Consider the following 121,896-nt stretch of genomic DNA (forward strand, 5'->3'; position numbering starts at 1 on the left):
AGAAGTCACTGCCACATCCAATGTCATGAAGCTTTTTTCCTATATTTCCTCCTAAGAGTTTTGTTGTTTTAGGGCTTACATGTAGGTTCTTGATCCATCTTGAGTTAATGTTTGGGTATGGTGTTAGGTAAGGGTTCCACTCTGTTCTTTTGCATGTGGATGTCCAGTTCCTTGGCACCATTTATTGAAATCACTGTCCTTTCCTCATTGAATGGTTTTGGCACACTTGTCAAAATCAGTTGACCATGTATGCAAGGATTTACTTCTGGGTTTTCTATTCTATCTGCTTGGTCTATATGTCTATCTTTATGCCCTTCCCACACTGTTTTGATTATAGTAGCTTTGTAGTTAACTTGTAAGCCACGAAGAGGGAGACTTACAAATTTTGTTCCTTTTAGTCATAGACTCTAAGTCTAAAGTTCTCTTTTGGCCAGCAAAAGAGTGGGATACAGGATGAAAACCGAGAGATGGCTAATATCCAGGAAAAGACAAGAGCCCTGAATAAGGGTCCTTGCCCAGTTTTTATTAGGATCAGAAGGCTTATAAACATGGCTACGGACATGCACAAAGAGACAATGAATCTGTGAACATTAACTTGTGGATGTGAGGGAAAGGGGGTCTTGAGCATATTCGGGGTTAGGGGTTTGGGTTAATACAAAAAAAAATTGGTGCTGGGCAGGTGGGCAGGAGGTTGTTTACTGCGGACCTGAGGCACCACCTGTTTATCTTAGCTAGCCTAGGGGATGAGACAGGCAGGACAAATAACCTCAGGGTTAACAAGGCACCTTTCTTTTGTTAATCATCTCTCCTCTGGGCTGCTTCACCTGAAGTGCAGGTCTATAGCCCAATTTACCTGCTTACCTAATTTGTTCCTTCCTTCCTATGAAAGCAGCTTTCTGCTATACTACTAAATTGGGGGGCACTTTTGCCCTGAATACCTAATCTTGCTTACCTCATATACCTTTGTATTGGGGGTCTTTGCACCCCTCTCTATTCTGAGTGGGGGGATCTGCACCCCGTCTCTAGTCTAGGTGCCTTTGCACCCCCTCTTTATTCTGAGGTGCCTTTGCACCTCCCTACTCTTGTTTACCCAAACCCAGGTTGTGAGTATCCTATGGCTTTGTATTTCTTTATGCCTTGTTAACCCATTGGTGTAAGCCCAGGGGATTCCTAAGCTTATTCCCCACACCTTTTGAAAACTGTTTTGACTATTTGAGGTTGCTGGAGATTCTTTATGAATATTAGCATGAGTGTTTCTATTTCTGCAAAGAAAAAGCCATTGGGATTTTGATAGGAATTGCATTGAATCTGTAGATTGCTTTGAGTAGTACTGACATTTTAAAAATACTGTCTCTTTTTTTTTGGGGGGGGGCGCCTGGATGGCTCAATTAATTCAGCATCTGACTCTTGGTTTTGGCTCAGGTCATGATCTCACAGTTTTGTGAGTTTGAGTCCCATGTTGGGCTCTGTGCTGGTGGCATGGAGCCTGCTTGGGATTCTGTCTCCCTCTCTCTGCCCCTCCAAGTCACGCTATCTCTGTCTCTCTCAAAATATATAAACTTAAAAAAAAAACTGTCTTTTTTTTTTTAAGTTTAATTTTGAGAGATCACACAGATGTGTGAATAGGGAGGGACAGAGAGAGAGAGAGGGAGAGAGAAATTCCAAGCACAGAGCCTGACACAGGACTCCATCTCACAAACCATGAGATCACGACCTGAGCCGAAATCAAGAGTGGGATGCTTAGCCAATTGAGCCATCTAGGTGCCCTTAAAAAATATTGTCTTTCTGGGAATGCAACCTGGTGCAGCCACTCTGGAAAACAGTATGGAGGTTCCTCAAAAAACTAAAAATAGAACTACCCTATGACCCAGCAATTGTACTACTAACCATTTATCTAAGGGATACAGGTGTGCTGTTTTGAAGGGACACATGCATCCCCCATGTTTATAGAAGCACTATCAATAGCCAAAGTATGGAAAGAGCCCAAATGTCCATTGATGGTTGAATGGATAAAGAAGATGTGGTATATATATACCATGGAGTATTCCTTGGCAATCAAAAGAATGAAATCTTGCCATTTGCAACTATGTGGATGGAACTGGAGGGTATTATGCTAAGTGAAATTAGTCAGAGAAAGACAAAAATCACATGACTTCACTCATATGAGGACTTTAAGAGACAAAACATGAACATAAGGGAAGGGAAACAAAAATAATATAAAAACAGGGAGGGGGACAAAACAGAAGAGACTCTTAAATATGGAGAACAAACAGAGGGTTACTGGAGGGGTTGTGCGAGAGAGCATGGGCTAAATGGGTAAGGGGCATTAAGGAATCTACCCCTGAAATCATTGTTGCACTATATGCTAACTAATTTGGATGTAAATTTAAAAAAATAAAAAAAATAAAACAAGTTTAAAAATACAAAAATACTTAAAAAATTGTCTTTGAATCATGAATATATGATGTTTCCATTATTCATATCTTTAATTTCTTTCAGCAATGATTTGTAGTTTTATCTTATATGAGTCTTTTGCCTCGTTGGTTAATTCCTAAACACTTAATACTTTTTGATGATGTTTTAAATGGAATTGTTTTTGTAATTCCTTTTTAGATTTTTTATTTGACTTAGAAAAGAAACTTTTGTGTTTTTATCCTGATATTTTTCTAAGTTCATTTATTATTTCTAATGGTTTGTGTGTGTGTGTGTGTGTGTGTGTGTGTGTGTGTGTGATTTTTAGAGTATTCTACACCTAAGCTGTACAGAGATCATTTTTATTCCTTTCCAAGTTGGGTGCTTATTTCTTTTCCTTGCCTAATTGCTCTGGGTATGACTTCCAGTACTCCATTAAACAGGAGTGGTGAAATTCATTCTTATTCCTGATCTGAGGGCATAAGTTTTCAGTCTCTCACCACTGAGTGTGATGTTCTCTGGGGGTTTTTCTCATGCGGATTTTATTAAATGGAGGTGGTACCTTTCTACTCCTAGTCGATGGAATGCTAACATAAAAGGGTGTTGAATTTTGTTGTGTGCTGTTTCTGCATCAGTTTAAGATAATCCTTTGGATTTTTTCTCTTCATTCATTTTTCTAATTAATGTGGCATATTGCATGGGTCAATTTTTGTACGCCCAACCATTCTTACATTCCAGTGATAAGTCTCATTTCATCACAGTGTACAATCCTTTCAGTATGCTGCTGAGTTCTATCTGCTAGCATTTTGTTGGGGAGTTTTGCATACAAATTCATAAAGGATATTGGTTTGTAGTTTTGTTTCCTGGGGGGTGATGCTGGTCTCATAGAATAACTTGAGAAGTGTTCCTTCCCTCCTCTTCAATTTTTTGGAAAATTTTGATAAGGATTAGTATTCTTCACATGTTTGGTACAATACACCAGTGAAGCCTTCAGGTTCAGGACTTTTCTTCGGGAGAGTTTTGACTAGTGATTCAACCTCATTAGATTTCTATTTGGTATTTGTTTCCTCATGATTGATTCTCGGTACATTTTGTATTTCTAGGAATTCCCCCATTCCATCTAGGTTGTCCAAGTTTTTGCTGTACGTTTCTTCATAGTATTCTCTTGTAGTCCTTTTTATTGCTTTTTTAAAAGTGTTTTATTTTTTATTTTTGACACAGAGAGCATGAGCAGGGGAGGGGCAGAGAAAGAGGGAGACACAGAATCCGAAGCAGCCTCCAGGCTTTGAGCTGTCAGCACAGAGCCTGACACGCTGCTCGAACCCACAAACCGCAAGATCATGACCTGAGCCAAAGTCGGATGCTCAACCGACTGAGCCACCCAGGCGCCCCAGTCCTTTTTATTTCTGTAGATTCAGTAGCAATGTCCTGTCACTTCTGATCTTAGTAATTTGAGTCTCCTCTTTCTCAGTCTACCTAGCTGAAGGTTTGCCAATTTTGTTGATCTTCTCAACCAAGTTTTGGTTTCATTGATTTTCTCTATTTTCTTCTTCATTTATCTCTGCTCTAATGTTTATTATTTTCTTTCTTCCGCTAGGTTTGGATTTCGTCCCTCTTTCTCGATTTCTGAGGTTGTGAAGTCAGGTTGTTGATTTGAGGTCGTCCTTGTGTCTTTTTTTTTTTTTATTTATTTTTTATTTTATTTTATTTTATTTTTTATTTTTTTTTTTAATTTTTTTTTTTTAACATTTATTTATTTTTGAGACAGAGAGAGACAGAGCATGAACGGGGGAGGGTCAGAGAGAGAGGGAGACACAGAATCTGAAACAGGCTCCAGGCTCTGAGCAGTCAGCACAGAGCCCGACGCGGGGCTCGAACTCACATACCACGAGATCGTGACCTGAGCCGAAGTCGGACGCCCAACCGACTGAGCCACCCAGGCGCCCCTGTCCTTGTGTCTTAATGTAAGCATATGTACATACATTCTCCCTTAGCAATGCTTTTACTGCTCTCTGTATGTTTTGGTAAGTTTATCCTTTTCATTTCTCTCAAGAACTTTTTTTTAATGTTTATTTTTGAGAGAGAGGGAGAGACAGAGCGTGAGTAGGGGAGGGGCATAGAGAGGGAGACAGAATCCAAAGCAGGCTTCAGGTTCTAAGCTGTCAGCACAGAGCCTGATGCAGGACTTGAACTCAAGAACTGCGAGATCATGACCTGAGCTGAAGTCCGACGCTCAGCCCACTGAGCCACACAGGTGCCCCTCACTCAAGTACTTGTAAATTTCTCTTGTGATGCCTTCTTTGACCCATTTGAGCTATTTTTTAATGTTTATTTTTGAAAGACAGAGTGTGAACAGGGGGGACAGAGAGAGAGAGAGGGAGACACAGAACCGGAAGCGGGCTCCAGGCTCCCCTGTCTGCACAGAGCCTGACGTGGGGCTTGAACTCACAAACCATGAGATTGTAACGTAAGCCAAAGTCAGACGCTTAACCGACTAAGCCACCCTGGTGCCCCAATTTGAGCTATTTTAAAGTATGGTAATTAACATTGCTGTCAGAGAAAAGGTGCCGTTGCTGAAGAGAAACCATATGCTGTTGGGGTTGATGAGGGCAAAGGAAGTCCTTGTGCAGTTACAGTTACTGCACCCACCCATCCGCTTCTCTGTGTTTTAATAAAATGATAGCAATTTGAAATACCTGGAAGTAAAATCTAACTAAAATAATGAGAAAAGATAAATTAACCAGCTGCTTCAAAGAGTATGCAAGTTCTACGTGGAGAATAGCTGTCGTTGTCTTTATGCTCTCCTCTGTTTCTTGGTGTTTTACAAATAGGCTGGGGTACATAACAGAATAGCGGGCGATTGAAGGACACATGGCTGCATGCACCTTTGTGATATCCTTGGCAGTCGTGACACTGTTGGATGTGACTGTGCATGTGTTGAGCTGAATTGTGTGGCCGTGGGGATTGCTGTGGCTGAGGAGTGTGTGTCCTTGTGACATGGATTCTGCCACTGTTCCAGCCTCCGCACCTCATGCCATAGAGACCTGCTCCCTAGTGGGTGCAGTTGTGCATCACTAATGATGCTTCTCAGCAGGAGGACACTTTGGTTCCTTATGGGAACACTGGAGCTCGAGGAGACCTTGGGACAGGCCCTGGAGAGAGAGAGACATGCTGCTGAGGCCCAAGGATTACGATTCCCCATAGGAAAGACTGGGCTGGGCCTTTGTTTCATGGCCACAGCATTCCCAAAGGATTGACAGGACTCAGCATCTAGTCACAGTCACTGCCAAGATCTCTCATAGGGAAAGGATACAGGGGCAGATTAGTGAGAGGAACAGGTCCATGGGCCCAAGTTTGGGAAACAAGGCCCAAGCTTTTGGGTTCTCCCACTGGAGGCACACAGGGTGCACTTCATGAATTTTTTGTGACAGCTCATGTAAATTGTTGCCAGCCAGGGAGGCTCAGTACAGAAACAGTGCCAAGGTTTGTATCGGGGAACTGCTCACACAACTACTGCCTGCCTGTCACATGCCAACATTCCAGACTCCCAGAAGGAGGGCAGGAGTTCTGCTTGAACTACATTGCTTATACAAACAGTATAGACGTAGCCAAAGTTTCAAAGGACAGAAGTCGGGCCTGCTGTGTTAACTCTTGTCTACAGTCCAGGCCTTTGGCCCTTGGTTTACAGCAAAATAGTTATCAGTGGGAACCATATGGCAGGATGAGACCATCTGCCAGTGCTGATCTCTGTTATGATGTTTAAGGATAGTGGACTTTGGAAAAAAGAAAGGCTTTTCTTAGAAAGCCAGCTGGATTCCTCCTTAAACCTCTGTATCCACCTTTTTGGCTGGCCTATCAATTCAGACACAACACAACTCTGCCCAGTAACTGGAAGTTGACCTGAATGTCTCCCACAGCTCAGGCAGTGTCAGCACATGTGACACACACAGGAAGTACAGTCCCAAAGGAGGCAGAGAGGGCACAGCTGTCAGGGTGTCCTGAGCACACATTGGTGCATCAGGCAGTTCAGGCTCAGAGGTCCCTGTGTGGCTTCTAATGTGGCCCCTTCTGCCCCTAGAGTTCTCTGTCCTGTCCAGATAATTTAGTTCAGTCCTTGACTTTAGAAGGACTGCCTCACTCCCAGATGGCTTGCCTGCCCTGACCCCCTGCTTCATTCGCCTGGACAGTGTCTCCAGGTGCTCCATATGGGAATAACAGAGCCAGACTCACATGGGTCAGCCCAGCCGTCTGCGCTTAGACACTCACAGCACTTTAGAAAGGTGGCGTGAGGGGCGCCTGGGTGGCGCAGTCGGTTAAGCGTCCGACTTCAGCCAGGTCACGATCTCGCGGTCCGTGAGTTCGAGCCCCGCGTCGGGCTCTGGGCTGATGGCTCGGAGCCTGGAGCCTGTTTCCGATTCTGTGTCTCCCTCTCTCTCTGCCCCTCCCCCGTTCATGCTCTGTCTCTCTCTGTCCCAAAAATAAATTAAAAAAAAAAAAAAACGTTGAAAAAAAAAAAAATAGAAAGGTGGCGTGAGGTTTCCTTCAGGAAGGATTCTGAGAAACAAGGTTGACATTGGCCTCTGCCTTCCCCATCACCTCACTAGACACCAGACTTGTGTCCCACTTAGCCATTATAACATGACATTTTAAAACCAGCCCCTCCTCTCATCCAGACCTTTCCTGTGGAAGAGGCGTGCAGAAGAGGAATAACAACATTTCCATGGAAAACATTTTGATACAACTTACTCAGACACATCCCATTTAAAAGTTGTTCAGGACGAGACGCTAAGTTTTCAAAAATGAATTTGCACAACCTCCCACTCATTTTGTCCTGATGATTTATCCAGCAAGCTGCCCGGAAGAGAGGAGTATGTTTCTGGAGACCGCCACCTTAGTACAGTGTGCATACCAGGAGGAAGGGCAAGGGAGGTGGGTCAGGCTTCCAGAAAGCAGATGAGAGTTGTGATGAGAGTTGTGACATCAGAGCCTGATGTCGGGGGTGGACAGAGAGGCCACTGTCCCTGTGTTGTGCCCTCCCCAAACGAACAGCTTTTGGTAGGAATCACAAGTTAGCAGTACAGTCGGTCTGTGTATCAGACGATTGCTGCAAACATTTATGTCTGTTTTTACCATCCACGCGTCGATCCAGAAGCAAGAGCACAAAACAGAAAGACTGCGGCCTCCCCCTCCTTTTTTTAATCATTACAAATTTACTCAGACCCCGAGCAGTAAATTCAGCATTTATAGTGTTGGCATTAGGGCTGCCAAGCAAGATCATGGGCTAGAATGCAGGAGAGGCTAGGGGAGTGGTACGCCAAGGCAAGAGCACCCACACTGGAAAGACCCTGATCTGTGATACCCATTTCCAAAGTCTGAGTGCACATCAGGTGGCCTAAAACTTTTAACCGTCGAGATTTTAAGCTTGAAGCATGCCCCTACCTTTATTTTCATGTGATGTCATTCATGTAAACTCCACAAATTCACAGCTGTATTTCTTCCCAATATTTACAAGTACTTCCAACAGTTCCTGAAACACTTCATTCACAATTTATTCAGTGTGTTTGTATGAATTAATGACGAGCTCCTCACTGCAACTGTTACTGTCCATAGAGAAAATATACATCACACCCCATGCATTTCCTGTTATCTGACTTGCCACAGTTTGCTTTCCTGAAAGGTCCCTATTTCCTTATAAACCACACCTTTGCCATGTTGGCAATCTCTCTTTTCTCACAAAAATACAAGACCAGGAGTGTTAATACTTGTTTGTGTCATGCCTCTACATCCAGGGCCTAGGATGTCCTGGTTAGCTTTAAACCTAACTGTATACATTTTGAGACTAAAATGCTGGGTATATGAGGGCTGCTCAGAAAATAGCATCAAGGTGCGACTGGGTGGCTCAGTCGGTTAAGCATCCGATTCTTGGTTTCAATTTGGGTCATGATCTCAAGATTTGTGGGTGTGAGCCCTGCATCGGGCTCCACACTGACAGCACAGGGCCTGCTTGGGAGTCTCCCTCCCTCTCTCTCTCTCTCTGTCTCTCCCCGACTTGCATGCACACACTTGCTCTCAAAATAAATAAAAACTTAAAAAAAAATAAAATAAAATCATACCAGAAAGAAAAGTCCTTGAATTTGTACAAACCTAGTAACCCTGACAGAATAAGTGTTGCCTAAGTTGGTAATTAGTTGATTTCACAGTCCATAATCGCAATGGGATTTTTTAATATATCCCCAGAGTGAAAAGTAAAAAAGAACATTTCTTAGTATCCATGTTGGGGGATCACATGGAAATGCTGACAGCCTGAGAATGAGAGTCAAGTGCTCGCTGTCTGTTTTGAGGGTACTCTTGATTAAAAGGGGCAGGAATCACTACAATAGTCTAGAACTCAGTGTCCAGTCTGCTTTTTGTATGTCTCATGCATATTTGACAGTTAATGAATTTGAACCGAGAAGTCTGTGGGGAAGACATTTAGGGAAATATTCCCAGACTTACCCACATTTCTGTAATGAAATCCGGTATAACCATCTCCAACTCCATCTATACATTTCATTATGTCACAGGTCTCTATTCTTAATTCAAAACTTACTGTCCAGGTCACGCGGAGAAGTAAGGAAAAGAGAAAATTGCAGGAGATAAAGATTGCTCTTTGTAGAGTTTTGCATACTTACCAAATTTTGCATCAAACAAGACTATTTTAGTAAGAAAAATAAGTGATATCCACTATGTGCCATACTAGAACAGTAAGAAAATTGCTAAAGTTCTGTTGTTCTAACGATACAGAAAAACTACGGTTTTGTTCATCTCAGCCTGTCAGTAGCCATGCTATTGGCTAGGAATGCCTGGGGGCACTCCCCTGAGCCATACTACTTGCGGTGAGCCCCCACAGACATGTCCCATCCAGAGCTAGTGTTGTGACTGGACTGTTCCTTGTGGTTCTTCATATGACTGTAAGATGCACCTCACAAATGGCCATCATGGAACTTACAAGAACTAGGTTTAATACAAGTCCTGGAGAGTACATAGCACACCTGGGCCACATAGCAAGGTTGTGAGTACAGAGAGCATGCACACCGGGTATTCTACATATGTTGGGGTCAAGGGTGAAGGGTGGTTCCCTACCTATTGGTTCTATTGGCAATTGTATTATACAACCAGCAAGGTTTATTCCAGATGGAGCTTTGAAGTGGATGTACTGTCAGGCACTTACCTACAATACAGAAGAGTTAAGTTTTCTGTAACATTTAAAAAAAAAAGCACCTTTCTGTAACATTAAAAGTGCACTTGAAATTACTATGGTTCAAATAAACTACAAAGAAAGAAAAATAAATGGGAAAATTGGGGGAACACTATTCAAACTTATGCACTCTAGCTGAAAGACTTGGAGAGTTATTTCTCACATGAACATTTTTTTTGTGAAAGAACTGAAAATTCACTATTGAGGGGTCCATTTTTTTAAGTTTATTTATTTTGAGAGACAGAGAGCAGGGGAGGGAAACAGAGAATCCCAAGCAGGCTCCATGCACAGAGCCCAACACAGAGCTTGAACCTACGAACTGTGAGATCATGACCTGAGCTGAAGTTAAGAGTCAGACACTCAATCAACTGAACCACCCAGGCACTCGTAGGGGTCCATTTTTATTTTTTTTTTAATGTTTATTATTTTTGAGAGAGAGACAGAGCATGAATAGGGGAGAGGCAGAGAGAGAGGGAAACACAGAATCGGAAGCAGGCTCCAGGCTCTGAGCCATCAGCCCAGAGCCCTACGCGGGGCTCGAACTCACAGACCGCGAGATTGTGACCTGAGTTGAAGTCGGACGCTTAACCGACTGAGCCACCCAGGCGCCCCAGGGGTCCATTTTTTAAATGAGGTAATGACAAACACAATACCATATTTATATCTTCTATATTTCTTTCCTGGCATGAATTTCCTGGAGTATTATATATAAATCAGTGCAAGGTTTTCCAACATTACTTACAATTATGGAACTCCCCTCTAAAAAGTATGACTTAACTAATTTTTCAAATATTCCATGCCTTTCTGGAGCTACTACCCAGTGTGCATCCTCACATAGTTTCGAAAGGATGAGGGCCACTTGAAGGCTTTCCCACACTGTTGACATGTGGGGTGTCTCTCCCATGTGCATCCTCAAGTGCTTCTGTAAGGACGAGGACCAGCTGAAGGCTTTCCCACATTGTGTACATTCATAAGGCTTCTCTCTGGTGTAGGTCCGCACGTGGCCTTGGAAGAATCTGGAAGAACTGAAGGCTCGCCCACAATTTTTACATTTATACAGTTTCTCTTCAGTGTGAATTCTCACATGTTCTCAAAAGGTTGAGGGCCAACTGAAGGCTTTCCCGCACTGTTTGCACTCGTAAGGTTTCTCTCCAGTGTGGGTTCTCACATGCCCCTGGAAGGACTTGGGGGAACTGAACAATTTCTCACAGTGCCCACAGTTAAACAGCTTCTCCCCAATTTGCACTCTCACATGTATATGGAAGGTTTAGGGCTGAAAGCTTTCCCACACTCCTTACACTCATAGGGCTTCTCTCTAGTGTGAGTCTTTTAGTGTCTTTGAAAAGACTGGGGATAACTGAAGGGTTTTTCACGTTGTTTACACTTACAGGGCTTCTTCCCAGTGTGTGTTATCACGTGTCTTCGGAAGGTTGAAGGATAACTGAAGGCTTTCCCACATTCCTTACACTTATATGGCTTCTCCCCAGTATGAGTTCTCGTGTGTCTGGTAAGACTGGTGATCTCTGGGACGACTGTACCGCAATGCTTGCATTTATAGGTTTTCTCCCCTGTGTGACTCTTTATATGTTGAAAGAGGGAGTAGGGATGCCAGAAAGTTTTCCCACATGACTCACATTCATAGGGCTTCTCTCCAGTGTGTGTTATCATGTGTCTTGGAAAGACTGAAGGATAAATAAAGACTTTTCCACATTCCTTACGTTTATATGGCTTTTCTCCTGTGTGCATTTGCACATGCCCAGTAAAACTGGAGAACTGACTGAAGGCTTGCCTGCACCGCTTGCATTCATAGGTTTTCCCCTGAAGTGTGTATCTTCCTATGTTGAGTGAGGGAGTAAGAATGGTAAAAGTCTCTTCCAAGTAATTTGCATTCATACGGCTTCAGTGTGTGTTATCATGTGTCTTTGAAAGATTGAGGGATAAATGAAGGCTTTCCCACATTCCTTGCACTTATATGGCTTCTCCCCAGTGTGAGTTCTCATGTGTCTAGTGAGACTGGAGAATTCATGGAAGGTTTTCCTACATTGCTTGCATTCATTATTTTCCTCTGTGGTGTGAATCCTGATATGTTGAGTGAGGGAGCAGAAATAAGGAAAGGTTTTACCACATAATTTACACCCATAGGGTTTCTCTCCAGTGTGAGTTCTCCGGCATGTGGGACAAATGAAGGCCTGCTTGCATTCCTGACATGGATATGTTTTTTGCCCACAGTGAGATCTGACATGCCTCTTAAGGGAAGAAAGATGTATGAAGCCATTTCCACACTTGGTGCATTCATAGAGTTTTACTCCAGTAGAAATATTCTTGCGGGAATTAAGATGGGGACAGTGGCTGCACGTGTCTCTGTGTTGATTTCCTTCATTGCTTTCATAGAATCTGTCACAGGATTTCTGTTAAAAGAAGTACATTATCAATGTTATGTTTATTAGTGATTTGTTATTAGCAACTAGTAAGTATTATAACTAGATGACTAACTTCATTTTAGTATACAGGAAGTTTTTCTACCCTCTGTGGATTGTCTTAGAGTTCATTAAATGCCCTGGAAGTGACCTCAGCATGTTCACTGTTCATTACTATTTGTTATGGATGGGGTCTTCCTAGAATCATTTCTAACTGAATTATGCTTCAAACATTCAATGTCTCAGTCAAGTTTTTGAAAACTTTCTTAAAATTCTAAATAAATAGATTTGGAGCTGGATTTTTTTTTTTTTTAAAGTTCATGACCTACTAAAATTCTGTCCTGGGATTGCGACTTTTTTATCTTGTGAACGCAACTCACCTCAGATGTCTTGCATGGTTTCCATGCTGATCTTCAATGCTATGGTCTTCCCAATTTTTTCTAAAACGTAGGCACAAGAATTATTTCTTGTGAATTTCGCCATTTTCTGTTCATTAGATATTTTTTTCTCAAGTGCATCCTGTGGAACCAACCCACTGGCTTTAAACAGTGTCTTGTAATCAGAAACAAAAAGGTGAATGAACATATTAGAGGAAGAAGGCACTTCTGAGCAAAGAAAGACTTTGATGACTTTAGTGCTTTCAAAACTTCATCAATGGTAGGCAAAAGGGGTCAACATAGTACACTAGTAATGACTGTCACAAGGTTTCCAAGAAGAAACCTCTCTGTGAACCAAAACAACACATGAAGCCAATACCCAGACTATTGAAACCAAAAGAGCTTCAGGGCTTCTAAACCAAGACAAAAATAAAACCTCAGTTGTTTTTTTGGTTGTTTTTTTTTTTTTTTTTTTTTTTTTGGAAAAGACTCAAGTTTTTATTCCAAACTCATTGCTCTTTTTTTTTCTAAATATGTGTATTTATTTATTTTTCAATATATGAAGTTTATTGTCAAATTGGTTTCCATACAACACCCAGTGCTCACCCCAAAAGGTACCCTCCTCAATACCCATCACCCACCCTCCCCTCCCTCCCACCCCCCATCAACCCTCAGTTTGTTCTCAGTTTTTAAGAGTCTCTTATGCTTTGGCTCTCTTCCAATCTAACCTCTTTTTTTTTTTTTTTGTCCTTCCCCTCCCCCATGGGTTTCTGTTAAGTTTCTCAGGATCCACATAAGAGTGAAACCATATGGTATCTGTCTTTCTCTGTATGGCTTATTTCACTTAGCATCACACTCTCCAGTTCCATCCATGTTGCTACAAAGGGCCCTATTTCATTCTTTCTCATTGCCACGTGGTACTCAATTGTGTATATAAACCACAATTTCTTTATCCACTCATCAGTTGATGGACATTTAGGCTCTTTCCATAATTTGGCTATTGTTGAGAGTGCTGCTATAAACATTGGGGTACAAGTGCCCCTATGCATCAGTACTCCTGTATCCCTTGGGTAAATTCCCAGCAGTGCTATTGCTGGGTCATAGGGTAGGTCTATTTTTAATTTTTTGAGGAACCTCCACACTGATAAACCCTCAGTTTAATGAATACATTTCCACTACCATGGAGACATTATTAGATTCTAGGTCTGTGATGGCTGTGACCACATCTGTCTTATTTACCAGTGTATTCCTTTTCCACATTTCAAACCTAAGAAAAGCACAGATGAGAGATATTTGTTGGCCTGAAGCCATCCTTACCCACTGAGACCAGCATCACATCTCTGTAGAGGTTCTTCTGCACAGAATCCAGCAAAGACCACTCCTCCAAGGTGAAGTCCACAGCCACATCCTCAAAGACCACTGAGTCCTGACATATTCAAGTGTGTGGAGGAAGAAGGGTAAGTCTGAAAGCACTGGGGAACTAAATCGATTCATAGAAGGTTCAAAACGGAACTTCTGGTCTCACAATACGTGACCTGACTGCTAATAGGCTTTCTTGAGCCACTAAGGAATCAACCTTAAATCTACATTTATTATGACCACTCTTGTCTTACTCCTTTCTATCATTAGGCCCCAGACAGATATGCCATGCATATGAAATAAATACTTCTGTTGGAAAGTATGCAGTAAAAGGGTAACAGAGTTCAATTATCCAAACCTATTTCAATAATCCTTTAGAACTCATTAAACTGAGTCCTAAAGCACATTCTTTAGGACTAGCCCTTGACCAGCTCCTGGGAGGAAACATGCAAGCCCTTGAAATACAATGGTAACTCTGTGCATATAGGTGGGGCCTTGGGCTGTGGCAGAGCTCATGCTAACAATATGATTATTTTTTTAAATTTACATCCAAGTTAGTTAGCATATAGCGCAACAGTGATTTCAGGAGTAGATTCCTTACTGCCCTTTACCCATTTAGCCCATCCCCCCACCCTCAACCCCTCCATTAATGCTCTGTTCTCCATATTTAAGAGTCTCTTATGTTTTGTCCCCCTCCCTGTTTTTATATGATTTTTGCTTCCCTTCCCTTATGTTCACCTGCTTTGTATCTTAAATTCCACATATGAGTGAAGTCCTATGACATTTGTCTTTCTCTGACTAATTATGGTTAGTATAATACCCACTAGTTCCATTCACATAGTTGCAAATGGCAAGATTTCATTTTTTTTTTATTGTCGAGTAATACTCCATTGTATATATACCACATCTTTTTTTTTTTTTATTTTTTTTTTTATTTTTTTTTTTTATTTTTTTTTTTTCAACGTTTATTTATTTTTGGGACAGAGAGAGACAGAGCATGAACGGGGGAGGGACAGAGAGAGAGGGAGACACAGAATCGGAAACAGGCTCCAGGCTCTGAGCCATCAGCCCAGAGCCTGACGCGGGGCTCGAACTCACGGACCGTAAGATCGTGACCTGGCTGAAGTCTGACGCTTAACCGACTGCGCCACCCAGGCGCCCTATACCACATCTTTTTTATCCATTCATCTGTCGATGGACATTTGGGCTCTTTCCATACTTTGGCTGTTGTTGATAATGCTGCTATAAACATTGGGGTGCATGTGCCCCTTCAAAACAGCACACCTGTATCCCTTGGATAAATATCTAGTAGTGCAACTGCTAGCTCATAGGGTAGTTCTATTTTTAATTTTTTGAGGAACCCCCATACTGTTTTCCAGAGTGGCTGTTTCCCACCAGCAGTGCAAAAGAGATCCTCTTTCTCTGCATCCTTGCCAACATCTGTGTTGCCTGAGTTGTTAATGTTAGCCATTCTGACAGGTGTGAGTTAGGTTCTCATTGTGGTTTATATTTCCCTGTTGATGAGTGATGTTGAGCATTTTTTCATGTGTCGGTTGGCCATCTGGATGTCTTCTTTGGAAAAGTGTATACTCATATCTTTTGCCCATTTCTTCCCTGGATTTTTTTTGGGGTGTTGAGTTTGATAAGTTCTTTATAGATTTTTGATACCCTTTATCTGATATGTCATTTGCAAATATCTTCTCCCATTCTGTCAGTTGCCTTTTAGTTTTGCTGTTTTCCTTCGCTGTGCAGAAGCTTTTTATTTTGATGAGGTCCCAGTAGTTCATTTTTGCTTTTGTTTCCCTTGCCTCCAGAGACATGTTGAATAAGAAGGTGCTGCAGCCAAGGTCAAAGAGGTTTTTCCCTGCTTTCTCCTCGAGGATTTTGATGGCTTCCTGTCTTCCATTTAGGTCTTTCATCCATTTTGAGTTTCTTTTTGTGTAGGGTGTAAGAAAGTGGTCCAGATTCATTTTTCTGCCTGTCGCTGCCCAGTTTTCCCAGCACCACTTGCTGAAGAGACCTTCCATTGGATATTCTTTCCTGCTTTGTCTTCTCTATTCTTGATCTACGTGTCTGTTCTTGTGCCCATACCATACTGTCTTGATGATTACAGCTTTGTAATACAGCTTGAAGTCCGGGATTGTGATGCCTCCTGCTTTGATTTTTTTTTTTTTTCAAGATTGCTTTGGCTATTTGAGAACTTTTCTGGTTCCATACAAATTTTAGGATTGTTTGTTCTAGCTCTGTGAAGAATGCTGGTGTTATTTTGATAGGGATTGCATTGAATATTTTTCCATTTTTTGGTGTCTTCAATTTCTTTCATAAGGTTTCTATACTTTTCAGTGTATAGATTTTTTACCTCTTTGGTTGGATTTATTCCTAGGTATTTTATGGGTTTTGGTGCAATTGTAAATGGGATCGATTCCTTGATTTCTCTTGGTGTATAGGAATGCAACAGATTTCTGTGCATTGATTTTATATCCTCCAATGTTGCTGAATTCATGGATCAGTTCTAGCAGTTTTTTTGGTGGAATCTTTTGGGTTTTCCATATAGAGTATCATGTCATCTGGGAAGTGTGAACGTTTGACTTCCTCCTGGCCGATTTGGATGCCTTTTATTTCTTTGTGTTGTCTGATTGCAGAGGCTAAGACTTCCAATACTATGTTGAATAACAGTGGCAAGAGTGGACATTCCTGTCGTGTTCCTGACCTTAGGGGGAAAGCTCTCAGTTTTTCCCCATTGAGGATGGTATTAGCATTGGGTTTTTCATATATGGCTTTTATGATCTCGAGGTATGATCCTTCTATCCCTACTTTTTGAGGGTTTTTATCAAGAAAGCATGCTGTATTTTGTTAAATGCTTTCTCTGCATCTACTGAGAGGATTGTGTGGTTCTTGTCCTTTCTTTTATTGATGTGATTGATTAATCATTGATTGTTTTGTGGATATTGAACCAGCCCTGCATCCCAGGTCTAAATCCCAGCTGGTCACGTGTGGGAGATGTAGGAGAAAAACATCAAAGGAAAAGACTTCAAAAGGGAAAGGCTGGAGCAGGTGCAAGGCCTTAGGACATGTTTTCACAGCTGAACGTGCCTGCTGCTCTTAAGGAATGCCTTGAGGCATTAGCATTGTCCAGGGCCGGATCCTCCTGCACCCCTGACCCTTCCTGGCTTCATAAAGAACAATTATCTAGAAATTCAACCTTGAAAAACCATTAAGTTGATTAATACACTTGCTGAGCTGACTTTATGCACGTAGCCTTTAGCAATTTCCCTAGTAAAAGGGGGCTTCATTCTGGAGTCGGGGACTCATTCCGACTCGAGTATGAGGACCTTCACTTAACTGCATTTTGCTTGCAGACTCTTCTTTGCGACTCCAGCCATACTCTCTGCAACATCTGGTGTAGTTGGCAGGATACAGTGCAGCAAACAGTTTTCGAGACTACTTTTGGTTTACAGTCGCAAAGGACCAAAGTGGAGCGGTAGGACAGGTAAATCTCAGCTTTGGGATAGTGAAGTTACAGGAAACTCCCAATCTCATGATTAAGAGGCTTACTCTAAATCATTCTGTACTTTATTACAAAGTTCAGGAGTGAAAGTAAAAAGGGGAACTTTTGATGAGCCCTGGTAGTTGGTTAGAAAACACTGCTGTTGATTTACCCCTTCTGGAAAAAATCTTTTAAACCTTAAACAATGGAGATTGATTACGAAAATGCTTAGATGCACTCATCAAAATGGAGATACCATTTCCTTAAAAGTCTGGTCTTTATGCTCCTTAATTGAGATGGCTTTACAGCCTTTACATCTGACACAGAACAAAATATAGGTTCACCTAAATGAAAACTCATCCGGAAGAAGGAGACGAGTCGGATTTTACATCCAATAGTTTTGAGGATGAGTCTCCTTCTGAAGGAATCAAGGCTGTAGCACCTGAGGAAAATACTTTACCAGGATGGCCTCTGCCACCACCCACAAATGATAATTTGGAGGCTACTGCCCCCCCCCTTATAATAAAGTATACCCCCCCTCCTTTACCTGAGGATACAAAAATTCCTACTCATATTAAACAAAAAACTGCCTGTCCAGTTACTTTCAATCCTTTTTCTAATAACCAGCCCTGCATATTAGTTCCTCCCAGGGAGCATGAGGGCCCTATCATTACACCTCTGATGCGAGGGTTGATAAAGGCTAAAGAGGAAGGAGATTTAGAATTGATACAACCGGTATCAGAACTATTTCCATTTACTCTGAATGCTTTCCCGCCAAATGCACAATATGTTAATGTAGTCTACAATGCTGAATATTCTCAGATCCCTGTAAAAATCCTGAAGGATCTTCAAATGGCTTGTGCCCAATACAGCATTAACTCCCCTTATGCAGGGCTTACTTTCAGCATTTGCTGAGACCGAACGCTTGATCCCTAAAGATTGGAAAATGTTGGCTAGAACTGTTTTATCCCGTGCTGAATATTTATAATTTATGACTCGGTGGGAAGATCAGGCTAAGATTCAAGGGGAAAGAAACCTTCATGATGATATTCCTATTGACAAAAAACAACTTTTTGGACAAGGAGAATATTCTCAACTAAGAGATCAATGTGGTATGAGTGATCAAGCGACACAACAAGTACAAAATTGTTGCAAGATGGCTTGGCCACATATAGCTACTCCAGGCGAGGTTACCCCCTCATTTACTGAACCTTAAGTTGACTTTTTAGCAAGATTAAGAGATGTTTTGGAAAACAATTCCTCAAGAGGGCCTAAGGGATTTGTTGCTTCCCATTGTGCCTACGATAATGCTAATTTGGAATGCCAACAAGTTCTTCGTCCATCCGGTAAGAGCAGCTGCTGGGTCCACAGCTGACTATGTGAAAGCATGTGCTGATTTGGGCACCCCACTTTACAATATGAACCTACTTTAAAAGGGATGGGCCCTTTTATTTTATTTTTTTTTAATTTTTTTTTTTAACGTTTATTTATTTTTGAGACAGAGAGAGACAGAGCATGAACGGGGGAGGGGCAGAGAGAGAGGGAGACACAGAATTGGAAGCAGGCTCCAGGCTCTGAGCCATCAGCCCAGAGCCCGACGCGGGGCTCGAACTCAAGGACCTCAAGATGGTGACCTGAGCTGAAGTCGGATGCTTAACCGACTGAGCCACCCAGGCGCCCCGGGATGGGCCCTTTTAAATCTAATACCGAATGCTCTGGTTATGGGAAAATCAGCCATAGGAAGAAAGACTGTCAAAAATGAAGGACAAATTTATGATAATAGTACCAGTACTAATAATCTACCCATATCGATACCTCCAACTGCTTTATGTCCTTATTGTGAAAAGGACATCATCGGGCCAATCGGCGCCATTCCAAATATCACACAGATGGGGCATTCTCTTCAATCTTCTAATATTGATCAAAATCAGGGAAACTTCTCACGGGGCCTAGCTCAGGGCCCAACAAACAAAATGAGCCATTATCCAGTCAGCAATGGGTCTCAACACCGCAACACCGACGGGTCACAGACCTCCGTCATGCAACAACTGGGAGTGCTGTCTTCGATCTCCCTGCTATTCACCCGGTTGTTTCATAGCCATCTTTAGGTGTTGTTAAAGTTAGAACAGGGGTTTATGGGCCTTTGGAAAAAGACACAGTAGGCCTTATTTTTACACGGAGTAGTCTTACACTCAAAGGTATTCATGTATATCTGGTGTTATTGACTGTGATTATGAAAATGAAATTCAAGTTATGATATCGACCGATAACCCTTATACTATTCAACCAGGGGATAAAATTGCTCACTTACTTATTCTTCCTTATATAGGGGGCCAAAGCAATCCTGTTATTCTAAATGGAGGTTTTGGTAGTACTGGCAAACAACTATATTGGCAAACTTTTTTGAAAGATCCTCACCCTGAAATACATCTTAAAATTAATAATACATCTTTTATAGGATTAGTGGACACTGGAGCTGACCTAACCATCATATCTGAAAAGTTATGGCCTTCATCTTGGCCCGTCGACAACGTACCCGTAAGTTTTACAGGACTTGGCTCTTTAGGGGGAATAAAAAGAAGCCAACAAATTATGAGATGTGAAGGACCCAAGGATCAACTCTTAAACCCTATGTGGCTAACATTGCCATTAATCTGTGGGGCAGAGACTTACTTCAACAATGGGGTGCATATATTAATATCCCGTCTATATCTACTCAAAGTAAAAATATAATGTGCGTCATGGGATATGATGCATTGAGGAGATTAGGTAAAAATCAACGGGCATTAAAACACCCCTTGATATTTTCCCCAAACATAAAACCGTAGGGCTAGGATATCCAAATTTACCCTAACGGCCACTGCCAGAGAACAAAAATATGCGCTGCCTTTAAAATGGCTTATTGATGAGCCCATATGGATAGAGCAGTGGCCGCTTTCTCAAGAAAAAACTGGCAGCTTTAAAGTCTTTAGTTTCCGAACAATTAGAAGCGGGACATATTGAACCCTCATCTAGTCCCTGGAATTCTCCAGGTTTTGTTATTTAAAAAAAAAAAAATCTGGGAAATGGAGAATGCTGAGTGATCTCTGAGCCATAAATAAAATCATACAGCAAATGGGGCTCTACAGCCTGGCCTTCCGACGCCTGTTGTTATCCCTTGAGATTGGAAAATTATAGTTATTGATCTTAAGGATTGTTTCTTCTCCATTCCCTTAAGCCCTAAAGAATCTGAGCGATTTGCATTCTCCATTCCTGTGGTTAATCATGAAGAGCCCATAAGCCGATTTCAATGGAAGGTTTTACCCCCAGGAATGTTAAATACTCCCACTCTTTGTCAGCTCTTTGTGGCAGAACCTCTCCAATATTTACAATCTCAGTTTCCTCATGCTAAGACCATCCATTACATGCATGGCATCCTATTAGCTTTACCCGAATGACATGATTTATATGCACTCTTTTTAGCAGCTCAGACAACCCTCTCAGAATATGGCCTTATTATTGAAGAAGACAAAATTCAGCTTGAAGATCCCTTATTCCATTTAGGTCAAAAATTAGTACAAAATTCAATAATGCTTCAAAATGTTCAAATTCGTAGAGATACTTTGCATACTTTAAATGACTTCCCGAAGTTATCAGGAGACATTAACTGGCTACGGCCTACTCTGGGCATACCTACTTATCAACTGACTCATCTTTTTGATCTACTTAAAGGGGATTCCAGTTTAAATAGCCCTGGAAAATTCCGGAAGCATCCCAAGAATTACAGTGGATTGAGCAGAAAATTGCTTCCAGTCAGCTTCCTTGAATTAACCCCTCACTACCCGTCTCTTTGTTAATTTTACCGTCACCCCATCCCCCTACAGGAGTGCTTTGGCAGGCTAATGGAATCATGGAATGGATATTTCTAGCCAACAAAACCCTTAAAAAATTATCTACATATTTAGGCAAAATAGGAATGTTAATTTTTAAGGTTGAGAGAGACTTCGGGAAATAACAGCCCAAGACCCTGAGACAATCATAGTACCTCTATCTCATGCACAAATATCCATGGCATATCGACAGTGCATTTCATGGCAACTTGGGAGTTGCAGATTATATAGGTCCCATCGACAACCATTATCTAAATCCAAATTAATTGGATTTATCAAAACCACCTCCTTCATCATGCCTCGAGTTGTACAATCAGTACCTGTAAATGGACCTAATTACTTCATGGATGCCAACAAGTCTGGCTATTCTGCATATTATGATCCTACTTCTAAATGTGTAAAATCCCTGTATGCCTCAGTACAAAAGGCTGAACACTTTGCCATATTCTATTGCTTAAAGACGTTCCCTCCTCCATCAATATCTTAATGGATTCAGCCTATTCTAATCAAGTGATTGAAAATTTGGAAATCATTAATATTTACTCAGATGGCTCAGAATTGTCTGACTTATTCCTTCAGGTCCAATACTATCTTCAGCACCAATCCCATCCTATATACATTACTCACATATGATCTCCTTCTGGCCTCCCCAGCCCCTTGGCAGAAGGAAATGCTACAGCGGATTCCTTATTGACAGCCCCTGTTATTACAGCACAAGATTTTCACAATCTTACTCATTTTAATGCTAAAGGCCTAAGTAAACGCTTTTCTATTCCCCTTAAACAAGCTAGACAAATCATCACACACTGCCCTACTTGTGGGCCTATTGTCATTCCTCCATACTCCCAGGGGGTTAATCCCGGAGGTCAATAACCTAATGACTTATGACAAATGGGTGTTACTCATGTTCTGCAATTCGGCCGCCTTGCATATATGTACATGTATCATTAGATACATATTCCGGTTTTATATGGGCTACACCTTTGACAGGGAAAAAAGCAGCCCACGTTATACAGCATCTTTCAGAAGCGCTTGCACGACGGGGCTCCCCCGGAATCTTAAAACTGATAATGGCCCGGCTTATACTTCTCACACTTTCCTTGTATTTTGCCAAAAATGGGGCATTCCTTATAATCCACAGGGTCAAGCCATTATTGAACACACTTATCATACATTAAAAACCATGTTACAAAAACAAAAACGGGGATATGGCCTTGAATCCAAAGAATCAGTTAATGAAAACATTACTTACACTTAATTTTTTGGATTTAAGAGGTGAACAAGAGTTCACCGCAGCCGGAAAACCTCACACAATCTTTAATACCAGACCCCTTTCATAACCGATATTTTGGAAAAATGATAATAACCAATGGTTCCTGGATATGTTAAATTATGGGGTCAAGGATTTGCTCTTGTATCCACAGAGATACCTGGCTTCCAGCCTGGCGACCAAAACCACGATATGAACAGTTGGACGAAGAGAAAAAGATTCGACAGTTTTCGACCACTGGAGGAAGATATGGAAGAATTAAGCCTGGAACCCAAGATTATAAGGAAGGTAGAAATAAGAACCAAAAATACAATGAGAGCCAAACCTCCAACATGGGGACAAGTGAAGATGACTCAAGAAGCCTAACAGATCCTCCAAAAAACGGGAACACTTAAGACTTCTACTCTGTTTATTGCCATGATGTCGGTTGTTACTTTAACTGGGAGTGCTAAAGAGAATCACACATATTGGGCTTATATTCCAAATCCACCTCTTAATAGATTAATTGCATAGGATGATCCCTCTTTCCAGGCTTACGTAAATGATTCAGTCTGGTTGCCTGGACCTTATGATAATAGAGGTCCATTTAAACCAGAAGAAGGAAAAGTAATCCCTGAATATTCTGTAGGTGCAGATGGGCCACCTATATGTTTTGGAACAGGTGACCACTGTGTTTCATTCATAGGCATGGATAGCAGAAATACCCAGTGGGACTAATGTCCCCATATTGTATTTACTACAAGGGGTCTCCATGAGAAGTCAAAAAACTACATACAATTACCCTCCTAAATTGCCTCGATGTCAAGAAAAACCATAAATCCTGAGGAACGGATTAATTGGGAGCTCTGTAGAGGAGAAGTTGGTAGAGTTCTTCTTAATACTTCCAAAGGAAACGTCATCATTGATTGGGCCCCTGTAGGCTCTGCTCAGACCAAATACTCCAAAAAAGAGCTCTGATGGTGTCGATATCATGACATCCTTTCAGATATAACATCTGAACCCACTGTATGGCATGAAGGAGAGATGACTCCCCCCCCAGCCCACGTTTACCTGATGGGCCAGTTCATTCCGAGCTTTGGAAAATTGGTACTGGATCATTAGGCATGTCCTCTTGGAAAGGCTGCTTAATGTCTCAAGTAAATTCTCCCTCTCTTTTAGATTAAATGAGACTCATAAAATTCAAGCGTGTGTCAGACTTCCTTTTCTGTTTATGTTAGGTATGCCTCATTGGGACCCTGAAAACAATCTTCTTACTTGCCATGATTACTTTTTTTATACTTGTCTTAATTCTATTCCTTTAAACAGGAGAGACAAAGCTTATATATCCTTAAGGCATGAGATCGGGTTTGGATGCCTGTAATTATGGATTGGTCTTGGCAACACTCCCCTGAAATGTTTCTCATAGATGAAATATTGAAACGTGTATTACATCGCACCTGACGATTTGTAGCTTTACTGGTAACCGCTGTACTTGGGATGATAGCTATTGCAGCTACAGCTGGTTTTGCGCTGCACCAGACTGTACAAACTACCCACTTTGTACAACACTGGCATCAAAATTCAGAAAGACTATGGAACAGCCAACGGTTGATTGATAGCCAACTAGAGAGCCAATTATCTGACTTGCAACAAGCCGTTCTTTTTCTAGGAGATCAACTGATTAGTTTACAACAACAGGTAAAGCTTCAATGTGATTGGAACGTAACCACCTTTTGTGTCACTCTCCATGTATATAATCAGTCCAAGATATCATGGGACCTTGTGCATCGACACCTTCTTAAGGTAATACCTCCACTGATATAGCCCAATTGCAAAAGGACATTTATGATACATTCAAAAATAAACTTGAGATGCTTTCTGGTGCTCCCTCTCTAGCTGAGATAACTAATTGAATCTCAGAATTGAATCCAATGAATTATACAAAACCCTTAAGCTTTTCTGCGATTGGTATTCTTATATTAATCTTTGTCTTATTTGGATATACCTAGTCTGGAGAAGAGGCCAATGACGAAGCCAAGAATATGCCTCACAAGCCTCTGTCTTTGTAGTTCAGCTTTGCCAAATGAAAGAAAAAGGGGAAGATGTGGGAGATGTAGGAGAAAAACATCAAAGGAAAAGACTTCAAAAGGGAAAGGCTGGAGCAGGTGCAAGGCCTTAGGACATGTTTTCACAGCTGAACGTGCCTGCTGCTCTTAAGGAATGCCTTGAGGAATTAGCATTGTCCAGGGCCGGATCCTCCTTCACGCCCGACCCTTCCTGGCTTCATAAAGAACAATTATCTAGAAATTCAACCTTGAAAAACAAAACTATTAAGTTGATTAATACACTTGCTGAGCTGACTTTATGCACGTAGCCTTTAGCAACTTCCCTAGTAAAAGGGGGCTTCATTCTGGAGTCGGGCCTCATTCCGACTCGAGTATGAGGACCTTTACTTAACCATTTTGCTTGCAGACTCTTCTTTTGCGACTCCGGCCATACTCCCTGCAACAGTCATGGTGAATAGTTTTCTTAATGTATTGTTGGATCCGGTTGGCTAATTTTGGGGATTTTTGCATCCATATTCATCAGGGAAATTGGTCTATAGTTCTCCTTTTTAGTGGGGTCTTTGCTTTTGGAATCAAGGTAATGCTAGCTTCATAGAAAGAGTTTGCAAGTTTTCCTTCCATTTCTACTTTTTGGAACAGCTTCAAGAGAATAGGTGTTAACTCTTCCTTAAATGTTTGGTGAAAGCCATCTGGCCCTGGACTCTTGTTTTTTGGCAGATTTTTGATTACTAATTCAATTTCTTTACTGGTTATGTGTCTATTCAAATTTTCTATTTCTTCCTGTTTCAGTTTTGGTAGTGTATATGTTTCTAGGAATTTGTCCATTTCTTCCAGATTACCCATCTTATTGGCGTATAATTGCTCATAATATTCTATTATTTTTATTTCTGCTGTGTTGGTTGTGATCTCTCCTCTTTCATTCTTGATTTTATTTATTTGGGTCCTTTCCTTTTTCTTCTTGATCAAACTGGCTAGTGGTTTATCAATTTTGTTAATTCTTTCAAAGAACCAGCTTCTGGTTTCATTAATCCGTTTTTTTGTTTTTGTTTTTTTGGTTTCGATTGCACTGATTTCTGCTGTAATCATTTCCGGCCTTCTGCTGGTATGGGGTTTTATTTGCTGTTCTTTTTCCAGCTCTTTAAGGTGTAAGGTTAGGTTGTGCATCTGAGACCTTTCTTCCTTCTTTAGGAAGGCCTGGATTGCTATATACTTCCCTCTTATGGCTGCCTTTGCTGTGTCCCAGAGGTTTTGGTTTATGGTGTTATCATTTTCATTGGCTTCCATGTACTTTTTAATTTCCTCTTTAACTTTTTGGTCAGCCCCATACATTCTTTAGTAGGATGTTCTTTAGTCTCCAAGTATTTAACAGTGTGATTTCTGATGCATGCCTCCTTTTGTACACCCAGGGCGTTGGGGCACATTGTATCAGACTTCTAGAGGAACTGGATGCTAAGAAGCTAAGACCAGCAACATGGGCACGCCCATGACCAATCCTCAAATAAAATCCAAGGCCTCCAAGGTTCACCGACTACAAATATTTCACAAATGTTGTCACACATTAAGCTCTATCTGTACAATTTCATTGAGAGGGGATGAGTTGGACCTTGAGCCTGATATCTCCTGGATTCTGCCCCATGTTCCTTTTCCATTCACTAATTTCAATACAGACCTTTTCCCAGTAATAAACTGCAGCACTGTTGCATAACAGCTTTTCTGAAATAAGTCATTCTGTGGAATAAATATTTCCCTGAGTCCTCATAGTGAGTCCTCATATCTGAGGTTGGTGTTGGAGACCTGACACCGAGAACCATCAACTCCCTGGGTTAGAAAGTAATTCACTACAAGGGCTAATGGTAGTTTAAAACGGTCAGGATAATTAGTGAACTTGCAGACAGACTGATTGGTTATACAATCCAAAGAACAGAGAGAATAAAAATGTGGAAGTAATGTGGGGTACTGCCTAGTGTACCAACATACATGTGATGGCCATACAAGGACAGGAGAGAACAAATACTCAAGAAATAATGGCTAAAATGGGGCACCTGGGTGGCTCAGTCGGTTGAGCATCTGACTTTGGCTCAGGTCATGATCTCGCCATTCATGAGTTTGAGCCCCACGTCGGGCTCTGTGCTGACAGCTCGGAGCCTGGAGCCTGTTTTGGATTCTGTGTCTCCCTCTCTCTCTGCCCTCCCCTGCTCATACTCTCTCTCTCTCAAAAATAAATATTAAAAAAAAAATTTTAAGAAATAATGGCTAAAAATGATCCAAATTTATTGAAAATCAAATACGCATCTAGACGCTCAAAGGACTGATTCCAAAGAGTAAAACTGCAAATAGATCCACGAGCAGATATATCGTAGTAAAAATTGTGGAAGTTAGGCCTGAGGAGGAATCACAAAAGCAGCGAGAGAAAAACCTGTCACCTAAAAGGGAACCACAATAAGACAAGTGCTGATCCTCAGCAGAGACAGCAGAGGTCAAAGGGAATGGAATAACATTTGTGGAGTGCTGAGAGAATGAGCAGCTGCCAATAAAGAATCTGCATCCAGAAAGCTAACTTCCAACAGTGAAGGCAAAATGAACACGTTTCCAAATAACAAAAATCTAAGAACTTTTTTTCCTAAGAGAAGGACCTTATAAGAAAATACTAAGAAAATTCCTTAAACTGGTAGCAATCGAAGGATGCAGCTAATATAGCAACATAGGAGGAGGACTCCAGGCTTGCCTCATCCCTCTAATGCAGGTAGATAGCATCAAATCACTCTGAATACCTAAGAAATCAATCTGGGGACTGACAGAACAAACTGCACATAACTAGAGGGAGAGGCGAGGCCACACTGAGGAAGTTAGGAAGGGTGGAGATGTGGTTTGGGGGAGAAACAGATGGCGGGTGCCATGGAGGAAAGGGAGCCTCGGTTGCAGAGAAAGGTGAGAGAAGATTGATCACACAGGAATATGGACAAGGAGAACACTTCTCCAAAACCATTGTCTGGGAAAATGAGAGGAGCGGACCAGCAGGGCTCAAAGACTGGAGTTTCAGAGGTTGGCATGCTTGTCTGGGATAGAGACCTGAGACCACTGCCCTACTCCTAGAGAGAAGGCAGGCAAACAATCCTGGGGCTGACTGTATGATCTCAGGATCACCAAAGGGGCAGAGGGAGAGACTTTCCTCTTTATGGAGTGCATCTGTGAGAGGTGACATTCGCAGAATCACTTCTCAAGGGACAGAAGAGCCCACAGATGCCATTTCCCTCAACCCTCAGCATAGGCACAGAGACACCTGTTGAGGGGTGGTTAAATGGACACTGGCTGTTTAGCCTGCTTGCTCCAAATGCCATGCCCCTGTGATCTGGTATGGCTGCCTTTCTGAGTCAAACCTGCATCAATCACGCATGGTGAGACCCTTCCCATAGGACCAGTGCAGGTCCCTGCCACACCAGGTCCCTGAAATTTGTAATTTAAAAAGTCAGCAAGCTTGTGGGGCACGTGGGTGGCTTAGTCGGTTAAACATCCAACTCTTGGTTTTGGCTCAGGTCATGATCTCCTGGTTTGTGAGTTCAAGCCCCACACTAGGCTCTGTGCTGACAGTGCAGAGTCTACTTGAGGTTCTCTGTCTCCTCCTCTCTCTCTGCCCCTCCCCCACTCTCTCTCAAACATAAACATTTAAAAAAATTTTTAAAGAAAATAAACATCAGCCAGCTTTGGACAGAGCTCAAAGTACACTGCACTACTCCAGGGAGACAAGCAACCCAGACACAGACAGTGTAAGAATAGCAATCTGAAAAAAACCTAGGGCTCCTTTGTTCACTCTTCTGGGAGGGCATCCCTGAGAGCAGCAAATTCAGGGGCAAAAGAACTGGTTGGTGCCATTTCCCTACCCCACCCCTCAGCATAAACCAACTTCAGTAAACAGCACAGCATCAACACTGGCTACCTAACCTGCTTACACCAAGTCCCACCTCCTTGTGCTCTGCAGGTACTGCTGGCCCAGGAGGAGGACACAGGCTTTCCTAACACAGAGAAGAAGACAGAGACCTAGACAAAATTCTAAGATAGAGGAATTCATCCTAAAAGAAAGAATAAAAAGAGGTCATGGCCAGGGATCTAACTGAAGCAGACATAAATAATATGCCTGATGCTGAATTTAAAGCAACAAAGAACTTGAGATCCTAGTCAGGATTTCAGCTGTAACTGAAATTTGAAACCATGTACGTGTAATGAACACAAGGATGGAAGAAGCACAAGAATGAATAAGTGATATAGAAGATAAAATTACGGAGAAAAAATGAAGCTGAACAAAATAAAGAAAGAAGAATGATAGATCTTGAGAGTAGACTCCGGGAACTCAGTAACTTGATCCAATGTAATAATATTCATATCATAGGAGTCCCAGGAGAAGAAGAAGAAAAGGGGCAGAAAGTTTATTTGAGGCAATAATAGCTGAAAACTTCCCTAAGCTGGGGAGGAAAACGGACATCCAAATCCAGAAGGCACAAAGAACTCACATCAAAATCAAGACATGGTGTAAATTTGCAAAATATAGAGATAAGGAAAAATTCTAAATTCAGCAAGACAAAGGAAGTCACTAACTTACAAGGGAAGACAAATAAGGTTAGCAGCAGGTCTCTCCACAAAACTTGGCAGACCAGAAGAGAGTAGCATGATATATTCAATGTGCTGATTGGGAAAAATCTGCAGCCAAGAATATTCTGTCTAGCAAGGCTATTATTCAGAATAGAAGGAGAAATAAAGAATTTCCCAGACAAAAACTAAAGGATTACTGACCACTAAACCAGCCCTGCAAAAAATATTAAAAGTGAATTCTTTGGGAAAGAAAGACCAAAAGTAACAAAGACTAGAAAGAAACAGAAATATCCCCAGAAACAATGACAAATTTCTCTGAATGTAAATAGACTAAATGCTCTAACCAAAAGACATAGGATATCGGAATGGGTAAGAAAACAAGACCCATCTAGGGGGACCTGGGTGGCTCAGTCAGTTAAGCATCTGACTTCAGGTCATGATCTCATGATCAAGGAGTCTGAGCCCTGCATCCGGCTCTATGCCAACAGCTCAGAGCCTGGAGCCTGCTTCAAATTCTGTGCCTCCTCCTCTCTCTGCCCCTCCTCCACTTGCACTCTCTCTGTGTCAAAACAAACAAACAAACAAAACAAGCATCTATATGCTGCCTACAAGATACTCGTTTGAGATCTAAAGACACCTGCAGATTGGAAGTAAGGGAATGGAGAACCATCTATCATGCAGACATCAAAAGAAAGCCAGAGTAGCCACACTTACATCAGACAAACTAGATTTTATTTTTTTATGTTTGTTTCTTTATTTTTGAGACAGAACACAAGCTAGAGAGGGGTAGAGATAGAAACACACACACAGAATCTGAAGCAGGCTCCAGGCTCCGAGCTGTCAGCACAGAGCCCAATGCAAGGCTCGAATCCATGAACCGTGAGATCATGACCTGAGCCAAAGTCAGACACCTAACTAACTGAGCCACCCAGGTGCCCCAGACAAATTGGATTTTAAACCAAAGACTGTAACAAGAGATGAAGAAAGGCATTACATCATAATTAAGGGATCTGTCCTTGAAAAGATTTAACAATTGTAAATATTTATCCCCCAACTTGTGAACACCCAAATATATAAATCAATAATAACAACCATAAAGGAACTCGTTGATAATAATACAATAATAGTGGAGATTTTAATGCCCCACTTACATCAGTGGACAGACCACCTAATTAGAAAATCAACAAGGAAACAAAGGCTTTGAAAGGCACAATGGATGGGAAAGACTTAACAGATATATTCAGAATATTTTATCCTAAACCAGTGCACATGGGACATTCCCCAGAACAGATCATATACTAGGTCACAAATCAGGCCTCAGGAAGTACAGAAGATTGAGAGTATATCTGCATAATTTCAGACCACAACACTTGAAACCTGAAATCAACCATAAGAAAAAATTTAGACCACAAATTCATGGAGGGTATAGAACATCCTACTAAAGAATGAAAGGATTAACCAGGAAATTAAAGAAGAAAATTTAAAAAGTACATGGAAACAAATGGGAATGAAAACACTATGGTCAAAAACCTTTGGGATGCAGCAAAAGTGGTCCTAAGAGGAAAGTATATTGCAATACAGGCCTACCTCAAGAAGCAATAAAAATCTCAAATACATAACCTAACCTTACACCTAAAGGAGCTAGAAAAAGAACAACAAACAAAGCCAAAAGCCAGCAGAAGGGAAATAATAATTACAGCAGAAATAAATGATACAGAAACTTCAAACAAAAAACTATAGAACAGATCAATGAAACAAGGAACACTAGTAGTTTGAAAACACTAATAAAATTGATAAACCCGTAGCCAGACTTATCAAAAAGAAAAGAGAAAGGATCCAAATGAATAGAATCACGAATGAGAGAGGAGAAATAACAACAAACATCACGGAAATAAAAACAATTATAAGATAATATCACGACAAATTATATGCCACGAAGTCAGACAATCTGGAAGCAATGGATAAAAACATGTAAAAGCATGTAAGAAGCATGTTAACTACCAAAACCAAAATGGGGAAATAGAAAACTTAGACTGATAACCAGCAAAGAAACTGAATCAGTAATCAAAAATCTCCCAACAAACAAAAGTCCAAGACCAAATGGCTTCACAGGGGATTTCTACCAAACATTGAAAGAGTGAACTCCTGTTCTTGTCAAACTGTTCCAAAAAAATAGAAATGGAAGGAAAACTTCCAAACTAATTCTATGAGTCCAGCATTAGCCTGATTCCAAAACTAAAGATTCCACTAAAAAGGAGAACTACAGGACAGTATCCTGATGCACATAGATGAAAAAATTCTCAACAAAATACTGCCAAATTGAATCCAACAGTACATTAAAAGAATCATTCACGATCAAGTGAGAATTATTCCTAGGCTGCAAGGGTGGTTAAATATTCACATATCAACCAACATGATACACCACATTAATAAAAGAAAGAATAAGAATGATATGATCCTCTCAATAGATGCAGAAAAAGCATCTGACAAAGTAGAACATACATTCATGATAAAAACCCTCAACAAAAGTAGGGATAGAGGGAACATAACTCAACATCATAAAGGTCACATGTGAAAAACCCACTGCTAACATCATCCTCAATGGGGAAAAACTGAGAGCTTTTCTTCTATGGTCAGGAAGAAGATAGGGATGTCCACTCTCACCACTGTTAGTTAATATAGTGCTAGAAGTCCTAGCCACAGCAAACAGACAACAAAACAAAATAAAAGGTATCCAAATTGGCAAGTAAGTTGTCAAACTTACACTATTTGCAGATGACATGACACTCTATATAGAAAGTTCAAGTCTCCACAAAAAAATTGCTAGAACTGATACATTAATTAGATAAAGTCTCAGAATACAAAATCAACATACATAAATGTATTGAATTTTTATACGAATAACGAAGCAGCAGAAAGAGAAACTAATGAATAATTCTTGTTCATAATTAGACCAAACGCACTAAGATACCTAGGAATAAACCTAACAAAGAGGGTAAAGACCTGTACTCTGAAAACTATAAAACACTGACGAAAGAAAATGGGGCGCCTGAGTGGCTCAGTAGGTTGAGCGTCCAACTTCGGCTCAGGTCATGATCTTGCAGTCTGTAAGTTAGAGCCCTGCATCAGGCTCTGTGTTGACAGCTCAGAGCCTGGAGCCTGCTTTGGATTCTGTGTCTCCCTCTCTCCCTGCCCCTCACCTGCTCACACTCTGTCTCTCAAACATAAATAAACATTTTTTAAAAATGTCTGTACTAACCAAAGTAATCTACACATTTAATGCAATCCCTATCAAAATACCACCAGCATTTTTCACAGAGTTAGAACAAACAACCCTAAAATTTGTATGGATCCACAAAAGATCCCAAATAGCCAAAGCAATTGTGAAAAAGGAAAGTAAAACTAGACACATCACAAGTCCAGACTTTAAGTCATATTACAAAGCTGTAGTCATCAAGACAGAATGGTACTGGCACAAAAACAGACACACAGATCAGTGTAACAGAATAGAAAACCCAGAAATAGGCCCACAACTGTATGGTCAACTAAGCTTTGACAAAGCAGGAAAGAATATCCAAAGAAAAAAAAAGTCTCTTCAACAAATGGTGTTGGGGAAACTGGACAGCAACATGCAGAATAATGGAACTGGACCACTTTCTTACACCATACACAGAATTAAATTCAAAATGGATGAAAGACCTAAATGTGAGACAGGAAACCATCAAAATCCTAGAGAAGAACACAGGCAGTAACTTCTTTGACATCAGCTGTAGCAACTTCTTACTAGATAGGTCACCTGAGGCAAACGAAACAAAATAAAAAATAAACTATTGGGACTTCCTCAAGATAAAAAGCTTCTGTTCAGCAAAGGAAACAACCAACAAAACTAAAAGGCAACCTTTGGAATGAAAGAAGATATTTGCAAATGACATATCTGATAAAGGGTTAATATCCAAGCATATAAAGAATTTATAAAACTCGGAACCCAGAAAACCAATAGTCCACTTTCAAAAATGGGCAGAAGACATGAATACATATTTTTCCAAAGAAGACATACAAATTGCCAACACACATGAAAAGATGCTTGATGGCACTCAGCATCAGGGAAATAAAAATAAAATTCAATGAGGTATCACCTCACACCTCATTAACAACACAGGAAACAACAGGTGTTGGCAAGGATGTGGAGAAAGGGAGGCCCTCCTGCACTAGTGGTGGGATTGCAAACTGCACAGCCACTCTGGAAAACAGTATGGAGTTTCCTCGAAAAGTTAAAAATAGAATTACCTTATGATCCAGCAATTGCACTACTATTTACCTAAAAGATACAAAAATATTGATTCAAAGGGATTCGCGCACCCCAATGTTTATAGCAGCATCATTTGTAATAGCCAAGATATAGAAACAGCCCAAGTGTCCATCGATTGATGACTGGGTAAAGATGTGGGGTGTGTGTGTGTGTGTGGAATATTATTCAGCCATAAAAAAGAATAAAATCTTACCATTTGCAACAACATGGATGGAGCTAGAAAGTATTATGCTAAGTGACATAAGTCAGAGAAAGACAAAGGCCATATGATTTCACTCATATGTGGAACTGAAGAAATAAAACAGATAAACAGAAAAAACAAAAAAGAGATGCAAACCAGAAAACAGACTCTTAATTATAGAGACAAACTGAGGGTTACTGGAGGGGAGGTGGGCAGGGGAATGGGTTAAATGGGTGATGGGTATTAAGGAGGGCACTTTTTAAGGAGGCCACTTGTCATGATGAACACCTGATGTTGTATGTAAGTGATGAGTCACTGAATTCTACTCCTGAAACTAATATTGCACTGTATGTTAACTAATGGGAATTTAAATAAAAACTTGAAAAAGAAAAAAATAAAACAAAACAAAAAAAATGATAGCAATTGTTCCAAGATGGAAAGTTGAATCCACATGAAAAAATAAAGAACAGGGGCACTTGAGTGGCTCAGTTGGTTAAGTGTCCAATTTCGGCTCATGTCATGATCTCGGTGTTCATGGGTTCAATCCCTGCATCGGGCTCTGCACTAACAGCTCACAACCTGCAGCCTGCTTTGGATTCTTTGTCTCCCTCTCCCTCATCCCTCCCCACCCCCTTTGCTCATGCTGTCTCTCTCTCTCTCTCAAAAAGAAATAAACATTAAATTTTTTAAAATAATAAAGAAAAATGATAAGTGTAGTAACATAAATGCATATTTTTCTCCTTAACTTTCCTGACTTCAAAGGCAATGGTGTAGAATGTTTATAATGTATTGTTGGGTGTATAACACATATGGTGTATTACATATTTGTAATCTACTTCCCAATAACAGCACAAAGGAGGTGGTAGGAGCAAAACTGTAATGGAAAAGAGGTGAAAATGATTCAAGATGATAAAGTATACATTAAAACATGCATTGTTGGCTTTGTAACATATAGAGAAGTAATGTCTCATATAAGGGGGGGAGAGAACTACCTAGGAGTAACATTTCTGTACCTCACTGGAGTTGAGCAATCCTAAATCTGAAGCTGATCTGATTAGGTATATATGGCAATCATAAAGCAACCAAGTTTTAAAAAAGAAAAAATACTGAAAAATGTAATTAAACCAATTGAAATGCTTTACTGGAAAATATTAATGCAAAACAAAGTAGTAGAGGAGTGTAGGAACAAAGGCACGAGACACACCAGGAGTGAATGGGGACACAGGACAACCACATCGATGATGACATTAAGTGTGAAAGGACCATACAACACAACAAAAGGCAGAGGTGGTCAGAATGCATCATGAAACATGACCTGACTGTATTCTCTCTATAGGAGACACTCTGCTGGCACTTGCAGTGACCTCCCAGCTGGCCCCTCAAGTGTGCCCTGCACCTCTTCTAGAGCTGTGTGTGATCAATTCTACTTCAGTTCCCCTTGGATTTTTGCTGAACCAGGACTGTTCGTTAGAAACCCTAGGGCTCTGGGCTCCATCTAACAAATGCTAACTTAAAAAATCAGAGCTGGCACCACAGACAGGATGGATTGGGTCATGCTTCTAATCATCCATAGGGAATGCCAACTGGCATTAGCAACTGCCTCTGCCATTGCAAACAGTAAATGCAGCACAGTGTAAGACATGTGCTGACAGCTCAGAGCCTGGAGTCTGCTTCAGATTCTGTGTCTCCCTCTCTCTCTCCCTCTCTCTATCTGATCCTCCCCGCCCCCCACCTTCTTTCTCAAAAATAAACAAACCTAAGAAAAAGAAACACACTTAATCCTGAGGTCATTACCCCCCCCCACCCCCCCGCAGTAGCCTAATGTGCCAGGTTAAAACTGGCTGGCAATGAATGGACTCTAACAATGGAAGTTTAGATGCATATGTTCCTGCCACTAATTCTCCCATCCCCAATGTAATAGAGATGATGATAAATGACATCCTAGAAGCTCAGGGCCTCTATTTGGCCGGCCTAGATTTACTCAATACATTTCACTCCTGAAGGGATTCAGATCAAATCTAAAACATGCCACTTTTGCACAAGGACTATTCTGAGCTGCAGGCAATAGAGACCCTGTGAGTCTAATGCCCGAAGAGAAACTTTGGTCCCTCCCTTAACTACCTAGAAAAATCCAAGTTGGGGGGCGCCTGGGTGGAGCAGTCGGTTAAGCGTCCGACTTCAGCCAGGTCACGATCTCGCGGTCCGTGAGTTCGAGCCCCGCGTCGGGCTCTGTGCTGACTGCTCAGAGCCTGGAGCCCATTTCAGATTCTGTGTCTCCCTCTCTCTCTGACCCTCCCCCATTCATGCTCTGTCTCTCTCTGTCCCAAAAAAATAAATTAAAAAAAAAAAAAAAAAGAAAAATCCAAGTTGGGGGCCTTTCCCAGATAAGAGTCAATTAAAAAGATAAATCTTATCTGAGTGACCTATCTGTATGACAAGGCAAACATCTGATTACCAAACATCTGCTTTTTTAAGTTTGTTTACTTATTTTGAGAGAGACAGACAGCAGGAGAGGGGCAGAGAGAGGGAGAGACAGAATCCCAAGGAGACTCTGTGCTGTCAGTGCAAAGCCCAACATGGGGCTGAAACTCACAAACCATGAGATCATGACCCAAGCCGAGATCAAGAGTTGGACACTTAATTGACAGAGCCACCCAGGTGCCCCCAAACATCTCTTCTTATTGACCTGTGAATTTGCCCTCCTCCCCTTTGAAGCCCCAGGCCCCTATCCCATTCCTATGCTCAGGATGGCATACATACCTCATTTTACCTGTCTTTGAATTTCTCTTGTATGTTAGGTTCCCATATGTTACAAAATTAAGTTTGATTTCTTCCTATTAATGTGTCCCATGTCAATGTAATTCTTACACCAGCCAGAAGAACCTTTGAAGGGTACAGGAAAATTTTTCCTCCCCAACACTTTTGGCAAGCCAGCCAGGAGACCTCACTATCTGGGTGCTGCTCACCCCACACCTGTTGCAGTAGAAAGATCCTGGGACCTCTGAGAAGAGCTGGCAAAAACTAAGAATTCTTACATCGGAGTCTTGGGTGTCTACCTACACAGTCCAGTGGAAGCAGTGGTGAGTCTCCTTCCTTTTTTTTTTTTTTTTTTTTTTTCCTTTTCTAAACTTAGATTAGCAGGAGAGCTTATCTGTGAAACTGGTTCCCTGGGATTAGCAACTCTAGTGGTCCTTTTTTTCTCAGAGATGGTCCTAGTTTTTCTCTGTTGTGTTGTTTGTTATAAGGGAAACCACAGGGCAGAACTCTGCACGTGAGGCTGCTGTCCAAGCCTGTGTCCCAGACTGGTGACTGCCCTGCTCTCACCAGACCACGTCTTTCTGGACAAACTCTGCCATGGGTTAACGTGCACATGAGGGAAAGTCTGCTGCTAAGGGACATCTGAAAGCCAAAGCCACACAATTGATAGGCACAGGGAGAGAGGTAGTAGTTTGGCTCTGAGAGACCCAGGATTCAGCTAAAGCTGTTAATGTGCATGTAAAAAAAAACTTTTGCCTTGTTCTATATCCTGAGAATATGGTTTTGTGACCACTGAGAATATTCTTTCTGGGCTCCACCATCTGGATGGCAACATCGCATCTCGTTGAATAGGCTGGGGTTCCAAGCAGCACAATTTAGCCATGCCAAGTCTCAGGGGAATTGTCATCAAGGGTCCCAGTCCATGAGGGGTCTTTGTCATTTCAATCGTCATTACTTTGTTAGTGAGCACCTGCCCAGTGAAGGGGGTTTGTGGCTGGAGGCATTTCATGTTCTCCTGGGAACTGGACTACACCATCACTGCTGCCTATGAATGAAGGCCTTTGCTTTCCTACACTCTCTGGGAATGAGCTTTCTGGATCTTGTAAACACTGCATATTTCATAGTCTCTTGTGTGAGGCCTCTTTGGGCCACAAAAAGCCTTCATGGTTTGAATCGCTATCGACAGATACCGCTCATCAATGACCAGATGATGGATCCTTTGAATTGGCTATATTTGAGAGAAAAATAAAAAAAAAAAAAAACCTTAGAAGAGTTGTCATCCTAAACAATCAATTTATTGGTACCTGTGGAGAGACCTAGCACAAAAAAAAAAAAAAAAAAAAAAAAATGTAACGACTAGCCTTAGGGAGTCCCTTAAGATGAAGAACAGAAATTAGAACAAAAATTAAATTCAGTGCCAATTCCCCTTATCACAATGCGGCCCCATCTGCCTGTTTTAGCTTCCCTTCATTCTCTAGGCCTGGGGGTATGCAGGTTTCTCAGGCAAATGCTGGAAGTCAGAAGCACCCGGGACAGGCAGGGCTTGCCAGCTTCTGGTCTTCCTCTGTAACGTTCTTTATGGATCTGTCCTGGGCCCCTACCCAAAGAATTCTTGTCCTCTGAACAGCAGCGGATCTTTTCAGCAGATTATACAAAATTCAGAGAGGAGTTCGAAAAATCAGTGGCTACTCACCACCCCCCCCCCCCCACCATCACAGAGGGAACAGAGGACTAGAATTTCTCCTGGGCTCTCCCACAAATGACCAGCTGAAGGCTGATGTTCAGGGGCTGGTAGGATACGACGATAAAATTCCATGATGCCTCCTCCTTTCCAAATCCAGACCCACTGGTTATTGGTCCTTTCTCTCCCAGGTATAGCTGTTGCTTCCTTGCTTGGCTCATTTTGTCTGCCTGCCTGGGACACGCAGGTTGTCACTTCTTCCTTATGGCTAAATTTGGGAGTGACTCTGTATCTTGGGAAGGCAGTATCCTTTGCATCCTCCTTTGGAGGGGGCGGGGATAAGTTACTCAATACTGCCAGCAGTTATTTACTGTTTGGGCTGAAAACTTCAAAAGAATTTTTTTAAAGTAGCTCTGTGGTCAAAAGTTGGCAACATTGGAAGCTGATATTTTCAGCCTGATAGGAATTTAGGCTTTCTCTCCTAAGGTAAAATAAAACCAGGTACCCAGAGAGAAAGAAGTAAACTGAGGATAATGTAGTTGGATGGGCAGATCAACCCAAGATGTCATTTGAGTTGCAGTGCAATTCTTTGAGGAACTGAGAGCAAATGTCCTTATCTTTTAAAAAAAATTTTTTTAAATGTTTTATTTTTGAGAGAGTACAAGGGAGGGAAAGGCAGAGACAGAGAGAGAGAGAAAGAGAGAGAGAGAGAGAGAGAGAGAGAGAGAGAGAGAATATGAATCTGAAGCAGGCTCCAGGCTCTGAGCTGACAGCACAGAGCCCGACGCGGGGTTGGAACTCATGAACCATGAGATCATGATCTGAGCCGAAGCTGACGCTTAACTGAGTCACCCGGGTGCCCTGCGAATGTCCTTATCTTTAATTACGGCCCAAGAATTATCCAAAAACAAGGCAAACTCCTTCAGCCTGTCATTTTGGCCAATTCCCAAACCTCCCCTCTTTATCTCCAAAGGTTCATATTGTCCTGAGAAACCAAAGTCCTTGGAGAAACCTGGACACTTTCTTTGTGCCTCTGTCATGTAGACTTTCTACCCATCTTTTCTAATATCTAAGAGCCATTCTTTGAAGTGCAAACTTTAGGGAGAGGTTTCTCATCACAAACAAAGAGGGAGAGGAAGTAATTGGAAATTGAACAAATGAAACACCTCCACCAATCTTAGGGACTATAAGGTCTCTGCATCTGTTCATATATGCTTATGTATGCATTGTATGGTATTTTTCTGCTTCTGGATGGTTTTGCCAAAATTAATTTGTGGAATAGTTCTGTTTGTCTGGTTTGAAGGCAAGAACTGATAAGGGGTGGCTATTCTAAAACTTTCAGAAATATAAAAACTAATCCAAATGTTTCTCAGTTTCATATGATCTAGGATTAATCTTTAATAAATAAAAGCTAATTGAAGTTTGCTAACTGAAATAAGCATGTCTTTAGTTAATAACATTAAATAGACAACTTTTATCCTACCTACGTTTACTCATCAAATAAGTTCATGTTTACTCTGTCGCAAAATTTGCCAACAAAAATAACTTAGAATGATGGCTGATTTTTTTTTCATCGTTTCATGAAGAGTCCCTGGATAATCTAAACATAATTGCCAGAAGGAAATTATTTAGATAGATGTAAGAAGTTTTAGGTGAACTTTTTAGTAATAATTATGTTTTACAGTATGTCTGCTTAAATGGCTTTCCAAATCTCTTTGGTAACTCCCATTCTTAGAATTTTGCTATGTTAAATTAAGTGATGAGAGTTCACTGAATAATAAATGTTTGCAAATAAAATGCTAAAACATTTAATTGCTAAACAAGTCCAAGTTTACCTAACTTTTGTCTTATTACAAAAAGATAATTTTGAGTCTGTTGATAAACACATCTTATGCTTTACTGAAAGATCATACTAGTAAGAAGCATATGTTTCTAGAAATTATGAAACATATTCATAAGTTTGCCAATCTAAAGAATGCTGATGTAATAAACAGCTCACAATTGCTCACTGATTAGTTTTCACTAGTAATTGGAGGTTCTAAAAGTTAAGAAGTATAATTGGGGCGCCTGGGTGGCTCAGTCGGTTAAGCGGCCGACTTCGGCTCAGGTCATGATCTCGCGGTCCATGAGTTCAAGCCCCGCGTCGGGCTCTGTGCTGACAGCTCAGAGCCTGGAGCCTGTTTCGGATTCTGTGTCTCCCTCTCTCTGACCCTCCCCCGTTCATGCTCTGTCTTTCTCTGTCTCAAAAATAAATAAACGTTAAAAAAATTTTTTAAAGAAATATAATTAATATATATTTAATTCTAGAAATAATAACAGCATCAACTCTCTATGTAAGAAACTAGAATGTTTTTGGTGAGAAAAGGTATGAGGAATGGAAATGCTTTTTTTTTTTTTTTTTTTTGAGGGAAACAAAAGTAATTTTGTTCTAAAGTAAAGCTGATTATTTCTGAATGGGAGAGAACAAGGGACTGGCTAAAATAGACACAGGAAGTTGTAGGCTTATGAAAAAGGAATCTTGGGAAACGAATTTTATGTGTGATCAAAACAGATAAGATCGAATGGATTTCTTATAAGGATTTTCAAAATAAGCTTTAATATCAATAGTGCACTTAGGTAAAACTGGAACTTTATCTTTTTAACAGATAAAAGAAAATTAAGTTTTTCTGAACTATTGTAGTGTTCTTGATAAAAGATTATGAAAGGTTTTTTTAATCTTCTAATGGTCATGCCTAGAAAACAAGGATTCTGTTTCACCAACGTAATTTCCTGTGTTTATCAGGTCTTTGATTACTTAAGAATATTAAAAGTTAAGTTTTGCCAACAACCACATAATCTGCTGTATTTGTCTTTATCTTATTGTCATTTTGGTTAATAACCAACATGTTGTTTCACAGTGACCTATGGTTCTACTTGACCAAGTGCTTTAAAACTCCTTTTGATGTTTCTGATAAACTTCCCCAAATCAAATTCTAAATCTTCTTGACATGGAAAAAAAGTTGGGATTTCCCCAGAAGGGTTCCTGTAACATTCTAGAGATTTATGTTGAAGTAGACTTACTGGATACATTAAACTACATGGGAAGCTCTGTCAAATAAGAAGTAATATTAAGCCTTCTTTAGGCTGTATTTGTGTGGGTATATAAGTGTTCTAGAAATTAGATGAAACTCCCAGAAATCTGATATGCCCTGGTATGGAAGCACCTGTAATTCTAATTACTGAAGTTGTGAGTGTCACAGAAATAACCAAATGTCCATGTCTGCCACATTCAAAGCTTCTGGTCAGATCTTCAACCATGACCATATTGTATGTAGTCTTTTGTCATTTACAGCTATTGTTTTGCTTTCATGCTTCTGCAAAAGTGTTTCATTTTCAAGGGGATTTGTGGAAAGGACTTTTGACAAGACAGGATTCTGATAACCATAGAATCAGGGAACTGAACTGTGTAAGCATTACTGGAACTAGTGGGAAAACCGGATTCCAACACAGCAAGAATAACACAGGATGGGATGAACTAAGGAGGAGGATTCTAGTTTTTATGCCTCTTGTTTAAAACATTACTGTTTTTTAAAATTTATTTCTTTATTCTGAGAGGGAGAGAGAGCAGGGAGGGGCAGTAAGAGAGGGAGAGCGAGAATCCCAAACAGGCTCCACACTGTCAGCACAGAGACCAATGCAGGGCTCAAACTCATGAACCATAAGACCTGAGCAGAAATCGAGAGTCGGACACTTAACCAACTGAGCCCCCCAGGTGCCAGGGAACATTCATGTTTACCTAATGTTTGTGCTTCCAGATAGGAAAAGACTCTCTGTTAAGCTAAACTTTACCTTTGCAAACAAATACTGTCACCAGCTACACCCCAAGCCCTGACCTCTACTGTCCACCCGCTTGTACTCACTGCCCTTTGTCCCACATTTTTCCTTAAGTTCTTCTTTCTGGTTTATCTCAGGCAAATGAAACCTAAAACCACCCCTCAGGTGACACTGACTGCCTGGACAGTCTTGTCCCAGACTCATGCCTGTGCAAATGGACCTGGAGTGACCTCTGGAGTGACTGGCAATTACCTTTACCTCATTATCACACTAAAGTCTCCCCTGGGGGAGGAGCACAACCTCGTTTACATGACCTACAACGTGGGGACAGGCCTGCTGCCCTAAGGCTCACCCGTAGCACCCCTCCTGCCCGCCCCACACAGGATGATGAGGCTTCCCCATGGAAATATCCATCCCAGCCCTAAACCAGAGGAGCCCGTCCACCCTTCCTCCAGGGAGTCAGGGCTTTGGAAGTTATTCTCCATGATCTCCTGATCTCTGCATCGGCTGCCAATAAAGTTTCCTTTGTGTGGCCACTCACCTGATGTATTTTCTATGTATGAGTCACCAAGGAGAAAAACCCTGTTGGTTCAGTTACGAATTTGGTGACCCAGATGGGGGACTATCTATAGTCCTTCTGACGTTCTGCCCTCTGGTATCCTGATTTCTGCTGGGACCAGGGGCAGATTCCTTGGAAGGGACTCTCCCATCTGGGTGCTTGTGACTCCTGGCCTGGGATTCGTCCTCATCTGAAATCCAGTGGCCACTCTGATTACTTTCATTCAGAAGGGTTTCTACTGGGATAAGTCATGCCAGGTCTATGGCACAGTTCTTAGGGGTAAAACTACAGTTGTCTCACAAAGTCTGGGCAAGCAGGCATAACAGACACAACACTCTGGGGAATTAACAGGACCTCTCCAGTATATTTGGTATATAAATACCAAAGCAACAAAGATTAGAAAGGATCAGAGACCACCACCAGAAACTCCAACTCTACAAGCATCATAATGGCAATAAATTCATATCTTTCAGTACTCACTCTAAACATCAACGGACTCAATGCTCCAATCAAAAGACATAGGGTAACAGAGTGGATAAGAAAACAAGACTCATCTATATGCTGTTTACAAGAGACCCACTTTAGACCTAAGGACACTTACAGATTGAAAATAAGGGGATGGAGAACCATCTATCATGCTAATGGTCAACAAAAGAAAGCCGGAATAGCCATACTTATATCAGACAATCTAGACTTTAAAATAAAGACTGTATCAAGAGATGCATAAGGGCATTATATCATAATCGAGGGGTCTGTCCACCAAGAAGACCTAACAGTTGTAAACATTTATGCGCCAAATATGAGAGCACCCAAATATATAAATCAATTAATCACAAGCATAAAGAAACTCATCAATAGTAATACCATAATAGTAGGAGACTTCAACACCCCACTCACAGCAATGGACAGATCATCTAATCAAAAAATCAACAAGGAAACAATGGCTTTGAATGACATATTGGACCAGATGGACTTAACAGATATATTCAGAACATTTCATCCTAAAGCAGCAGAATATACATTCTTCTCCAGTGCACATGGAATGTTCTCCAGAATAGACCATATACTGGGACACAAATCAGCCCTAAGTAAGTACAAAAAGATCGAGATCATACCGTGCATATTTTCAGACCACAAGGCTATGAAACTCGAAATCAACCACAAGAAAAAATTTGGAAAGGTAACAAATATTTGGAGACTGAAGAACATCCTACTAAAGAATGAATGAGCTAACTGAGCAGTTAAAGAGGAAATTAAAAAGTATATGGAAGTCCATGAAAATGATAGCACCACAACCCAAAACCTCTGGGACGCAGCAAAGGCAGTCATAAGAGGAAATTTTATAGCAATCCAGGCCTTCCTAAAGAAGGAAGAAAGATCTCAGATACACAACCTAACCTTACGCCTTAAGGAGCTGTAAAAAGAACAGCAAATAAAACCCAAAACCAGCAGAAGGCAGGAAATAATAAAGATTAGAGCAGAAATTAATGCTATCATAACCAAAAACAAAAAAACAAAAAAACAAAAACAACAGAATAGATCAATGAAACCAGAAGCTGGTTCTTTGAAAGAATTAACAAATTGATAAACCACTAGCCAGTTTGATCAAGAAGAAAAAGGAAAGGACCCAAAAAATACAATCAAGAATGAAAGAGGAGAGATCACAACCAACACAGCAGAAATAAAAACAATAATAAGAGAATATGATGAGCAATTATATGCCAATAAAATGGGTAATCTGGAAGAAATGGACAAATTCCTAGAAACATATACACTACCAAAACTGAAACAGGAAGAAATAGAAAATTTGAATAGACCCATAACCAGTAAAGAAATTGAATTAGTAATCAAAAATCTGCCAAAAAACAAGAGTCCAGGGCCAGATGGCTTTCACCAAACATTTAAGGAAGAGTTAACACCTATTCTCTTGAAGCTGTTCCAAAAAGTAGAAATGGAAGGAAAACTTGCAAACTCTTTCTATGAAGCCAGCATTACCTTGATTCCAAAAGCAGACAAAGACCCCACTAAAAAGGAGAACTATAGACCAATTTCCCTGATGAACATGGATGCAAAAATCCTCAACAAGATATTAGCCAACTGCATCTAACAATACATTTAAAAACAATTATTCATCACAACCAAGTGGGATTTATACATGGGACACAGGGCTGGTTCAATATCCACAAAACAATCAATGTGGTATATATATATACAATGGAGTATTACTCAGCAATCAAAAAGAATGACATCTTGCCATTTGCAACTATGTGGATGGAACTGGAGGGTATTATGCTAAGCGAAATTAGTCAGAGAAAGACAAGTATCATATGACTTCACTCATATAAGGACTTTAAGAGACAACAGGTGAACACAAGGGAAGGGACGCAAAAATAATATAAAAACAGGGAGGGGGACAAAAACATAAGAGACTCTTAAATATGGAGAACAAACAGATGGTTACTGGATGGGTTGTGGAAGGGGGGATGGGCTAAATGGGTAAGGGGCATTAAGGAATCTACTCCGAAAACCATTGTTGTACTATATGCTAACTTGGATATAAATTAAAAATAATAATAATTAAAAAATAAATTAAATAAAATTTACTTAAAAAAAAAAAGATCAAGCCATGACTGCAGGCCTGGAATTCTCACCCCTACACCCCATCCTCCAGTCTCAGGAGAGGGTCTGGAATCATAGTTAATCATTGAGTATGCTGAGGTGAGGAAGCCTTTAGAATCCCAACAGTATGGGGTTCAGAAAGCATCCACCAGGGTAATCTGAACCACACCTGGAAGATGATGGGCTCAGGACCTTCCCAGTCCTCCCCTATGCACCTCTCTCTCTGGCTGTTCATCTGTACCCTTTATCATATTCTTTCATAAACTGGAAAGTGTTAAGTGTTTGGTCCCTGAGTTCTGTGAGATGCTCTGGCAAATAAATCCAAGGAGGGGATCATGGGAACCTCTGGTCCATAGCCAAGGGGCAGCTGTGGGTAACCTAGAGCTCTACTAACCACAGTAGGCATGTGGAGTGGGGAGTCTTATGGGACTGAGCCCCTCTCTGGTGGGGTCTGACACTGTCTCAAGGTAGGAAGTGTTGGAATTGAGTTAGATTGTAGGACACCCAGCTGGTGCCCAGCATTGCCTGAGGTGGGGCAAATCCCTACCAGTGCAGTGACCAGAAGGGTCAGAGCTGGTGTTCTGAGTAAAGTTGAAAGACATAGGAAAACCAGAGGCTTTGCAGATGCAGGGTCTAATAAAAACACAAAATGACCATAAAGGAAAGATCATAAAATGCTACTGGATGACACCAAAGTGGAAAGGCAGAAATGGAAGGATGGCACATGATCTCGGAAAGAGAACCACCCACCACCACAACAGCAACTCTAGACTTTTAATGAAATTCCATTAAATCCAAACCAGGTTGGACTTTTTAGTTTTGAGTTTATGGAAAACTAGTTTAAGGAGCGTCTCGGTGATTCAGTTGGTTAAGCGTCTGACGTTGGCTCGGGTCACGATATCACGGTTCTGAATTCAAGCCCTGTGTAGGGCTCTGTGTGGACAGTTCAGAGCTTCGAGCCTACTTTGAATTCTGTGTCTCCCTCTCTCTCTGCCCCTCCCCCACTCATGCTCTGTCTCTATCAAAAATAAACATTAAAAAAGATAAACTACTTTGAAAGCCTGAAATTGAAGGCAAATGTCCATAAATAGCTGAGTTTTCTACAGAAAAAGGGGGAAGAGACTTTCCCTAAAACACATTAAGGCATTTAAATAACCAAAGAATTGGGACAGTGCAGTAGGCCAGAAGAATGTCAACACAAGTGTTCTAGGACTTCCTATTACAAGGTTACCTTATATAAAGGGAAGAAGAGTAACTTCTAAAGGAAGGCACTGATAATCATGATTGTCTTAAAATTAAGAGGAGCCCAGAGGGTGCCTGGGTGGCTCAGTCAGTTGACTGTCATACTTCAGCTCAGACTGTGATCTCACGCGTTCGTGAGTTCAAGCCCCACTTCTGGCTTCGTGCTGACGGTAGGGAGCCTGCTTGGGATTCTCTCTCTCTCTCTCTCTCTCTCTCTCTCTCTCTGCCCCCTCTCCCTGGTGCTCACTTTCAAAATAAATATGTAAAAAAAAAAAAAAAAAAAAAAAAAAAGAGCCCATTCAGTAGCACTGAATAAAGAGAGTGAAAGTATAAACCACCCTCCAGGAGAAAATGCCTGCACTACCTTAATTATAAGTCAGGACTATATGTCAAAACAGGGAGATCCTGGCTCACATGTTAGATGGAAAGAAACACGCTAGGCATTTCTAGGTGCTGCCAATCACATGGAAGGCACAAAGTGGAGGAACAGAGGGCACAACTCCTACGACCCACCAGCATTTCCTGGTAAACTGAAGTTAGCCACAACGTACCATCCCACAATTTTTCCCTAAAGTATAGAAATGTTAGTTGCATTGTGCGCTTGGATACAAAAATAAGAGGGGCGCCTGGGTGGCGCAGTCGGTTAAGCGTCCGACTTCAGCCAGGTCACGATCTCGCGGTCCGTGAGTTCGAGCCCCGCGTCAGGCTCTGGGCTGATGGCTCGGAGCCTGGAGCCTGTTTCTGATTCTGTGTCTCCCTCTCTCTCTGCCCCTCCCCCGTTCATGCTCTGTCTCTCTCTGTCCCAAAAATAAATAAAAAAAAAAAACGTTGAAAAAAAAAGAAAAAAAAAAATTCAAAAATAAGAACGAAGGCAGTAGCACTGACCAACCGTGAGGTGCCCCAAGGCACAGAAGCACTAGAAAGGAGTACGCTGGCCGAACCACCTGAGCCTCAGACACCTGCCCAGGTGAGACGGAGCAGGGCTCTGAAACCACACGCTCCCGTGACATCAAAGACTATTCTAGGATTACTCCCTTATTGCAAGTTCAACAGGGGCAAAATCAAGCCATGCACTGCTTGGGGATGAGAACAGAGGTAGAGCTGCAAAGAAAGGAAAACAACAGCAGTCCCCAGGGACAGCACACTCACACACTACAACAGAAAAATCATCCACCTGCAAATACGGCACAAAGGTCTTAAGTGCTTGTGGACACTGGAGTCACCACAGCATGAAGGCGTGGAGCCCCCAACCCTGATGGAGAAGGACAGCTCTGTCCTGAGACACTTTTCCCCAGGGGACGCTCTCTGGATAAAGCCCCCCCAGTAACCCGAGGAAGAAAGGAGGCAGAAAGAACTCGGGCACTTTACACCTGCTCAACGCGAGGCTGGCGGAGGACAGAGCCATCAGTGCTGAGCTGGACAGGGACAGCGCTGCTCACAGGTGACAGGTGACCTGCAGACGCCTACCTGAGCCCTGTGCTCCTGGGTGGTTCAGTTGGTTAAGTGTTAAATCAAGTGAGTCTTGATTTTGGTTAAGGTGGTGATGTCATGGTTCGTGGGTTCGAGCCCCACATCAGGCTCTGAGCTGAGGGTTCAGAGCCTGCTTGGGATTCTCTGTCCCTGTCTCTCTGCCCCTCCCCCTGCTCACACTCTCTGCCTGAAAATAAATAAAATAAATATAAAAAGAGAGAGCAGACTCACAGGAAGTCCCCCTGGCTCACCCACGACAGGGCCATGCACAAAGCCCCCAAATCCACACTTTGTGCCTCATCCACGATCAGCTCAGCTGCTTGTCCCCGTGACAAGGGGCACAAAATGCTGGCTGGTCCCGCTTTGCTTTGGCTTCTCTCCTTCCTCCAGGCCCCTGAATGTGGGCTTGCTCTCAGGCTGAGCCACACACAGCCCCTCCTGGGGACAGGGGGACAGGCTGGCCTCAGGGAACCTCCACGTCAGCACCACACCTGCTCATGCCTGGTTTCTTTCCTCCTCTCCTCCCTTCTACACGACTCTTGAGACACTCGCAGGTCTTAGGGTCACAGTGTCCTCCCTGTGGATGTATCTCTTGCTCCTAATACAACAGCCCCCCGCCCCACTGCACAGCCCTTGTCTCCAATGCAACAGCCCCCCCCCCCCCACACACACACCGTCCCCCTGCAAAGCCCCTGCCCCTAGTGCAACAGTCCCCTCGCCCCTCTTTGTAATCATTCTCCTCAACGCAGGACTATCCTTACTCAATTGGGAATCTTCATTTGACATTGGTTTGACCAACTGTCCACCACCGCCCCTTTCCCACCCAAACTTTACCCAGGCCACTGTCCTCCCTTGAATTCTGGGAGGCCCACACTCTGAGCATCCACTGAGCTGAGGAACAAGGCCCTGGGGACCTGAGCCACTGAGGCCTTCCTCCACCGCAGGGGCGGGATCCTGACACTGGGCCTTCCTGCCCATCCCCCTCTCGCAGAACAGCCAAGCCTCGTTCTGTTTCACTGGCGGGTCCCTGAGATGGGAGCTGGTCCTGTTGGAATTGATTGTAATAAATCGTCCTCAGCCAGGCGCAGATTTGAATTTATCTCTCAGGTCCATCGTGAGTTTCCCGACCCCGATTCCCAGGTTTTACTGCCCCCGCACGTGGTGGTCCCCTCCTCCTTCCACCAGCAAGAGACTCAGGTGGTCACAGGAAAACCCGCACGCGGGGAGGTGACGGGACACCTGGAGCCCAACCCGAGACCCACGGCAGAAAATCGGGAGGGGACCCCAGAACCAACAGGCGGGGAGGGGACAGAACGCCGGAACCCCACCCCGCCGACGAGGGCTGAAAATCGGGTCCAGACCCCCGGGGTCTGGGAGACCCGGGCCCGCGGCCCCTCCCAGGGGTTCCTGCCGGTGGGAACGAGCCCCTCCGGGTCTCACTTGGGCCGGACTCACCCTCTGGCGGCTCCACTCCGCCCTGCGGCCCCAGGCAGGTGCCAGCTCCGCGCGGAGGAGCCCGAGCCCGCGAGGAACGCGGATTCACGTCCACGAGGTGGGATCGCGCCCGCCCCCGGGCCTGATTGGACGGCTCCCGGGATATAATTGCGGCCCCCGCGCCGTGATAGGACAGCTTGCGGCCCTTCACGGTCTGATTGGAGGGTAACCCTGACACGGCCCCTGGGGCCCCAGATTGGACAGCTCCCCCAGGCCCCGCCTCCTGCCCCCTGAGTGACAGGCTGGCGGTACACACGTGTCCCACCCCCTGCGCCCAGTTCCGCGCCCAGGTCCACTCGCAGCGGAATTCGCTCCGGGCGAGCTGAACCCCCGCCCCACCCTCCCCCGCCGCATCCTTCTTCTGTCCCGGGAATCTGACTCCGTTTCTCTGCGGAGGCTCCCTTGTCCGGCGCTGGATTAGGATGCGACAGAACAGAAGGGCCCGGTGACCCTGTGTCCGTGGTCCACACTGGATCACTGTGTTTAAGAACAGCTCAGTGACCGGTGACGTCACCAAGCGGAAGGCAAGGTCGCCCGGGCACAGCCACAGGTGTGACACGTTACAACACTCAGGTGTGCGTTATATTCTGCAAGGAAAGTCACGCAGATCCACTTTGTAATCAGTCCCTGTGAATGTGGAATGTAAAAGCTCCACTTCCTTCTTCAGGTGGTGTGTTGATGTGGGACAGCCTGGGAACACGCAAGGGGAGGGGAGGGCAGGGGAGGGGAGGGGAGGGAAGAACACTGAGTTTTACTCTTAAAAGTGTGAGCACAGGAGCACCTGGGCAACTCAGTCGCTTGAGCCAAGGACTTCAGCTCAGGTCATGAGCTCCTGGTTAGTGAGTCGGAGCCCAATATTGGGCTTAAGTATATTGTCCGTTTCAGATCTGTCCCCATCTCTCCCTGCCCCTACCCCTGCTCCCTCTCTCAAAATAAATAAACATGTAAAAACATGTGTGAGCCCTATGGGATTGGAATTATATCTCCATTTTCCTAAACAAATTTAAACGCCACAATAGCCAGGAAATCATGCCTCCTGGGCAATGTTGAAATATTTCATGTCTCTACAGATTTGCCTACTCTGCCTATTTAATGTAAGTGACTCACACCAGGTGGCCAGGTGTGGCTGGTGTCTTCCACGTGGTATAACATTGTCACCATACGTTCACATGCATGCTGTGTCTGTCCTTCATTCCTCTCTGGGGCTGAATCACCGTCCGTCCTGTGGATACGCCGCACCCTGTTCATCCATCCACACACTGGGGGACACTTGGGACGTTTCCCTCTTTTGCGGGGTCTGCACAGTTTTGCACCTGGCATTCGTGTGCACACATCTGAGTGTTTCCGTCTACGTAGGACTGGAACACTTGGGTCACACTGCAGTTCTGTGTTTCACTTTTTGAGGAACCACCAATCTTTTTTCCACTTCAGCTGCCCTGACACTCCCACCAGCCAAGCACAGGGTTCCGCTTTCTCCACATCCTGGCTGCCACTTCTTTTCTGGATTCTGGCTCCTAGCCGTCCTCGTGAGTGGCAAGTGGCATCTCGTGGTTCTGACTCGCATCTTCCTGATGGGAGGATCGGTTCAGGTGTCTATTAGACATTTGTGCGTCGTCTTAAGAGAAATGTCTCTTCAAGGTTTTGCTCACTGACTGGGCCACGTTTTTGTTATTCACTTAAGACTTCTTTGTGTATTCTGAATGATAAAAATCTTACCATGGATGTGATTTACAAGGTTGTTCTCCCATTTTATGGGTGTCCTTTCAATCTCTCGATAATGACCTTTGATGCACAAGACTTTCATCCTGCTGAAGCCTCATTTACCTACTTTTCTTGTGTTCCTTGTGATTATCCTGTAAGTTAAGAAACCTTACCGAATGCAAGTTCATGAAGATTTCTCCCTGAGTTTCTTTCACTCTCGGATTATCCAGGACAGGCCCTTCAGGGCTGGGGATTTTGAGCAGAGATGTTTCCAAGGCCTGGAACTGAGATGCTCTGATAACGCACATGTCCCTGGACAGTTGTTTAATGTGAAAAAACATGAAATTTATGGTAACGGAACTTCTGTCTTAAGTGATGACTTTGACTCCTATTGAATATACTTCTATATGTCCATACCTTCATCATATGCTTCCTTCATAGCAAGCTTTTTAAAAAAAAATTTTAATGTTTATTTATTCTCGAGCAAGAGACAGAGACAGAGTGTGAGTGGGGGAGGGGCAGAGAGGGAGACAGACACAGAATATGAAGCAGGCTCCAGGCTCTAAGCTGTCCGCACAGAGCCTGACGTGGGGCTCGCACTGACAAACTGTGAGGTCATGACCTGAGCTGAAGTCGGACGCTTAACCGACTGAGCCACCCAGGTGCCCCAATCATAGCAAGCTTTTAAAAAATTTATTTGTATTTAAAAAATTGTTTTCGTGTGTATTTATTTTGAGACAGAGCACGAGCAGGGAAGGGGCAAAGAGAATGCAAGAGAGAGAATCCCAAGTAGACTCTGCACTGTTAGCGCAGAGACCTATGCAAGACTCAAACCCAGTAACTATAACATCATGACCTGAGCCCAAACCAAGAGTCAGATGCTCAACCGATTGAGCCACCCAGGCACCCCAATTTGGTAAGTTTACCTACCCAGAAGTGGAATTATGGACATACGGTAATCGTGTTTACTTTTTTGTGGAAACTCCATACTGTTTTCCAAGGTGGCTGCACCAATTTAAATCCCAACAACAATGAGATTTTTTTTCTCCACACCTTCACCATCACTTGTTATTTCTTGTCTTTCTGATAGTAGCCATTCTGGCTTCTGTGAAGAGATAGTTCGTTGTGGTTTTGATGTGCGTTTCCTTGATGATTAGTGATATTGAGCAGCTCTTCATGCATTAAGTGGCAATGTTATATTTTCTGTGGGAAAATGTCTGTTATGCTCCTGTTTCAATTTTTTAGTTTTCCTTTTGTTTCCCTTAACTGAAGGGATAATTCCACAAAAATATTGGTAAGGCTGACATCCATGAGTTCAGCACCTCTGTTTTGTCTTAAAAGGTGTACATGTTCAAGTCTTACATGTAGGTACTTAATCCATACGGAGTTTCCTTTCAGGTAAGGGGTACGAAGCTGGCCGTTTCATCTTGCAGGTAGCTGTCTCATTTTCCCAACACCACTTACTGAAGAGACAGTCTTTTCCCCACTGTATATTCTCAGCTCCTTCTTTGTAGATAATCTGGCCATATAAACATGGGTTTACTTCTGGACTCTCTATTCTGTTGCCTTGAGCTCTGTATCTGTTTTTGTGCCAGTATTATGCTGTTTTGTTTAACAGAGTCTGAAATCTGGGACTGTTATATCTTCAGCTTTGGTATGCTTTCTCAAAACTGCTTTGGTTATTTGGAATCTTTTCTGTTTCCATACAAAATTTAGAATTTCTTGCTCTAGATCTTTGAAAAATACTGTTAGTATGTTGATAGGAATTGCATTGAATATGTAGAGTGCTTTTCATACTATGGGCATTTTTAACAATATTAATCCTTGCAATCCATGACAATAGTATATCTTTGAATTTATTTTATCATCTTCAATTTTGTACATTGAATGTCTTATAGCTTTCAGAGTACAGGTCTTTCAACTTCATTGGGTACATTTACTCACTGTCTTTTATTGTTTTTGAAGACATTGAACATGAGTTTGTTTTCTTAATTTCTCATCTGCTATTTTTTTATTAGGAATAGAAATGCAACAGATTTGGGTGTATTAATTTTGTATTCTGTAATGAATCTAAACTCATTTATTATTTCTCATAATTTTGTAAAGTCTTAAGGGCTTTCTATATATAGTTTCTTATCATCTGCATATACTGATAATTTTCTCTTCCTTCTTAACAGTCTGCATACTTCTTATTTCTTTATCTTCTCTGACTAGTATGGCTAGGACTTCCAGGACTATGTTGAGTGAAAGTGGTGAGAGTGGACATCCTTGCTTTGTTCCTGACCTTAGAGGAAAAGCTTCTGGCTCTTCACCATTGAGTATGTCAGCTGTGAGTCTGTTATATATGGCCTTTGAGGTACATTCCTTGTGTACACCCCATTTTGAGAGTTTTTGTTGGGAATGGAGATCGGGACGCTCTGGTGGCTCAGTCGGTTGAATCTCTGACTCTTGGTCTCAGCCGAGATCATGATGTCGCTGTTGGTGGGTTCTACACGCTGATAGCAGGGAGCCTTCCTGGGGTCTCTCTCTCCCTCTGTCTCTGCCCTCCCCCACCTCGCACTCACTCTGTCTGTCAAAATAGATTAATAAACTTAAAAAAAACACAATGGAATGGAGGTTGAATTTTGTCTAATGATTTTCTACATCTATGTAGATGATCATATGATTTTTGTAAATTATTTCATTAATGTGGTATCTCATGTTGATTGATATACATATATTAAAAAAATCTTTGCATCCCTGAAGCCCCATTATATTGTGGAGAATGCTCTTTTGAATGTATTTTGAATTCAGTTTGCTGATATTTTGTTTGGTATTTTTCTATCCATCTTCATTAGGGAAATTCATCCATAATTTTTTTGTACAGATGTCTAATATGTAGTAGTCTGTATATGTAGTAGTCTAATATGTAGACATATTATATAATTTTTTTGTATGGTGTCTAATATGAGGGGAATTCTGGCCTCTTGAAAGAGTTTAGAAGTATTCCTCCCTCTTCTACAGTCTGGGATAGTTTGGGTAATGTGGCTCCTACATCTTCTATATATGTTGGTAGAATGCCCCTGAGAGGTTGTCTGGGTGGTCCTGAACTTTTCCAGGAAGTGGTTTGGTTAGTAATTCAATTTTGTTTCTAGTAATAGATCTGTTTACATTTTCTGTTTCATCCTGATCTACTCTTGAGGATTATAGCCTCTAAATGTGTGTATATTTCTTCTACATTGTGCAATTTGTTGGTATAAAATTTCTCAAAGTAATCTCTTTTAATCCATTTATTTCTGTGGTGTCGACTGTAATTTTCTTTCATTTCTGATCTTGAGTCTTCTCTCTTGTTTTGTTGATTAGTTTTGTTAGATTTTATCAATTGTATCTTTTCAAAGAACCAGCTCTTAAGAGTGCAAGCACATGAGCAGTCCGCCACTCTTTCTCCATGGCTGTCACCTCAGCCAGACCAGCTGAGCAGAGCTTCATGGAAGCAGTGCCAGCATGGATGCTGCAGTGAGCAGTTCCCAAGCAAGTTCTTAGAAATCAGCTACCCAGGAAAAATGACTTTTACTCATATCAGCCACCTTCTGAGGACCCTCCTCCAGAGACAGGAGAGTCTGTGTGCCTCCAGCTCAAGTCTGGGGTTCATCTCTGCAGGGTTGGTGGCAGTTTAAGCCCCCAAACATGCTCCAGCTGTCACGAGGCACGTTACCGAAGTAAGGAGCATCATACTCCAGACTGGAGATGGGGACATAAGCAGGCTTGTAGACAATCAGAATTTGAAATTGTAATAAGAACAGAAGATGAGGTTACACTTGAAGATGTTGAAAAGGGAAGGGAAGCAGAAATTACAGGAAGCATGGGTGAAGCACCTGATGAAGAATTGGATTCCATGGCAAAACATGAACCCAAGGAAGATAAAAATTCCAGAAGTTTAAAACTAAAATAGCCCTAGAGCCAGAGCAGATTCTTAGATATGCCAGAGGGATTGCACCCATCTGGATCTCTGGTGAAAATGTCCCTCAAGAAAAGGATATTCCAGCTTGCCCCTGTGGGGCCAAGAGAATATTTGAATTCCAGGTCATGCCTCAGCGGCTCAACCACCTAAAGGCCAACAGACTTGGCAGGAGTGTTGATTGGGGTGTTCTGGCTGTCTCCACCTGTGTTGAAAGCTGTAGACAGGGGATTGGCTACACAGAGGAACTGGTTTGGAAGCAAGATATAACAGATACACCTGAAGACAAGGTCATAAAGCCTTACAAATTCTCATCATCTCTTAGACCTTACCATTCCCGTGCTAGGACTGTATCCTAAGGAAATACCTATATCAGAGACAAAGATGTTGTTTTAGGTGAGTTTACAATATGTAAATATTAGTGAAACAAAAAGGTCCAGTGACAAGTAATTTAATAAATTTTGGTGGGTCCCTACAGCAGAAAGTAATGCAGTCTTTTATTTTTTAATGTTTTTTTTTTAATTTTTGAGAGAGAGAGAGAGAGAGAGAATGTGGGGTGGGGGCAGAGAGAGAGGGAAACACAGAATCCAAAGAAGACTCCAGGCTCCAAGCTGTCACCACAGAGCCTGACGCAGGGCTTGATCTAATGAACTGGGAATTCATAACCTGAGCCAAAGTCAAATGTTTAACAGATGGAGTCACCCAGGAGCCCCAGTGGAGTCTTAATGATACAGACCTATATGCACATCAAATAAGATACAGATTTACAGGGCACTGGGGTGACTCAGCTGATCGAGCGTCTAACTGCAGCTCAGGTCATGATCTCACGGTTTGTGGGTTCTAGCCCCACGTTGGGATCTGTGCTGACAGTACAGACCCTGAAGCCTGCTTCGGATTCTGTGTCTCACTCTCTCTGTCTTCCCTCCCGCGCTCATGCTGTCTCTCTCAAAAACTAAATAAATATTTAAAAAAAAATGTAAAGCAACTTGTATTAGAAAAAACATACAGCTTTCAGCTGACAACAAGATATTCATAGTATGTTTGTATCTTTGTAAAAGTATTTATATGTGTGTTTGTCCACAGAAATCTGGAAAGACACATACTCGGTGTGAACTAATTAACTACGAATAGTGGGACTAAGTGAAATAATTGTTTTATCTGTATGTTTGTTTCTTTCTACAATAAAATGGGTTCATGGGCTAATTAAGACCAAAAAAGGGGGTGGGGAACCAGCTCTTAGTTGTCTTGATGTTTTCTATTTTTAAATCTCCATTTCATCTCTTTCTGCTCTGTTCTCTGTGACTTGGGCTTTGCTTGTTCTTTTTCTAGTTACTCTAGGTGTGAGGTTAGAATGTTTGAGATTTTTCTTGTTTCCTGAGGTAGGCTTGTGTCAGTATGCACTTCCCTCTTAGGACTGTGTGTGCTACACGTGCAAAAAATTTTCCATCACGGCATTCATTCATTTTTATCTGGCTCCGAGTATTTGATGATTCCACGTTAATTTCCCTGTTGGCCTGTTGGTTTTCAGTAGCATGCTGTTATCCTCCACCCGATTGAGCTTTTTCCTATTCTTTTCTTGTACTTGGCTTGTAACTTCATACTGCTGTGCGTGGAAAACATGCTTGGTATGATTTCAGTCTTGTTAAAATTACTGAGACTTGTTTTGTGGCCTAACACATGATCTATCCTGGAGAATGTTCCATGTGCACCTGAAAAGAATGTGTATTCTGCTGCTTGGGGTGGATTGTCCACATGTATCTGTTAAGTCCACCAGGTTTATTTAATGTGTCACTGAAATCTACCCTTTATTTACTGATTATCAGTCCGGATGTTCTACGCATTCACATTAGTGGAGTGTTAAATTCTCCTACAATTATTGTACTACTGTCATTTTCTGCCTTTATTTCTATTAATATTTGCTTATGTATTGAGGTGTTCCTTGCAGGGTGTGTAGTTATATTCCATTGTTATGCTCTTGTTGGATTGATCTGTTTATCGTCATGCATTCACCTTCTGTGTCTCTTACCACAGTCTTTGCTTTTTTTTTTTTTTTAAATTTTTTTTTAACGTTTATTTATTTTTGAGACAGGGAGAGACAGAGCATGAACAGGGGAGGGTCAGAGAGAGGGAGACACAGAATATAAAGCAGGCTCCAGGCTCTGAGCTATCAGCACAGAGCCCGACGCGGGGCTCGAACTCACGGACCATGAGATCATGACCTGAGCCGAAGTCAGCCGCTTAACCGACTGAGCCACCCAGGCGCCCCAAACAGGGGGCTTCTAATGGACTTAATCTGTCACCTTTAGAATAATGTATGGGTACCCAAGGTAAAAACTGACAATGGGGAACAATGTGATTGACTTAGTGGACACAGTTACAATCTATTTGGTATTAAAGCTAATGTAAGGTTGTGATATAATTAAACAGACATTCTGTTAGAGTTATCCACATCACACATAACACTTATATTCTACCAAGGTTTACTAAACATCAAATGAGCTCACATTATCTTTATTGTAATTTGTCAGGAAAAGATAGCTTAAAATCATAGTCCGTTTTGTCTATCTCATGAAGTTCTCCTGGGTAAATGTTAAGATAGATTTCAAAATCTTTCATAATCTGAAACTTTGAAGTTTCCCTAAGTTCAATGATAAATCGGGTAGAATTCACTGGGCATATAAGTCTTTTTTTTTAAGTGTGTATTTTTGAGAGAGAGACAGAGTGCAAGTGGGAGGGGCAGAGAGAGAGGGAGACACAGAATCCAAAGAGGCTCTAGGCTTGGAGCTGTCAGCACAGAGCCTGACATGGGGCTCAGACCCACAAACTGTGAGATTATGACCTGAGCCGAAGTCAGATGCTTAACCAACTGAGTCACTTAAGCACTGCAGTCTTTTCTAAAGAAGATAAAACACTGACATGTTAATTATCAAGCATAAGTTTTAAGAGCTTTTGGCTGCTTCTTGCAGAGAAACCAAAGATGATCAGGATAACTGGAAAACAAGTTTTGTACCTCACTATAAGACTGTTCGACAAAAAAGGCACATTGCTAAAAACTGTAAGATGTAGTCATAAGTATGTCATCTGAAGAATCCTGGTGTAATAGACAGTTTACAATTAGTTTTACTGGAGAACAAGGTTTCTAAGTGTTAAAATTGTACCAATGTAATTATGACTGATGGAAATGAGGAAAACAAGTCTGCATATAGTAAAGAAGGAGATGGTAAGAAAGACGTAAGGGATGGGAATACATTTTGTTGAGATAGAAAGTAATTTTGTCTTAAAATGAGGTTGTCTTAAAATGACGACAATCTGAGGACAAAATCTGAGTGTAAAAGAATGTTGTAGAAAGTTTGGGGAACAGGAGCACCTGGGTCATCAGTCGGTTAAGCGTCTGACTTTGGCTCAGTCATGATTTCAGGTTTCACGAGTTCGAGCCCCACATCAGGCTATGCGCTGACAGTGGGAGGCCTGCTTGGGATTCTCTCTCTCCCTCTCTGTCTGCCCCTCCCCCAACCGTGCTTTTTCTCTCTCTCAAAATAAATAAACAGACTTAAAATTTAAAAAACACAAAGTTTCTGGCGACAAAGCTTTAGAAAATAATCTTATGTGTGTGTGCTCAGACACTTCTGACCTACTCTATGAGGCCAGTTGGTCCCCGTACCAAAACCAGTCGTATATAAAAAGGATTCTACAACTTGACCAAGTGGGATTTATCTGGGAATAAAATGGTTGGTTCAGCAAGAAAATAGCAGTCATCAACCTTATGAACACAAATAATAGAAACAAACCCCCATGATCACGTCAACAGATACAGAAAAGACATCTGACTAAACCCACCACCCTTTCTGGCAAAAATACTTAGCCAATCAAGAACAGAAGGGAACTTCCTCACCCAGGTAAGGGGCAGCTAGGAAAAGTCCACACCTAACATTTCAGCAGACACTTCTACAAACAAGATATGCAAATGGTCAATAGATTCATTAAAAGATGCTAGACAGTCATCAGGGAAATGCTCATCAAACTACAAGCAGAGACCCATTTACACTCACTAGGATGGTCACAAAGACAGTTTTCTTTTTAAGGCTAACGTTACTTGGTGATCACGAGTGGACCCAGGGAAGACCCAAACCACTCCGAGCTCGTGAGCAAACAGGTGCAGGTCTCACAGAGCCCACTGAGCTCATGGTTTCCCACAACTTGAAATGGAATGTAAGTTTTGTCCTCGGATCACAGCCACACTCTGTGACTATGCTGTCCAGGGTTATTTCAGATCTGTTTTATGGGTTTTTCCTTTCTGAAAGAACCCATTTGGCTTTTATTCTGACTACCTTTCAGAACCGTACTGTTCCCCTTGGAACTGTGCCTGATGGAAATGCACTCGACTTCAGTCTGATTTCTTCTGCAAAGAGGCTACTCCTGTAGAAACCAGTGTTAAGAAATTTTTATTTTTCTAGAGAAAACAACCAAGAAATGGATTTCAGTCATCAAAGCACTGTGCAGGGACCCCCAACCGCGACCCAGGACAGTTTTAGGTTTGGAAACCAAGGTCTCTCCTAATGTGCATTTCTAGCAAAATGAACCAACATAGCCAAAGATAATTTAGAACTACAACATCCTTTATGGGGAATATCCAATCTCCCCAAACCTGTTTTATTGAAAATTACATTAGAAAGTCATAATTCTAAAGCACTGTATTTGATACACATTTTAACGGGTACCTCTACATACTTCCAAATAGTTTCAGGAATCTAAGTGTGCCTCTTTACAAAAGACTGTTTCGTTAATTTTTTTTTTTTTTTAATTCTAGTTGGTTAACATACACTACAATATTAATTTCAGGAGAATTCAGTGATTCCTCACTTACATACAACACCCAGTGCTCCTCACAAGTGTCCTCCTTAAGAACCATCACCCACGTAGCCCATTCCCCACCCACGTCCCTCCATCAACCCTCAGTTTGTTCTCTAGAGTTAAGTGTCTCTTATGGTTTGTTTCCCTCTCTGTTTTCCCCACCTTCCCATATATTCATCTGCTTTGGTTCTTAAAAACCGCATGAGTGAAATCATGGTATTTGTCTTCCTGTAACTATTTTGCTTAGCATAATACATCTAGCTCCATCCACGTCACTGTAAATGGCAAGATTTCATTCTGTTTGATGACTGAGTAATATTCCACTGTATGTATCTACCACATCTTTTTTTTTTTGAGAGAGAGAGAGAGACAGAGAGAGAGAGAGAGAGGGAGAGAGAAAGCAAACAGGGGAGGGGCAGAGAGAGAGGGAGACAGAGAATCCCAAGCAGGCTCTGCACTGTCAGCACAGAGCCCAATACAGTGCTCGAACTCATGAACTGTAAGATCATGACCTGAGCCCAAACCAAGACTCAGACACTTAACCAATTAAGCCTCCAGGTGCCTCTATACTACATCTTCTTTTTTTTTTTTTTTAATTTTTTTTAACGTTTATTTATTTTTGAGACAGAGAGAGACAGAGCATGAACGGGGGAGGGTCAGAGAGAGAGGGAGACACAGAATCTGAAACAGGCTCCAGGCTCTGAGCTGTCAGCACAGAGCCCAACGCAGGGCTCGAACTCACGGACCGCGAGATCATGACCCGAGCCGAAGTCGGAAGCCCAACCGACTGAGCCACCCAGGCGCCCCTATACTACTTTTTTTCTTTTTTTTTTTTTTTTTTAATTTTTTTTTTTCAACTTTTTTTTTTTTTTTTGGGACAGAGAGAGACAGAGCATGAACGGGGGAGGGGCAGAGAGAGAGGGAGACACAGAATTGGAAGCAGGCTCCAGGCTCCGAGCCATCAGCCCAGAGCCTGACGCGGGGCTCGAACTCACGGACTGCGAGATCGTGACCTGGCTGAAGTCGGACGCTTAACCGACTGCGCCACCCAGGCGCCCCAACTTCTTAATCCATTCATCAGTCAGTTCACACTAGGGCTCTCTCCATAGTTCGGCTATTGTTGATTATGCTGCTATAAACATTGAGGTGCATGTGCTTCTATGAATCTGTACTTTTGTATCCATCGGGTAAATACACTTTATGGATTGAAGGGTAGTTCTATTTTTAACTTTTTGAGGAACCTCCATACTGTTTTCCAGGATGGCTGCATCAATTTGCATTCCCAACAGTGCAGGAGGGCTCCCCTTTCTCGGCATCCTCCCCAACACTTGTTGTTTCTTGTGTTGTTAATTTTAACCACTGTGATATGTGTGAAATGGTATCTCATCGTGGTTTTTTAATTTTTTTAAATGTTTATTTATTCCTGAGAGAGACAGAGTGCAAGCGGAAGGGGCAGAGAGAGAGACACATACACAATCCAAAGCAGGTTCCAGGCTCTGAGCTCCAAGCTGCCAGCCTGTAGCTCGACTCAGGACTTGAACTCATGAACTGTGAGATCGTGACCTGAGCTGAATTTGGATGCTTAACCAACTGAGCCACCCAAGAGCCACTTTCACTGAGGTTTTGATTTGTATTTCCCTGATGATGAATGATGTTGAGCATCTCTTTAGGTGTCTGATAGCTATCCATACATCTTCTTTGGAAAAAATGTCTGTTCATGTTTTCTGTCCATTTCTTAAGTGGGTTACTTGGGATTTTTGTGTGCTGAGTTAGCTATGTTCTTATAGATTTTGGATACTAACCCTTTATCATATATGTTGCTGGCAAATCTCTTCTCCCATTCCCTAAACTGTCTTTTAGTTTTGTTGTTTGTTTCCTTCACTGTGCGGTAGCTTTTTATCTTGATGATGTCCCAGAAGTTCATGTTTGCTTTTGTTTCCCTTGCCCCCACCAACATGAAGCTGCTACGGCCGAGGTCAAAGAGGTTGCTACCTCTGTTCTCCCCCAGAATTTCGATGGTTTCCTGTCTCACATTTAGGTCTTTCCTCCATTTTGAATTTATTTTTGTGTATGGTGTTAGAAAGTGACCCATTTTCATTCTTTTGCATGTTGCTCTCTGGCTTTCCCAACACCATTTGTTGAAGAAACTGTCTTTTCACGTTGGATAGTGTTCCCTGCTTTATCAAAGATTAGTTAGCCATAGAGTGGCGGGTCCATTTCTGGATTTTCTATTCTCTTCCATCAATCTAAGTGTCTATTTTTGTGCCAGTACCATACTGTTTTGATGACTACAGCTTTATAACATAGCTTGAAGTCTGGAATTGCGATGCCTCCACCATTGCTTTTCTTTTTCAGGATTGTTTTGGCTATTCAGGGTCTTTTGTGGTTCTATACAGATTTTAGGATTATTTGCTTTTTCTCTATGAAAAATGCTGATGGTATTTTGATAGGAACTGCATTAATGTGCAGATTGCTTTGCGTAGTGTCAACATTTTCACAATGTTTGTTCTTCCAATCCATGAGCATGGAATGTTTTCCCATTTCTTTCTGTCCTTTTCCATTTCTTTTACAATTTTTCTGTAGTTTTCAGAGTATGATCTTTTACCTCTTTGGTTAGTATTCCTAGGTATCTTAGTGTCTGGGTGCAATTGTAAATGGGAGAGATTCCTTGATTTCTTTTCCTGCTGTTACATTAGTGGTGTAGAGAAATACAAGAGACTTCTGTACATTTTTTATATCCTGTGACTTTGCTGAATACATATAGTCTCATATTTTTGGCATTCTTTCAGGTTTCTACATAGATTATCATGTCATGGACAAATGGTGAAAGTTTCAATTCTTTGCTGATTTGGATGCCTTTTATCTCTTTTTGTTGTCTGATTGTTGAGGCTAAGACTTCCAGAACTAGGTTAAAGAGTAACGGCGAGAATGAACATCCTTGTCTTCACCCTGACCATAGACATAAATCTCTCTGTTTTTCCCACATGAGATGGTATTAGCTGTGGGTCTTTTAAAAATAGCTTTTATGATGTGAAGTATGTTCCATCTATACCTACTTTGTCGATGGTTTTTATCAAGAATGAATGCTATATTTTGTCAAATGCATCTACTGATAGGATCATATGGTTCTTATCCTTTCTTTTATTAATGTAGTGTATCAGATAGGTTGATTTGAAGATATTGAACCATCCCAGCAGCCCAGGAATAAATCCCACTTGGTCATGTTAAATAATTCCTTAATGTACTGTTGTATTCAATTTGCTAGCATCTTGTTGAGGAATTTTGCTTCCATGTTCATCAGGGATATTAGCCTGTCATTCTCCTTTCTAGTGGGGTCTTTGGCTTTGGAATTAAGGTAATGCTGACCTCATAGGATGAGTTTGGAAGTTTTCCTTCCATTTCTATGTTTTGGAACAGTTTGAAAAGAATAGGCATTAACTTTTCTTTAAATATCTGCTAGAATTCCCCTGGGACTCCACCTGGCTCTGGACATTTGTTTCTTTTGTTTGACCTTTTAAAATTTATTTGAGAGACACTATGTGACAGCATGAATGAGGGACTGGCAGAGAGAGAGAGGGAAACAGAGAATCCCAAGAAAGTACCACACTGGCAGCACAGAGCCCCACATGGGACTTGAACACACAAAACCATGAGATCATGACCCGAGCCAAAACCAAGAGTCAGATGCTTAACTGACTGAGCCACCAGGTCCCCAGTTTGGAGAATTTTTATTACTAGTTCAATTACTAGTAATGGGTCTATTTCTTCCTGTTTCAATTTTGGTAGTTTATATGTTTCTAGGAATTTGTTCATTTCTTCCAGGTTGTCCAGTTTGTTGGCATATACTTTTTCATAGTATTGTTATAATTGTTTGTATTTCTGTAGTGTTAGTTATAATCTCTTTTATTCGTGATTTTACTTATTTAGGTCTTTTCCCTTTTTGTTTTGATAAGTCTGGCTAGGGGCTTATCAATTTCATTAACTCTTTCAAAGAACCAGCTCTTAGTTTCATTGATGTGTTTAATTTTTTGTTGTTGCTTCTAAATCATTTATTTCTCCTCTGATCTTTATTATTTCCCATCTTGTATCAGCATTAGGCTTTATTTACTGTTCCTGTTCTAGCACATTTAGGTATAAGGTTAGGTTGTGTATCTGAGGCTTTTCTTGATTCTTGAGATAGCCCTGTATTGCACTATAATTTCCTGTTAGGCCCACTTTTGCTGCATCCCAAGTGTTTTGGACTACCGTGTTTTCATTTTCATTTGCTTGCATGTAATTTTTTATTTCTTCTTTAATTTCCTGGTTAACCCATTCATTCTTTAGTAGGATGTTCTTTAATCTCCATGTATTTGTGGCCTTACCAAAATGTTTTTCTGGTTGACTTCAAGTTTCATAGCATTGACAATCTTTTTGTACTTCTTGACGGCTTATTTGTGATCTACCCTGGAATGTTCCATGTGTACTTGAGAAGAACGTGTATTCTGCTGCATTAGGATGAAATGTTCTGAATGTTTCTGTTAAGTCCATCCAGTCCGGTGTGTCAAGCCACTGTTTCCTTGTTCATTTTCTCTTATCTAATCTGCCCATTGCTACTTGTGGGTAAAATCCCCTACCATTATTATATTATCAATGAGTGCCTTTAAAAAAATTTTTTTTAATGTTTATTTACTTTTGAGAGACAGAGAGAGAGACAGAGTGCAAGCAGGGGAGGAGCAGAGAGAGAGGGAGACACAATCCAAAGCAGGCTCCGGGCTCTGAGCTGTCAGCATGGAGCCCAATGCAGGGCTCAAACTCACAAATCGTGAGATCATGACCTGAGCCAAAGTCAGACACTTAGCTGACTGAGCCACCCAGATGCCGCTTAATGAGTTTACTACAAACAACTAATTTGCTACTAATTGTTTTCTGTCTCTGGCTGCTTTCAAGTTGCAGGCATAAATATTTATAACTGATGGATCTTCTTGATGGATAAGCCCCTTAATTATGATGTAATGCACTTATTCATCTGTTGTCCTAGTTTTTTGGTTGAAAATCCAGTTTCTCTAGGCCTCCTGGGCAGCTCACTCAGTTAAGCATTCAACTTCAGCTCAGGTCATGATCTCACAGTTCATGAGTTTGAGTACTACGTTTGGCACTGCACTGGCAGTGTGGAGTCTGCTTAGGATTCTCTCTCCCTCTCTCTGTCCCTCCCCTGCTTGCTCTCTCTCTCTGTCAAAATAAATAAAAATACAATTTTAAAAATAAAATCTATGTTGCCTGCTATAAGCATGTATATAAATCCTTGGATACATAGGTATTTAAGTATGCTACAGTTTTCTTTTGATGTGCATTAGCAAGATACATGGTTCTGCATTTCCTCACTTGCAAGCATGTGCCTTTCTGTCTGCAAGTCTCTTGTAGGCAGCATATAGATAGGTCTTCTCTTTTATGCATTGATACGCTATGTCTTTTGATTGCGACATTTAGTCCATTTACATTCAGAGTGATTAAAAGATATGAACTTAGTGCTATTGTGTTTCCTGCAAAGTTGGTGTTTCTGATGACGTTTTCTGTTTATTTCTAGTCTTTGTTGCTTTTGGTCTTTTTTTCCCCCAAAGAGTCCCCTTTAATATTTCTTGCAGGGCTGGTTTAGTGGACACGAAATCCTTTAGTTTTTGGTTGTCTGGGGACATCTTTATCTCTCCTTCTATTCTGAATGATAGCATTGCTGGATAAAGTATCCTTGGCTGCATTTTTTCCCATGCAGGATGTTTAATATATCAAGCCACTCCCTGGTGGGCTGCCAAGTTTCTGTGGACAGACCTGCTTTGAACCCGATCTGTCTTCCCTTGTACGTTAAGGACTTTTTCCCCCCTTGCTGCTTTCAGGATTTTTTCCTTGTCTGTGTATTTTGTGAATTTGACTATGATATGTCTTGGTGATGGCTTCCTTTTGTTGAATTTAATGGGTGTTCTCTGTGTTTCTTTCATTTTGAGGTCTGTTTTTTCTTCACCAGATTAGGCAAACTTTTTAGCTGTAATTTGCTCAAATAACTGTTCTGCCCCTTCGTCTGTCACTTCATCTTCTGGGACTCCCCTGATAGGAATATTATTATGCTTTAAGGACTTGCTTTGTTCCCTAAGTGTTCATTTGTGATTCAATACCTATCTTACTCTCTTCCTTTCAGCTTCATTACTTACCATAATTTTGTCTTCTATATCACTGATTCATCCCTCTGCTTCATCCATCCTTACTGTCATGGATCTCAACTAGTTTCCATCTCTAATAGAGCATTTTTTTATTTCAGTCTGACTTGTTTTTAGTTCTTTCATTTCTGCAATGAGGGATTCTCTAGTGTCTTCTAGACTTTTATCATGCCCAGTTAATATCCTTATAATTGTTGTTTTAAATTCTAGTTCAGACATCTTACTTGTATTTGTGCTGAATAAATCCCTTGTGATGATTTCTTCCTGTTCTTTCTTTTGAGTTGAATTCCTGTCTTGTCATTTTGGAGGTCAAAAAAAAAAAAAAAAAAGGAAGCTAAATCCTAGATGTATCTTGGTCTAACTAGAACAACTAGCATTAACACACAGACAAAACCCTGATGGACAAAAGGGACTACAGAGCCAGGCACCCCTGGTTCACAAGGGGATGTACACCCAGCAGTCATCACAGGGCAGCAGCAGAGATGGGGACATTTTGACACATGGTCCAGGGTAAACTGGTTATCTAAGGGAAGAAAGGACTCATTTCTCTCATCAACTTCATGGACATTAACCAAGTCATGTGGATTTAACTGTCATGGAAACAAATAGAACACACAGAAAGGAACTTCTAGCATGTGTAATTATGATCTGAGTGATGGAGGAGTTTTCTCACAGAACAACAGAAGGTAATCTAGAGGTACATGAGTAGCTCTGTCAATTAAGTGTCCAACATAGGCTAAGGTCATGATCTCAGGGTTCGTGAGTTTGAGCCCCACATCACTTTCTACTGTCAGCACAGAGCCTACTTTGGATTCTCTGTCCCCCCCCCCCCCCTTCTGTCCATCTCTGGTGTTGGCGTGTACAAGGGCATGCACATGTTCTCTCTCTCCCTCTAAAATAAATAAATATTTTAAAAAGGAGGTACTCTACACAGGAATAGTTGGGGAATTTCAAGTCTACTAACAATGTGAAAGGCCCATCCACACAGACAACAGAGAGAAATCATACACCCTGACCTGGAGAAAACATTTTCAACACATAGAAATGAAACAGCATCAGTGTCCACAGGACGTGAAGGAAACAGAAGACATCAGGAAGCAGACACGTGAGTTACAGGTGACAACACACTGTAAATGCTTCCACAGAAGAGGGAACCCCACACATGAGAAATGCTGAGCCACAGGGGAATTAGAAAAATAAATGTGTGCTATCAAGGAGACCCCATGTCACATATTTCAGCTGGAGAAAATAAAGCCAGTTAATACCCATTGCCACAAGTGAAAGGAATCAGCACTGATGTGTGATTCACACACTGCATTCACATTTCTTCATAAATTTTAACTTTCCCTCAATCTACAATATGCCATCACCACAATGTGTAAAAATTACATGCATTTACTTTTGGAGACACGAAACCACTAAGCAGGACTGCCAACAAAAGCAAAAGATAAACTTGAGACCTGTATTGAGCAATTGAGCACCCTGGGTCATTTCAAGGACATAAAGACCTCATCCCAGCATATGAAGAAAAACATGCAGCATCACTGCTTCTCCCTGTGTTCAAGATAAAAGAAAGAAGGTAAATTCTCAGGCATGTTATGGTTAAAAAAAAAAAAAAAGGAAACCATGCTTTTCAGAACTTACTTTTTAATTTTATCCACATGATAGCAATTTGGAAGACAGACTGAATACATCCCACTTCACAGAATTTGCATGTATCTCCAACCACCAGCAATGAACAGGAAGTGGGTTATGATCACAGTTTTTTAACTCTACTCTGCATGGAACAGTCACTAGCATTTGGTTCAATCCTTTTAATCCATGACTACACCCACCTGGCATGAAGGTGTGGAAATCCATGCATTTTTTGTTCTGAGACACTTTTCCCCAGTGAACATTCTCTGGATAAGTCTCAGAGTAACCTGAGTCAGCAAGAACAGGAAAGACCTGACACATTTACTACCCTCTGCCCTGAAGGGGAAGAAAGGAGGCAGAAAGAATTCAGTAACTTTACGCCTGCTAAACATGAGGCTGGCATAAAAGAAAGCCATCAGTGCTTAGACAGGGACTGTGCTACTCACAGGTGACAGGTGACATGCAGACGCCTACCTGAGCCCTGTTCTCCCTGGAAAACCTCAGTGGAAGGGAAAGGCACTCCCTTCCCCACGCTGTTTGGGTCTGGAAAACAGCAGGATGTACGAGGGCCCCTCCCCCATCAGACCAGGAGAAGGCTCACAGGAAGTCCCCCTGTTCACCCATGATAGGACCAGGTGTAGACCTCCCAAGTCCACACATTGTGGCTCATCCATGATTAGCTCAGCTGTTTGTCCCACTGAACAGGGACACAAAAGCTGGCTAGTCCCACTTTGGTTTGGCTTTTCTCCTTCCTCCAGACCCTTAACATGGGCTTGCTCTCAGGCTGAGCCACACACAGCCCCTCCTGGGGGACAGGAGGACAGGCTGGCCTCAGGGAACCACCATGTCAGCACCACACCTTCTTATGCCTGGTTTGTTTCCTCCTTTCCTGCCTTCAGACACCTGCAGGTCTTATGCTCATCGTGTTCTCCCCACTGATGTAGTCACTGCCCCTAATACAACAGCAACTCTGCTCCCACTACACGGCCCCTGCCCTCAGTGCAACACTGCCTATCCCCCCACCCAGGCTATGCAATCATTCTGCTCAATACAGGGCTCTCCTTACTCAATTCGGATTCTTCATTTGACACTGTCCAACAACACCCCTTTCCTACCCAAACTTTACCCAGGCCACTGTCCTCTCCGCAGGCCCCTGAACTGTGGGTGGCCCACACTCTGAGCATCCATGAGTTGAGGAACAAGGCCATGGGGAACTGAGCCAACAAATCTGTCCTTCACCACAGGGGCTGGATCCGGACAGTGGGCTTTCTTGCTCCATCTCTGTCACACACAAAAAGCAAAGCCTGGTTCCATTTCACCGAAGATGCTGGAGGATCTCTGAGACTGCACCTGGTTCTTTGCACTAAAGTGTCCTCAGCCTAGTTTGATTTGAGTTTACCTACCGGGACCATGGTGAGCCCCCTGATCTCCAGTCCAAGATTTACTACCCCTGGACGTGGTGGTCCTCCCTCCTTTCACCAGGTAGGATTCAGCTGATCACAGGGAAACCCGGAGACAGGGATTTGACAGGAGGATGGACACCCGTCCCCAACCCACAACAGACTTTACCTCCTGGGGGAAAGAGGAAAGAACCCCACTTGTATTTCCACTCCAGTCACTGCTCATGGAAACAAAAAGGCGAAACTGAGTCATGGTGCAAAGGGATGTCCTTCAAAGTCATAATTTGCAACCAAATCAACCAAAGACACCAATAATTAGTCCCAGTAAAGCTAAACCAATATCATAATTTTAAACTTCATGAAAAATGGGTACCTGGGTGGCTCAGATGGTTAAGTGTCTGACTTGGGTCAGATCAAGATCTCACAGTTCATAGATTTGAGTCCTGCATTGGATTCTGTGCTGTCAGCTTAGAGCCTGGAGCCTGCTTTGGATTCTGGGTCTCCCACTCTTTCTGCCTCTCCCCCACTTGTTCACTCTATCTCTCTCTCTAAAATAAACATTTAAAAAAATATTTTTAAGCTGAAGAAAAAGAGAAGTGATGTGAAAATGTATCTTTCATTAATAAAGACTGAAAAGAAGAGCAGACACAAAACCAGATTATTCCGGTATCACAACAGAGGACAGAAAATAACTTTCAACAATGAGGGGTCTCATGTCATGATAATTTAACAGGAACTTTTTGGAATGTATAATCCAAGACTTTTTGTAGAAGTATATAAAGTTGTGTGTACACACCAGCAACAGACACCTTTTTATCACATCCAGTCCAAAAGACATTGTAATGGGAAAGAGACATGTGGTACATAACCGTGTGATTACTTCAAGTCTGAGGTAACAACATCTAGGTCACACAGATGTAGAGGACAAAGAAGGCCACCTAAAACCATCAGTGTTCATATCAGTGACACGAACTAGGAATTCATACACTTAGGGTCCCAATCAAGGAAGAGGCACCTGGAAACTCAAAAGCATAATCACAACAATGAAAATATTTCTCTCCCGCCTGAATTTTCATGAACAAAATACATGAAGTTCTATACCTGAAGTTTTCCCAAAATTGTGTCCATTCAGGATCATCTCCATTGTACTGGCTCGCATTTTCAATAAGAATTTAAAGGAGGATAGGGGCGCCTGGGTGGCTCAGTGGGTTAAGCATCCGACTTCAGCTCAGGTCATGATCTCACAGTCTGTGAGTTCGAGCCCCGTGTCGGGCTCTGTGCTGACAGCTCAGAGCCTGGAGCCTGCTTCAGATTCTGCGTCTCCCTCTCTCCCTGCCCCTCCCCTGTTCATGCTCTGTCTCTCTCTGTCTCAAAAACAAATTAAAAAAAAAAAGAATTTAAAGGAGGATAAATGCTATGCCATAGTGTGTCTGTGCTCACAGATTCCTGGGACACCTGAAGGCTTTTCCATGGTGCTTAAGTTTATGTGTGTCCTCGAAGGGAAGAGGGACAACTGAAGGCTTTCCCACAGAGCAGTCATTCGTAAGGTTCTGCCCACTCAGGGTCATCACATGTACATGCAGGTCTCTGGGACACTCGAAGGTCTTACCAGAGTCCTTACATACAAAGGCTTACTGTCCACTGTGCAGCCTGGTGTGTTCTTGAAGGGATCGGTGATTTGTCAAGATCTCTCCCCAGGGTGTTTCTTCATATGCACTTGAGGAGATGAGCAGAACTTGTATGCCTTCCCACACCTCTTGCATTCATAGGGTTTAGTTGCGCTGTGTGTTTTCAAATGACCTTGAACATTTTGCAGCTAACTGACAACTTTCCCACACTCTATATACTCAAAACGTCTCTCCCCAACATGTGTCCGTATGTGTACTTCCACAGTGACGGGCACCTGAAGGTATTCCCACACTGCTGATGGGATTGGATCTCTCCCAAGCATGTGTCCTCATATGTGCTCCCAAGTTTCAAGGAGATGTGAAGGCTTTCCCACAGTGTTGACATTTACAGGGTTTTTCCCCAGTGTGTGTCTGCGTATGTATCCATAGATCAGTGTGATACATGAAGGCTCTGATACATTCCTGACACTAATAGGGTTTCACTGCCTTGTGTGTGGTCCTGTAATGTTCAGAGGTCGATGTTTCCTGAAAGCTTCCCCTCACTCCTTACATTCCAAGTTTCCACCCCTGCGTGATTTCTCACAGTATGTAGTACAAGGGTGCACTTACGACTGAAGGCTTTTCCACAATGCACACATTTATAGCGTTGCTCGCCAGTGTGTGTCCTCACATGGTCTCGTAGGCATGAGTTATACCTGAAGGTTTTCCCACACACCTGACATTCATAGGGTCTCTCCCCTGTGTGTATTGTCACATGTTCTCGCAGATTCCAATGATATCTGAAGGTTTTCCTACACACCTGACATTCATACGGTCTTTCCCCAGTGTGCGTCCTCATATGTTCTCGCAGGCATGACTTATACCTGAACGTTTTCCCACACTCCTGACATTCATAGGGTCTCTCCTCCGTGTGTATCTTCACATGATTTCGCAGATTCCAATGATATCTGAAGGTTTTCCCACATTGCTGACATCCATACGGTCTTTCTCCAGTGTGTCTCCTCATATGCACTCGCAGGTCTGTGTGATTCCGGAAGGCTCTTCCACACTGCTGACATTCAAAGGGCCTTTCCCCAGTGTGCGTCCTCATATGTACTCGCAGGTATGATTGATCCCGAAAGGATCTGCCACACTCCTTACATTCATAGGTTTTCAATGTACTGTGAGTGGTCATGTGGCGTTTAATATGACCATACCTCTGGAAAGATTTCCCACACTCCTTACATTCATAGGGTCTTTCCCCAGTGTGTGTCCTCATATGTACTCGCAGGTTTGGGTGATGCCTGAAAGCTTTGCCACACTCCCCACATTCATAGGGTTTCACTACATTGTGTGTGGTCATGTGACATTCAAAATGTAGACGTATCTTGAAAGTTGTCCCACATTCTTTACATTCCCAGGATCCATCCCCTGTAGGTCTTCTCCCAGGTACAAGAAAGGTGTGCTGACCAGGGAAGGCTTTCCCACACGGCTGATATTTATAGGGTTTCTCCTGAGCGTGGGTCCTCACATGTTTTTGCAGGCTTGACTTATACCCAAAGGCTCTCCCACACTCCTGACATTGAGAGGTTCTAGCCCCAGTGTGAGTTCTCATATGACGTGTAAGGAAGGAGTGATATAAGAAGGTTTTCCCACACATGTCACATGTATGGACCCTCTGTACACGGTCATTTTGCACATGACCCTGAAAAGAAGAAATGCAAGTGAAAGCTTTTCCACATTTCTTGCACTGTAGAGATTTTTTACTACTCAGACTCTTTGCGTATGTCTCCGATGCTCTCCCGGTGTCCTGACCTTCATAGGATTTCTCTACAAGGTCTGCATCCACATGAGTGCTGAGGCTCGTGATGGAGCTGCAGGCTGGGCAACATTCCTCACAGGGACTAGGTTTGAGTCCTGGGTGAGATCTTTGCAGATTCCCTAGGAAAAAACCATCTGTGAAGGTTTCCCTACACTTAGCACATTCACAGGATTTGCCTCCAGTAGGACACCCCTCATGCACAGTAAGACTTGTAATCGAGTTCAGGGTTTCTCCACATTGATCTCCTTCAAAACGTTCACAGACACTCTCCAACAAAGGACTGCTGTTCAAAATAGGAAGATACATGGTAAGGGAATAGTGATTAGAAGTGATCTCTTTAATAATTAATGATCTACTGATGCTTATTAATTATTATTGGACTACATAATGGACATTTTCAATAACTGAGTATGGTTGTGGCACTGTCTGCATGATTGCAAAATGGTTCAAGCTTACTGTTCTCCTGAGGACTCAAACAGAGTCATAACGTTCAGGGTTTCTTACCTATAGTTTTCCCTGACCATTTTTAACAACGCAATGGTTTTTCAGATGATCAATACCTAGAATGCATTTATAAAAACTTCGTTTTGTGAAAGTTTTGACTACACGATTGTTGCGCTAGGTTTACACCTGTTCTCTACTTTCAGGCTAGTCTCACAATCGCCAACATTCCCCATTCCTCCCTTACAAGTGTCACTCACCTCAAAAGCCCTTCCTGCATTTGGGTCAGATCTCCACTGCTGTGAAATTTCTGCTTCTCTACAAACACAGAACGGGAATCATTTTTTGTAAACATTAGTATTTTCTCTTCACTCACAGGCTCATTCTGCAAAGAATTCCGCTGAGTCTTTGATCCACTCATTTTACCTTGACTGGGAGAAACTACAAGAATTGGGAGCCTAGTTGAATTTCGTGGAAATGACCTGATGCGTAAGGTTAAAAAACAGGCCATATGTCTGCTTCTATTCATATACTGATCCCGAAATGGAAATGAACTTCATGAGGAAGAATGGTCATGGACCAAATTTCTGAGGACCCTTGTGACTTGGGACTTTGACGATAATAAAGTGTCTGAAATGGCAGCACGTTCATCCAGAAATACTTCAAACTAGATGCAGACTAATGTGGAGATAAGAATTATCAGAAGAGCCAAGTAGGAAGGAACTGGGCAAGACACACACATCCACACCCTACCTCTACAGGAAGACAGAAAGACTGGCCACGTGGGCTACGATGGATAAAAAGTCCAACAGGGAGGACAGGTGAATGGCAAACATCACCCTGCTCATACAAAGCCTGAGCCATATTTCTAATGGATGCATCCAAACGCCAATCCCTTCTCCAGAACTTGGTCCAACCGAGGGTTGGCCAGTCTGAGGGCACAGAGGCCTTCGGTGGAGCCTGCCTGAGCTGCTCAGCTGCCATTAGGAGATTAGATGGTGTGTGTGCTTGCTGCCCTGTCCCTGAGAAGAGCTCAGCAGGAGGGAGGGTTTGAAGGACAACAAGCAATCTGGAAGGTGGGCCTAACTTTCGTCTTCACAGTCATGATGACTGATAATTGTGGGACTTTTTATTCATTCATTCATTCATTCATTCACTCACTCATATTTTGGTAGAATCATACTGACCTATATATTCGTGTCAGGTGTGCAACATGGGGATTCAACAATTGCATACATTACAAAATGCTCACCATAAAAAGTGTAATTGCTGTCATTATACACAACTATACAATTATTGACCATATTCCCTGTGCTCTACTTTTCCTTCTGGTAACTTATTTATTCAACAAGTGCAAATCTGTTCTTCTCAATCCCCTCCATGATTTCACCTGTCTCTCAATCCCATTCCAATCTCACAAACACCAATTTGTTCCCTAGAATTTTAAGACTGTCCCTATTTTCTGTTTTTTGTTCATTTTGTCATTTAGATTCCACATATAAGTAACGTGTTTTGTTTGTCTCTATCGGACTTATTTACTTGGTATAATACTCTCTAGCTCCATCCATGGTGTCACAAACATCAAGAATTTGTCCCTTTTATATTACTGAGGGACAGTCCCTTGTATGTAGATACCACATCTTCATTATCCTTTCATCTGTTGAAGGACTCCTGTGTTGCTAAGGTATCTTGAGCACAGTGAACGTGGGGCTGCACATATCTGACTGTCCTGTTTTTTACCTTTGGTGAACTACCCACAAGTGAAATTACGGACCATACGGTATTGTTGTGTTTCCTTTTGTTGTGGAAACTCCATACTGTTTGACAAGCTGGCTGCACCCATTGAAATCCCACCAATGAGGCATTTCCCTTTCTCCACATCCTCACCAACACTTGTACTTCCTGTTCCTTTCATACTAGCCATTAGCTCACCTGGTTTTAATTTGCATTTCCTTGAGGATTAGTGATACTGAGCAGCTTTTCATGTGCCAAGTGGCCATCTGTATATTTTCTTTGAGAAAATGTGTATTATGTTCCTCTTTCAATTTTTTATTTTTCCTTTTGTTTCCCTTACCTGAAGGGATGATTCCACAAAAATACTGCTAAGGCTGATGTCCATGAGTTTAGCACCTCTGTTTTGTCTTAAGCTGAGTATGGGTTCAAGTCCTACACTGAGGTGTTTAATCCATACTGAGTTTCCTTTCAGGTAAGGGGAACAAAGCTGCCCAGTTTCACCTCCTTGCAGGTAGCTGTCTCATTCTCCCAACACCACTTATTGAAGAGACAGTCTATTCCCCATTGTACAGTCTCAGATCCTTCCTTGTAGATTATTTTACCATATAAACTTGGGTTTCTTGGGGCGCCTGGGTGGCTCAGTCGGTTGAGTGACCAGCTTCGGCTAAGGTCATGATCTCACAGTCTATGAGTTCGAGCCCCGCGTAGGGCTCTGTGCTGACAGCTCGGAGCCTGGAGCCTGTTTTGGACTCTGTGTCTCCCTCTCTCTGGCCCTCCCCCGTTCATGCTCTGTCTCTGTCTCAAAAATAAATAAACGTTAAAAAAAAAAATTTTTTTTAACCTGGGTTTCTTTCTGGACTCTCTATTCTGTTGCCTTGATGTTAGTGTCTGGGTTTGTGCCAGTACTATACTATTTTGTTGAGTGTAGTTTGAAATCTGGGATTGTTATATCTTCAGCTTTGGTATGCCTTCTCAAAATAGCTTTATTTGGAATCTTTTCTGTTTTCATACAAATTTTAGAATTTCTTGCATTAGTCCTCTCAAAAATGCTATTCATGAAATGATTGATAGGGATTGCACTGAATATATACAGTGCTTTCCATAGTATAGGCATTTTCAAAAAAATTAGTCCATATAATCCATGATAATGGTATAGCTTTCCCTTTACTGTGTCATGTTCAATGTATTTATTAAATGTTTTATACCTACAAGAGTATGGATCTTTCAACTTCCTTGGTTACTTTTTAACATAATATTTTATTGTTTTTGAACTACTTGAACATGGGTTTGATTTCTTAATTTCTCAGCTATCTTGGTAGTAAATAGACAAATGCACAGATTCTACAATATTTGTGTTCTGCAACTTTTATAAATTCATTTCTTACTTCTAACACTAATTAGTGAAGCCTTAATGATATTCTATGTACAGTTTCATATAATTTGCAAATATTGACCTTTTCTTCCTCTTCCTGAAAAGACCAGGGAAGGTATGGAGCCATCCTTACCCACAGAGGACAGGTTCCTGCAGGTCTCCAGAATCACATCTTTAAAGAGGTTCCTCTGACCATGATCCAGCAAAGCCCACTCTTCCGGGGTGAAGTTCACAGCCACATCCTCAAAGACCACAGAGGCCTGAAACATACCATACACTCTATTGCTGCAAAGCGCCATTTGCACCCACGTGTGTGGGAGAATGAAGGGTGTGGGTTAGAGAATGAAGAGTGTGGGTGACAGGCAGGGAGCTGACTCCATTCCTAGGACCCCGGAGTCACAACAGAGGGTGAGGACAACAGCTGACATGGACTTACACACACCCCATTTACTGGGTTATTTACACTGAGACAGATCTGTACAGATCAATACTGTACAGATTGAAACATGAAATATTCACTCAGATAACACACAGACCGGAGGACACACGCTTGGCTTGCTCAAAGACGATTATGCCTCATCATCAGCTCCAAGAACTGCAACCAGAATGTCAGGATGCTGTGGACACTCAGATTCCAGGGCTGCTTGATGGGAGCAGCTCTCGCCCTGGAAGGAACAAGGGCACGAAGCCTGGTGGAGTCCCCTCTCTTCCGACAGAGGCAGACACGACCCTTTCCCTGGATTAGGTGGGCTCTGGGCACCGACACAGGCCAGGGCCCGGGCGCCTGGCACACCTGATGTGTAAGACGAGTCCGGGGCCTTAAGAGACTTGGAAGTCAGCAGGGCCGCTCAAACTTTTAACCGAGGGCCCAGAATTCAAGGAAAAGGGCACCAGAAGGAAGAGTCCCTGAGGGATTGATGGGGACACAGCCACCGCTCACGTTAACACAGGAGGAAGAATCACAGTGTATGGACCGTTTTTAGGCAACAGGCCTGAGTGATGGAAAGATACGCAGCAAAGGGCGCAGTGAGCACACAGCTGAATGCACACGGGCTCCTGAGTGACCTGCCTCGAAACGGCCACAGGCCCTAACTAACCCCTGCGACTTACAACCGGGCACAGGTCCCACAGAGGGAGCATTCCAAAGGTTCCCATGCTCCCTCGTGACCCCATAACTGTAGCCCCCCAGCACCGCCTCCCGGCAGACGGTCTCTCCTTTGCCATCCTGCCCGCTGCTCCCTCGCAGGGTATTCAGTAAACTTCCATCTCCTCTGTTCTGCCTTGGGGGAATTCTCTCACCACCTGACCTGCGGGCCTCCCCCTGATCAGGTCACCCCACATTTGATGGCCTTCACAGGGACCCTCTGCTGTACAGGGCCTCGCCTGGGATTTTCTAGGAATTTTCTGGGAGTTTCCCTTGGTGAACTGACTCTAGTGTTCTCTGGGCAGCTGACAACCTCCACCTGAGGTTCCTCCTTGGTGAGGATCCCCGGTCCCAGGGGGTGTCTATGGCACTGCCCTTGCCCAACAGGCTGAGGGATTTCCCCTCTTGCCCTTCAGGGGGATCCCTGACTCCCGCCACTTTCTTTTTGCCCTTTGGCAGGTGCAACTATATTTACTCACCAGGCAGCAAATTTCTCTATCTCAGGGGCTCCCCAGTATGGTCTGTAGGTCTGAGGGTGAACAAGTTTGGACCATTTGGACCTGTAAGGCCAGATGACCCCTTTCCTCTCCTCTCCACTCTGTTCCCAAGGTCTATTCCCAACGAGTGGCAAATATGGCAATGGCAGCTCGGCCATGGTAAATCCGCACATGTGAAGGACTCAGCTGGGACCCTTCCTGATGCTGGCTGAGTCTCGGCAGCCTTGCTTCTGTCAGATTCCCCCCTTAACTCCTTAGTTCCCATGTATGCAGCTGCCATCTTGACCTACAAGCAAACACATTCCTACACATCTGAGTGCTGAGTCCTCCCCTCCTTTTGCATAAGTTCAATGAGAACGTATTCTCCTTGTAATAGGACACCATTGGACACATTGGTTATTTTACTAAGGCTCTGACTGGAATGTTAGATTTGACAGAGACCTGCATAGACTCAGAATAAGCAGACAGCATGAAGGAATTAAGGTAGACTTACTGGAACCAATCAAACCTCCTGGAAATACTTGCCTGATGCCTTGCTGACAGAGTTCCAGCAGCTTTACCAGGTGAGTAAAGAAAGTCAACACCAGGCAGGTGCAGGAAACCTCAGGATAGTTTGGGGACCTTGAGAAGAGGAAATCACATAAATCTACAGGTCTTGAAGACAAGTCTAATGAAAATATTTGAGGGGCACCTGGGTGGCTCAGTCGGCTAAGCGTCCGACTTTGACTCAGGTCACGATCACACGGTTTGTGGGTCTAAGCCCCATATCGGGCTCTGTGCTGACAGCTCAGAGCCTGGAGCCTGTTTCAGATTCTGTTTCCCTCTCTCTCTGCCCCTCCCCTGCTAATGCTCTGACTCTCTCTCTCTCAAATAAACATTTTTTTAAAATTAAAATATATTAATATTTTAATATTAATATTAATTAATTATTAATATTAATGAGAAAATATTTGACTTGTCTTCTGGCCTCAAGGGGCTATGAAAAGTTCAATCTAGAAATTCCTTATAAAAATTTTAAGCAAACCAAGCTCTCAAAAAGAAAGAAAGAAACAAACAAACCCTGAAATGGGCAATCACTGTTTTTGCTGAACTTTTGTAAGTAAGTAGGCCATTTTGTTAAAACTGGACTTGTTTTACAAATGAATTGTTCTTGATTTGGCTATCTCTGGAAATAAGAGTGAATGCAGAGAGAAAAAAATTATGTGTCAGTAACACATTTTTGTAGGTATTAGACTTTGATACTATTTCTTATAAACCAGACTAGGTCCTGAATTCATCTGGTTTCCTCAAATTTCAGGCTACCGTTCTCCAAACTAGGGGTCCCATCGTCCATTCTCTTGAGTTAAAGTCATTAAAAACCAATCTGCCCTTTTTCCTCAAGTCCTGAAAACCGATCCTGAACAACTTGAGGTCAGCTTCAGAGAAACCACCCTACGGCTCATGTAGACACAATCTCCATGCTTGTGTCTCTAGAGGGATAATGACAGGACCCCATGGACACAGGATTATGTGATCAACCGGAAAATGGGAAGGACTCCCCAACAACTGCATGACTCAACTATCACCTTGACCAATCCTGTGTGACTGGGATCTCAAAATCGCTCCTTAAACCACAGCGTACCCCACTCCATAGGCTTAACTACGAACTTGTGGAAATACCGGATGGGATCACATTCCTTATCTTGGACTGGAGGATGCACTTGGGGATGCTCTTATCTCCCAGGACAAGTATCTCCCACTTGCCATCGATTCCCATAATGAGGATATAGTTAAGGGGAGACATCAGTCGCCCCTGATTTAGGCAAGTGGATGTCCACACGGCAAGTGCCACAGGGCGGTGGCAGAGACAGGGACACCAGGACACAGGGGGCCAGGGAAGACTGGTTTTCTAAAGGGTAAAAGGGATCATCAGATTCACGGGCAATAACCGAGTCTGGTGGATTTAACTGGAAACAAGAGGAACACACGGACAGAAAGTTCCAGCACGTGTGATCAGACCTGAGCGATGGAGGAGTTTTCCCACAGAACAAAAGACGGTCGTCTACACAGGAAGAGACGGGGAAGGACAAGTCTACTAAAAACGCAAAGGGTGCATCCACGCAGACAACCCAGAGAAAGGATACACCCTGACCTGGAGAAAACACAGCAGGCAGAAATGAAACAGCCTGAATGTCCCCAGGACATGAAGGAAACAGATCATCAGGAAGAAGACACGTGAGATACAGGAGACAACACGCTGGAAATGCTTCCACGGAAGAGGAAACCCACATGTGAGAAATGCTCAGCCCTGGAGGAATCAGATAAACCAACAGTGACGTCCAGGAGACCCCGTGTCACCCACTTGAGCTGGACGCCATGAAGTCGCAAGTGACGGGACCCAAAACCGACACGTGGTTCACACTCCGCACCCCGTTTCCTGCTAACGTGTAACTTACGAGCTACAACATGCAATGTCCCCCCAGTGCAGAAGGACTTACGAGGCACTTACCCTGGAGACAAGGCCACACTGCCGGCACAGCAAAGCCCACAAAAGGAAAACATGAACTGGAGACCCCGCGCCCCACCATCCCGGGACGGAGGGCTTCACCGGACACACTGAGCCGCAAGCACCCGCCCGAGAGACACAGACGAGCCCTGGGCAGCCACACATCACCGGTGGCACTGCTGACATTCCCCTCTCGCCCCACAACAGAGATCAGGTCGAGTGACGCCTGCTGGGGGGTGACGACACGGAAAGCTGCCAGCACAAAGAGGTATGGCCAAGGGACAAAAGTCCTAAGTGTCACCCACACTGGATGCCCAGGGCAACGAGAGCCTCTCCAGAAACAACGGGCCGAGCACCAGAGCAGGAGCCGCTCAGACTGGTCACCCACGGCGCCCACACCACACATGACACCCCAGTGCAGAGGGTGACACCCAGTCCCCCCATGAGCGCCAAGCTCTCCCTGCTGACACCGGTCCTCTGGGATGGAAGGAGGGGACCAGAGACCCCTGGGGACTGAACTCTGAGCTCCACACGCCCTGAACCCCCTCCTCTGGGGCCACAATTCTCACCAGAGAGGAAACCCTCCCAGTTTAGGATCTGACCCCTACACGCTCTGTGTTCATGACCCTTCCAATGGCACTTGACCCCGAGGAGACTTCCCTCGTCTGACCTGCACAGACTTCCTGTTTCCACAGTTCCCACTTAACCCCACAACTCCTTGGACGATGCCAACACCGGTCCTCGGGAGACACCCCAGGGCGGCCCCAGCCCCTTCCCCACTGGTCCCCACTGATCCCGGGGGCTGGAGGCCACCTGCAAGTGAGCGAGGCCCCACCGCACCTTCCCTCGCCTCCCACCAGGCCCAGCTTTGGGGGTGGCCGGTCCCCAGCCCAGAGGAGGCCCCAGCTTCCAGCAACTTGGGTCATCTGAATGACACGGGGACCCCAAGCTGCTGTGTGGACAACCAGGTGCAGCATCACGGCTTCCACCCTGCGGTCAAGGCCACAGTGGGAGGGGCGGCTCTAGGGCCCCTGTGTGGTTTCCCATGAATGGAAGCTGTTTATCCCTTTCAGAGAACAGGGACCTGGTACCGTTAGAATTGAACCCGTCTCAGTTCACAGAATTTGTGTGCGTCTCTGACACCGGCAATTCCCAGGGGACAGATCAGGAAGACAGTTTTCCACCTCTGGACCCTGCGTGGAACCGTCACCAGCATTTGGATGAATCCTCTGATCCATGACTCCACCCACCTGCATGAAGGTGTGGAGCCCCCTGCAGATCCCCCCCAACCCTAATGGAGAAGGACAGTTCTGTCCTGAGACACTTTTCCCCAGGGGACGCTCTCTGGATAAAGCCCCCAGTAACCCGAGTCAGCAGGGACAGGAACGACCTGACACATTTACCACCCTCTCCCCTGAAGAGGAAGAAAGGAGGCAGAAAGAACTTGCATTTTATACCTGCTCAACGCGAGGCTGGCGGAGGACAGAGCCATCAGTGTCGAGCTGGACAGGGACAGCACTGCTCACAGGTGACAGGTGACATGCAGACGCCTACCTGAGCCCTGTGCTCCCGGGAAAACCTCAGTGGAAGGGAAAGGCACTCCCTCCCCCACCCTGTTGGGGTCTGGAAAACAGCAGGCTGCACGAGGGCCCCTCCCCCATCAGACCAGGAGAAGACTGACAGGAAGTCCCCCTGGCTCACCCACGACAGGGCCACGCGCAGACCCCCACACCCACACTTTGTGCCTCATCTGTGAGCAGCTCAGCTGCTTGTCCCCGTGACCAAGGGGCACAAAATGCTGGCTGGTCCCACTTTGCTTTGGCTTCTCTCCTTCCTCCAGACCCCTGAACGTGGGCTTGCTCTCAGCCTGAGCCACACACAGCCCCTCCTGGGGACAGGGGGACAGGCTGGCCTCAGGGAACCACCACGTCAGCACCACACCTGCTCTTGCCTGGTTTCTTTCCTTTTATACGACTCTTGAGACACTCCGGGATCTTATGCTCAGTGTCCCCCCTGTCGATGTGGGTTCCTGGAGATTTCTCTTTTTCCTTGTAATTTCCTGAGACTTTTGTAAGCTGATGGCAACTCACATCCTGGAGACTGTGATCTGAATCAGTTAACCATTTGTTTTTCTCTTTCCTTCATTCTTGGGCGGCTAAAGGTGCCTGAGGAATGTCACACATACCCCACCTGCTGGGAGTGGGGGGGTGGGCTGTCTGCTTGTACTGTGCCCACAGCCTCCTTTGTTTCCCACAGCGGAGCACAGGACTCAGGTTGGTTGGGTGACAGGTCCACCGTGGGTACCCCTATAAGCTCAGCGGGTTTAGGGGGTGCCCAGAAAAGCAATCGTTTTAGGACCCCAGCTCCATTCCGTGATCTACGCCTCTCCGGCTCTAATTGCCCAGTACACCCCTTGCAGAACTTCCTGGTCCGGGTCAGAATCACAAAGAAATGGAAAAACAGAAAACCAATCTCAGCCATTTACGACCTGAAGGGAACAGCGGGTTGCAGACTGACAGTCTGCACCAGGCCAGGAAACAGCCAAACCCGTGAAACTCTCCGCGCGGTTTCCAAAGTGAGAAAACCCTGCATTTCTTACCCGAGATCGCAGCCCAGGACCCCGTGCGCGCGCACCTGCTCCCTCAGCGCGCGCTCAGCCCCGGCCCCACGTCCCACACTTACCTCCGCTGGATTCTAACGTCCAAGTCTCAGCCCCCGGGAGCAGCTCTGGCTCCGTGACCGTCACACTGCACGCGTGCTTTCTGGGCACGTCTTGCAGCTCGGTCCGAGCAACCTCACGCCCGCCTAGACTGCCCCCGACAAAGCTCCCCCCCACCCCCACCGCCCCGTCGCCGCTAGGGAGTCGCGGATTCAGAAGCTATTCCCTGCGGCCTCCTTATGGCTGCAAAGTTTCCTTTATGAGACAACTCGCCGGACAGTCTCTACCTGTCCCCCACCGAGGAGCAAACTCCTGCTTAGTCAGGTCGTCGCACACGCTCCCCGAATCCCAGGCCTCCCCCCTGCCATCCCCCAGCCTCCCTTCTCAGTTCCAACCGCCCAGGACCCAGGTGTGGACCCCTGGGGACGGGACACCCCGCCGCGGCCGCTTCCACCAAGGTCCGGCTGGTCCCATCCGCCCCTCCGGCCCGCGCACTCACCATCTCGGGGCCCCCAGCTCCGCGCCCTCGGGGCGTCCTCCTACGCCGCGCACACCCGCAACCTCGGCAGCTCAGGATCCCACTGCAACAGCCGCCCCGGCTGAAAGCCACACCCACCGGGCTCTCGCTCGGGCCTGATTGGATGGTGTACAGGCCCCGGCTCCTGATTGGGCGATCCTTTAGTCCCTGTAACCTGATTGGATGGGTTCCGAAAATAATCCCCCACAACCCAATTGGACGTTACCACCTCGCTTCCTCACCGTGATAGGACAGCCTTCGGCCCTTCCCGTTCTGATTGGAGGGTAGTCCTGGCACCGCCCCTGTGACCACAAATTGGGCAGATCCCCCCCCAGGCCCCGCCTCCTAGCCCCTGAGTGACAGGCTGGCGGTACACACGTGTCCGATCCCTCTTTGGGGAGGTCTCACTCAGCAGAATGCGCTCCAGGTGGCCTGACCCGCCTGCCTCCTATACTGTCCCGAGAAGCCGACTCACTTCCTCTGCGGAGCCTCCCTAGTCCAGCGGCGGATGGGATGCGACAAACAAAAGAGCCTGGTGACGCTTGTGTTTCTGGTCCACATCCGATGATGGTGCACCTGTCCGCTGTCTTTTTTTCCACGTTTTTTTTTTTTTTTTGTTTTGTTTTTTTAATTTATTTTTGGGACAGAGAGAGACAGAGCATGAACGGGGGAGGGGCAGAGAGAGAGGGAGACACAGAATCGGAAGCAGGCTCCAGGCTCCGAGCCATCAGCCCAGAGCTCGAACTCACGGACCACGAGATCGTGACCTGGCTGAAGTCGGACGCTTAACCGACTGCGCCACCCAGGCGCCCCTCCTGTCCGCTGTCTTTAAGAACAGCTCAGTGACGCGGCGCCTGGGTGGCTCAGAGCCTGCAGCTTGCCTGGGATTGTGTGTGTGTCTCTCTCACTGCCCCTCCCCCGCTTGTGCTCTGCCTCTGTCTCTCAAAAATAAAAGAATATTTAAAAAATTAAAATAAAAGAGACAGAAGAAAGCTCACTGATCTGTGACCTCACCTAGGGGGAGATAGGTCTCCCAGGGTTTTGACCTGGCCCTTTGAAAGCGTGAGGCCCCGCCCTCTGAATCAACATCCACTTCTCAGGCCTCAGGGCAATCAAACCTGCCCTGGGGCCTCAGCCAGCAAGGGACATGGGACCCCGTGGTCCCAGCGGCCCACAGCCACAGGTGGACCTTACACGTTACAACCCTCAGGTGTGCGTTATATTCTGCAAGGAAAGTCACGGCAGATGCAGTTTGTAATCAGACCCTGTAAATGAGAAATGTAAACGCTCCGTTTCCTTCTTCAGGTGGTGTATTGATGTGGGACAGTTATGAGAACATACAAAAAAAGAAAGAAAAAAGAACACTGAGTTTTAGTCTTACAAGTGTGAGCCCTATGGGATGTAAATTATATCTCCATTTTCCGAAACAAATTTAAAGGCCACAACAGCCAGGAAATCATGCCTCCTGGGCACTGTTGAAATACTTCGTGTCTCTGCGGATTTGCCCACTCTGCCTATTTAATGTAAGTGACTCACACCATGTGGCCTGGTGTGGCTGGTGTCTTCCACGTGGTATAACATTGTCACCATACGTTCACGTGCATGCTGTGTCTGCCCTTCATTCCTCTCTGGGGCTGAATCACCGTCCGTCCTGTGGATACGCCGCACCCTGTTCATCCATCCACACACTGGGGGACACTTGGGACGTTTCCCTCTTTTGCGGGGTCTGCACAGTTTTGCACCTGGCATTCGTGTGCACACATCTGAGTGTTTCCGTTTACGTAGGACTGGAACACTTGGGTCACACTGCGGTTCTGTGTTTCACTTTTTGAGGAACCACCAATCTTTTTTTCCATCTCATCGTGGTTCTGACTCGCATCGTCCTGATGGGAGGATCGTTTCACGTGTCTATTAGACATTTGTGCGTCATCTTAAGAGAAATGGCTGATCAAGGTTTTGCTCCCTTTCTGACGGGGATGAGTTTTTGTTATTCAGATAGGAGTTCTTTGTGTATTCTGCAGGATAAAATCTTATCATACGTGTGATTTACAAGGACGTTCTCCCATTTACGGGTGTCCATTCAATCTCGATAATGACACCAAAGACTTTGATCTTGCTGAAGCCTCATTTACCTACTTTTTCTTGTGTTCCCTGCGATTATCCTGTCAGTTAAGAAACCTTACCGAATGCAAGTTCATCAAGATTTCTCCCTGAGTTTCTATCACTCTCAGATTATCCAGGACAGGCCCCTTCAGGGCTGGGGATTCTCAACAGAACTGTTTCCGTGGCCTGGAACTGAGATGCTCTGATAACGCACATGTCCCTAGACAGTTGTTTAACGTGAAAAAACATGAAGTTTATGGTAACTCATTTTCTATCTTAAGTGATGACTTTTGATTCCAATCTGAGTATAATTTGATACTCAATACTGTCATCATTATGCTTCCAACATAGCAAGCTCTTTGAAATGTTTTTAATTTTTGCTCTTAGAGGGAGAGAAACTGTGAAGAGGGGAAAGGAACAGAGGGAGAGATAGACAGAATCTTAACAGGCTGCACACTCCGTGATGAATCTGAAATGGGCCTTGATCCCATGACCTTGGGATTATGATGTGAGCAGAAATCAAGAGCTGGATGCTCAACCAACTGAGCCACCCAGATGCCCCCCACCCACCCCAGACTCTATTTTCTACCCTGTTTACACACATGACCATAACAAGATTTTCAAGTGCCTTGACTCATCACAGACAAGGAAGTGCCTCATGGGAGGACAGGTGGGGGAAATGAAAGTGCCTTGTCTGAGGGCGAGGTGACATGGTTTCTGCTCAAGGAGAGAAAGCCACAGCCCAGTACTGAGCGCCAGGCCAGATTCCGCTGCCTGAGGCTGTGTTTGTCGTTCTCATTGGCTTTGTGAACACTATTTCTTCTCATTGTTTACCGACAAGCAAGAAATACGCGTGTGTCTGGCTCCCCTTCCCACACTCTTGAGCTGCAAGATCGTGACTCCTGGTGTTCTTTGTCCAAGGTCATTACATAAGCACCAATTAGGTTTTCAACATTAGGAGTGACAATGCCATTTTTACAAACAAAAGGTGATAGTTGTAAAGGAATTAGAGAAAACCACAACAGAAGTAAAAAGTCACAGTTTAGAAGTCTTGTGAAAATACAAAAGGGAACCCTTCCTAAAATGAAGGCATGAGGCCAGCAGAAGCCTCTTTCCCGTCCAACCCTGGTCAGTTGTGGACCCTGCAGATGAAAAAAGCAGTGGAAGTGGTCGGAACTTTCCTCCGACCAGCAACACTCCAGCCAATGAGACAGAGGCACACCAGCCATTGAGAGATAGACACAGACCAGCTGAGAGGGGATCACAGCCCAGCTGATGAGAGGCGGTCACAGCTCCGCCAATGAGAGTCAGTCACAGACCAGCCGATGAGGAGGCACCATCTTCAAACCCCCACCCCACCCCTTTTGTCCCAATGGGCCTTTTCTTTACAACAACCCACCCCAATTCTCCACCCCAATTCTCCTGTTCCCTATAAAAGAGCATCCTCTCCTTTCTCCTCTGAACTTGCCCACGGTTTTGCCATTTCTTGTGTGTCCTGATTTGCAATCCTTGCTATTCCCAATAAATCGGTTTTGCTTGTAAAATGCCAGACAATTAAGGTTGGCCTACTTGGCATCAAAAGCTGTGCCCATGAGAAGTCTGCTGGCCTTCAGACCTACTCCTGTGTGGACTCAGACTGTTCCTACCTGGAACCGTGTGGGCCTTGGGACCATGTCTTTTTGGAACCAGTCTTTTCCTGTTGAAACAGGGTTTCTTAGGATGTGCTCTTTTCGTTCTAAAGAAAAAGCTGTGGAATTGGACCCCAGTCATCAAAATTTGTGAGTCCTTCAGCCCCCATTCAGTGGTCCCCTCAGGTTTTGTGCTTAAAAACTGTGGTCTCTCCCCACGTGAATTTCTAACTAAAGGTCTAACTCACTTCAGCAGGAATTATCTCCCCTAGATGACTCTTATCAAAATTGAATTGGACAGTCATGACCCTATAATTGTCAAAAACAGATGGGATGCCTACTTTAATGGGTATTTGGAAGCTTCCAAACACTATCAGAATGTAAATTCCCTCCTCTGCAAAACACTGTTTCTAAATGATCAGAGACAAACCACTGAAAGGTGTCAAAATGGCTTCCGAGTCTCCGTCTCCTTCCCCATCTTCTTTGTCTCCAGACACGTGGGCGCCTCTTCCAGTGCAGACCAGGCCATCAGTGCCCCCTTCCTCTCTTCCCTCTGCTCCCTCCCTGCCACCTGTGTACCCCCACCCTCCTCATAATCCTTTCAGTGAAGGTCCTTTTCCTCTGATTCTCTCCCCAGTCCTTGCTCTCCTGAACCTGTTAAAACACGCCCCTGTGGGGGTCCAAATAAAGCCTAAGATAAAGCCTGATGGTCAGAGGCTGAACAGGGAGCCAGAGTTAGACTTTCCCAAAGTGACTGAGGATCCCCAGTGGTTTGCTGAAGAATTTAACAGTTATTCAAACTCACCACCCTGGTTTCTCAGATTTATACCAGTTGGATCACATGCTTGCTGGAGACGGCCAGGCCAAACACTGGATGAAGCTAGCCCAGTGGGAACACCCTAAAGAGTATTGGGGAATCAGACACCTACATGTTGGCCAGGATGCTAGAACATTCACTGGAAATACTGAGCGATGCCCTCTTCCCTTAAGCCTGGGGAGGGGAACAAAACTCAGCCTTGCACATCACAACCTGATGAGCGTTTCCAGGATGATGACAACGGACTCCAAAGTGCTTTTCAAGAAAATTCTCAATTTTTACTGACAGCGTATGAAAGCTCTCTAAACAAAATTTTAAAAACACGTAGTTTCTGCTATCATTACAAAGAGCCGGGATGTTGGAGAAAAGCTTGTTTACAAACATAAGCAGTCGGCCCATCTGTATCCCTCCAACCGGCCTTTCCAATGTCCTCCTCATCCCCAGTGACAGGGCTCCAGGGAATCATAGGGGTTCTTCCCAGTCCTCCCTCTGACTCAGCTTGTGGAATCACCTCCACACTGGGAATGAGTCTCTGTCTTACACTCTTGGTGCCCAACCCCCGGCTGTAACACAGCTCCTGACTGGAAGGACTAAAAGTGTTTCAATAGTGGGGGGGTGGGGGGACCCTAAAATATCACAACAGGTTCCTGCCTCTGAGCCTTTTGTCTAGGCCCTTTGAGAGATACTCACCCTGTCCTTCTCTATTCTACTTCTCTATTCATTTATGGGGCTGATATTTCTTATAAAAGTGTCTTGCCAGATTTTGATTCCCTCAACATGGCCAAATAATTCTAGAATTTGGAGGTAGTAATCAAAATTCCAACCAAGGAAATATGTGACCCCGGCCCTCTCTTCTATGCTCTGTCTTTGATGCACTACAGCAGGGGGTGGGAACACAGGTCATTTGTTCCCACTGGATCGGCTTCCATGCTCTTTATGGGCAAAATCCTCCACTGATATTGGCAGAATCTACAGTGCATCTCCCATGAAGATAACATTATAATTTCCAAGCCCTCTTGGCACAATGCGATAAATACTCCCTAACTATGGAGGCTGTTCAGGGCATCAAGCTCATGATGGAAGATTAGAAGGCTCAGGTGGTGTTGATGCCCTGTGGTAGTCCTTGAAACACCTCTGTTTTAATTGTGAGGACATCCAGTGGCTGACGGTGGATGTCTGTCCTGGACCCATCAGAAGTCAATGACATCTTCCCTCCACACCGTTGTTCCCAACCCCCACTGGCTACAGACACCCACTGCCCCTGAGAACAAATTCTTCACTGGGACTTTTCTATGCAGAGGATTTTCCTATTCCAGTTGGTAAGTGTAGCGAGGTTTTGCTCTCTCTTGGAGGCACAGAAATACACTGGACAGTCGTGCCCCAGGGACTGGCGGTCTTCCTGTCGTTTCACAAACCACTAAAGCTGATCTGGAGGAGAGAGAGTCTTCCGCATCTCTACTTAGTTACAGTACGCAGGTAGTTTCATTGTCTGCTTCCCCCAGTGGAAGACATCGTGTACCTGTTGCAACTTTTGGCTTTAAAGGGACAGAAAGCCTCAAAAATCTGCAGTTTGCTCAAACTCAGGACCGACGCTTAGGGCACTTGATCGTGGAACCAGACCTCATTTGGATCCAAAGAAAACCCCTCAGGACTGCTTAATGCTGACACGTCCCCTTTTGACTCCCCATGGCAATTTACATGCCACTCCTCTAAACAGTAAAGATTTTGCATAGTTTACTGATGAGTCTTTTAAAAAAGATCAAAGTGGTAAATATTAGCTTGGGTGTGCTATTCCAAATCCTTATTTTCTTTAAAGATTTTATTTTATTATCATTTGGGATTTTTAAAAATCTTTTTTAATGTTTATTTTTGAGAGGGAGAGACAGAGTGAGACTGACTGAGTCACCCTTGTGCCCCCAGCCTCACATGTTCTTGAAGGGAGCGGTGATTTGTCAAGTTCTCTCCCCAGGGTGTTTCTTCATATGAACTCGAACAGATGAGAACTTGTACACCTTCTCACACTTCTTACATTCACAGGGTTTAATTGTGCTGTGTGCTTTCAAATGACTTTGAAAACTCTGCAGCTGGCTGAAAGCTTTCCCACACTGGTAAATGCCATAACTGTTTTAGAAATTACATATAATCCATAAAGTTTTAATATGTCATGGTATAATGTCATCGCTTGACATTCTAATTATTAAAATGCTAGGTGTCACAGAATTAACCAGATTTCCTTGTCAGCTACATTATATTGACGTCTCATATCAAATCTTTAGCCATGGCCATTTCTGAGGGGGCTTTTTAAAAATTGTAATGTTTATTTATTTTTGAGAGAGAGACAGAGCGTGAGAATAGGGAGGGGCAGAAAGAGAGGGAGACACAGAATCCAAAGCAGGCTCCAGTATCCAAGCTGTCGGCACAGAGCCCGATGCAGGGCTCGAACTCACAAACCACAAGATCATAACCTGAGCTGAAGTCGGATGCTTAACAGACCAAGCCACCCAGGCGCCCCACCATTTCTTTGTTTTATTTTGTAACTTACAGTGATTTTTGTGATACTCTTGCAATATGAGTTTGGTCTTAAACAAGATTCATGAAAAGAAGTCTTTTGTTGTTGTTTTCAAAAATACAGGTATTTAATATCATATCATCAAGCTCATAAAACTGAACTGAATAAGAATCAGAACCCACACACAGAATATCTTTGAAGCAATATGACAGGACACCACATCATTGAAATAAAGAGCAAACAATTATGATAAAATTATCAGCAGTTGCTTAACAAAGACATGTTCTCAAAATCTAAGGATGCAGAACCCCAGCTACATCAGTTACAATGAAGGAAACACCCCTTCCTCTGGTGCTGCAGCATGGGTTTGCTAGTCACACAGCTGATATGGGGTTTGTGATCTAAACAGGTTTTTTAAAACTCATATAACAACAATAAAAAAGACATAAAGGCAAATAATACAACTAAATAATGGACAAAGAATGTAAGTGTATTTTCCCCAGGAATATATACAAATGGCCAAAAGCACATGACACAATGCTCAATGTCACCAATCATCAGGGATCCATATGCAAAATTCAACTGCGTACAGACACTTCCAACCTACTCTATGAGCCAATTCATCTGATACCACATCTAGTCATATGTAAAATGGATTCCACGACTTGACCAAGTGGGATTTATCTGCCAATAAAATGGTTGGTTCAGCAAGAAAACAGCAGTTTTCAACCTTATGAACAGAATAGAAACAAAACCCCATGATCACGTCAACAGATACAGAAAAGACATCTGACTAAACCCACCACCCTTTCTGACAAAAATACTTAGCCAATCAAGAACAGAAGGGAACTTCCTCACCCAGGTAAGGGGCAGCTAGGAAAAGTCCACACCTAACATTTCAGCAGACACTTCTACAAACAAGATATGCAAATGGTCAATAGATTCATTAAAAGATGCTAGACAGTCATCAGGGAAATGCTCATCAAACTACAAGCAGAGGCCCATTTACACTCACTAGGATGGTCACAAAGACAGTTTTCTTTTTAAGGCTAACGTTACTTGGTGATCACGAGTGGACCCAGGGAAGACCCAAACCACTCCGAGCTCGTGAGCAAACAGGTGCAGGTCTCACAGAGCCCACTGAGCTCATGGTTTCTCACAACCTGAAATGGAATGTAAGTTTTGTCCTGGGATCACAGCCACACTCTGTGACTATGCTGTCCAGGGTTATTTCAGATCTGTTTTATGGGTTTGTCCTTTCTGAAAGAACCCATTTGGCTTTTATTCTGACTACCTTTCAGAACTGGACCGTTCCCCTTGGAACTGTGCCTGTTGGAAATGCACTCGACTTCAGTCTGATTTCTTCTGCAAAGAGGCTACTCCTGTAGAAACCAGTGTTTAGAAACTTTTATTTTTCTAGAGAAAACAACTAAGAAATGGATTCCAGTCATCAAAGCACTGTGCAGGAACCCCCAACTGGAACCCTGGACAGTTTTAGGTTTGGGAACCAAGGTCTCTCGTAATGTGCATTTCTAACAAAATGAACCAACAGAGCCAAATGTAATTTAAAACTACAGTGGCCTTTATGGGGAACTTCCAATCTCCCCAAACCTGTTTTATTGATAATTAAATTAGGAAGTCATAATTCTGAAACACTGAATTTGGTATGCATTTTAATGGGTACCTGTATAGACTTCCAAATATTTTCAAGAAACTATGTGTGCCTCTTTACAAACACTGTTTCATTAAAAAAATGTTTTTATTTAAATTCTAATTAGTTAACATACAGTACAATATTAGTTTCAGGAGTAGAATTCAGTGATTCCTCACTTACATACAACATCCAGTGCTCCTCACAAGTGTCCTCCATAAGAACCATCATCCATGTAGCCCATTCCCCACCACCTCCCTCCATCAACCTTCAGTTTGTTCTCTAGAGTTCAGCATTTCTTATGGTTTGTTTCCCTCTCTCTTTCCCCCTCATGCCACATATTCATCTGCTTTGTTCCTTAAAAACCACATGAGTGAAATCAGATGGTATTTGTCTTCCTCTGACTATTTTGCTTAGCATAATACATCTAGTTCCATCCATGTCACTGCAAATGGCAAGATTTTATTCTTTTTGATGGCTGAGAAATATCCCGTTGTGTACAGCACATCTTATTTTTTGACACAGAGAGAGACAGAGACAGAGAGACAGAGAGAGAAAGCACTTCTGTCACTTTATCTTCTGGGACTCCTATGATACGAATATTAATATGCTTTAAAGACTTGCTTAGTTCCCTAAGTCTTCATTTTTGATTCAATGCCTTTCTTACCCTCTTCCTTTCAGCTTCATTACTTTCCATAATTTTGTCGTCTATATCACTGATTCATTCCTCTGCTTCATCCATCCTCATTGTCATGGCTTCCATTCAGTTTGCATCTCAGATACAGCAACTTTAATTTCAGCCTGACTTGTTTTTAGTTCTTTCTTCTCTGGCGTAAGGGATTCTCTAGTGTCTTCCATGCTTTTTTAAAGCCCAGCTAATATCCTTATAATTTTTGTTTTAAATTCTAGCTCAGACATCTTACTTGTACCTGTACTGAATAAATCCCTGGCCATGACTTCTTCCTGTTCTTTCTTTTGAGTTGAATTCCTCTGTCTTGTCATTTTGGAGGTCAAAAAAAAAAAAAAAAAAAAAAAAAAAAGATAGATCCTCGCTATATTTTGGTCTAACTGGAACAACTGGCATTAACACACAGACAGTCAAAAACCCTGATGGATAAAAGGGAATGCATGCAGAGGCTCCCCTGATTTTCGGAAGTGGATGTCCACCCAACAGGTGCCATGGGGCAGCAGCAGAGATGGGGACACGTGGACACACGGTCCAGAGAAGACTGGTTAACTAAGAGAAAAAAATGAATCATTTCCCTCATCAACTTCATGGACACTAACAAAGTAATGTGGATTTAACTGTCATGGAATCAAATAGAACACAGAGAGGAACTTATCACATGTGTGATTATGACCTGAGTGATGGAAGAGTTTTCTCACAGAACAACAACCAAAAAAAGGTAATCTAGGGGTGCGTGGGTAGCTCTGTCAATTAAGTGTCCAACATAGCCTCAGGTAATTGTCTCAGTGTTCATGAGTTTGAGCCCCGCATCAGACTCTCTACTGTCAGCACAGAGACTTCTTTGGATCCTCTGTCTTCGCCCCCTCTGTGTCCATCTCTGGTGTTGGCATGCACAAAGGCATGCACACATTCTCTCTCTCCCTCTAAAATAAATAAATATTTTTTAAAAGAAGGTAATCTACACAGGTCAAGTCTACTAACAGAGTGAAGGGCCATTCCACATGGACAATAGAGAGAAATCATACACCCTGACCTGGAGAAAATACTTACAACACATAGAAATGAAACAGCATGAATATCCATAGAATGCGAAGAAGACCGAAGACACAAGAAGCACACATTTGAGTTACAGGTGACAATATGCTGGAAATGCTTCCACAGAAGAGGGAACCCCACACGTGAGAAATGCTCAGCCCCAGGGGATTAAGAAAAATCAATGTGTGCTCTCAAGGAGACCCCACGTCACACACCTGAGCTGGAAAAAAATGAAGCCATTTAACATCCAGTGCCACAAGTGAAAGGAATCAGCACTAATGAGTGATTCGCACACTGCATCCACATTTCTTGCTTTATTTTAACTTAATCTCGATCTGCAATATGCCATTTTCCCCAATGTGTAAAAATTACATGCACTTACATTTGGAGACATGAAACCACTGAGCAGGACTGCCGACAAAAGCAGAAGATGAACTTGAGATCTGCTTTGAGCACCTTGTGTCATTTCAATGACACAAAGACCCCATCTCAGCATATGAAGAAAAATGTGCAGAATCACAGCTTCTACACTGTGCTCAAGATAAAAGAAAGAAGGGAAATTATCAGGCACTTTATGGTTTAAAAAAAAGGAAACCATGCTTTTCAGAAAACAGGTACCTCTTAAATTTACCCACGTGATAGCAATTTGAAAGTCAGAATTGACTACATCCCAGTTTGCAGAATTTGCATGTATCTCTGACCACCAGGAATTAACCAGAAGGATCACAGGTTTTTAACTGTACCCTGCATGGAACAGTCACTAGCTTTCGGTTGAATCCTTTTAATACATGACTACACCCACCTGGCATGAAGGTGTGAGAATCCATGCATTTTACCCCACCCTAATAGAAAAAGACATTTTCTGTTCTGAGACACTTTTCCCTAAGCGAACATTCTCTGCATATGTCAGAGAAACACACGTCAGTAGGAACAGGAATGACCTAACACACGTACTGCCCACTGACCTAATGGGGAAGAAAGGGGCAGAAAAAATTCAGTAACTTTACACATGCCAAACGTGAGGCTGGCATAAAAGAAAACAATCAGTGCTGAGCTACCTAAGTACAGCACTGCTCACAGGTGACAGGTGACCTGCAGACATCAACCTGAGCTCTTTGCTCCTGGGAAAACCTCAGTGGAAGGGGAAACACACGCTCTCCCCATCCTGTTGGAGTCTGGAAAACAGCAAGCTGCAGAGAGGGCCCCTCTTCCCCATCAGACCAGGAGAAGACTCACAGAGAAGTCCCCCTTGTTCATGCATGACAGGGCCACATGCAGACCCTCCCTCAAATCCATACTTTGTGCCTCACCCATGATTAGCTCAGCTGCTTGTCCCGCTGACCAAAGGGCACAAAATGCTTGCTGGTCCCACTTTTTTTGGCTTTCTCCTTCCTCCAGACCCCTGAACGTGGGCTTGCTCTCAGGCTGAGCCACACACAGCCCCTCCTGGGGACAGGGGAGCAGGCTGGCCTCAAGGAACCATCACGTCAGCATCACACCTGCTCATGCCTCCTTTCCTTCCTCCTCTCCTCCCTTCAGACACTTGCAGGTCTTATGCTCACCATGTTCTCCCCATTGATGCAGCCACTGCCCCTAACACAACAGCAACTCTGCTCCCACTCCCACTACTGGGGGCCCCTGCCCCCAGTGCAACAGTGCCTATCCCCCCCCCCCCACCCAGCCTATGCAATCATTCCTCTCAATACAGGACTCTCCTTACTCAATTCAGATTCTTCATTTGACTCTGTCCAACAACACCCCTTTCCTACCAAAACTTTACCCAGGCCACTGTCCTCCCCACAGGCCCCTGAACTGTGGGTGGCCCACACTCTGAGCCAACAAAGCCTTCCTTCACCACAGGGGCCCGATCCTGACAATGGGCTTTCTTGCTCATCTCTGCCACACAGAAAAGCAAAACCTGGTCCCATTTCACTGAAGATGCTGGAGGATCCCTGAGACTACACTTGGTTCTTGTTAGCACTTTGCACTAAAGTGTCCTCAGCCTAGTTCGATCTGAGTTTCTCTCCCGGGACCACTGTGAGTCCCCTGATCCTCATTCCAAGCTTTACTACCCCTGGAGGTGGTGGTCCTGACTCCTTTCACCAGGTAGGACTCAGCTGATCACAGGGAAACCGTCAGATAGGGATTTGATGGGACTATGGACACCCACCCCCCACCCACAGCAGAGTCTTGAGATGGGACCCTGGGACCCACAGGTGGAGAAGGGACAGGACACCAGGAACCCACCCGCAATCTAGAGCAGAGACTCAGGATGGAAAATCCCGGGAACACATGTGGGCATGTGATGAGACACCGAACACCCACACCATCCCTGGCCCAAGGCAGAGTTGGGACAGGACCCTGGGGGTCTCCTCAAGGGGAGAGGCCAGGATGCCAGGACTGCACCCAGTGGCCCACTGCAGAACATCTGGACACATCCTGTCAGACATCAAGGAGGAGAGGGGACACGGGCTAGGACCACACCCTGTGGCATAACATCTGGGCACAACCCGGGGACTCAAGGAGGAGAGGGGACAGCAGGCCAGGACGGCATCCCGCGGCCCATGGCAGAGAATCGGATGGGGATCCACAGGACATGCACCAGGAAAGGGACAGGACTAGGGAACCGCACCCCACGGCCTAGAGAGGAGACTCGGGTCAGGAACCCGGGACACTCAAGGAGACGAGACAGACGCTGGAACACCACTGCACGACCAGAAGTGGAGACTCGGAATGGGAGCCACAGGGTCTGGGAGACCCGGGCCCGCGGCCCCTTCCAGGGGTTCCAGCCGGTGTGAACGAGCCCCTCCGGGTCTCACTTGGGCCGGACTCATCATCTCGAGGCTCTGCTCCGGGGTCTCCAGGCGTCCTCCACTTGGCACTGCAGCCCCGGGCATGTGCGAGCACCGCAAAGGGGAGCCTGAGCCCGCGGGGAACGCGGATTCACGTCCATGAGGTGGGATTGCGCCCGCCCCCGGACCTGATTGGATGGTTCCCGGGCCCTCCTGCCCGGATTGGGCAATACTTCAGGTCCTGCAACCTCATTGGATGGTGTTCCAAACGGGCCTTTGTGTTCTGATTGGACGGTAATTCCGGGCCCCTGGGGCCCCACATTGAGCAGATGCCCAATCCCCATCCCCAGTCCCGCCTCCTGCTCCCTGAGTGGCAGGCTGGCAATACACACGGTCCGATCCCTGTGCCCCTAGGTTGCAGAATGCGCTCCTGGCCCGCTCACCCGCCTGCATCCTCCTGTCCCGGGAGTCTGACTCAGTTTCTCCGCGAAGTCTCCCTTGTCCAGCGCCGGATGGGCACGTGACTAAACAGAAGGGCTAGTTGATGCTTGTGTTCGAGGTGCAGGGGGCAGGGTGATGGTGCCCTTTGTCCCCTGTGTTTAAGAACAATTCAGTGAATGGTGACGTCACCACCTGGAAGGCAAGGTCTCCCTGGGTTTTGATCTGACCCTTTGACGTGCCCCCCTCCATGGGACGTGGAACCCTGTGGTCCCAGCCAGGAACAGCCACAGGTGTGACACCAGGTGTGCGTTATATTCTGCAAGGAAAGACCCGGCAGATGGGAGTTTGTAGTCAGTCCCTGTGAATGTGGAACCAACCAGGCTCTATTTCCTTCCTCAGATGGTGTATTCATGTGGGACAGCTCTGCGAACATACAAAATAAAAGAACACCTGAATTTTACTTTTAAAAGTGTGAGCACAGGAGCACCGGGGCAGCTCGGTTGGTTGAGCTTCCCACATCAGCTCAGGCCATGATCTCAGTTTGTGAGTTTGAAACCCCCATCTGGCTTGCTGCTGTCAGCACAGAACCTGCTTCAGATCTTCTATTCACCTGCCTCTCTGTCCCTCCCCGACTTGGGCACTCTCCCTCAAAAGTAAATAAAACATTTTTAAAAATGTTTAATGTAAAAGTTTCAAAAAAACATTTTAATTAAAAGTGTGCGTTCATTTTTCAAAACAAATTTAAAGGCCAAAATAACCATGAAACCATGCTCCCAGCCACCACTGAAATACTTTATGTCTCTACAGATTTGCCTATTCAGCATATTTTATATGAATAGACTCACACTATGGGGCCTGGGTGTCTGGTGTCTTTCATGCAGCATAATTGTTTCAAGATTCACTCATATTGCAGAACGTGTCTGTCCTTCATTCCTTTCTGGGGCCGAATCACCATCCGTCCTGTGTCTATGCTGCACCCTGTTCATCCATCCACGCATTGGGGGACACTTGGGACGTTTCCCTCTTTTGCGGGGTCTGCACAGTTTTGCTCCTGGCATTCCTGTACACACATCTGAGTGTCTGTTTCAGTTTATGTAGGACTGGAACACTTGGGTCACACTGCAGTTCTGTGTTTCACTTCTTGAGGAACCACCAAACTTTTTTCCACGTCAGCTGCCCTGACACTCCCACCAGCCAAGCACAGGGTTCCGCTTTCTCCACATCCTGGCCGCCGCTTCTTTTCTGGATTCTGGCTCCTAGCTGTCCTCGTGAGTGGGAAGTGGCATCTCATCGTGGTTCTGACTCGCATCGTCCTGATGGGAGGATCGTTTCATGTGTCTATTAGACATTTGTGCGTCATCTTAAGAAATGTCTATTGAAGGTTTTCCTCATTCTCTAATTGGGTCAAGTTTTTGTTATTCAGATATAGGGGTTCTTTGTGTATTCTGCAGGGTAAAATCTTATACATGCCACTTACAAGGATGTTCTCCCATTTTATGGGTGTCCTTTCAATCTCTCGATAATGACCTTTGATGCACAAAAGACTTTCATCCTGCTGAAGCCTCATTTACCTACTGTTTCTTGTGATCCCTGTGGTTATCCTGTCACAGTTAAGAAACCTTACTGAATGCAAGTTGATGAAGATTTCTTCCTGTGTTTCTATCACTCTTGGGTTCCCCAGGAGAGGCCCCCAGGGCTGGGGATTCTCAGCAGAGATGTTTCCAAGGCATGGAACTGAGATGCTCTGATAACACACATGTCCCTAGACAGTTTAATGTGCAAGGCCATGGAGTTTAAGGTAATGGAGTTTCTGATTTAAGTGATGACCTTTGATTCCCATGTGAATGTACTTCTATATATCCATACCTTCATCATTATTTTCCAACATACAAGTTCTTGATGATTGATCATTCTAGGCTAAGTCCTTGCAGTGCATTGTATAGAAAAGGATGGCTATTATTGAACATTTGTTCCTATTTATAAAACTTAAAAGTATCATTTGTGAAGTGCGAAGAAAAGCTTGGTTATAGTACTGATGGAATTGTCATGACTCAGCTCCTCTTTCCGTATTGATATGGTGGCAACACTGCTTCTCATTCCTTAGAACATGCTCCACATTTGCATTTGTTTTGGTGTCTTGACCTCAAAGACTAGTATTTGTACACTTTTTACAAAAGGTTCTCTCCTCTTCATGAGAGTTGTTTTGATTTGTGAATAGTAACTTCATTTCTCATTTGTACTGGCTGTCATTTTTCAAACTTGCTTTTTCATAGTGAATAGAAGCAGAAATGTAAGGTCATCCTGAATACCTTCTAATTATTTTTTCTCTGGTTACCCTGATATGTTGGTGATGTTCTGTATACACATTCCTTTGGGTAGGAAACAAGACATGTTCCTTCTTTTTGACTGTAATCCTTACACCCGCCTGTCCTGGCGCTGGCTGGGAGATCTACAATGCTGTTCAAGGGGACTGCAGTGCTGGGAATTCGTGAGGTGTATACAATTCTACTCAACAAGTGACTCGTAACACATACATATGTATTCCTCATAAACCGTATTTGGAGATGTCCTTCAGAATGACTTGAAAGTTCTTATGTATTCCTAAATGACTAAGAATATTTGTCATGCATGAATATTGAATACTATAAAATGCTTTTTCTCTGCCTACTTAGATAATTTTACATAGTTTTTTTTTTTTTTTAATGTGGCACTGGGGTGAGTAGCAGTCATTGATTTTGAGCATTCTACTGGAAATTATACATTAACAAAAATGCACAAAACATGCACCTAACATAAAATTTAAACAACGAGCATTAATGACATCACAACATGAACAAGAAAGGTGGCCACCGCATCCCACATCCTACTTGAATTGGTGTTCTGACCAAAAACGCACCCTGCCTCCCTGTGGGCTCCAACAACTCAGCATTGAACACTTCATTTCCTTTTGCTTCCTTACTTTCATCACCTGTGTGCACAATTTCTCCAGTTTCATATTGCATGTAAGCAGAATCAAAAGGCTTGTACCATTTTAAATCAAATCTCCTTTGTTTCAATGTTTGGACTTCTTTCTTTTTAATGTTTATTTATTTTGAGAGACAGAGAGACAGCAGCAACAGGGGTGGGTCAAAATGAGAGGGAGGGAGAGAATCCCAAGCAGGCTCCATGCTGTCAATGCAGAGCCCAATGCGGAGCTTGATCTCGTGAGATCACCACTGGAATCAAAATCAAGAGTTGGACTTGATGGGAACTGACTGACCCAGGCACCCCAAAATGCTTGGACTTCTGCACTTTACACTTCACTCATTCGTATTAAACTGTGTTGCCCTTGTAGGCTCAGCAATTTTCCTGACTTGATTCAACGACTTGCAGCTGTTTCAGTGGTCCCCAGTTTATCCACATGAAACCAAAGATCCCAATAACTTCCTATGCAAATTTGTTTTGAATTACAGAAAAATGATTTAACATTTTTTCAATGTTTTATTTTTTTAATCCATTAACATTTTGAAGACATTATCCTCTCCATTTACAAAAAAAAATTTTTAACCTTTATTCATTTATGAGAGACAGAGACAAACAGAGCATGAGTTGGGGAGGGGCAGAGAGAGAGGGAGACACAGCATCCAAAGCAGGCTCCAGGCTTCGAGCTGTCAGCACAGAGCCCGACGTGGGGGGCTCGAACCCACAAACCACGAGATCGTGACCTGAGCTGAAGTCGGACACCCAACCCACGGAGCCCCCACGCACCTGTCCTCTCCTTTCATTTGCACTATTTCAACTCCATCTCCACGGCCCCAGAGTGATCGCCTCCTGCTCCACCAAGACCTTGTCCACGTGAGGACCCACATCTCAGTGGATGCATCGCCATCATACCAGTTGTTCCTGAACAAAACAATGGAGTCTCCTTTGACTCTCTCTCAGCCCACCTCTAAACCAGGCAACTCTGATGGCTCCAACTTCAAATTCTCTTTGCGCACGAACCTCCACATCATTGCCACTGCTGCCAGCCCAGTGTGACCCACCAGCTTTTGCGACGTCACCATCCTGCTCTGTTGTCATGGTAACGGTGGGGTCCTGTGAGTGTGGCCCAACAGCTCTTCATGAAGGTCCACACCACCCACCACCAAAGTCAGTATTCCTGGTCAGCCAGTGCATGCGACCCACCCTATCCTGCCCCCTCACTCTGCTGTGGGCACAGTGGCTTCCAGCTGTCCCTCGGATATCCAAGGTCCCCTCCCTGCTTCAGAATGCATTCCTCTCCTGGGGCTGCTGTAACAGCGCCACACACTGGGCGGCTGAGAGGACAGACATTTGTGGTGTCACAACTGAGGTGGCTGGAAGCTTGAGATCAAGTTGTCTGCAAGATTGGTTCCTTCTGGAGGCTCTAAGGGACAATCTGACTCACTTCTGGTGGTTGCCAACAACCCTATGCATTCCTTGGCCGGTAGACACATCATGCCAATCCCTGCTTCTGTCTCACATGGTCAAGCTCTGTCTTCAGTGCAGGCCTCTGTGTCCAAATTTCCAGGTTTTATAAGGACATCCATCACTGGGGGGAAGACCTACCCTAATCCAGTGTGGCTTCATCTTCCTTACATGTGCAAACAGTTTATTTCTAGATAAGGCTGTATTCTGAGGTTCCACGTGGATATGAAATGTGGGGGGTACAATACTGAACCGAGTATGTGTATGTTTGTACTGCATATACCTTGTCATGAATTTAGGTATTGACTTCCAGTGTTACCTGAAATCATTATTTTACTGCTTTGTTTTCCTAGATCTTTTGACCATATATACAGCTATCTCTCTAAAATATACCCATTTCAGACTATATGTATTTGTAAGAAATACATAATCTCCATATACCTTTTCCTTTTGTCCCTTCACTGTACTCCATTTTTCCATGCGACTGTGAAAGGTCAATAAAATTACGTAGATAATTATGGTTCTGCTGAATTATTTCATTGTGGATAAGGCTAACAGCCACTTTTCCCAGAATCCCCATATTCGTGGTTATAGGTGACAACTCACTGGTGGCCTGAGTATTGAAAGTAGAGGTGAAGATGCCCTAGTCTAGTGTTGGGGTCACCATACAGATGGACAAATGCATAGGGGCTTATTTGTCAACAGCCTGCAGCCCAAATTTCTAACTAGCAGCCTGTCAATCAAGCATGTACCAAACCAAACACTAACCTTTTCCCCTCCTATTTTCTTAGCAGTCTTGCCTTCCACTCATGTCTCTATGACCCCCCCCCCCCCCGAATATGGATCAGATGCCATGGTCAGAAAGCCACAGCTTTGAGTTTTCCACCCAGCCCCACTGTGTCCCCCGAGCCACTGATTTAAACTGTCATGCTTCTTGAATTTCTCTGGTGCTTTGACTCCCCCTTCCTTAATGACAGTCTTGAGTATGTGTAACATATCATTTGTATAGCAAGCACTCATTCTCTCAGTGATTGTGGAAGGCCAGACATCTTGATTCCAGGACAACAGATATAATGGCACAGCTAAAAACCACATGGGACTCTGACCCTCTACTGCCCTGTTGAGTGTCTGCGTTGTTGTATCCTTCCGTGTGAGAAATGAGCGCCTTCCTCATATCTCAGGCGGGATGTGGGAGATTTCTCTTACTTCAAGCCAAGAATTCAGTAACTGTTCACTTTTTATATTGTGATTAAAAACGGTGTGCATTTGTTTAGTCAAACACAAGTTTGTATGCATGTTGCCCAGAAGAAAACTCGTTAATCATTTTTAAACCACATGTATACTAATGAATGTAATTCTCTTTACTTTTCATTGGCTGAGAGATTTTATCAAAATATGCGTTTCCACTTATGGGGTGTTAAATCTGTCTGGCTAGTTCTCATGAGACAATTCTTAGTTGAAAGTCTCATGCATTTTTGGTCATAATACCAGGTACATTATGATTGTATGGTTGTTTCCCTTCAGGTCAATTTTTAAAATTCTTGCATATGCAAGACTGTCGTTAACATGACTGTAGTACATTAATAACTCTAGGATAATGACTTTGTGAAAGACCTCCAAAGAACACCAGGACCATACCTATAGCCAGAGAGGATCATATTACCTTGGGCATACTTTTGCAAATCCTTTTTTTTTTTTTTCCAATTAAGATTCCATTTATTATTTTCTTTTTTTTTTCCATTTTTTTCACGTTTTATTTTTGAGAGACAGAGACAGAGTGCTAGTGGGACAGAAACAAAGAGAGAGGGAGACACAGAACCCAAAGCAGGCTCCAGGCTCTGAGCTGTCAGCACAGAGCGCAATGCGGGGCTCAAACTCACGAGCTGTGAGATCATGACCTAAGCTGAAATCAGACGCTCAAAACGACTGAGCCACCCAGTTGCCCATTAAGATTCCATTTTATTATTTGCTAACCTCATCCCACACACAATGTAGGGCTCAAACCCACAATCCAAGACCAAGAATACCGTGCTCTATTGACCTAGTCAATCACATACCCTGCAAATCCTTTTAAAGGCACCGAAGCAGCAATACTTTTCCCTTCGACGTCCAGCCCAACAGGATGTTATGCACCATTGCATGACCAAATACCAAGGGTACCACCAAAAACATTTCGTCCCATAGCTGGAATGCCTTTGGGGCACCTCAGAACTGCAGAATGTTATGGAAACAATGAAGTGTTTTTATCTCTAATAAGGATAAAAATGAAGAGGCTCCTGTGTCCAGAATTTATCAGATGGCATACTTTGGCTGGCTGATGTGGCTGATATTAAGGGTACTGGTCATTCCACACTTTACCTCCTCAGGGCCAGAGGAAAGCACCCCAGTGGTATTTCCACCACAATCACTGCTCGTGGAAAAAAAAAAAAGCAAACCTGAGTTATGGTTCAAAGGGATGTTCTTCTAAGTCATAATTTAGAAGAAAATCAACCGAAGACACTAATAATGACTCCCAGAAACACAAAACCAGTATCAACTTTAAAAATTGAAGAAGAATGGGCACCTGGTTGACTCAGTCGGTTAAGCATATGACTTCAGCTCAGGTCACAATCTTACAGTTCATGGGTTCAGGCCCCACACTGGGCTCTGCATTTACAGCTCAGAACCTGAGCGCCTGCTTGTATATCTCCCTCTCTCTCTCTCTCTGCCCCTCCCCCATGTATGTACTCTCTTGCTCTCAAAAATAAACATTTCTTAAATTTTTAAAAAAACTGAATAAAAAGACAGAATTGATATGAAAATATATCACCCAATAATAAGGACAGAAAATTAGAGTAGACACAAAATGAGAATATTCCAGTTTCACAACAGAGGACAGAAAAGAACTTTCGAAAATACAAGTCTCATATCATGATAATGTAACAAGAACATTTTGGAATGTATAACTCAATAAATTTTCTTTGTAAAAGTATATAAAGTTATATGTACACACCAGCAACAGACACATTTTTATCACCTATGGGTCCAAAAGACATTGTAATGGGAAAGAGACATGTACATAACCGTGTGATTACTTCAAGTCTGAGGTAACAACATCTAGGTCACACAGATGTAGAGGACAAAGAAGGCCACTTAAAACCATCAGTGTTAACATCAGTGACACGAACTAGGAATTCATACACTTGGGATCCCAATCAAGGAAGAGGCACCTGGAAACTCAAAACCATATTCACAATAATGAAAATATTTCTCTCCCGCCTGAATTTTCATGAACAAAATACATGAAGTTCTATACCTGAAGTTTTCCCAAAATTGTGTCCATTCAGGATCATCTCCATTGTACTGGCTCGCATTTTCAGTAAGAATTTAAGGGAGAATAAATGCTATGCCACAGTGGGTCTGTGCTCACAGACTCCTGGGATACCCAAAGGCTTTTCCATGGTGCTTAAGTTCACATGGGTCCTCGAAGGGAAGAGGGACAACTGAGGGCTTTCCCACACAGCAGTCATTCATAAGGTTCTGCCCAGGACTTTGGGACACTGGAAGGTCTTAGCAGAGTCCTTGCATACAGAGGCTTACTGTCCACTGTGCAGCCTCACATGTTCTTGAAGGAAGCAGTGATCTGTCAAGGTCTCTCCCCAGGGTGTTTCTTCATATGCGCTCGAAGAGATGAGGAGAACTTGTACACCTTCCCACACTTCTTACATTCATAGGATTTAATGGTGCTGTGTGTTTTCAAATGACTTTGAAAAATTTGCAGCTGATTGAAAGCTTTCCCACACTCGATACACTCAAAAGGTCTCTCCGCAGCGTGTGTCCTCATATGGGCTCGCAGGCTAGCAGGAGAGGTAAAGGCATTCCCACACCGCTGACATTCGTAAGATCTCCCTCCAGAGTGTGTCCTCATATGTACTCCCAGGTTTGAAGGAGATGGGAAGGCTTTCCCACAGTGCTGACATTTAAAGGGTTTTTCCTCAGTGTGGGTCCGCACATGTATCCTTAGGTCTCTGTGATACCTGAAGGTTTTGCCACACTCCTCGCATTCATAGGGTTTCACTACATTGTGTGTGGTCATGTGACGTTCAAAAGGTCGATGCTTCCGGAAGGTTTCCCCACACTCCTTACATTCCAAGTGTCCATCCCCTGAGTGTCTTCTCATAATGTGTAGTACGAGGGTGTAGTGACGAAGGAAGGCTTTCCCACAGTGCTGACATTTATTTGGTCTCTCCCCAGTGTGTCTCCTCATATGTTCTCGCAGGCACGACTTATACCTGAAGGCTTTCCCACACTCCTGACATTCATAGGGTTTCTCCCCCGTGTGTGTTGTCACATGTTCTTGTAGGCATGACTTATACCTGAAGGCTTTCCCACACTCCGGACATTCATAGGGTCTCTCCCTGGTGTGTGTTGTCACATGTCCTCGCAGATTCCACTGATATCTGAAGGCTTTCCCACACTGCTTACATTCATACGGTCTTTCCCCAGTGTGTGTCCTCATATGTATTCTCAGGTGTGTTTGATCCCCAAAGCCCCTGTCACATTCCTTACATTCATAGGGTTTCACTATACTGTGAATAACCATGTGACGTTTAATATGATGATACTTCCGGAAGGATTTCCCACATCCCTTACATTCATAGGGTCTTTCCCCAGTGTGTGTCCTCATATGAACTCGCAGGTCTGAGTGATGCCTAAAGGCTCTGCCACACTCCAGACATTCATAGGGTTTCACTACATTGTGTGTGGTCATGTGACATTCAAAATGTAGACGTTTCTTGAAAGTTTTGCCACACTCCTTACATTCAAAGGGTGCATACCCTGTGTGTTTTCTCTCAGGTATTCGAAAGGAATGCTGACCAGGGAAGGCTTTCCCACCCGGCTGATATTTATAGGGTTTCTCCCGAGCATGGGTCCTGACATGGTTTTGCAGGCTTGACTTATACCCGAAGGCTCTCCCACACTCCTGACATTCATAGGGTCTCACCCCAGTGTGAATTCTCACATGACGTGTAAGGTAGCAGTGATACACGAAGGTTTTCCCACACGTGTCACACACATGGACCCTCTGTCCACAGTGACCTTGCACATGACGTTTAAAGGAAGCTGTGCAAGTGAAAGTTTTCCCACATTTCTTGCACTCTATAGACTTTTTACTACGGAGACTCTTCGCATATGTCTCCGATGCTCTCCCGGTGACCTGACCTTCACAGGGTTTCTCTACAAGGTCTGTGTCCACATGAGTGTTGAGGCTCGTAACAGAGCTGCAAGCCTGCCCACACTCCTCACCAGGACTAGGTTTGAGTCGTGGGTGAGGTCTTCGCGGCTTCTCTAGGAAGGAACCATCTGCAAAGGCTTCTCTACACTTAGTGCATTCACAGGATTTGCCTCCAGTAGGACACCCCTCATGCACAGTAAGACTTGTAATTGGGTTCAGGGTTTCTCCACATTGATCTCCTTCAATACGTTCACAGACACTCTCCACCAAAGGACTTCTGTTCAAAATAGGAAGGTACATGGTTAGGAAATGATGATTAGAAACTATCTCTTTATTAATTAATGATCTATTGATGTTTGTTAATCATTATTGCACTATATAATGGCCACTGTCAATGAATAGTGATGTTTGTGGCACTGTCTGCATGGTTACAAAATGGTAAAAGCCTAAAACCCATCATGCTTATGCCATAATCTCTGGCTCAAACAGAGTCATAACATTTTGGGATTCGTACATATAGTTTTCTCTGACCATTTTTTCCAACGCAGTTTTTTCACATGATCAATACCTAGAATAAATTTATAAAAACTTCTTGTGAAAATTTTGACTACACGATCGTTGTGCTAGGTTTACAGCTGCTAATTTCAGGTCAGTCTCACAATCGCCAACATCCTCCCTTACTCCCTTACAAGTGTCACTCACCTCAAAAGCCCTTCTTGCTTTCGGGTCAGATCTCCATTGCTGTGAAATTTCTGCTTCTCTACAAACACAGAACAGGAATCATTTTTTGTAAACATTAGTATTTTCTCTTCACTCAGAGGCTTATTCTGCAAAGAATTCTGCTAAGTCTTTGATCCATTCATTTTACCTTGACTGGGAGAAACTATAAGAATTGGGAGCCTAGGGGGCACCTGGGTGGCTCGGTCGGTTAGGCGTCTGACCAGCTCAGGTCATGGTCTCACAGTCTATGAGTTCGAGCCCCATGTCGGGCTCTGTGCTGACAGCTTGGAGCCTGGAGCCTGCTTCAGATTCTGTGTCTCCCTCTCTCTCTGCCTCTCCCCTGCTCATGCTCTGTCTCTCTCTGTCTCAAAAATAAATAAAGACATTTTAAAAATTAAAAAAAAAAAAAAAAAAAGAATTGGGAGCCTAGTTGAATTTCGTGGAAATGACCTGATGCATAGGGTTAAAAAACAGACCATATGTCTACTTCTATTCATACTAATCCCGAAATGTAAATGAACTTCATCACGAATAACAGTCATGGGACTAAAAACTTCTGAGGACCTTTGGGACATGGGACTTTGGCAATAATAGAGAAAGTGTCTGAACTGGCAGCCCATTCACTCAGAAATACTTCAAACAAGATGCAGACTAATGTGGAGATAAGACTTATTAGAAGAGGCAGTTAGGAAGGAACTGGGCAAAATACACACATCCACACCCTGCCTCTACAGGAAGACAGAAAGACTGGCCACGTGAGCTACGGTGGATGAAAAGTCCAACAGGGAGGACAGGTGACTGGCAGACATCACCCTGCTCAAACAAAGACTGAGTCACGTTTCTAATGGATGTGTCCAAACGCCAATCCCTTCTCCAGAACCTGGTCCACCTGACGGTTGGCCTGTTCTGAAGGCACATGGGCCCTCAGTGGAGGCTGCCTGCACTGCCCCAGCTGCCATTAGGAGATTAGATGGTGTGTGTGTGGCTGCTGCCCTGACCCTGAAAAGAGCTCAGCAGAAGGGAGGATCTGAAGGGCAACAAGCAATCTGGAAGATGGGCCTAACTTTCGTCTTCACAGTCATGATGACTGGTAATTGTGGGACTTTTTATTATTCATTCATTCATTCATTCATTCACTCACTCATTTTTTGGTAGAAGCATACTGACCTATATATTCGTGTCAGGTGTGCAACATGGGGATTCAACGATTCCATACATTACAAAATGCTCACCATAAGAAGTGTAATTGCTGTCACTATACAAAACTACAAAATTATTGACCATATTCCCAGTGCTCTACTTTTCCTTCCCATGACTTATTCAATTAAGTGCAAATCTGTCCTTCTCAATCCCCTCCATGATTTCACCTGTCTCTCAATCCCATTCCAATCCCACAAACACCAATTTGTTGTCTACGGTTTTAAGTCTGTTCCTATTTTCTGTTGTCTGTTCATTTTGTCATTTAGATTCCACATATAAGTAACCTGTTTTGTTTGTCTCTCTGTCTGACTTATTTACTTGGTGTAATACTCTCTAGGTCCATCCATGTTGTCACAAACGTCACGAATTCGTCCCTTTTGTATTACTGAGGGATAGTCCCTTGTATGAAGATACAACATCTTCATTATCCATTCATCTGTTGAAGGACACCTGCATTGCTTCCCTATGTTGAGTACAGCAAGTAACAGTCCGGTGAACCAGAGGGTGCACACGTCTTATCGTGCTGGCTTTTTTTTCTTTGGTGAACTAGCCAGAAGCGGAATTATGGACTACATGGTACTGTTGTGTTTCATTTTATTGTGGAAATTCCAAACTGTTTGCCAAGCTGGTTGCACCCATTTAAACCCCACAGACGAGGAGTTTCCTTTTCTCCACATCCTCACCAACACTCGTATTACCTGTCTTTTTGACACTAGCCATTCCGGCTGCTGTGAGGGGACAGCTCATTGTGGTTTTGATGTGCATTTCCCTAAGGATTAGTGATATTGAGCAGCCTTTCATGGGCCAAGTGGCCACCTCTATTATTTTCTGTGGGAAAACGTCTGTTATGTTTGCTATGTTCCCCTTTCAATTTTTTATTTTTCCTTTTGTTTCCCTTACCTGAAGGGATGAGTCCACAAAAATAATGCTAAGGCTGATGTCCATGAGTTCAGTGCCTCCGTTTAGTCTTAAGACGTGTATGGGTTCAGGTCCTACACCGAGGTGTTTAATCCATATTGAGTTTCCTTTCAGGTAAGGGGTACAAAGCTGGCCCAGTTTCACCTCCTTACAAGTAGCTGCCTCATTTTCCCAACACCACTTATTGAAGAGACAGTCTTTTCCCCATTGTATATTCTCTGCTCCTTCTTTAGAGACTCTTTAACCGTATAAACACGGGTTCATTTCTGGACGCTCTATTCTGTTTCCTTCATGTTGGTGTCTGGATTTGTGCCAGTACTATCCTGTTTTGTTGAGTATAGTTTGAAATCTGGGACTGTTTTATTCAGCTTTGGTATGCCTTCTCAAAACTGCTTTGGTTATTTGGAATCTTTTCTGTTCCACACAGAATTTAGAATTTCTTGCTATAGTTCTTTGAAAACTACTACCAATATATTGATAGGGATTGCACTGAATATGTAGAGCACTTTTCACAGTATAGGCATTTGCAAAACAGTTGGTCCATACTATCCATGACAAAGGTGTGGCATTCCCTTTATTGTGTCATCTTCAATGTCTTTCATTAAATGTTTTATACCTGCCAGAGTACAAATCTTTCAACTTCCTTGGTTACTTTTAGGACAGTATCCTGTAGTTTTTGAAGTAACTGAATATGGGTTTGTCTTCTTAATTTCTCTGCTGTTCTGGTAGTAAATATAGAAATGGAACAGATTTTGGAATATTAATTTGTGTTCTGCAACGTTACTAAATCCATGTATTAGTTCTAGTAGTATTTGGTAAAGTCCTAAGGATATTCTATGGACAGTCTCATGTGATTTGCAAATATTGAGCTTTTCTTCCTCCTCCTGAAAAGACCAGGGAAGGTATGGAGCCATCCTTACCCACGGAGGACAGATTCCTGCAGGTCTCCAGCATCACATCTCTGTAGAGCTTCCTCTGACCACGATCCAGCAAAGCCCACTCTTCTGGGGTGAACTTCACAGCCACATCCTCAAAGACCACAGAGGCCTGAAACATACCACACACTCTATTGCTGCAAAGCTCCATCATCACCCACGTGTGTGGGAGGATGAAGGGTGACAGGCGGGGAGCTGCACTCCATTCCTAGGACCCCTGAGTCACAACAGAGGGTGAGGACAACAGCTGACATGGACTTACACACACCCAATTTACTGGGATATTTACACTGAGACAGATCTGAGCAGACCAGTACTGTACAGACTGAAAAGTGAAATATTCGCTCGGACAACACACAGACCGGAGGACACACGCTTGGCTTGCTCTAAGAAGATTATGCCTCGTCATCAGCTCCAAGAACTGGAACCAGAATGTCAGGATGCTGTGGACACTCAGATTCCAGGGCTGCTTGATGGGAGCAGCTCTCGCCCTGGAAGGAACAAGGGCAAGAGCCTGCTGGAGTCCCCTCTCTTCCGAAGAGGCGGACACGACCCTTTCCCCGGATTAGGTGGGCTCTGGGCACCGACACAGGCCAGGGCCCGGGCGCCTGGCACACCTGATGTGTAAGACGAGTCTGGGGCCTTAAGAGACTTGGAAGTCAGCAGGGCCGCTCAAACTTTTAACCCAGGGCCCAGAATTCAAGGAAAAGGGCACCAGAAGGAAGAGTCCCTGAGGGATTGATGGGGACACAGCCACCGCTCACGTTAACACAGGAGGAAGAATCACAGTGTATGGACCGTTTTTAGGCAACAGGCCTGAGTGATGGAAAGATACGCAGCAAAGGGCACAGTGAGCACACAGCTGAGTGCACACGCGCTCCTGAGTGACCTGCCTCGAAATGGCCACAGGCCCTAACCCCTGCATACTTACAACCGGGCACAGGTCCCACACAGGGAGCATTCCAAAGGTTCTCCTGCTCCCTCGTGACCCCATAACTGTAGCCCCCAGCACCGCCTCCCGGCAGATGGTCTCTTCTTTGCCGTCCTGCCCGCTGCTCCCTCGCAGGGTATTCAGTAAACTTCTATCTCCTCTGTTCTGCCTTGGGGGGAATTCTCTCACCCCCTGAGCTGCGGGCCTCCCCCTGATCAGGTCACCCCACATTTGTTGCCCTTCACAAGGACCCTCTGCTGTACTTGGCCTCTCCTGGGATTTCCTAGGAATTTCTTGGGAGTTTCCCTTGGTGGCCTGACTCTAGTGTTCTCTGGGCACCTGACAACCTCCACCTGAGGTTCCTCCTTGGTGAGGATCCCAAGTCCCAGGGGGCGTCTATGGGGCACTCCTTGCCCAACAGGATGAGGGATTTCCCCTCTTGTCCTTCAGGGGGGATCCTTGACTCCTTCTCCTTTCTTTTCGCCCTTTGGCAGGTACAACCATATTACTCACCAGGCAGCCAAAGTTCTCTATCCAAGGGGTCCCTGGTATGGTCTATGGGTCTGAGGGTGAACAAGGTCAGACCATTCGGGCCTGTATGGGCGAATGACCCCTTTCCTCTCCTCTCCACTCTGTTCCCAAGGTCTATTCCCAACGAGTGGCAAATATGGCAACGGCAGCTCGGCCGTGGTGAATCCGCACATGTGAAGGACTCAGCTGGGACCCTTTCCTGATGCTGGCTGAGTCTCGGCAGCCTTGCTTCTGTCAGATTCCCCCCTTAACTCCTTAGTTCCCATGTATGCAGCTGCCATCTTGACCTACAAGCAAACACATTCCTACACATCTGAGTGCTGAGTCCTCCCCTCCTTTTTGCTTAAGTACAATGAGAATCTGTTCTCCTTGTAACAAGACACCATTGGACACATTGGTTATTTCACCAAAGATTTGACAGGAATGTCGGATGTGAGACAGACCTGCATAGACCCAGAAATAACCAGACAGCTTGAAGGAATTAAGGTGGACTTTGTGGAACCAATCAACCCCCCTGGAAATATTGGCCTGATGCCTTGCTGACAGAGTTCCCAGCAGCCTTACCAGGTGAGTAAAGTCAACTCCTGGCAGGTGCCGGAAACCTCAGGATGGTTTTGGGACCTTGAGAAGAAGAAATCACATAAATCTACAGGTCTTGCAGACAAGTCTGGTGACAAATATTTGGCTTGTCTTCTGGCCTCAAGGGGCTATAAAAAAGTTCAATCCAGAGATTCCTGATAACAATTTTGAGCAAAGCAAGCTTCCTGAAAAACCTATTTGGCCAATCACTGTTCTTCCTGAGCTTTTGTAAGTAACTAGGCGATGATTGTTAAAACTGAACTTGTTTTACAAACCATCAGTCTTGATTTGGCTATCTTTGGAAATAGGAGTGAATTCAGAGAGAAAATAATTATGATTCAAAACCACCTCTTTGGAGATATTGGAATTTGATACTATTTCTTATAAACCAGATTAGATCCTGAATTCTTCTGGTTCCTCAAATACCTGGCTATAGATCTCCATACTAAGGTTTTGAATCTTCCTTTGTCATGACCTAAAGTCATTAAAAATTAAAACTGTTTTTCTTAAAATTCTGAATACCAATGCTAGACAACTTGAGGTGAAATTTAGAGAAATTTCCACAGCAGCTCATGATAGAGAATCTCCATGCTTGTTACTCTGTCGGGAAAATAATAAGACCCCAGGGACACAGGATTATTTCAACAGCTGGAAAATGGGAAGGACTCCCCAAATGCATGACTCAACTATCACCTTGACCAATTCTGCATGAATGTGTAAGGAAAATCACTCCTTAAAACCCAGAGTATACCCCACTCCATGGGATTAACTATGGACTTGTGGAAATAATAGATGGGATCACATTCCTGATCTTGGACTGGATGACACATGTGGGGATGCCCTTATCTCCCACAACAAGTATCTCCCATTTGCTATCGATTCCCATAATATATCGTTAAGGGGAGACATCATGCACCCCTGGTTTCAGCAAGTGGATGTTTACCAGGCAGGTGCCCAAGGCCAGTGGCCGAGATGGAGACACTAGGACACACAGGGCCAGGAAAGACTAGACATCTGTGGAGGAAAAGGAATCATCAGCTTCACAGACAATAACTGAGTGTTGTGAATTTATCTGTCGCGGAAACAAGAGGAACACATGGAGAGAGAGTTCCAGCATGTGTGATTATGACCTGCATGATGTAGTTTTCTCACGGAACAAAAGACGGTCATCTACACAGGAAGAGACGGGGAAGTTCAAGTCTACTAACAACATGAAGGGTCCATCCACGCAGACAACCCAGAGAAAGGATACACCCTGACGTGGGGAAAACACAACACGCTGAAATGAAACAGCCTGAATGTCCCCAGGACGTGAAGGAAACAGAAGATCAGGAAGAAGACATGTGAGTTACAGGTCACAACATGCTGGAAACTCTTCCACAGAAGAGGGAATCCCACACATGAGAAATGTTCAGCCCTGAGGGAATCAGATAAACCAACCTGTGACATCCAGGGGACCCCATGTGACACACTCGAGCTGGACGCCATGAAGTCGCAAGTGATGGGACCCAGAACCGACATGTGGTTCACACTCTGCACCCCGTTTCCTGCTGACGTGTAACTTATTCACGAGCTACAATATGCAATGTCCCCCCCAGCGCAGAAGGACTTACAAGGCATTTACCCTGGAGACAAGGCCACACTGCCGGCAGCAGCAGCCCCTGTTCCCTGCAAGGTCCCTGCCCCTAGTGCAACAATCCCCTCCCCCACCTTTGCAATCATTGTTGTCAATACATGTCTCTCCTTACTCAATTTGTATTTTTCCTTTGAACCTGGTTTGACCAACTGTCCACAACCACCCCTTTCCTACCCAAACTTTACCCAGGCTGCTGTCCTCCCCACAGATCCCTGAACTGCAGGTGGCCCACCCTCTGAACATCCACTGAGCTGAGGAACAAGGCCCTGGGGACCTGAGCCAATGAGGCCTTCCTCCACCACAAGGGTGGGATCCTGACACTGGGCCTTCCTGCCCATCCCCCTCCTGCAGAACAGTCAAGCCTCGTTCTCTTTCACTGGAGGGTCCCTGAGATGGGAGCTGGTCCCTGTTGGAACTGATTGTAATAAACTGTCCTCAGCCAGGTGCAGATTTGAGGTCATCTCCCAAGTCTGTCACCAGCTAGACCTCAAGCTGATGAGCTTGTACTCACAGAACTTTGCCCCACGTTTCCCTAAGCTGTCCTTTCCAGCTGTCCTTTTAACTCAGGCAAATGACAGGAACCCGCCCCTGGAGCAGACCCACTGCCCTCACCAGACCTCCAGGGCCCCAACCTCCCCAGCCAGTTTGAGGAGCCTCTGATTCCTGCCTGTGCAGAGGGACCTGGAGGGACCTCTGGAATGACCACCAACTACCTTTACCTCATTATCACACTGAAGTCTCCACTGGGGGAGGAGCACAGCCTCCTGTACATGACTTACTTCCTGGGGACAGGCCTGCTGCCCTAAGGCCCACCTCCAGCACCCCTCCTTCCACCCCACACAGCACGAGGAGGCTTCCCCATGGAAATATCCATCCAGCCCTAAACCAGAAGAGCCCATCCACCCTCCCTCCGGGGAGTCAGGGCTTTGGAAGTTATTTCCTGTGATCTACTGATCTCTGTATCTGCTGCTAATAACGTTTTCTTCCTGGGACTGCTCAGTGTGGAGCACTTTCTGACTCACCAAGCAGAGAACTCAGGTTGGTTGGGTGACAGGTCCACCGTGGGTCCCGCTATAAGCTCAGCGGGTTTAGGGGGTGCCCAGAAAAGCAATCGTTTTAGGACCCCAGCTCCATTCCGTGATCTACGCCTCTCCGGCTCTAATTGCCCAGTACACTCCTTGCATAACTTCCTGGTCCGGGTCAGAATCACAAAGAAATGGAAAAACAAAAAAGCAATCTCAGCCATTTACGACTTGAAGGGAACAGCGTGGAAGCAAAGACTGACAGTCTGCACCAGGCCAGGAAACAGCCAAACCCGTGAAACTCTCCGCGCGGTTTCCAAAGTGAGAAAACCCTGCATTTCTTACCCGAGATCGCAGCCCAGGACCCCGTGCGCGCGCACCTGCTCCCTCAGCGCGCGCTCAGCCCCGGCCCCACGTCCCACACTTACCTCCGCTGGATTCTAACGTCCAAGTCTCAGCCCCCGGGAGCAGCTCTGGCTCCGTGTCCGTCACGCTGCACGCGTGCTTTCTGGGCACGTCTTCCAGCTCGGTCCGAGCAACCTCACGCCCGCCTAGACTGCCCCCGACAGAGCTCCCCTTTCTGAATATTCATCGTCACCCTCCATAAAAGACCCCCCCCCCCCCCGGGGAGTCGCGGATTCAGAAGCTATTCCCTGCGGCCTCCTTATGTCTGCAAATAGTTTCCTTTACGAGAGAACTCACCCGGACAGTCTCTACTGTCCCCCACTGAGGAGCAAACTCCTGCTTAGTCAGGTCGTCGCACACGCTCCCCGAATCCCAGGCCTCCCCCCTCCCCCAGCCTTCCTTCCCAGTTCCATCCGTCCAGGACCCAGGTGCCAACCCTAGGGACGGGGACACCCCGCCGAGGCCGCTTCCACCTAGGTCCGGCTGGTCCCATCCGCCCCTCCGGCCCGCGCACTCACCATCTCGGGGCCCCCGCTCCGCGCCCTCGGGGCGTCCTCCTACGCCGCGCACACCCGAAACCGTGGCAGCGCAGGATCCGGCTGCGCCAGCCGCCCCGGCGGAGAGCCACACCCACCGGGCTCTCGCTCGGGCCTGATTGGGTGGTGTACAGGTCCCGGGCCCTGATTGGGCGATCCTTCAGTCCCTGCGACCTGATTGGATGGTGTTCCGAAGATAACTCCCCCGATCCTGATTGGACATTACCGAGCCACTTCGCTTCCGCGCCGTGATAGGACAGCCTTCGGCCCTTCACGTTGTGATTGGAGGGTAATCCTGGCACCGCCCATTGTGGCCGCAAATTGGGCAGATCCCCCACCCCCCCGCAGTCCCGCCTCCTGCCCCCTGAGTGACAGGCTGGCGGTAGACACGTGTCCAATCCGCCTGCCAGGGTCGGCTCTCCGCAGAATGCGCTCCGGGCCGGCTGAGCCGCCTGCCTCCTTCTTCTGTGTCAGGAATCTGGTTCAGTTTCCGACTAGCCTCCCTTGTCCAGCGTCGCATCGGGACGCGACAGAACAGAGGGACCCGATGGGCCTTCAGTCCATGGCCCCTACAGGGTGACGGTGCACTTGTCCCCTGTGTTTAAGAACAGCTCACCGACGGGGTGCCTGGGTGGCTCAGAGCCTGCAGCCTGCTTCAGATTCGGTGTCTCCCTCTCTCTCTGTCCCTCCCCCGCTTGTGCTCTCTGTCTTCCAAAAATAAATGAACATTAAAAATTAAAAAAAAAAAGAGAGAGAGACAGACAGAACAGCTCACTGTGTGAGCTCACCTAAGGGGAAATAGACCTCCTTGGGTGTTGACCTGGCCCTTTGAAAGCGTGAGGCCCCGCCCTCTGAACCGACCTCCACTTCTCCGGCCTCAGGTCAATAAAAAGTGCCCTGGGGCCTCAGCCACCAAGGGACGTGGGACCCCGCGGCCCCAGCGGCCCACAGCCACAGGTGTGACACGTTACAACCCTCAGGTTTGCGTTATATTCTGCAAGGAAAGTCACAGCCCATCCAGTTTGTAATCAGACCCTGTAAATGAGAAATGTAAAGGTTCCATTTCCTTCTTCAGGTGATGCATGGATGTGGGACAGCTCTGAGAACATACAAAAAAAAAAAAAAAAAAAAAAAAGAACACTGAGTTTTAGTCTTACAAGTGTGAGCCCTATGGGATGTGAATTATATCTCCATTTTCCGAAACAAATTTAAAGGCCACAATAGCCAGGAAATCATGCCTCCTGGGCAATGTTGAAATACTTCGTGCGGATTTGTCCACTCTGCCTATTTAAGGTAAGTGACTCACACCATGTGGCCTGGTGTGGCTGGTGTCTTCCACGTGGTATAACATTGTCACCATACGTTCACGTGCATGCTGTGTCTGTCCTTCATTCCTCCCTGGGGCTGAATCACCGTCCCTCCTGTGGATACGCCGCACCCTGTTCATCCATCCACACACTGGGGGACACTTGGGACGTGTCCCTCTTTTGCGGGGTCTGCACAGTTTTGCACCTGGCATTCGTGTGCACACATCTGAGTGTTTCCGTCTACGTAGGACTGGAACACTTGGGTCACACTGCAGTTCTGTGTTTCACTTCTTGAGGAACCACCAAACGTTTTCCACGTCAGCTGCCCTGACACTCCCACCAGCCAAGCACACGGTTCCGCTTTCTCCACATCCTGGCTGCCACTTCTTTTCTGGATTCTGGCTCCTAGCCGTCCTCGTGAGTGGGAAGTGGCATCTCGTGGTTCTGACTCGCATCGTCCTGATGGGAGGATCGTTTCATGTGTCTATTAGACATTTGTGCGTCATCTTTTTTTTTTTTTTTTTTAATTTTTTTTTCAACGTTTTTTATTTATTTTTGGGACAGAGAGAGACAGAGCATGAACGGGGGAGGGGCAGAGAGAGAGGGAGACACAGAATTGGAAACAGGCTCCAGGCTCCGAGCCATCAGCCCAGAGCCTGACGCGGGGCTCGAACTCACAGACCGCGAGATCGTGACCTGGCTGAAGTCGGACGCTTAACCGACTGCGCCACCCAGGCGCCCCCATTTGTGCGTCATCTTAAGAGAAATGTCTGATCAAGGTTTTGCTCCCTTTCTGATGGCGATGAGTTTTTGTCATTCAGATAGGAGGTTTTTGTGTATTCTGCAGGATAAAGTCTTATCATACATGCGATTTACAAGGACGTTCTCCCATTTTATGGGTGTCCTTATAATCTCTTGTTAGGGACCTTTGATGTGCAAAAGATTTTCATCTTGCGGAAGCTTCGTTTACCTACTTTTTCTTGTGTTCCCTGTGATTATCAGGTCACAGTTAAGAAATCTTACCGAATACAAGTTCATGAGGATTTCTCCCTGGATTTCTTTCACTCTCAGGTCCCCAGGACAGGCCCCTCAGGGCTGGGGATTCTCGGCAGAGATGTTTCCAAGGCCTGGAACTGAGATGCTCTGGTATCACACATGTCCCTAGACAGTTGTTTAACGCGATAGGCCATGAAGGAGTTTCTGGTTTAACTGATGATCTTTGATTCTTATGCAAATATACTTCTATACGTCCGTACCTTCACCATTGTGCTTCCAACACACAAATTCTTGATGACTGCTCAATTTGGGGTAATTCCCTCTGCCTCATTATATAGAAAAGCATGTCCATGATCGAACACTTGTTCTTATGTATAAAATTCTGAAGTGGGATTTGTGACGTTCCAAGAAAAACTTGGTTATAGTATTGATGGAGTTCTACTGACGCGATCCAACTATTTGTTAAGTATTGACACATTGGAACATTTCCTTGAATCTCGTTCTCAGCCCACCTGCAAACCGGGAAATTCTCATGGCTCCAACTCAAATTCTATCTGCACTCCAACCTCCACGTCACTGCCACTGCTACAGCCCAGCATGATCCACCATTGTGGCGGACATCACCAGCCTAGTGCCCGTCGTCATGGTAACAGAGGGATCCTGTGAGGCTGCCCGATCGGCTCATGTTGGGCATCCACACCACCCACCATCAAAGCGAGACTTCTTGGTCAACCAGGACATGGAAACCACCCCATCCACTCCTCTCATGTCTGTTGTTCCTCCTCCCCCCGCCCCTCTCACTCCTCTGCAGCGACACTGGCTTCTGGTATCCTTTGAATCCAAGGTCCCCTCCCTCCTCCAGAATGCATTCATTATATGGGGCTGCCGTAACACAGTGCCAGACAAACGTTCGTGGTGTCACAAATGAGGCGCCTGGAAGCCTGAGATCAAGTTGTCTGCAAGGTTGGTTCCTACTGGAGGCTCTGAAGGACGATCTGCCCCAGGCCTCCCTCCCAGCTTCTGGGGGTTGCCCACAACCCTTTGCATTCCTTGGCAGGTAGACACATCATGCCAATCCCTGCTTCTGTCTCACATGGTCAAGCCCTGTCTTCAGCGCAGGCCTCTGTGTCCCAATTTCCCCGTCTTATAAGGACACCCATCACTGGGTCAAGACCTAGCCTAATCCAGTGTGGTCTCATCTTCCTTAAATGTGCAAACACCTTATTTCTAGATAAGGCTGTATTTTGAGGTTCCACGTAGACAGGAAATGTGGGGGTACAATACTGAACCCAGAGTATGTGTGTGTTTGTACTGCATATACCTTGTCATGAATTTAGGTATCAACTTCCAGTGTTACCTGAAATCACTATTTTACTCTTTCACTTTCCTATTCCCACCAACCTCCTGTACCTGTATCTCTGATATAAGTTTACCCAGATAGAAGATGCTATGCATGTTTCCCAGAATAGTCTTCTGAACTGTGTTTAAATATGACCTGTATATTAACAAATGACACCCTCTTCACCTTCAACTGGCAGAGAGTTATATCAAAATACCTCTTTGGGGCGCCTGGGTGGCTCAGTCGGTTGAGCGTCCGACTTCGGCTCAGGTCATGATCTCGCAGCTTGTGAGTTCAAACCCCACGTCAGACTCTGTGCTGACAGCTCGGAGCCTGGAGCCTGCTTCGGATTCTGTGCCTCCCTCTCTCTCTGCCCCTAACCCACTCACATTCTGTCTCTGTCTCTCTCAAAAATAAATAAACATTTTTTAAAAATTAAAAAAAAAAAAAAGGAACTGATCTGTGTCAACTGGGGGCACATCAACAGAACCATGAGTGATCTGAATAAAAGAGAAAGCCATGGCCCATTTTTCCTCCACTGGCATCACACAAGGAGACACCACTGGGTGGGGCATTACCAATCAATTACCCACCCATCACGGGAAGAAACGTCCTGTTCGGCATAGTCAGCACTAGTCCTAGCAAGAATAAGTAAGGGGGGAAGGACAGGTTTCCAATTCTGGTATCAATTTTCATGTAAACATTTAAGAGCTCTTTGGAAAACACAGTGGGAAGCAGCATTTCCAGAAATTAGCAGTTTCCTCAAGGCAGTTATGCCTGGAGCTCCGTGTAAGAACTCATTCCCACCACCTCTAAGACTCACCTCACCAACAACACTGTTCTGGTTGTTCACAGGCAAGCAGGGAAGGTGCGTGTCTGTCTCCCCATTCCCCAATGTTTAAAAAAAAATTTTTTTTAACATTTATTTATTATTGAGAGGCAGAGAGAGACAGCATGGGGGGGGGGGGCGGGGCGCAGAGAGAGAGGGAGACACAGAATCCGAAGCAGGCTCCAGGCTCCGAGCTGTCAGCACAGAGACCCTCGCGGGGCTCGAACTCACAAACCATGAGATCATGACCTGAGCTGAAGTCAGATGCTTAAAGGAGGGAGCCACCCAGGCGCCCCTCCCCCTTCCCCAATCTCAACCTGCAAGAGGGCGACTCCCGGTGTTCTTTGTCCAAGGCCATTACATAAGCATCATTAGGAACGACTAAGGCGTTTCTAGAACCAAAAGGTGGGAGCCGCAAAAGAATTAAGGAAAAATCACACCAGAAAGAAAATGAATACAAAAGCGAACCCTCCACAATGAAGGCAGGAGGCCAGCAGGGGGCGCTCCCCATCCAATCCCCGGGCAGCTGTAGACGCCACACGAAAGAGGCGCGGGCGCACACAACTTTACTGCCCCCGCCCGCGTGAGAAAGCTTTCCTCTGCCCAGCAACAGTCCAGCCAATGAGAGACGGACACAGCGCAGCCAATGAGAAGCCACCATCGTCTAACCACCGGTTTGCCCGCAAGGATTTTTTTTTTTATAACAGCCGCCCCCAACTCCGCCCCCACCGTCCTCCCCCTCCCCCCCCCCCCCCCGCCTCCCCCTTACCTGTAAAAGAGCATCCTCCCCTTTCCTCTCTGAACTTGCGCCTGCATTTGCCAATTCTGGCGCGTCCTGATTTGCAATTCTTGCTAGTGCCAATAAACCCACTTTTTTGCGGGTGGAATACGCGATGCTGAAGGTCAACCTTACTCGGTGTCAGAAACTGAGCCCGTTGGCAGTGTGCTGGCCTTCTGTCCCAAGTCCTCAGCAAGATGTGATGGGAAGTGGGGCTCAGGAGTGAGAGAGAGGTCAAGAGCCCAGAGCTTCGGATTCTGTGTCGCCCTCTCTCTCTCTCTGTTCCTTCACCCCTCACGCTCTGTCTCGCTGTCTCTCAAAAAAAAGAAACAAAGAAAAAAAGAATTCTGGAGATGTTTTTAGTGCAAAAAAAAGTGGTTTATAAAGCGTGGGGACAGGACCTGTGGGCAGATAGAGCTGCAGTGCAATTGCGAGGGGCAATTGATTATCCTTTGCAGTTCGGGGAGGGAAAGACAGGAAGTTTCCAAACCCATTTTATTTTATTTATTTTATTATTTATTTTTTAAAATTTACATCCAAATTAGCGTATAGCGCAACAATGATTTCAGGAGTAGATTCCTTAGTGCCCCTTCCCCGTTTGGCCCATCCCCCCTCCCACAACCCCTCCAGTAACCCTCTGTTTGTTCTCCATGTTTAAGAGTCTCTGTATGGTTTGTCCCCCTCCCTGCTTTTACATTATTTTTGTTTCCCTTCCCTTATGTTCATCTCTTTCGTATCTTAAGGTCCTCATATGAGTGAAG

General features: G+C 44.2%; 2 protein-coding genes and 1 pseudogene across 5 annotated transcripts; 1 reads left to right on the plus strand and 2 right to left on the minus strand.

Moving 5' to 3' along the window:
* Positions 1 to 10,068: 10,068 nt before the first annotated feature.
* Positions 10,069 to 13,776, minus strand: ZNF57 (zinc finger protein 57). The gene is given in 5 exon segments (XM_081790580.1): positions 10,069 to 10,535; positions 10,537 to 10,939; positions 11,092 to 11,393; positions 11,558 to 12,057; positions 13,765 to 13,776. Coding segments are annotated over 5 exon segments (1,290 nt in total). The 3' UTR covers positions 10,069 to 10,462.
* A 40,163-nt stretch (positions 13,777 to 53,939) lies between these two features.
* On the plus strand, positions 53,940 to 55,256 carry LOC132673722 (uS5 assembly chaperone PDCD2 pseudogene; annotated as a pseudogene).
* Positions 55,257 to 70,285: 15,029 nt separating this feature from the next.
* On the minus strand, positions 70,286 to 116,083 carry LOC132675825 (uncharacterized). 4 transcript variants are annotated; one of them, XM_081791189.1, is made up of 4 exons: positions 115,869 to 116,083; positions 110,232 to 110,358; positions 73,022 to 73,079; positions 70,286 to 72,603 (listed from the first exon to the last, which is right to left on the minus strand). In XM_081791189.1, the coding sequence occupies exons 1-4, from the start codon at positions 115,869 to 115,871 to the stop codon at positions 71,028 to 71,030; spliced, it is 1,764 nt and encodes a 587-aa protein (XP_081647315.1). In that variant the 5' UTR covers positions 115,872 to 116,083; the 3' UTR covers positions 70,286 to 71,027. The 4 variants fall into 4 exon arrangements, with proteins under 4 accessions (XP_081647315.1, XP_081647317.1, XP_060485803.1 ...); XM_081791191.1 differs by lacking the exon at positions 110,232 to 110,358 and adding an exon at positions 76,001 to 76,127 and having other exon boundaries at positions 115,869 to 115,960; XM_078443655.2 differs by lacking the exons at positions 70,286 to 72,603; positions 73,022 to 73,079 and adding exons at positions 104,048 to 106,750; positions 107,176 to 107,233 and having other exon boundaries at positions 115,869 to 115,997.
* Positions 116,084 to 121,896: the final 5,813 nt, after the last annotated feature.

Source organism: Panthera onca, chromosome A2 (genome assembly GCF_046562875.1).
Source record: "Panthera onca isolate mPanOnc1 chromosome A2, mPanOnc1 haplotype 2, whole genome shotgun sequence".
Taxonomy (NCBI): Eukaryota; Metazoa; Chordata; class Mammalia; order Carnivora; family Felidae; genus Panthera; species Panthera onca.

Excerpts from the sequence above, each read along its gene's own strand:
- LOC132675825 (XM_078443655.2), bottom strand. Across the intron at positions 107,234-110,231 it reads CAGGAATCTGTCCTCCGTGG|AGAAGCAGAAATTTCACAGC; the intron begins GTAAGGATGGCT and ends CTGTGTTTGTAG. Across the intron at positions 106,751-107,175 it reads AAGCAAGAAGGGCTTTTGAG|AAGTCCTTTGGTGGAGAGTG; the intron begins GTGAGTGACACT and ends TATTTTGAACAG.